The 144,179-nt window shown below is 46.1% G+C and overlaps 5 protein-coding genes across 9 annotated transcripts in view; 3 read left to right on the top strand and 2 right to left on the bottom strand.

Moving 5' to 3' along the window:
- VPS26A (VPS26 retromer complex component A) overlaps nt 1-4,872 on the bottom strand; it is a 12,383-nt gene extending 7,511 nt beyond the window's left edge. Inside the window, exons 1-3 of the mRNA XM_078859638.1 lie at nt 4,736-4,872; nt 1,154-1,303; nt 888-963 (exon numbers count right to left, since the gene is read on the bottom strand). Coding sequence (XP_078715764.1) covers nt 888-963; nt 1,154-1,303; nt 4,736-4,738 — 229 coding nt within the window. The 5' untranslated portion in view covers nt 4,739-4,872. The remainder of the gene's footprint in view (nt 1-887; nt 964-1,153; nt 1,304-4,735) is intronic.
- A 12,486-nt stretch (nt 4,873-17,358) lies between these two features.
- On the top strand, nt 17,359-21,839 carry LOC144934055 (caspase-3-like). Its single transcript, XM_078859423.1, has 6 exons — nt 17,359-17,455; nt 18,898-19,037; nt 19,615-19,743; nt 20,136-20,311; nt 20,401-20,566; nt 21,613-21,839. Exons 1-6 carry the CDS (start codon nt 17,403-17,405, stop codon nt 21,837-21,839), a joined length of 891 nt encoding a protein of 296 aa, XP_078715549.1. The 5' UTR covers nt 17,359-17,402.
- A 6,610-nt stretch (nt 21,840-28,449) lies between these two features.
- On the bottom strand, nt 28,450-41,907 carry LOC144934148 (uncharacterized). 5 transcript variants are annotated; one of them, XM_078859632.1, is made up of 9 exons: nt 41,893-41,907; nt 41,265-41,440; nt 38,798-39,705; nt 38,143-38,434; nt 37,500-37,663; nt 36,727-36,896; nt 35,438-35,564; nt 34,395-34,503; nt 28,450-32,738 (listed from the first exon to the last, which is right to left on the bottom strand). In XM_078859632.1, the coding sequence occupies exons 3-9, from the start codon at nt 39,694-39,696 to the stop codon at nt 31,995-31,997; spliced, it is 2,505 nt and encodes an 834-aa protein (XP_078715758.1). In that variant the 5' UTR covers nt 39,697-39,705; nt 41,265-41,440; nt 41,893-41,907; the 3' UTR covers nt 28,450-31,994. The 5 variants fall into 5 exon arrangements, with proteins under 5 accessions (XP_078715758.1, XP_078715757.1, XP_078715759.1 ...); XM_078859631.1 differs by lacking the exon at nt 41,893-41,907 and adding an exon at nt 41,831-41,879; XM_078859633.1 differs by lacking the exon at nt 41,893-41,907 and adding an exon at nt 41,831-41,879 and having other exon boundaries at nt 36,734-36,896; nt 37,500-37,656.
- Nucleotides 41,447-104,106, top strand: CDHR2 (cadherin related family member 2). Its single transcript, XM_078859637.1, has 32 exons — nt 41,447-41,923; nt 58,542-58,603; nt 59,581-59,643; nt 61,125-61,267; nt 63,388-63,456; nt 65,801-65,890; nt 65,990-66,076; nt 68,736-68,849; nt 69,627-69,752; nt 71,710-71,785; nt 72,917-73,038; nt 73,827-74,051; nt 74,986-75,132; nt 76,085-76,237; nt 77,025-77,089; nt 85,986-86,232; nt 86,746-86,985; nt 87,243-87,315; nt 88,082-88,684; nt 89,694-89,765; nt 90,098-90,153; nt 91,002-91,162; nt 92,091-92,193; nt 94,886-94,974; nt 96,280-96,369; nt 97,409-97,474; nt 97,840-97,906; nt 98,640-98,773; nt 100,033-100,146; nt 101,188-101,268; nt 102,050-102,125; nt 102,613-104,106. Exons 1-32 carry the CDS (start codon nt 41,841-41,843, stop codon nt 102,772-102,774), a joined length of 4,059 nt encoding a protein of 1,352 aa, XP_078715763.1. The 5' UTR covers nt 41,447-41,840; the 3' UTR covers nt 102,775-104,106.
- Nucleotides 104,107-105,737: 1,631 nt separating this feature from the next.
- LOC144934149 (pterin-4-alpha-carbinolamine dehydratase 2-like) lies at nt 105,738-116,405 on the top strand. Its single transcript, XM_078859636.1, has 4 exons — nt 105,738-106,034; nt 113,728-113,859; nt 114,403-114,483; nt 115,601-116,405. The coding sequence occupies exons 1-4, from the start codon at nt 106,032-106,034 to the stop codon at nt 115,694-115,696; spliced, it is 312 nt and encodes a 103-aa protein (XP_078715762.1). The 5' UTR covers nt 105,738-106,031; the 3' UTR covers nt 115,697-116,405.
- The last annotated feature ends 27,774 nt before the right edge of the window (nt 116,406-144,179 follow it).

Here is a 144,179-nt window from a genome sequence, read left to right as displayed (position 1 = left end):
TACGACGGATTGCGTTGCATTGCCCTCTACTGCATTTACACCATGACTAAATCAATCGAAATGCACCCCATTAAATCAGTCCCTTTACAGCCAAGCAAGGGGGAGCCTGGATAGTTCTTGGATGGAGCAACCGCCATGCATAACCGGTGTTACAGGCTGCGAAGCTATGGCTGGCTGTATACCGAATCGTTAATTGGGTGTGCAGCTGAAGCTGACCAATACCGTGTTTTTAATGAGACAAAAAAGTATTTGAGAACGGGAAAAATCCACGATAAAAAACAAACAACAGTTGAGTGAAGGTATGATGATATTAGAGGAAAGAGATATGGTAAGACAAGATTCTGTACTGAGACATCAGTAAGAGCTAAACAATAGCTGGTGGAGACAATAGTTACAGTGACGTATGAGACAGTCAGGCATGTGAAGAGGGGCGGATACAACAGAATTGGTTAAGGGTAAAGAGAGAGCAAATCGGCCGGAAACGAGCACACTGCACGTCATTATTTTTGGGGAACAGAGGTGCAGTGATTAGCACACTGCGCTGTGAACACGGTGAACCCAAGTTAAAATCGCAGCCATTGCTGACATAACTGGCGAGTGAGATCTGAACTGGTCCCTGGACCCCCCCACCTTCGCCAAACTCGCACTTACCAGAATTAAGTCTGGTCAAACAACCCCCGTGACTAACACGCCATCGAGAGGCGTTCATCACAACCGTGCTTGACACGGGGCTGTCAATGATTTAAAAAAATGTTTAAAGAGGAACATGAGAATGTCCGCTTGTACGTACAGTATTGACTAAGTTATATAGCTACAGTGCCCATCGGTTTGATTTAAGACTGCACATTTCGTATAGTTTGGTGCAATTAAAATTATGTAAGACATACCAATCTGTCCAATAAACTCTATCCTTATGCCATTGTGCTCCAGCCTCTTCCCTGACTGCTTCATGGTGATGTTCACCTGCAAACAAACCACAAGTTAAAACAAAAATGTTATTAATAGGAAGCAATAACTCTATACTATGTACTGTTAAAAAATTATATGGCTCGAAAAAACATGAATGCTTAATTTACTTAAACAATGTAAATGCGTAATTTACTTGATACATGTATTCCACTGCGATACACTTAAGGAAAGCAACAGAACTTACCTTTCCGGAGACGGACTCGCCATCAAAGTACAAAAAGTGTTTCTCCACCTTTCCATCCTCGGTCTTAATCTCAGCAGTCTTTCTGGTCTCCGCTCCATCCAACACAATGTCGATCTCGCAAGAAGGGCCCAGAAGTCCCGTGAGGAAACTCTGTCACAGCCGCAAGCAGAAGGATTTTCGAGATTAAATACGTAAGATAGGCATGCAGCACAGCACAATGCAATTATCTTCAATATAAACACATTCACAATGTACTATGGCCTGTGTGGAAACCCGACTCCATAACAGCCCCCATTATTTCAATGCACCCACTATATACATTGTTTATAACACTATTTGAATAGTTAAGTAGCCACTGCTATATAATAAACAAATCACGGCACACCAGCTGAAAATAATTATTTATTATGTACATAATTATTATTCATATTCTTTGGGTCTTTCGGCACATAATTTTTGATTGATAACAAAGTAATGTAGAACATTTTTAGCATTTTCACGTCTCATATATTTTAAAACTTATGACCAAATCTCCCCAAATGTGCCCGATCAAATCTCAGAAAATAAGTTTGGGCCTGGCTCGTGCATGGAGGGTCAACCACCATGTGTAAACAGGCTGTTATAGACTATGGGGCGATGCTGTTGGCAGCAGAGGGCCAGAAAATCTATTGTTGTACTGTGCTTCTATGACACCACACCTATGCTCCATGCCTTCACAAACCTGCACTGACTTGCGTGATGAAGTATAATCAACTAACCTCCACAAAACCCCATGGCATAGGGAGGCCCTCATTTGGCAAAAGACTGACAAAGGGGCTATACACATCAAGCTTGTGATAGCCAAATTTAAGAAAGTCATCACCGCCTTGTAAATCAGTAGCAGATCATAAAAAATGTTTACAAATCGTTTGGTGATAGTGCATTGGCATTAGTGCACAAGCACAAATAACAAAAACTTACATTCATCAATAACACCACTTAAAAAATACGACCAGTTATACAAGTGACAATTTCGGCAATGACCCTAATATTCATAGCACGTCACCTATTACATCATTGTCTTGAAGGCAGTCTTCTTGACGAATTGTGTCGATTCAAATACGTACACATTTTACATTCAAAGTACCATTAAATAGTTAATTGTTACTGCTGTATTCTCAGGTTTTTTCGGTAAAGTCACGTAGGTAAAAACATTAAAATTAATGAAAGTAAAATAAAACAAAACAATTTTGTTTTGTTTTATTTTATTTTACTTTCATTAATTTTAATGTTTTTACCTACGTGACTTTACCGAAAAAACCTGAGAATATGAATCATTGCAGTCACGAAAGCTTCAAATCTAGAATTGTTACTGCTGTATCACCGCAGCAAATATGTTAGATAATCCTGTCATAAGGCTACACAAATCTGGCACATGCAAATGTAACACATCACGTGCAAAATTACTCAACTCATGACATTGCCAAGTTAGTGTAAACACCACCAACGAATAGTTACAATAGAAAACATTCCAGCCAATAAGTTTCCACCGTCCAGAGAAGCTCCACTTTACTAAAGTAAAAGGTTGCATTTTCATGTTAAGGCACACACTTTTCAGCTGGGGTTAAGGTTTTGCTGTGATAATGATGGTGCGCAAACCACGAGCCTGCACAACTTACAGCCGTAGCCTTAAGCGTGTCCATCGGCAGCCAGATTGCCTTCTCCGCGGGATGAGTAGCTACTGTGACTGTACGAGACCCAGCAGCGTGACATTTTCAGCTTAGATTTGTGCCATGGCGACTGATAGTGCTTGTTTCATAACGGCAATTACAAGAAGAGAGGCTCTTATGCACATATCACATGTAAAACATGTGACATGTCATAGTCAGCAGTAACTACCAACAAAGGGCACTCTGTTATCGTGTTGTGTGTGACTGTCCTTCTGTAGGCACTACACATTTTCAATGTTTTATAACAGCAAACACGTATTAAAATGTAACACTTCTAACACTAAAAAACAGGTGACCTCTGTTAAGCACTTAAAATAGGTGGCATATATTGGCCGATATTAAGCTTTGAGGACTGTGTGCACTTTCGTGTCTTTCTAAAAAATAAAATATGTAATACTAATTTGAGTGCGTAGACTTGTAATGTTGGGGTCATTTTGTTTCAATAAACCAAGTGATTTATTCAAAAGTAGTTGATAGGTATTGTTGCAGCTACCGCAGATAAAACACATTTCCATGTTGACTTCCACACATGGCAGATGTTCTTCATTACAAATGCTCATATTTGGATGCTTTTCAGGATTTAAAAAAATCCATTTTAGATGCTTTACTGGACTTGTAAATTCATTCCAAGTGAATACATTGTCAAATGTAGCACTTATTTTACAATTGCTTATTTAAATGCAGACGTTGCTATATACATCGCAAGTGTATTACAATAATATGCCTGCAACGTATGTAATCAAGACTTTTAATGTGCGCACTTAGTCTGGCAAGTTGAGATTATAACGTTTAACATCTCTCACATTACACTTTTTTTTCCAAACAAGGCGATTAACACTGTCAGTGTTTATTAAATTACTGTGCAATTACCAGAAACCAGTCGGTAATGGTTGCTTTTACATATGTAATGTGAAAAAAGTAGGTGATGTGTGTGTGTGTTTCAGTCCTTCAATAAACCAGATTGCATCCTATTAAAATGCTTTAGCAAGACCCTGGAATAGAATAGGGCACACTTATGCAAACATCCATACGATATCGGACATTTTAAAAAGCCATCACATTACAAACACATCCCTGATGATAAAATAAACAATCATATCACTGTACTTGGTTTTCACTTTTAAAATGCATCCCTAAAACACACACACACACAATTACCTTGTAGATACAATACTTAAAAGAATATCGAGGCATGTGTTCCGGGTTGTCGAATATACATTGTTTAAGCTTTATTAACAAAGGAACTCGACAATCGCAAAGCTAGTGGGACCTCATTAATGTACGCGTTATCAAAAGGTATTTTAGGCGTGACTGCACCGGCGTTCCATAATGACGAGCTTGGTCGTAACTTTACACAATTTGCCCTTTCTCATGACCGATTCTTTTAAAACGGCGATGCGAGATCCCGGGACGACAGCCTAGGCAGCACGTACTTACAACATGAGCCCTCGTTTGTTGTCTCTTTAACTAGGACGAAATTGCATTGCGACGCCGAGCAATTACTCAGGCGATAAACTGCGTGTAAATCAATTACATTTCCGTATAAACATTAATGCCCCGATGGGCGAATTAAGCGGGGAGGTGGTGTAACTCTTTAAGACACTTTACCATTAAAAAACCCGTCCCAGCACACACACAAATGCACTACACCCACGACCTCGAAAGTCAAAGCGGATCCCCGGCAGGACATGGCCGAAGCCTCGGCATCGCCTAGTCGCCCAAGCCGACAAGCTCGCGCTCAGGCCCGCTGGGCGAGGCGGCGAGAAGCGGTCTCGCTCGGATCGGCGGTGATCGACGGGAAGAAATGCAATTTTAAAAAAAACCTCCCCAAAAAACACGTAATCCGCTGTGCAACACCAAACACCGAACTCACCATGCTAATCCGCGGTCCCCGCGAAGGAGCGTTAAAAGTTGCGTGTTTATTTTACGTTTTAGTTTATTCAATAAGCGTCCACCCAGCCCCGCGTCAGCACTGCAAGGGGATCTCGTGACCCGCACCACGTGACGTGCCGCCGCTTTGTCGGCAAGCTGACAAGAGTTGCTGTTTCTAAATCGTCTCAGCGGCTGACGGGGCAATGGTATCAGCTGATGGTGGGCAATGGCATCAGCTGATGGTGGGCATTGGTATCAGCTGATGGTGGGCAATGGCATCAGCTGATGGTGGGCATTGGTATCAGCTGATGGTGGGCAATGGTATCAGCTGATGATGGGCATTGATATAAGCTGCTGCTGATGGGCAATGATATCAGCTGCTGCTGATGGGCAATTATATCAGCTGATGGTGAGCATTGATATCAGCTGATGATGGGCAATGATATCAGCTGATGATGGGCAATAATATCAGCTGAGGATGGGCATTGATATAAGCTGCTGCTGATGGGCAATGATATCAGCTGCTGCTGATGGGCAATTATATCAGCTGATGGTGAGCATTGATATCAGCTGATGATGGGCAATGATATCAGCTGATGATGGGCAATAATATCAGCTGATGATGGGCATTGATATAAGCTGCTGCTGATGGGCAATGATATCAGCTGCTGCTGATGGGCAATTATATCAGCTGATGATGGGCAATGATATCAGCTGATGATGGGCAATAATATCAGCTGCTGATAGGGAATAATATCAACTGCTAATGGGCAATGATATCAGCTGCTGATGGGCAATAATATCAGCTGCTAATGGGCAATAATATCAGCTAATGATGGGCATTGATATCAGCTGCTGATAGGCAATGATATCAGCTGATGATGGGCATTGATATCAGCTGCTGATGGGCAATGATATCAGTTGATGATGGGCAATGATATCAGCTGCTGATGGGCAATGATATCAGCTGATGATGGGCATTGATATCAGCTGCTGATGGGCAATAATAGCAGCTGCTGATGGGCAATGATATCAGCTGCTGATGGGCAATGATATCAGCTGCTGATAATGGGCAATGATATCAGCTGCTGGTCGGCAATGATATCAGCTGCTGCTGATGGCAATGATATCAGATGCTGATGGGCATTGGTATCAGCTGCAGTGGAATTGGCACAAGCAAACTAAGAAAAATCCCAGCACCCCAAATAGCCCAAGGGGTCCTAGGTTCGTGAAGAATATGAGTGAACCAAATATCTAGAATTTAAATCCTAATAAACAGAAAACTCGAATTACTGCTATCTATCGAATCCTTACCTTGTTTGTATGTCTGATTGTTTTCTAAATATATCTTGTTTCCGGGTAACGAAGGCGAGGGTTGGTGGTGGAGCACAGAAATGTTAAATGTTAAATGTCCCTAAGATGCCAAACCGTGGACGCGCCAGAAGATGGCAGTACAGCAAGTGGACTAATCGCTATTTCTTTTCATCAGTACGGGGATTGTGTTGCCCCCGCTCGTGTACACGGAGCTTCTCCCGGTGCTCTGGTTTACTCCCACCGGTATAAACTCTCATGAAATCCAAAACTAATAACTACGACAGTACTGCGTCTACATCTCTCTCATTTGACTACATATCTGTCTGCAGAATTTTGTATCTCCGATACGGTATCCCATCTCACTGTAGCCTACATTTTATCTGCATTTGTCTAATGTCGCTACACCTCCATCTCTTGTCTGCATCTCTTCTGTCATCCTACAAGGAGGTTAGAAATCGAAAGAGGGATTCCCAAAAACGTTGTCTGCTCATGGCCACCAAATTGTTCAGCACCACCATTGATCTGCTGCTATCCTGTGAGCTTTTACTTTCAACTCTAGCTGAACTAAACATTGTAGCAGCTTAACGAGAATTTGGAAGTGTTGGCTGACGAGAGAGAATGGTAGCTGGGTTTTATATGGAACCCGTTGTCTCACTGTTGCATGTCAGTTCATCAGTCACATGTGGTCATATTTATTTTATGGTGACCTCAGACAAGACGAGCATATAGTATAGCTCTACAGGAACTCATCTTCTTGGTTCTTTCGGTAAAGTCACGTAGAAGGGAAGTAATAAAATAATAAAAATAAAACTTTACCGAAAGAATCAAGAAGTTGAATCCCTGCAGTCACGAAAGCTTTAAATCGAAACTCTACAGGAACTGTTGATAAAAAAAATTATAATGCACGAGGCTGAGCGGTTTTTTGTTTGGACACATTTCTGTGTGTTGTTTGAAACACATAGTTGTTCTAGACTACACTAGTTTTCTATCACGGGTGTTCACGTTATTTACAAGCAATGCGGTATCCGAAGAAATCGTTATCATAAATAAGTCAGCAGATACAATCGTAGCATACATCAGCTGGGACTAACACAACGGACTCAACTTGAACTTCCACACCGAGAGCTCGAACATTCAAGCTTTGTTTTCGGTGGGTTCTTGTGGCATTTAGGTACTTACCATACCGACACACACACCGACAGAGTCTTGGGTGGCTCGAGGTCAATTTCACATCTTAGATATTCATTGCAACGACGGGAATGTGTACGTCATTTAAACAACATAATTCATATATACTATATATAGCTGATCTTTATACGTATAGTGTTACAGTACAATTTATACATTTTTTAACTGCCCTATCATTCAAATACGTTACCCTAAGAAGTGTATTGTAATGCACTGCTTCCCAGTCCTCTTCATCCCACAGCGTGCATTCGGGGTGTCTCGATCTTCCTGGCACACCGAACCAAATAAAATCGGTCCCACTAATTACCACAACATTCCTTCCTTTCATGTAATTCCGAAAATACTGCCACACTGGTTGAGAAGCACTTTTGTCGTGTGCTAATTTTAAATGTAGATATTTCGACATTCAAAACAAACATCAACTAACTGATGACGATTGCTTGTGTTGCGATCGAAACGTCGTAGTTTTTTTGTATTTTTTTGTTATTTTCTTTGAACCCATCCACGTGACTTTACCGAAAGACCCAAATAATATAATATAACTATCAGCCCATTGTCAATCCACTGATAGATAAAGGCCTCCCAACGCCGTCGGTCATTGTTTGGCCGTAACGTCACCAATCTGATAAAAAAATAAACATAATAAAATAATTCTCACGACGTTTCGGCCACAACGCAAGCAGCCGTCCTCAGGTGAAGAACAGGTCTGTCGGAAAGACATTCAGACGCTGTCTTACCGACAGCCCTGTTCTTCATCTGAGGATGGGTGCTTGCGTTGTGGCCGAAACGTCGTGAGAATTATTTTATGTTTTATTTTTATTATTTTATTATTTCCCTTCTACGTGACTTTACCGAAAGAACCAAGAAGATGAATCCCTGCAGTCACGAAAGCTTTAAATCGAAATCTATCCACGTGACTTTACCGAAAGACCCAAATAATATAATATAACTATCAGCCCATTGTCAATCCACTGATAGATGAAGGCCTCACCAACGCCGTCGGTCATTGTTTGGCCATAACCTCAACAATCTGATAAAAAAAATAAACATAATGAAATAATTTTCACGACGTTTCGGCCACAACGCAAGCAGCCGTCCTCAGGTGAAGAACAGGTCTGTCGGAAAGACATTCAGACGCTGTCTTACCAACAGCCCTGTTCTTCATCTGAGGACGGGCTGCTTGCGTTGTGGCCGAAACGTCGTGAGAATTATTTTATAATGTTTTATTTTTATTATTTTATTATTTTCCTTCTACGTGACTTTACTGAAAGAACCAAGAAGATGAATCCCTGCAGTCACGAAAGCTTTAAATCGAAATCTATCCATGTGACTTTACCGAAAGACCCAAATAATCTATATATATAAAATCGCAAATCTGTCTGTCTGTCTGTGTGTGTGTCTGTGTGTCGCCGGACCATACGCAGTTTCATTGGACGGCGGTTGCCCCTGGCAACGGGTAGCGACGCATTCGCTGCGGGGTGGACGCCATTTTTAAATCCCGTTAAAAATATGCGCACGCATTAACACGTGACTCTGAGGTAAATTCATCAAAGTTTCACGTCCTCTTCACTCCCCTCCCACCCCAATGTGTGCAATTACTATTATAGGGTCGGTAGATAATAAAATTATAGCGATTACACAGTATTATTGTAGCGGGTGGGGGGGGGAACGCCACCCGTACCCAGCTTCAGCCGGGTGGGCAATTTAGGCGAGGCCGGAGGCTCTGCACGGTACTAGGCCTCGACACCCACCACGCGACTCTGAGGTAAATTCATCAAAGTTTCACGTCCTCTTCACTCCCCCCCCACCACAATGTGTGCAATTACTATTATAGGGTCGGTAGATAATAAAATTATAGCGATTACACAGTATTATTGTAGCGCGGGGGGGGGGGGTAACGACCCCGGTACCCAGCCTCAGCCGAGTGGCCAATCTAGGCGAGGCCGGAGGCTCTGCACGGTACTAGGCCTCGACGCCCCACCACACTATAGGCCGTACATATTACTGCACAGCGGCCCAGGAGATCGTGGCTGGGGGGGGGGCAGGGGTAGCAGCCCATCTGTGTATATATGTAAGGTTATTAAGAAATATATTTTTCACCTGGGCAACGCCGGGTACTTATGCTAGTATGATATAACTATCAGCCCATTGTCAATCCACTGAGAGATGAAGGCCTCACCAACGCCGTCGGTCAGTGTTTGGCTGTAACCTCACCAATCTGGTTCGTGCCAGATGGCCCAGGGCCAGTTCTGACATCATTCGCCAACAATGTTAGCAGTGGCCGACAAGAAAACTCACGTCCCTGGGTTCATCGTTACCCGACACATCACAGTGATGTCCAATTTACCCTCCAATGTGTTTTACCTGCTTTTTGTTACGTGTGCTTGTGCACCACTGCCAATGCAGCAGCAGCATCATCACGAAGTTATATGTCTTCTTGGTTCTTTCGGTAAAGTCACGTAGAAGGGAAATAATAAAATAATAAAAATAAAACATGATAAAATTATTCTCACGACGTTTCGGCCACAACGCAAGCAGCCGTCCTCAGGTGAAGAACAGGTCTGTCGGAAAGACAGCGTCTGAATGAACACCACCAGGCTTGGCAGCGTATATTTAAGCTGGGTTGGAGGGGGAAGAGCGCCTCGACAGCTTAAATATACGCTGCCAAGCCTGGTGGTGTTCATTCAGACGCTGTCTTTCCGACAGATGTGTTCTTCACCTGAGGACGACGGCTGCTTGCGTTGTGGCCGAAACGTCGTGAGAATAATTATGTTTTATTATTTTATTATTATTTTATTTCCATTCTACGTGACTTTACCGAAAGAACCAAGAAGATGAATCCCTGCAGTCACGAAAGCTTTAAATCGAAGTTATATGTCTCAAGGAAACACCCCGTGATGTTCATCCACCCCCACCTCTCTCTCTCTCTCGCCGAAAAAGACATGCCTCGGCATGCTCACTGCCCCGTCAAAAAATGCAGAATAGAGTAATAATACAGCTGACTATTGCCAGGTCATCTGGTCAACAACCTGTTGTGTAAGTACGCTCCAGTAATTCAATGTTTAACTTGTAATTCCGTGGTAAAAACGGGGCTTTGCCCTCGGATAATATTTGGGATTGGGTCCTCTGTTCCAGTCAACAGTATTGGAGGGCCTTCATCGTGACGCTTGTTTAGCAGGAACGCCTCACTGGAGTCTCACGACTCTTTCCTTCCAGGAGGGTCTGCCGAGCTTTGGGGCCGTCCATAAATGACGTCACGCACCTGGGGGGGGGGGGGGGGTCAGACATTTGTGACGATGTGTGACGAGGGGGGGGGTGAGAAATGTGACGTCACATCAAAATGCGCAACTTTAAATAAATAAATACAACACGTTCTACTTAGTGCAGCGCCACGTTAAATACGCACTACAATGACAATATTTTAAAGCGATTTGAAGCATGTTTTATATTTTTTGGGGAGAGGCAGAGCTTTGTGACGTCATATTTGAGGGGGGGTCTGACTTTTTGTGACGCAAATTTTATTGGCTGGGGATCATCAGGTGTGAAATCCACAGCAAATTTTCTTGCTGTGGATTTCACACCTGATGACGATTGCTTGTGTTGCAGTCAAAACGTCGTGATCATTTTATTATTTTATATTTGTATTATTTTATTGTTTCCCTTCTACGTGACTTTACCGAAAGCACCAAGAATATGAATCACTGCGGTCACGAAAGCTTTACATCAAAATTTATATTGACACTGTTTAACTCTTTAAAGCGCTTGAGTGATATCACACCAATGTCCCAAACACGTATTTGCCAATATAATAATAATACATAGCGCTTTTCATCAAGGATCTCAAATCGCTGTACAGGACACAGCAACAGCAGCAGAACTGAACATTTAATAAGCGGGAAGCGTATAATAATTGTTTTTTTACCCTTTTTTCTGGCAACAAAACTGACACCTCTTTTACAAGGAGTAATGTTTGCATTAACCACAATACCTGCGGTCGGAATGCAAACAAAAAACACAACTCTGATAATGATATGCACTGTCCTTGAAATTGATTGGTCCACACCCGAGACAGCTTTTCTTAGAGCCTAGTCTCACATGGTGTCGTGAGCCTTTTGGCGTCATCTGGTCCAACACCATGTGAGACTAAGCTCTAAGAAAAGCTGTCTGAGGCAAGATGGTTCACTGGATTTGTAAGTTAACAATATGATTTTAAACTCTATTCTATGTGAAACTGGAAGTAAGTGCAGGGAGGCCAAAAGGGTGTAATATGATGTGAAGAGGTGTTCTGGTTAACAGCCGCATTTTGAACATCCTGCAAATTGATTAGCAGCTTTTTAGCCACGCCAGGGAATAAGACATCACCATAGTCTATGCGAGATGAGATGAAGGCATGGACCAGCTTTTCTGCATCTGAGGCAGAGAGAAGGGATCGGATGCGTGAGATATTCCGAAGATGGAAACATTGTCTCTGTGATCTTTTTAATATGAGCCTTGAATGACAATGTGGGGTCACTGATGACCCCTAGATTTGTGACTTCCTGTGCCGAACAGATTACATGACCTCCACTCGTAATGTTGAAGGGTGCAGCTGTACGATAGATTACTTTGAAGTCCAACACTCTCCTACGTTATATTTTGCCCATGTAAATTGTTCAATCCAAAGGTGGCAACCCTACGGTCCGCACAGGTAAATCCCATGGGCGGTGCCAGACTGGACCACGTCAATTCACCTTTCAACAGAGGCCACACACACACACCCGAGAAGCGACTGGCAACACCCACATTAGCTGACGCCCAAAAATATTTAAAATTATATTGCATTCAAACATGACGTGCACAGGTTGGCTGGCCTATGAGAGAGAGAGAGAGAGGAAAATACCACAGTGACGGAGGCCTATTTATAGGCAGGTCAACAACAGAGGCGCATAGAGCGAGCTGGCAGAATGTGAGTATATTCATCATTTGTTTTATGCTGTATTGTTGTCCTTCAGCAAAAACATTACCAGTTAAATCTAGCGTCTCGCCTAGCACAATTCTGTTTGTAAAAAAAATACTTGCCTGTAAAATGTACCGCAGCTTTTTTTATTTGGGAATAGTAAAAAAAAAAATCTATATTGTGAAATAAGCATAGAAACCCATAACAGAGTTTTTTTGGGAGGTTAGATCGCGTAAATATATAAATGTGTCGTTAAAACCCGCCACCACCCGACACAGCCAAAAACAACTTCTATTATGGATGAAAGCCGACGTGTTAAGTATAGAAATGTACGTCGCTATACTGACACAATTACCGTTGCATACAATTTATGAAACTCGAAAGAAAACCTACGTTGAGAGAGATAGCTGCGTATATTTCTGAAATGTTTCTTAATTATAAGTAGTACTGTACGGTGCGAAAAAAGTTAAATATTCGTACACCTTGGTTGTATAGAAGAGTTGGAGTCTCACACAGAAGCAGCTATATGGATAAATAATGAAAACAGAAACATGTTGTATACCTCAGCAGTTTGTTTTGGTAGTGGTTAACTGGCTCACCGTAGTCCAATATAATAGGAAGTACAAATAAATAAGAATTTACCTGATGGGATGGATTTAATCTCAACACAGTAGAGAGTGTTGACTGCCCCACCAGCGTAATAACGCGCTTCCTATTTAAAACAAAACCTGTACGTATAAACTATAATGTAACATTTCCTTGTACAGACACAATGGGGAGTCCATCGTATTTTGAAAAAATATCGTGCGGTAGATGTATCGGCATATGCCAATCACATTTTACTCCCCTGAATTACTCAGTGAAATATTAAACATTTATTGACAAGCAAAACATTATTGTTGCTAATAAGTTACTTGGTTGCAGTTTAACAGCATTATAGGGTGTTCAGTGAGGTCCATCAAAGTCATAGTGAGTTCCTGCTCAAATGAGCTTTGAGGCAGATATCGTCCCCCCTTTACAGCCCAGGGCCACTAGTGGAAATTCCACATTCCTATGGCAAGAGGCGAGTACAGTACATATATCAAAGGACAACCATTGTTGACTTCCCCAACAAATAGTACCCATTTTAGTAGAATGGTATTCATAGGTGTCCATCTATTGTAAAGTTAATTTAAATTGTTCCATCAACTTTAAAAAATAAGCTTAAACAATTACATATAATCGATGTTACAGTGTCCTAAGTCTGTGGCCATTCTTATTGCCTGAAAAAAAAATCCACGAATGTTTAATTTGAAACAAGGGGCAGTTAATAGCATAACTTTGGTTGGTATGTAAAAAACACATTTGCTGCCAATTCAGTTTACTATGCCCTAGGAACTCTGCCATGGTCAGGCTACATGCACTGCTGCATGAATGTCAGCTTCTCCCCATGTTGTGTCAATCATAGGGGTTTGTTTTAACCACACTTCGCATTGCTGGTCGATGATGGATGGTAAAATAGTGAGCAGCATGGATGGTTGGTGTGAGATGTGCTCAGGAATCCATCTCAGGGTAACTGGGTTCAGTGAATTACCCAAAGCCGGATTAAGTTTGACGAGGGGGGCGTGGTGAAGTTGTTATGGTTTGGTCGACACACATTTGTATACTGTGCTGTGTTCAATGCATTCCCTTTAACGATGTAATGCCACCCATAACAGACGCCACACACTCCATTGTTTTTACTTAAGATATTTCGCTTCTAGTTGTTTTGTTTGTATATGTGATACAGTATACGAATTCTAAAAGCTCAATCAAAGTTAAAGTAAACACAATACACCATTGTGTATTATAATACCTGGCAGACACACACTTACTATAGTCATATGCTGTGGCTGTAATCTCCAGATTGCCAATCGTATATATGACAGTGCGATTTAGTAACTATTAAAAAACAATTTCGATTTAAAGCTTTTGTGACTGCAGGGATTCATCTTTTTGGTTATTTCGGTAAAGTCACGTAGAAGGGAAATAATAAAATAATGCAAATAAAACATCATAAAATAATTCTCACGACGTTTCGGCCACAACGCAAGCAGCCGTCCTCAGGTGAAGAACATTCAGACGCTGTCTTCCCGACAGACCAGCTCTTCACCTGAGGACGGCTGCTTGCGTTGTGGCCGAAACGTCGTGAGAATTATTTTATTATGTTTTATTTTTATTATTTTATTATTTCCATTCTACGTAACTTTACCGAAAGAACCAAGAAGATATTATAAAACAGTACGTAATTTTGGGAGGGGTCCTCAATCATCCAAGGCCCCGAGGCTTCAGAATCTCAAACCCACACATTAATCAGGCCCTGTTCATAACCAATGCACTACTGTTGCAGTGGATACAGAGGGTGGTACACCTTCAGTAAAAATAAAATCATTGTAGCATACAACAGTGATAACAGCACATTGTTACGCTGTACCACCGATTAGACCTTTACCAGGTTAGGGTAATGGCTAAACCGGTTCAACTCACCTTGAAACAGAGTTACACAATTTCAGAACCCATCTAATGTCTAGGCTGCTGATATGCAAGATGCTTTAGATAACTTAAATAGCTACCTAATGCAGTTCAGCACTTATCAGGTCCATGGAAGCTACACAGAGCTGTGCGCCTGGATGGTGCTGGCTGGGGCAACCAATCTTGCAGTAAAGGTGTTATAGGCTGTGGGTGACGATGCGGTGGTCTAGATGTCTTGTGACACCCCCCCCCCCCAATTAATTGACCCCTAACATTTGCCCTTTACATATTCGTTTCTGTTTTAAATAAACCTTACTTTAAAAATATAAAGTTTTGGAGAGTTAAATGTAGGTCACAAGAACATCTGGACCACCCTGTACCCCCATGTCTATCTATACCCCCGATTAGCACGCTTGGACAGGTACGGTGCGGAAGAAATTCAACACACAGTACATACATACCTGCCTTCACCAATCCGTACTGACCAGCATGGTGAAGTATGGTTAAGCCTGTACGTACATCCGTGGGATTGTAGAGTTATACTGGTTAGACCACACGACATTCTTGACTTCTGTGCAATGTAGTTTCCATGCTACTGCTGGTCTCGTGGCACCGTGGCAATGGCATTGTTATCGTTACGTGTGCAGTTTCGCCTTTGTTGTGTGCGTCAGTGTATGTTTGCCGTTTTGAACTGTGTCCTGTATAGGAGTGGATGTTTACCGATTTTTTTTTTGTTTAAAGCTCGACTAAATGTCACAGCTGCAGCAGCAGCGATTTCCCCATGGCCGAGAAGAGAGTCGTAGATTGCGAATCAGATAGGAATTGGCTTTTGTGGTATCTCCACCGGCTGTCTTCGCAGCCACCACTGAAAAATAGCGGGCACGTCGCAGTGAGAAATCTGGAAGCATGGATTGTGTCGTTTTGTCGCAGCTTGATACTGAGCGAGCCAAGTTTCGAACTTCAAGTTGAAGTTCATTTTGGTTTAACCAGGTGAAGAAACTAGAGCGAACAGGATGAGACTCATTCGCGAGAGCGATATGGGGCACGAGCCGTGATGTATGTGATTTGATACCGCATCTCCAGTGCAGTCGCGATTTCGAGGTGCCGGGACACTGGGGTATTTGAGATGATAACAAAGGAATCGCCCAGTAAGGAAGTGAGTGCAGCCCAAATGTAGTGTTCAAAAACAAGGCAGGACAGTAAACACAACGAACGAGAATAAGCAGCATTGCAAATGTGTGATTGAGACTTCTGTACTATATTTTTGTCTATTTCATTCGAGTTATTTTTATGTTATCTGAAAATAAAGTGGCTTTTAAATTAGTCTTAAGTTCATGAATTGCGAATGCGCTGAGAATATGTCCAAGTTATGTGTCCCACAACGTGGGTGCCAAAACACCAAATACCCATTCAGTAATGTAATTACTGTATATACAAAAAGTCATTTGACTAACTATGACCTTAAACTCTTAGGTTTTTTTTCGGTAAAGTCACGTAGGTAAAACATTAAATTAAAATTAATAAAAGTAAAATAAAAATCACGACGTTTCGGAGGCAACACAAGCTTCCGTCTTCAGGTGGAACCGTCACAGCACGAAGACGGAAGCTTGTGTTGCCTTCCGAAACGTCGTGATTTTTATTTTACTTTTATTAATTTTAATATCATTTTTTACCTACGTGACTTTATCCAAAAAAACTTAAGAGTATGAATCCTTGCAGTCACGAAAGCTTCAAATCTAGAATTAACTATGACCTTATTGAGAATAAACATCATCAGCCATCGAAATCAGAATCTTTATTTATCCTGGAGAAATCCGATGAGCTATGAAGCTCGTTTTTTCACAGCTGTCCTGTAGGGGTGGCTCATAAAGTTACAACAACTAAATAAAAATAAACAATATGAGTGCAAAGTGTAGGAAAGGTAAGCAAATCACGAAAAATAAATACCTAAAATAGATCGAGATCAATCCACAGCTGGGTGAAGGCTTCCCCAAACCATCGCCAAATCTCACGATCCAGCGCTCCATCTAGCACCCGCGTGCACGCGAGCTTGAACGATTTTGATTTAAAGCTTTCGTGACTGCAGGGATTCATCTTCTTGGTTCTTTCGGTAAAGTCACGTAGAAGGGAAATAATAAAATAATAAAAATAAAACATAATAAAAATACAATTCTCACGACGTTTTGGCCACAATGCAAGCAGCCGTCCTCAGCTGAAGAACAGGGCTGTCGGAAAGACAGCGTCTGAATGAACACCACCAAGCTTGGCAGCGTATATTTAAGCTGGGTTAGAGGAGGAGGGCGCCTTGGGGGGGGGGTATCAAAGTCATATTATGTAGGATTAGCAGTAATAAAGGGAGGAAGTAATAAAGGGAGGAAGTAGGACTTTACCGAAAGAACCAAGAAGAGCTTGAACGATTGTATCAGCGATTTAATACAAAAATAAACATACTAACTGCCACATTTATTCACTTGTGTTGTTTTTTTTAATCGTTACAGTATCAGCCTTTTGTGGTGCTTTCTCAATAAGTAAGTAACACCATCATTTGATCATTTGCTCCGGGGCTTAAATTAATCATCGCAGAGCAAAGAGGTCACTTCACTCATTTTTGACAACAACCGAAAAAAAACAGGGTTTGCCACGAGTCCGGTCGAATGTCTCTTTCTGCCCCCACTTTGCAGCCCTCCGTCGTGCGTCACCTGTCCAGAGGCAAAGGGGCCTGCTGATCTCGGAGGCTGCAATGGACAGCAAAGATGGGAGAAAGGCCATCAATCTTCCAAATATATTCAGAGGGTGAGAGCTGTTCTTTCTGTTACGGAGTTCTGCTGTCCATGGTCCAGACACACGTGTGTGAGAGTCACCTGTCCACTTGGAAATCACAGCATGTCCTCTAAATTGTCTTATGGTTGTTATTGTTTGACTTGCATCCCACTGGGATTTTTGCACACAGCATTGATAAACGGTGTTTTTCTGGAAGGCTTTGCTGTTTTATCCTGGATTTTTCTGTTTGCGCGTAGTCACTTTAAGATGTTTCTTGTTCATGTTTTTGTTTGTTGCGGTTGCGCCCGATTCAAGAGCCGAATGGCTCACAGGGCTATACCACATAAATGAAACTGAACTGAACTGAAAACACCAGGCTGATACAAGGGTTGAGAACCTCGATAATATCCACTTTCTTACCAAAAATACCCCAGTATTTACATTTATGCCATTCACATTTTGTATTTATTTCTCCAGCATATTGCTTTTGTTATTATAAAAAATGCTATGAAGCATCTACAAAAACTAACCAAAAGCACTGAAACAACAGAACACAACAAGTATTCGAACTCGCAAGTCAATGCCACGATAGTTACTGCACAGTACACGTCCAGTACCATCAGAATCAGAATATTTATTGATACTGGAGGAATCCGATGAGCTCTGAAGCTCTTTTTCACAGATGTCCAGTAGATTTTCACAGATGGGACTGCCTGGCGCAAGCACGTGGCAAGTTCCGTGCTTACACAGCTCGAGGACAGCACTTACACAAGTGCTCACGTCTCACGCTTTTAGGCGTTCTTAGATAATTATTACCGAGGGTCGCAACACCTGGGCAGTGTCAAAGACCATCCCCTACCCATGACTCATCATCCTTAAAACTGGCCAACGAAGACAAGCACAGACAAACACGAGACTATCGGGAAGCGTACGTAATCACAATCCAATGTGGATTTATGCAGCATCTAAATGTGTCCACATCTCAGCATTCTGGACAGAAACGGTGGGAATATTATTGCATCTTGTAAAGCGAAGCAGTCACAGCGGTCGAGGAATGAAGGAAGCTTTTGAGCCTGGACTTGAACAGAGGCGGGGGGGGGCGGTCGACAGCACGCATGCCTTGGAGAAGGGAGTTCCCGACTGTGGGGGCAGCGGAGGAGAATGAGCGACCTCCCACTGAGTGAAGGTCGGCTCTGGGTTTTGACAAAAAGCCGTGCCTTCTGTTTGATAATTTAAGGGACTGAAAGCCCGTGGCAAAATAGCCGTGTTTACATTTGATCTGCCATGTACGTGAAAATATTTTTTTGGTGTAGACTGGCAGGCATATAGGAAGGGAGTGCCATTGGTTGAGAAAACGAGAGTTTAATAAGTGAGCAGGGCAGCCTAACCCGCGCAAACAATATCTCCGACCGTATCCACGATGCAGTGCGGTGAACAGAGCGTTTGAACGATGCGTGTGTGCTTTCCTTGGGCAGTCCCGGGACGTACGGCAAACTTGGCGATCAGAAATTGACAGATGACATGGATTGGACTTCCTCGGCGCAGTACAACATGCACTTCCAGGTCAAGAGCAAGTGCATTATCATCAACAACGAGAACTTCTATCCGCAAACAGGTGCGCTCAACACACCACACACGGTAAGATGGATATACTGGATGTAGAAGTTACTTTACAGGCTCCAGATTAACATCAACGATCACTCCATGATGCTTAGGAGACTATGTCCTTGTGTGGGTTGGCAATAATACGGTGGGTTTTATAATGGGTATGCTGCAGTTGTGTATTGTTAAGCGGCATTGGCCGCTGCTTCCATTCGATTTTCCGGGGCACAGCATTTGCAACGATTGTGCACGTTTATTAAATACCCCAGCCCCTGTCCACACGCCAGTATAAATGAGTGCACTACAAGTGAGTCAATCGGCAGGTTGCGTGTGGTCGGGTAAAGTGTGGGTACTCACCTCCTCCAAGACGTCCAGTTAGGGTGGAAGAGTAGACCAAAGTACACCCGAGACCAGCTCTTGACGAGCTCCCTCGAGCGAAGGCCCTTCGTCTACGAGTGGTGCGAGCGAGTAAATCGTAGGGTTGCATCTTTTTTTGTGGACCGCACGTAATTGTGTGGCTGTGGGAATGCTCTCCCTGTGTCTCCCTCTCAAGCCGACGAACGCTGTTCTTCTTCTTCCTCCTCCGGTAGGCATGAATCGCCGGAAGGGCACAGACCGGGATGCCATGCAGCTGCAAGTGTGCTTCGTGAGCCTGGGCTTCCAAGTGGAATCGTATAAAGATCTGACCTGCAAGCAAATGATCGACAACTTGAAAAAAGGTACTGTACGAGACACAATGCATGTAGTTTCGTGAAGGGCAGCAATTGTTTAAATCACCCCGAAAGAAAATTCATTAAAAAATACATGGGATCAGATTGTTTTTAATTAAATGCCCTGCATGTTTGGCCATGGTCGGGGGTGTAATTCAGAAGTCGAGCAGTGTGGGTGAGATGAAACCGTCAGTCTGGTGGAGAGACCGAGTCTTCGGTATGGGTGGAGGAATCAACGAGTGAAGTTCACCGCGAGAACTGGGTGCTCCAGCCGCAGATACGACCACAGTCCAGGATGTTAATCGTGCCCAGGTTTGCTCGTGCGAAGTTCCCCGAGCGCGCACGTGGCTGTTACGCGTTGTACCCACTGCCCGCACCCGCGCGCTTTCTCCGCGACGCAGCGTCGAGCGAGGACCACGGCACCCGCGCCTGCTTCGTGTGCGCCATCCTTAGCCACGGGGAGGAGGGCGTGCTGTACGGCACCGACGGCACGCTCCCCGTCTCCATCCTCGCCGAGATCTTCTCCGAGAAACATTGCCCCTCGCTGGCCGGGAAGCCCAAGCTCTTCTTCATACAGGTCAGGGGTCACTCTGTCTACCGGAGTTAGCCCGCTGCCCCAGCCTTCACTGCCGAGGGCACCAATAAACAAGGCGCGTGTCTTCGCAGGCCTGCCGGGGTAGCATGTTTGACGAGGGTGTGGACCACGTGGACGGATTGGGGCGCAGCGACGATACGGACAACCGAGGCCACTCCAAGCCGGTGGAGGACTCGCTGCTCCCCAGCTACGACGTCATCCAGCCCGATTTCCTCTACGCCTTCTCCACCGTACCAGGTGCCGCCGCCGCCGCTGCCACCGCCGGTGTCGTCACTCGCCGGCCCAAGTGCTTGTCTCTCTGGCGCATTTTTTTAAGGGGGGGGTTGTTACCGCGTGCTATTTGGCACGATGTCTGACGGTACATGTCAGTAACCGAACTGAGCAGCTTACGTTCTCCTTCGATTGGCCGCTCAATTCAGTTGCTGAAGGAGCTCCCAGCACGTGGAGCGAAACGTCGGACATTGTGCTTAAGAGTCAAACAATATGCGGCACAATCCGAAAACGCATCTGAAAGCTGCGTAGCGCAACCTGGGAAGGTCTACGCAGCAACAGAAACCCCCCGTTTGACCTTCCCACTCGGTGTGTCTGTGTGTGTTTGGGCAGTGGTGGGGAGTGGTGGCTCAGCGGTTAGCGCTACGCTGCGCTACGAATCCGGCGACACGGATTCGATTCCCGCTCACGGCCCACACCAGTGACAATGATCTGAACCGGTCCTGCGCCTCCCCTAGGTCGACTCAGCCTCAAATGAGTTCCTGGTGTCATGTGTAAACATCGCCACTGGGGAGACAAAGGCAAGCGGGCGTTGTGCTGGCCACCCACCCACTCATCTACCGTGCAAGCCTTCATAGGTGCTCGCTAACAGCACTTGCCCCAACATTCTGTTAAGGCTATATGGGGGGGGTCTTTGTCTTTGTATGTGAGCAGTGGTGGCACCGTGGCTTGCACACCGTGATATGAACCCAGCAACACAAATTCGATTCCTGGCCATGGTTAACATCAGTGTTCATGATATCTGGTCCAGTCCGATGCCTGCCCTAAGTCGACTTAGCCTTAAACTAATATCTAATGCCATGTGTAAAAATCACCACGCCCTCGTGCGCAGGGAAAACCAGGACGGGTGCCCACCTTAACCAGGGCCCATTCACCAACGAGCCCTAGGCCATGCCATGGGCGGCTGGGGCCCTTTACATGAGCCAGGACATCATGGCTGGTTCAGCACACACCCCGGCGACACCCCTCACTCACCGGAGCACGCCGTGTCTGTCTCCGGCTCGCACCTGCAGGGTACTACTCGTGGCGCAATGAGGAGAGGGGCTCCTGGTTCATCCAGTCGCTGTGCGAAGAGCTGCTGAGGAATAGCTCGCAGTTGGAGCTCGTGAAGATACTCGTGTGCGTGAACCGCCGCGTGGCCACGCAGTACGTGTCCTGCTCACGGGACATCACCTACAACGACAAGAAGCAGATTCCGTGCATCATGTCCATGCTCACGCGCGAGTTCTACTTCAAGTAGCGAGCGGGCGGAGCAGCGGAGGAGCGAACGCCGTACTTTCCGCAGAGCCTCCTGGAGTTTGGCGGAGTGACTCTTTTCATCACGAGGGAGCAGCCCTAACGGGGAAAATCGCCCCTCTTTTTTTGCATGGAAGGGAAATCAACTGAATTCATGCAACCGGATGGACTAAACCCAGGGTGGTGAATCTAGGGGCACGTGATTTAATTTCATGCGGCCCATAGCCACGAGGCCCAAGCACTTTGTTGTCCTTTCCTCGCACCTCCGATTTAGCACGGTTGGCTACGTACGGTGTGAAAAAAAGTTCCACATACATACGATGCGGTCTGCAAACGATGTTCAATCCGTCACTGCAAAGATGTGGGGCGGTCGAATCGGGTAAAAAAAGGGGAAATATTTTCGACCTGGAAACTTGCGTTTCTAATTTTTGTCGCGCTCAGTCACTTCTGTCACTGCGAGTGCCTCGTTCAACGGCAGAGGAGACGAAAGTGCATGTTCATTTGCCCCACTAAAGGAATTTGAAAGTTAAATTCCCACCCGTGGAGTAAAAGATTTGTGTAAAACTATGTTCAATCAACCGAATTATGACCCATCTCATAGGGTTAATAAAAAATGTAATAGTTCAACTAAAACAATATATATTATATTTCGATTTCAAGCTTTCGTGACTGCAGGGATTCATATTCTTGGTTCTTTTGGTAAAGTCACGTAGAAGGGAAATAATAAAGTAATAAAAGTTCATTGCTTTATTTTTATTATTTTATTAATTCCCTTCTACGTGACTTTACCGAAAGAACCAAGAATATAATATATATTATCTCAAGTAAAAATTGCTGTTATCACCATAACACGAGTTGCAGTGTTTGTATCTTACGGACAAGTTTATATATATACATGAATTTAGAATTGTGAAGACTTCGTTTTCTGTTTGCTACAACTAGATTACGTGCTCATATTAGCGTAGAGATTCGTCACTGCAGCGTGTGTGCCTCGGAGGGAAATGATGACCCCTCATGCGCAGGTTTCTTTAGGTTGGGTTTCGATTCATCACAACGCGCCCGCTTGCTCCAAAGGTCAACTTTGTAAGCTTCAATGTATAATCACGTCCGCGCGCGTTCACATCTACGTGTTCATGTTGAATTTCTTTCGCACCGTACGTAGCCAACCGTGCTGATCGGAGGTGCGTTGGAAGGACACAAACAAACTAAACAGATGAGCTTCAATCTTGATTTGAAGCTTTCGTGACTGCAGGAAGCCATACTCTTTGGTTCTTTCGGTAAAGTCACGTGGGTATAAAATAAAATAAATGACGACGTTTCGGGCACAACACAAGCGTCCGTCATCAGGTGGGACAAGCGATGAGCCTCATCGCGACTGCAACGCGTGGTTTGATCCGCCTTGACGCAATTGTCGACTAAAGCAATTTGGAACATTTGCTTCATTTTCTTCACTCCGCCATATAGAAATGTTTACTCATTTAATAAGTGTAAAGCCAATCCTCTCGTGCATATCCGGTGCATGGTTCCTATGTAATGCGTAAGAGTAACAGTGTGCTTCACGAATTTTCAGAGGGAGGGGGGGGGGGTCACTTTCGCCGATAGGACATCAGTGCGAGGGCCGCCACACCGCCTGTAAATGGCCGGAACTAAAGGCCCACCCGGGGCCGCCAGTGGCCCCGGGCCTTGCAATGAAGCCCACTGGCCTGGCACGTGGCCTCCACTCGGCGCAGAAGCAGCGAACGGACCAGGTCGGCATTGCTCTCTCTGCACGCTGCCTAAATCTTTGAGCACTGGGAGTGCAATTTTCATTTGTTTTTATTTTATTATTTTCGATTTTCTCAGGGCAAAATAAATCGTGGAGGAAGGTCCCACGTGATTTCGAGAACACGTCCTTCGTGCATGAGGAGTGTCTGCATTACTTCAGACAGGTGAAGAAGCAAAGACTGAACAAAATCTCATTCTCCAATCCAGCTTTAATAACAGTGCTATATACAGGCGAACCCGATTATATATATTCAATCCTACTGATGACCCTCTTAAGATTTGATTGAACATAGTGCAAGGGGAAATTGCTCCATATCTCACAGGGAAGTGCATTAAAATGATGTATTGAATACCGTCGGACGCTACATATGTAAAGGCTTTGAAATGGATAAATAAAGGTTCTCTAATTGCTCCGCATTGTTTTGGTTGCGTATCTGTTGACGGATCACTCCTTTGGTGTGACATTAAGAAACACAGTCGGTCAGCCTTAGGCAATGAGCTCAGATTTGGAATGCCACGCAACTAGACCGCCCTGATTCGATGTACCATCGGGACGGCTCTGACAGTCTGTGTTGGATACCCCTATTATTATACAGCGGAGGAGGCTCGTGAAGGACGCTGCTACTGGGCAGTTGGAGGCAGTCACCCTCCAGCAACAACGGAGGGCAGAGGAGCGACGCTCACAACAACGAGCGGAACGCCGGGCGGTTAACACACAGCGAATTGGCACAGTAGGGGCACAGGTGGTACATCGGCCAGTCATCTCAGTCAGTCAACCCCATGACACCTGCTGGGTCTGTCCCGTGACATCCTGCCAGTGGGCTTTCAACACGTCACGTGGCCTTAAAGTGCACCTGGCCTGGCACAGGCGCCGTGGTGATGTCACCGCCACTAAGTGGCGAATGGCGATTGTTGTTGTTGTTATACGATTCAATTTTGCTCAACTCCAGTCATCGAGACCCCCCAGGGTCCGCTTTCTCATGAGTAGCAATCTTAAATCTTGACTTAAAGCTTTGGTGACTGCAGGAATTGATATTATTTGGGTCTTTCGGTAAAGTCACGTAGATGGTTCAAAGAAAATAGCAAAAAACTACGACGTTTCCATCACAACACAAGCAATCGTCATCAGGAGGATGACGATTGCTTGTGTTGTGATCGAAACGCCGTAGTTTTTTGTTATTTCCTTTGAAACAGCTACGTGACTTCACCGAAAGACCCACAGAATAGTAGCAATCTTGTTCTATTCATATGCCAATGAAGCCACCGCACACACCCGATGGTTTGCAAACACGGAGAAGTCTACCCGTGGGGGTTTTTGTTTTGTTGGGGTCGTGTTGAGTGCTGTGCTGCGCAATGAGAAACAACGTTGCTGCTCCACAACACAGACTGGGTCATCGCAGTCCAGAGCCGCAATGCCAGAGTTGGGCAGCACAAGTCAACGAGTTCAAACCAGACAGCCGCATCAGAGTGACAAACCAAAAAACAAACCCCCTCCACCCACCCCTGTTTAGCCTGTTAGCGAGCAGCTATTGAAGGCGATGTTTACATATCGCACCCGCAGTGCCGGATTATCCTGGTAGCAAGTATCTACATCAAGGCCGTAATTAGAATATATTCAAATATGCTCAAAATGTCCCCCCCCCCCCCCAATATATTGCTATAAAATATATTTCTGTTTATGTGATTGTGGTTATGGTTGTACTTTATTAATCCCTAATCTCTGCCATTACATACAATGAAACAAGATAAGGTAAAATAGAAAAAGTAGAGGAATCGAATGCTATACCCTGTTAGACATTATTGTAAAAAAATGCATAACAAGTCCATCCTGTGTTAGTGCATTTTTTTTATATTTTAGGCAGGAAATTCGTTTTAAAATTTAGATTTTTTTTCTGGGGGGGGGGAGACCCCCTGAAAGATTTGGTCCCCCCCCTATGTTGACTCCATGGCTACGGCCTTGATCTACATATGTAGTAGCTACGGGTCCCGCACTCTCAAGGGCCCCACGCTAAATGCTTTCAAGCTATCAATTCTGTTTCAGTGATTCTGCACTTGCTCTATTACTATAGTACTATACTGCCTTCAACTTTTATGAACGACTCGGTGTTTAAGGTTAGCGATTTGTCGTAGAAAATGAAGGCATCAAATTACTTTACTAGGCAAGTAAAAAATGTATGTGTTTTAATATTTACGTGGTTATTTTTTTGTTAGGGCCCTTCTAAAACATACGCTACAGGTCCCGTGCTAGCTTAACCCGGCACTGGTCACCAGGGGTACTCATTTGAGGCCGAGTCGACCTAGGTGATGTCACTGGGTGTTGACCATGATGGGAAACGTAACTCGGGTGGAGCGCTAACCAGAGTGACTGACCCCACGGGGTAACAACAAATGCAGTAGTTGTGCAATGTCGAAACCAGTTGGACAGAACTGATGAGGGATGTGTTTTAAAGAACCCGGGTCTAATGTAACGTTGAGGCACAACACAAAAATGGGAAATGAGAGCTGTGACTGCACTGTGTGGTGTTGGTTATTGCGTATCGGCCTCGTAGACGAATCGTGGCTTGGTATTTAATGTCTCGTGTGCAGGGGTCAATGTATGAACTTGAAAAAGAGCTCTTAAAACGCTGCCCATTGATATTGCGCAATATGCAATGTGATTGAGTCTTGACAGTCGACTGAGTTGATTCTATACACACAGTACAATATATAAATATTGCAGATGTACTTTCGAAAGGTTGAATAATGTACGAAAATGCATGCATCTAGTAACATCGGGTTATATTGCTTGTTTAAAAAAATGTTTTTATGAGATTGTATTTCCCTTACATCCATTGTAGCAAAAAACCAAAACTTCCTCCAGTCTTCTGTTTTTATAAAATTAATTAAATTTGAGGTTACTAGTTGGTTTACAGTTGCCGGTTAAGTTTCGATTTAAAGCGTTCGTGACTGCAGGGATTCATATTCTTCGTTCTTTCGGTAAATTCACGTAGAAGGGAAATAATAAAATAATACAAATAAAACTATAAAATGCTTGCTGTGATTTTCACACCTGATGATGGCTGCTTGTGTTGCAATGGAAACGTCGTGATAATTGTATTGTTCATTTCCCTTCTACGTGACTTTACCGAAAGAACCAAGAATTTAAGTTGCAGGTCAGTTACCTGGTTGGTGAGTTACTTGTTTGTGAAATAAGGTACCTGGGATTTATATTATTCTATTCTATTATTCGTACACAAACGTGGTTGCAAACCAGAACCAATTGGTCGTGACCAGATATGTAAAGGCAGTGCCCTGACTCAAATCATGGTTTACACAAATTATTTCAATAGCACGGATTTGCTGTTCATCCCACCGAGCATGTGTTTATTGGTAAACGTGTTCACCCAGCAAAGTCTCGCTGAATCTCACGTCCTTTTCAGGAGGGTCCTGCATATACGATCACGCGAACTCAAATTTCGATTTAAAGCTTTCGTGACTGCAGGGATTCATCTTCTTGGTTCTTTCGATAAAGTCACGTAGAAGGGAAGTAATAAAATAATAGAAAATAAAACATAATAAAATAATTCTCACCGAACTCAGTTCATCTTTGCAGCAGCAGCGGTGGCTTTTGGCAAGGCCATCAAACAAAGGCGGTGACTGGCACCACGCACTTTCAGATGCGCTTCTGCGGCCGTCTGGAATGCTCTTCGTTCCAATGTTAGGAAGCCACTGGAGCTATCCGCTTCTAAATCTATATTGAAAACTCATTTCTTTAGGAGTTTTTTGTGTGTGTTTAGTTTGTTGTCCTTCCACCGCACTTTTGATTATCATGGTTGGCTACGTACGGTGCAGAAGAATTTCAACATATTACTTTGTGCAATCCCAATTAAGTAATTTGCAAGGAAATGTATCATTGGAATGTTTGTCCATTACCAATTACATTGGAGTTTTTTTTTAATTTGGGATGAAACAAGAGAAGCCGGAGAACATAAAACTCTACAGTACACATAGGCACCCGAGTTGGGAATAGAACCTGGCCTTTCTTGCTGCGAGGCACATGTATAACCACTACGCGACTAAAATCCCGTTGTGATTCACTTGTTTTCCATGATCTAAGCACATTTACACCTTTAGTTACGACCCAAATAAAAACACAAAAGGTCAAGTGCAGTGCTCAGGACACTTGCTCATTGGAACCTCCTTTTCAAGAATGTTTGTACAGTTATTATCTCAAGCTCGCCAAACTTGTTACAAGACAGTAAACTACAGACACTGCACCCCACCAGTGCACAAAGTAACACTAAACGCGATACATTCGTTATTAAAACTGCCATGGCGAGGAAAGACTACGTAAGGGCATTGGCCAAAACCTCATGGTTACCTGTGTAGAGGAGTAAAATGGGGACGGGACGTCATGTGTGCCGTTCAGTGCAATGACGTCACGTCTCCTAGGGTACTTAAGGGAGACCCCGTGGCGAAAGCGAGGTCACTGTGGGAACGGGTATAGTGCGAACGGTGAAGAGGGAACCAGGGGTAGAGAGGGATCGAGTAGTGAGTCTGGGAGGAAGCCGGTGGTGGTAGCCGATAGAGATGCTTCCCTCTCTCCGGTCGGTGGAGTCGGCAGAGTCCACGATCCGCCACGAGAGACCGGAGCTAGCCGGGCAGGGACCAGGACTCATTGTAGGACCACTAGCCCCTGGGAGTTGTGTACCCTTGTGTGTATTGTGAAGTCTTTAATAAACCCTTGGCGAAAGCCCATAACTTACCTCCGTCTCCGAGTGCGTCCGTGGGAACTCCTCAACACCTGTAACAAAACTGAACGTTGACATTTAAATGCGTGGGGTTCAAAGTAACCAGACAAGGCAAAGGTGTACAAAAGTCGTCAGTTTATTTTCAATACTGCAAAAGAACTCACTTCAGCAGCACCCTAGTGCAAAAGGAGGTGATGCTGAATTTGTGCAGGTAAAAAGAAAGTAAAAATAACCTTCACATTGTGAAAGCAAAAACAAAGTGATGAAATATATGGTTAACACGAAGCCAAGTTAACATAACCTGGAGTCTTAATGCCAACACATGAATTCATACCGATGGCAATTAGTAAGCTATCGCTCACAATGTAACAAGCATATGTATAGAGGGAATACCAAGCTTGAACAGTGGAAATGTGATGTGTACTCTAACACACCATGTCTGATATACAGCAGAATTTGGCTGCAAACTGGTAACGTTTATGAACATTCCAGATAAATTCCCAGGTAATGGCAGTTTAGGTTGTTACAACACAATATTGTGCTTCTTGTCACTCGAGACTATAAGGAAAAGTCAACTCTTGTGGACCAGCCCGAACCTGAAATGGGGTGTCTGTGGGAGGCGTGCATCATGTACCATAGGCATTGCACTGCTACATTTCCATTGCTGCTACAACAGTGCTATCCAAACACACATTTCTCCGAGTCCATCCTTTTCCAACTCCCTGAGGTCGAACCTATGTAACCCATACCCTTAATTTAGCCTCACTGACTTACGTTCGTATTTCCGTAAGGCCTGGTGCAAAAAAAGTTCAAAAGGTGTTTTTCCCTCCCTTTGCCGTATGGTTGTGGGAGACTTATATGTTGGTAGTAAAGTGAGCAAGTCGCATCCACTGGGAGCAAACGGTAGGTCATTACACCCCCTTTTCAACTCCATGTAGCCCCGCTTACATAACTTGGTGTGGCCCCCATTGCGGACAAGATGCTTGAGGCAAGGCTTCGGTGGTACGGCCATGTGATGCGAAGTGAAGAGTCATCAGTGGCCAAGACTGCCATGCGTATTGAGCCAGAGGGCCGCCGTCCACGCGGACGTCCGAAGAAGCGATGGATGGATCGAATAAAGGAAGACATAAAGACGGTCAACGCATCCCCTGAAGATGCCCTGGACCGAGCCAAATGGAGAAGACAAGGCCGAAAAGCAGACCCTGCGCCACAGCGGGAACAACGCTAGGAAGAAGTAGCCCCGCTTACATGAAGTACACTTCATCTGTCCATGTATCCTGGCCTCAACCCATCCATATGACTCATCCTGGAAAGGATACTGGCAATTCAATCGGCACTTGATTAGCATCCCTACTCGCCAAAACAATGTTCAACATACTGCATTTTATACTTCTTCATCGCATTAATGTTTTATTTTACTTCACCTATAATGCCCAGCTCAGATGAGTAATCATGGGATTAATCATCACAATGTCTATGCAGATAAATTATATTTTGCATTGCAAAAGGTCCGGTTTTCCATAATCTATTTTGGCTGTACCTGCAAAGGAATAAAATAAACATGTCACTGCTATCTAACGGTTACAAGACATGCTGGCTGGGACCGCTCTTTTGTAGAATTCATTATATATGCTCACGAATAATTTTCCTTAATTCCAAATGAATCAACATACTTTAAAAAAAACTGTCATCTTCATAGCCAATTGTTATTTCCAAGGAGCCAAAGGTCAGCATTAGTTCTCTATCAGCCACTTGGCCCGGCGTTATACAAAATTGCAGTACTGCCTTGCTGGTTTCACGTATCCCAGACCAATACAATATCCCACAGAGTCTGGCACCAACTAGAGCACAAAGCTTGCAGTGCACTGACATGCACAGTAGGTGGCGAATGTAGCTTCCTATTCAATGCATGGTTCAGAGCAGAAATTGAAGCCATCCAAGGTAGCAAAATTTCAGTCGTTCCGATTTATATGGGAAATAAAAGTGAATTATTCGACAACTAGCTAATTTCAGACTCTGTCTTCTCGACAGACCTATTCTTCACCCGAGGACGGCTGCTTGCGTTGTGGCTGAAACGTCGTGAGAATTACTTTGTTTTATTTTTATTATTTTATTATTTCCATTCTACGTGACTTTACCGAAAGAACCAAGAAGATTAAAGTGGTTATCACATAGTACATTTTAGTTGGCCACATAAAGAAAGTGGAAGCAGTGAAGTAATGCCACCCCAGGTGGAATATCTGGTCTGTGATCGTGGACTCATTGGGCTGTCACGCTCTGTCGTCCTCTTTGCTTGCTTTCTGCTTCTCCGATTTTATCTCTCTTCACTCTGTCTTTTGAGTTTAGTTTCCTCCATTTTTAGTCCTCGGAGGACATCAATACACCTCTTTGAGAGCAATGCGGCACACAGCGTTCATAGAATACAGCATGGTCGATTTGAATCGTATTATACGCATATTCCATTCTTTAGGAAAATTTAATTAAAACATTTGTTTTAAATGTACTTGAATGTATTCTTTGGGTCTTTCGGTAAAGTAATATAGATAGGTTTCTTTGAACCTTTTTACGTGACTTTACCGAAAGCTTTAAGTCAAGATTCGTACTTGAATGTTCATATCTAAAGGTTACAGTATTGATTAGGTTGTATAATTATTTAATTATTTGTTAAGCTTTGCCGGACCAGTGATTCACATATAAAGCCCGGCTGACGTTTTACTGTACCTCAACTGCCATTGTGACCCAGTTTCCTATGAATTTAACAATAGAGACCCATAAGTACACATTTAATAAGTTAAATAAAGTTTCTTTTCAAAATAAAAAGCACAAACTTTAACACCCTTTAATTAATGAACGGTGACTTTTAAGTCTTTAGTGTGCTGCCTATAAAACAACCGGTTGGCTCTTCAACAGTACACAGCGCTGAGTTAAACTCGCATAGTGCAGTGTCAAAAGGATAATCTCCACCTCCCCTATATCTCATCAGTCTAATACCAAGTGAGATCCCGTCTAAAAATGTAAGTGAATAGGAAAGCAGCGAATTCTTTCAATCCAAAGTCTGCCAGCAGCTGACCTGCATTGTACAGTACCGTAAAAATACGAATGTGTATGTTCGTACATTATATCCCTGGTCCACTTGCTAGACATAACGGATTCACAGTGCATGCCACCATAATGTTAAGCCATTACTATGTATGTGCCTAGATATAGCTCAGTTGGTAAACTTGAAATAACCATTTTTGACGAGAATAAAAATGGTTGTCCTCTGGAGATACTGATCCCCGACTCAGGAATGTGTCACTTCCACCAATTTCAATGCCAACAACAATGATGAGCAATGTCCAATGCTCGTTTGTGTATGGAATACTGACTTTCCCACTAGATGCTAAACATTGCTCCAGACTGCTTTCCACAATCTCAAACAGTCGACCGCAGTCAGTGGCACCGCTACCAAGTGTAGAGGCGGCGCAAATGCACCTCAGCGAGCGGTACCCACGGCCAACTTGACTACCGTGCTCACCACAATTGATTTATTCCATCCTCCTGTGCTACAATCTCCAGTGCCGACGGGCCAGAAAACAACAACTGCAGCTGCTTGTAAACTTGCAGTTATCAGTTAAAATTGAGCTGCCTCGAATAAATACAGTCGCCGACCACAACGGCGCTCTCTAGAGCTGCTCGTTGTGGACATCAGACTGGTGCGCCACGAGCAGGTGGCTGCTCATCATGTCCAGGGGGGCGGCCGTCAAAAGCGAGTTGAAGGAGGGCAGCTGGCTCGGGACTTGCGGCGTTGCCGCCTTGCCCGAAATGATCACCGGGAAATCGGAGACGCCCACGGGGAACTGGGGAGAGAGGACTGTCGACGAGGAGACGGTGGGTGGGAAGCTGCCCACGGGTAGAACGGCGAGGGCAGATAGCGGCGTCAGGTCGGCCGAGCTCTCCAGCGACGCGGGCGACGAGGACAGGCCCTGCCGCTCGGGAGGAGGCATCGGGATCGTTCCGGCGTGATTGACCTTGGGCTCGCAGGAATTGACGACGGTGAGGGGGATGACGGCGATCCCGCCCGAACCCTCGACGGGGCTGATGGAGTGCTGCGTGCCAGAGTCCGGCTGATAATACATGTTCTGCATCAGGGGCTCTCCCGGCATGTCGGGCAGGAGCTGCTGCGCACCCATGAACACGTGCTGGCCATAGGCGCCAGCCAGTTTCTCCGAACCGAAATCCACGACCTCGGACCAAGCGTCGGTGGGGCTGGCCACGACGCCGTGCACCTCGACGTCCGGTGGAGTGAAGTCCTTGAGGAGCTTGGGGGCGGCGTGCTCCCGATCGATCTGAACTCTCACTTCCTCCTTGTGCACTGTGCGAATGTGCTTCTTCAGGTTGCTGGGGTGTCGGCAGCGTTTGCCACATATCTGCGGTGGGGGGGAAAACACACGCCGAAGGAAGGCTGAGTTAAGTACCGATCGGGGACAACTCGGGCAGCTGCTGACATCGTTCTATTTGAGGCCATGCCTCATTTCTTCATTTATATTCGTATGTATGTACGTATGTCCAACTTATTTCGCACCGTATGCAGCCAACCTTGCTAATCAGAGGTATTCTGTCAAAACCTAGCATACAATACGAATAGAATGTATAATTTATGGCCATTTATCAATCCTTTCCATGCCGTGTCAGTCATATAACATTTTTTATATCATATTTCACCATGCTGGTAAATGTTGGTTGGTAAAGTGGAGGGCAGGCAGGTCTGATTCAGATATTAATCGCCACTGATGTGAGATATGGCTTGGAATCCAGGTCGTCGAGTTTATACAGCAGTGTACAAACCACTACACCAGTGGTCCAACAATATTAATATCCATTTAATTATAATGATTTTAGCAACTGCAGTTGTCCATGCATCAACACACTTATGGCACGAAAAATCTGAAGCTAACATTTGAATGATATGCAAACAAAACACGAAAAGGGGTTTACGTTGTAAATGCACTGCAAATGTTTCTGCGAAGGTACAACCCTCTATGTCGGTGGCACTCCAATTGAAAATCTAAGTTCTGAGCTGTTCTTTTAAAGTCTACTGGCAATGTTGCAAGAACAGGAAAATGCCTAATGTATCAGTAAACAGGGTACCAATGGATACAAAATCCTGGGTTGAATTCTCAATTGTAAAATATTCCTACAACCATGCCATGGTCAACAACACAATTCTCCCAACATGTAAAATATCCCGAACTTAAGGGCCAAGATTAGGAAGCTCATTCACACAGGAGCTGAGCTGCTGTTAACACCTGATGATGCCGGATGTAATCTCCCGCGAAATCTATATATGTAAAAGGGAAATTTGTGAATGTGTGTCTGTTCAAAATGTTTAGCATACTTCCCAACATGCAACAAACTTGACATTTGGCATGTGGGTAGTTTCCAGACTGTACACAATGCAAAAAGTATAAAAATAGACTTTTGTATTTTGGGGGAGGGGGGGGGCGCAATAATGGATATATTTTGCACGGCAAGTGAGCGGTGACGTCACATCTGGGATGTCACCCGCATGCGGCAGCGTTACGCAGTGTGCCTGCTGACGTCACCCCCCCCCACCCTCCGCGTAGGCCGTGTATTAATCCAAGACAGGAATCCAAGTCTCGGGCGAAGCCGGGTAGTAAAGCTAGTGTCTGATAAAACCGTCAATCTTTGGCTTTCTTTTCAACATTCCACCGGTTTGCTAATAAAAAAAATAAATTAGCATATTTGCCCACATGACAACTTGATATTTTTGTTGGCGGAGGGTACAGCTGAAAATTGGAATTATACCTACACAATCTAACAAAAAAGATGTGATTTATGAATCCTGAATTATTACACTGGAATTAAGGAGCTCATAAAGCAAGACTTAAATAATGCAGTTTGGTATAATTTTTAAACACACATATTTAAACTGTTTACAACTGCTGTTTCGACATATTAAGTGTTGACTCTCATCTTTGGCCTCTCACGATACATGAAGGCATCTCTGCGTTTGCCACCACTGCCTTCCATTGGATAAGAAAAGTTAGCGAAAATCAGCCAACCTGACACTGGTAGGGCAACTCTCCCGTGTGGGTCCACGTGTGTCTCTTTAGCTCTGACAAGCGTGAGTACGCCTGCAGGCAAAACTTGCATTGAAACTTCTTCACACCGCTGCAAAAACAAAAATGCAGCCCGTCAACACCATTTATCTCATGCACGAATTTGCATGCACCCATGTACAGTGTGACGGAGCAATGAGCATAAACATTGGAATGTAACGAGTAAAGAAATAATTGATCAATAAAAACAAGGATTACAAATGTAGTTTACAAAGAAAAAAAAAATACTTAAATTGAGTTAAGTAATACATATAGTGAGGACATCAGATGCCAGATGGGGCAAATGCATATACATTAATAACAGAAAGGAAGCTGATTGAGGGAAGGAGAAAGCGAAGCAGGCAGAAAATTATAAGATTTGTAGGAACACAACGGATGTAAGTGGCAGGAGAACATGAAGAGCGGAAGACATTGGTGGATTGGAATTTTGTTCATCAGTGCGTTCTTAGCAAACTAAGAAGGAAAATAATGATAAAACAATCATACTTAACTAGTTACGCATTAAATGGCACCATTTTTAGCGAGTTTCATTTCTGAGCCAAACCCTTAGTTCAGGTTAAGAATTTAAAACGGAGCACAGAGTAGCCTAAACTGAATCACACCACGACTAATAATTTTAAGAAAAACAATGCGCATTTAATGAGTGTCTAAATGCTTCCACGTCTGAAAGTGCTGTAGAAAACGTACATAAAATAACAATATCACAATGACAAAGTAAACATCGGTGAAGGATTGAGAAAACGCAGGAAAATGACACGTGAAAACCATGAGCACATCTCATAAGAGCCGGAAGTGCCTGTGAGTCCAAAGAACAACGTGGGTCACCGGAAAAAGTCCAGCGCACATAGGAGATGGAATTCAGTCCCAGTCAATCCAACATCCCGAGCACACGCCCCATCCCAAACGCGCAACTGAAACAAAAACCACATCGACACAACCCCCGCAGGTCCCCAGTACGCATTGTCCAGGCGGTGATCGTCGCGCACCTGCAGAAGATCTTGTGGCTCTTGTAGTGCTTGACCGCCTGGCCACAGAACTCGCACAGCTGGACGAGGGGAGGCTTGCCCCGCGCTGCCTCCATGTGCTTCATGCGCACGTGCTGCGTCAGGTCGTCTGCATACGTGCACACCCCCACCGCACCCCCCACGATCGGTCAAGACAATGTCAAAAACAATTTAACGGCTTTGCCTTCTTCCACTGACAGTTGTTATGGTGCCTCTTATGACTGCTATTATTAATTTTATTTTTTGCTTTCTTCCCATGTTTTATTAAAATTTTGCTGTCAACATCAAATTTTCAAATAAAGTTATCTATTCGGTAATCTCTCACTCCAGTGCAACCTTGTGCGTTAAGAGTTTGATGCGCAGAAGCAGATTTCACAGAACTTCTTCTGAGTACCCTTCAAATGGACTTTTTATCCACTTATCAGCGGGTGCACTCTCCCATATGCCTAACATCAACACCAGGTTATACTACTTCTAACGAACTACAACATTACTTAGCAGCAGATGCTCCAAAACATATTCAAGAAAAGGTTGGTGGATGACATGGAGTTGTAAAAACTCCAAAACCCACCGAGTTGCGAGGTGGCCAGGTAATGACAGAACAGCAAGGGGATTTGTGAACCTATGTTTGTGACCCTTGGAGTATTGTTTCCTTGTGCGTGTGTACTGTCTCAAAATACTGCAGTTTCCCCCCACATGCAAAAACTGAAGGAAAAGGAATTTGCCAAATATCTCAATGCAACCCTCCCCTGATTAAGCACCTTGATTTTGTGAGGCTGCCTTGAACTAAAAAATGACAAAGAAAATTGACACATCAAACTCTACAAGCAGCTTTTTATAAGCCAAGCAAATAACAGAATGCTTCGGATTGGTGGTGAATTGGTTAGCGCACTGTGTTATGAACCCAGTGACCCGATTTTGATTCCTGGAAAATGACTAACATCAGTGGCAAGAGATATCTGAACTTATGCTGGGCACCCCTCCATTAATATGCACTGACCAAAATGATGAAGTATGGTCAAACAACCCCCATGACCGACTTGGGGAGGCCTTCATCGGCTGTGGATTGGGCTGTTGAAATATAAATACGCGATAAACCAGTCTTATTAAATGCACGTTAGGGAAAAATGAACATCTCTCAATCCACCCACAGCTTACCCATTGAATATCATGCCCATAACATGTTTTTTGACACAATGCAGAGAGATTATGAAATTTATTTCTTCCAGCTTGGACACAATGTGCAAAGGTGTGTCATTGGCGGCCCTTACTCTTGACCTTGTAGGCCTTCTCGCAGAGGGAGCAGTGGTGCGGCCTGGCCTCCCCATGATACGCCACGTGGTCCCGTAGCTTCTCCAGGGACAGCAGCCACTTGCCGCACTGCTCACACTGGTACAGCTTGCGCTGCCTGTGCACCTTGCAATGCTGGCGCAGCATGCAACTGTCCCGTCGTGTGGTTACGAGGGCCCACCGGTGGGGAAAATAATGACAACTTTAATCTAAACTAATTCGTACGGCAGCAAAGCATTCATGAACAAACAAGCGATCCCTCGTATAGCCATTACGACTGTTGGGGTAAGTGCTCTCAGCAAGCATCTATTAAGGCCGGAACGCAAGAAAGGGTGGTGTGGCTAACTCCATGCCTTGCTGTCTTTTATCTCATCAGTGCCGATGTTTACCAAGAACAAGTCCAGGAACGGTTCTTATATTTGCCACTGATGTTAGCAATGGCTGGGAATCGAACTCGCATTGTTAGGTTTGTAGCAGAGTAAATTTCCCACTACCCCACCACTCCAGCCTCTGTATAGTCATTAACAATATAACAAAATAACACTTGCATAGCATTACTTGGAAAGACGTTATGAAAACAAGACTGCAGATATCAAAACACATGCGTGAAAGCCTCTAAAAAACAGGAGACTGTTTTACATATTTTTAGGTAGTGTATTAATGCAAGGCTTTCTTTAAAATCTGACCCCTCATTCACAAACGCACACACACATAGTGAGAGCTGTGAACTACAGTATGTTGGAGCATTCATCACCTGTAAATGAATTCTTTATCACACAGATCGCAGCTGAAAGGGGCAGCACCAGGCTGCACTTGATGGCAGTGCGGGGAGAGTTTCTTGCAACCCTCACACCTCTCCCTCTTCCACTTGCTGCCAAATTCTCCACTCGTGTACAACAGGGAGGGCTTCTCTTCATTCTCAATGTTGGAAAGCAAGAGGAGAAACACGTCACAGAACATTATTTAAAACTCAACTCAGACTAATACCCAAACGCAAATGTGTCAAATATACAGGTCACTCAATTAGAAAGCATGGGTTTACATACACTTGACCTGTAAAACACTTAATAGAGCGGGACCCTTATTATGTTTATATATGCAGCCCTTCGTTAATCCACTGCTAGATGAGGGCCTCCCCACGCCGTGAGGGATGTGAGGTTATTCGTGGTGTGGGTTGGTGAAAGCAGAGGCATAGATACAACAACGTTCTGCTGCACTGTCCATGTAGGCTCACAACAGCCTACAAAAACCTGCTTTATGCATAGCTGTTACTCATCTAAGCACTATCCAGGCATATTCACGCTTAGCCGCTAAGATATGATGAGATCTGGTGAATTTCTGGTGATTACCGTACTCTGGTCATTTTCCCCCCCAAGGCGATTTCTGCATTTGTTTACCTGGGAGTCCATAATGCCCGGTGAGCAGTCCTCTGCTTCGATCTTGGCGTGCTGCAGCTTGTTCTTCGAGCCCTTAGGCCTCCCGCGCTTCCTCGGAGTACAGGGTACTTGCGAGGCCTCACAAAGGGGGTCCGGAGACTCATCCGCGGGGACCCCACCTGTTACAATGCCCGTGCAATCTTCCTGAAGGGACGGGGAATGTGGGACGGCAGCTTGTGGCGTTGATTTGAAACGCTCCGGTGCTTTCCGTGCTCTTGGTATGACGGGGCACTCCGTTCTCTGGAGCTGTTTCCTGAGGTGAGCAACAACAGACGTGACTGCACTGAGAGGCGCTAGATTGAGCAGCTGTTTTGCCGGTTCAAGACCACATATTAAACTACGAAATTCATACGCGACATTTTAAGTATACTATGGCAAGCAACCATAGCATAACTAACATTTAGTTTTTTGCATATGTATACAACTGCATTTTCAAAGAGGTATATTTTAAATTACTCTAAAATATATACATTTACACTTCTACTTTAGAAAATATTAGGTTTCAAATAACATTCCTTGTATTTATAAAAGAAATCGATATATTTTGGGTTAAAAAAATCTGTTATTGTTTATAGCATCTCATAAACATAGTAACAGTGGTTGGCTTCATTCAGACCTGGGTCTCCCTCTTCGCTTGACCAATGGAGGCGAGGAAACGACGGACGAGCTCCTCAAAGACCTGCAGGCTTTCGTTACTGTGAGGGGCACAAGCGCCGTGGCCAAGGCCAGGGAACCGGGGCTTTCGGGTAGATTTACATCTACTCCCGTCTGCTCAACTCCACAGCCAAGTGCCACGGGACTTCCGCTCCTACCCCTGGCAGGGCATCCTACAAGACCCACTTTCTCTTTGCCGTTCTCTCTAGTAAGGCACAGAGATTCAAGGCTGCCACAAGACACACCGTCTAAAAGCCCTCGCTCGCCAGAGGCCGGGGACCCACTGCTCACGTCGTCCAGTGGCTCATAGTCATCGTCCGACACCACAGATCTCGGATTCAAGTGCGCGGCACGACCGGCTGGGCTCAAAGGCATATGGCTGCCCGCTTCTGCGCCCACGGCCACATGGCTCCAGGTGTTCCAGCCGTCACCCTTGACGCCGTTGGCGCCGGGCTCCAAAGTGCCATTGGCGGAGACCTCGCTGTCCCAGTCATAGCCCGAGGAGTCCGAGCCCAGGTCAAGGATCCCGACCACTTTGAGCTGCTTTGCGGCCGCCGAGAACTCCGCAATGTGATCCGCCGGCAGCTTGGCCGTGTAGAAGAACTCGAGCAGCTGGCTGAAGCAGTCGGGCGCGATAGACTTCAGCGCCACAGACTGCCGAGGACTGCGTCCCGTCAGCACCGAGCTGAAGTACTCGCTGCAGGCCGAAAGGACATTGCTGTGCGCCAGGAAGGTGCGCGCCGACACCGTCACAGTCACGTCGCAGAAGAGCCCAGATATTCGCTGCTCGTTCAGCTTCTGCAGAACCATTCGACTGTGGTGGAGGGGGAAGTCTGTGATCGGCAGGGGAACTCTGTCCATGGCCTCCTCCTGAGCACACGGGGCCAAAGAGATTGTCAGTATTTCCCCAAAAAATATAGACCACAGGGTTGGTACATGTACAACTTGATTGCACCTCCACTACTACATAGAGTGCTGTGGATGTCATATCGGAATGGTTTTGCTCTGAAGAAACCATGAATACAACTCGTGTTGTAAACCATATTTTTGCCACCAGAACATCATCACCCATCATCCACACTTCTACTAAAATTACCTACTTCACCACACCACTATAAAACAATCATCGAATCATCACATTTACATTGCCTTCATTGCCACCACCCCATCTCCATAACATCAACTCCATTATCACTGTTACCCCCAAAACCACCACACCCATCACCTCAACATAACCCCACCATCACACTCCCATTATCATCACTACCCTCATCACCCCCATCTCCATCACCCGCATCACCATCATCCACACTAGCGTCGACATTAAAGGACCACTCCTGTCAATATCAGCATATCAGCATGATTACCCCACCAACACCACCACCCTCCCATCATAACCCTCACACGACCGTCACCCCTAATTCAAGGATCACTGCCATCATCTGCATCATGTGAGCATCATTATAATCCCGCCAACACCATCACATCACACCCATCCTCGCCATCATCCACATCTTGCCGCAATACACTTTGGATTTCCATCATTATTACCCCAATCACCATTATTAGCGCCTGTTAATCACCATCACAATCATCAGCAACTACCATCACTTACTACCATCATCACGCCCATCGGAGGACCACAGCCATCAACCGCATCGCTATAATGCCACGGTCATCCCCATCACTTCTCTACCCCCATCAAAGACAAAGATCCCCTATGAAGCAGACGCTAACCGCTGCGCCACCGCTCCTCCTTTGCCCCCCTCCTTGTACCCCCCCCCTTGTAACCCCCACCTTGAACCCCCCCACCTTGTACCCACCCCCCCCACCTTATACCGCCCCCACCTTGTACCCCCCGCCCACCTTGAACCCCCCCCACCTTGTACCCCCCCCCCTTGAACCCCCCCCACCTTGTACCCCCCCCCTTGAACCCCCCCCACCTTGTACCCCCCCCACCTTGTACCCCCCGCCCACCTTGAACCCCCCCCACCTTGTACCCCCCCCCCTTGAACCCCCCCCACCTTGTACCCCCCCCACCTTGTACCCCCCCCCCCTTGAACCCCCCCCCACCTTGTACCCCCCCCACCTTGTACCCCCCCCCCTTGAACCCCCCCCACCTTGTACCCCCCCCCACCTTGTACCCCCCCCCCCCACCTTGTACCCCCCCCCCCCCCACCTTGTACCCCCCACCCCCTTGTAACCCCCACCTTTCAAATTAATTTCAACCCCCAACTTGAACCCCCCACCACTTGAAACCCCATCGAAACCCCCCATCTTGTACCCCCCCCTCCCCTCATCTTGTAGAATCCCCCCCACCTGGTACCCCCCCCCCCACCTTGTACCCCCCCCCCACCTTGTACCCCCCCCCCCCCCCACCTTGTACCCCCCCCCCCCCTTGTACCCCCCCCCCCCACCTTGTACAGTACCGTAGAGGGAGCCGGCGGCCTTCAATTTCCCCAACGCGAATGGTCACCGCGCGCGCCGCCACCATTGGCCCAAAGCGGCCCCACGTGAGCGACGTTCGTGAGAGTGGGGGGTGGGGCTGTGGGGGCACCGCCGGCCAATCACGAGGCGAGCGTCGCCGCCGCCGCGTTTGTCCGCGCTGGGAAATGCAAGGGGGGGGCGGGGCTTCGCGAGACGTAACCAGCGCGGGCGAGGGGTCACGGCAAAGCGAAAAGAATCGTAAACAATTAAGAGGTAAATGTGGGGGGGGGAGGGCTTTTTGTTGTTGTTGTTGTCAAATTCAGTAACAAACAAGCCACGCCACGCACCCGCCTCAATGTTTCAAGAGCCGCAGCAGTGTCCGTGAAGACGTCTAGAGACGGCGGTTCTTTTTTTTTAAAATGACGACGTCAAAACGACGCGGTCCTTCGAACGAAAGAGGAGCATGAGGGCCCCCCCCACCCCACTACGATGAGACGGATCGTAAGTCAGATTGACGGGGGGTAGGCAGGGGAAATCACGCAAGGGGGAGACAACAGAGAAGACGAACGGCGGCTGCGATGCTTCCTCGCGAAGATCGCCGCTCGCCTCGGCTCGCTGCTTCTGATTCACCTGCCCCGGGACGCGCGCTCGCCACGAAGAGGTCAACAATGCAGGGGGTGGGGGGTGGGGCTCTCGTGGGTGACGTCACGCTCCCCCCGCCGAGTGACGTCACGATCCCCCCGCCTTCCTCGCCTCCCCCCTCGCCTCGCCTCCCCCCTGGCCCCGCCTCCCTCCCCTTTCGCCCCGCCTCCCTCCCCCTCCCTCGCCACCGCCTCCCTCCCCCCTCGCCCCGCCTTCCTCCCCCTCGCCCCCGCCTCCCTCCTTCGCAGTGGCATGAAGCTGGCCCCGGATGGTTTTTTCAATGCGAATTCCGAAATATTTGGATGGAGGAGATGCAGCTAGAATCAATGAAAAAATTCTGAATTTTTTTTTTATTTTGCAAAATACAAAAAAAATCTTAGTATACACCCATTTGACAGATTTGCGCCATGCGGTTGTTAAAAAAAATGCCTAATCATATAAATCGCGTATTTATCACGGATCAACTTAGCAGACACGACATAAATCCACTTCGTGTAGGATAACTAACTTGGGAACATCACAAACCCAGGGCGACCTTGCAAAATACTTGGAGTTGTCAACTGATGCTCATCTGGTAAAATAAGATTTCCCACTACAGCTTCAGAGGCTTGGTGACACCCCGTGTGATCTAGCTGGGGCCAGCAAGTCGATATTAACCAATTTAAAGATATTGAACGTGACAATAAGATGCTGTTTTCACAATGTTATTGTCCTGCTTTCTTTATGTCACGTCACGAGACGCAATGTCTATCCGCTTCTCATAGCAAGTGCAATGCCCTCCCCACCACCACACATATTCTAGATTTGAAGCTTTCGTGACTGCAAGGATTCATACTCTCAGTTATTTCGGTAAAGTCACTTGATGCAGCAAATATGGCTGTGACGGTCCCACCTGATGACGGAGACTTGTGTTGCCTCCGAAACGTCGTGATTTTATTATTTTTATTAATTTTTATTTCATTTTTTTACCTACGTGACTTTACCGAAAGAACTGAGAGTATCACCACACACATGTTACATTTGTTCACAGAAGTAAACTCTCATTTGTCTGTGTGTGGCTTATTCATCGAGGGCCAGTGACTAATATCAGTGACAGGGTGAGCCCAAACATGTTGCCAAGTAAACCGATTCGTGTGCTTAAAAACACAGTAAAATAGATGACACATTCAACCGCTGGTCTATGTTAGGTGAGCAATAACATCGTTTAAAACCATCTTCTTAGGTTTTTTCGGTAAAGTCACGTAGGTAAAACATCAAAATGAATGAAAATAAAATAAAATCAAAAATCACGACGTTTCGGAGGCAACACAAGTCTCCGTCATCAGGTGGGACCGTCACAGCCAGATTAGCTGCATCAAGTGAGGCAATGATTCAAGATGTAATCCCTTAAAAGCGAGTTGAGGGGGGGAGGAGAGGGAGGGGGGAGCTCATCAGACTATGGTAGCCAATGAATGGAACGTATCGGGAGGGAGGGGGGGCGAGGCCAAAAGGGTGGGCGACGGCGTGCAAGCGATTGTGCGCAAGCGGCTAATTACTGCACACGCCAACACAATGGAGCGATTATGCGCAAGCGGCCAACTGCCGCACACGCCAACACAATGGGCAGAGAGGGGGAGGGAAGCTCTAATACACATGATAGACAAAAGAACGAAAATGCCCATGTTAATACCAATGCTGGCTGAACAATGAAGAGAGTACTGTTAAAAAAATAACTGGGGATGTTAACACTCGGTAAAGTAAAGTAAAATAGTGCCTGTCAGATAAGATGGTCCAAAAAATTGTAATTAAGTCTTTTTTGCGTGGTTGATAACATCTTTCCAATGATTGCTAAGTTTGTACCCATCATCACGGTTGAAATTATGTCTGTGTTTGTATATTTGTATGGCTTCGTGTACAAACCTTTGATGGTAGCCGGGAGGTTTGCAGAGAACCTTGGTCTCGGAAAAGACAATTTCATGAGAGCCCACCGAGTTGTAGCAATGATCGGCAACGGCAGAAGAATCAGTTCTGCCGTGTTTCAGATCTGACTTGTGCTCGCGGACATGATCAGAAACATGACGTTTCGTTTCTCCAATGTAGCAATCACCACAAATGCAACTCAATTTGTAGACTCCAGGATACTGTAAGTCAGGAACGACATCCTTCACAGATGGAATCAGATCACGGATTTTATGCACTGTACTGAATCGGACTTGGATCTTATGTTTGTTTAGAATTTTGGAGATCTTTTTGGTCACGCCAGCTATGTATGGTAACGTGATGGTTTTGGTCGGAGTTTCATGTGGCTGTTTCTGTGTGGTGGGAGAGACAGCTTGGCTGATAGTACGGTCAGAGTATCCGTTCATCCTGAGGGCCCGATGTACATGTCTTAATTCACCAGTCAGACATGTACATCGGGCCCTCAGGATGAACGGATACTCTGACCGTACTATCAGCCAAGCTGTCTCTCCCACCACACAGAAACAGCCACATGAAACTCCGACCAAAACCATCACGTTACCATACATAGCTGGCGTGACCAAAAAGATCTCCAAAATTCTAAACAAACATAAGATCCAAGTCCGATTCAGTACAGTGCATAAAATCCGTGATCTGATTCCATCTGTGAAGGATGTCGTTCCTGACTTACAGTATCCTGGAGTCTACAAATTGAGTTGCATTTGTGGTGATTGCTACATTGGAGAAACGAAACGTCATGTTTCTGATCGTGTCCGCGAGCACAAGTCAGATCTGAAACACGGCAGAACTGATTCTTCTGCCGTTGCCGATCATTGCTACAACTCGGTGGGCTCTCATGAAATTGTCTTTTCCGAGACCAAGGTTCTCTGCAAACCTCCCGGCTACCATCAAAGGTTTGTACACGAAGCCATACAAATATACAAACACAGACATAATTTCAACCGTGATGATGGGTACAAACTTAGTAATCATTGGAAAGATGTTATCAACCACGCAAAAAAGACTTAATTACAATTTTTTGGACCATCTTATCTGACAGGCACTATTTTACTTTACTTTACCGAGTGTTAACATCCCCAGTTATTTTTTTTAACAGTACTCTCTTCATTGTTCAGCCAGCATTGGTATTAACATGGGCATTTTCGTTCTTTTGTCTATCATGTGTATTAGAGCTTCCCTCCCCCTCTCTGCCCATTGTGTTGGCGTGTGCGGCAGTTGGCCGCTTGCGCATAATCGCTCCATTGTGTTGGCGTGTGCAATAATTAGCCGCTTGCGCACAATCGCTTGCACGCCGTCGCCCACCCTTTTGGCCTCGCCCCCCCTCCCTCCCGATACGTTCCATTCATTGGCTACCATAGTCTGATGAGCTCCCCCTCCCTCTCCTCCCCCCCTCAACTCGCTTTTAAGGGATTACATCTTGAATCATTGCCTCACTTGATGCAGCTAATCTGGCTGTGACGGTCCCACCTGATGACGGAGACTTGTGTTGCCTCCGAAACGTCGTGATTTTTGATTTTATTTTATTTTATTTTCATTCATTTTGATGTTTTACCTACGTGACTTTACCGAAAAAACCTAAGAAGATGATTCCTTGCAGTCACGAAAGCTTCAAATCTAGAATCGTTTAAAACGTTGTTTTACAATCATCTGTGTTCTTGCTGTATCCATGCCAACTCTGCCCGCATTACCTTGGAAAACTGAGGGTATTCTGTACAGAGTACATTGTTTACAAGTGTCAAGTGATGGCAAAATCCACCAGTAGCTACACAACTGTTGACAGGTAACTCATTCTACATTCATATGGTTGGACCCAGAATTGAATGAATCACAGTTTAATCCTAAAAACCTGAAACTCATCCCGAGTGCCTAGGATGTCCAAGGAACAATACTCTGGCGAGATATTTTGTTTAGTTTCGTGATTTAAAAAAATCGTATTCATGAAGTAGTTGAGATAATAGTATTTCAGGAACGGCCTCTGCAGTAACCAGTAATTCGTGCACGTTGGTATCACCATCAGCCATGATCTATACACTGCTGGATGAATGCTTCCCCAAAGCCGTTGCCATCTCTCAAGGCCTTGCGATGCAACAATCGATCTGGGTCCTGCGCATGACCAAAGGGGGTATAGCTCAGAGATTTATCGAAGAGGGGGCCCCACGAAAATTCAGAGATTCGGGGGGCACGACGCCATGTTAAACTTTAAGCAAATGTTTATCACCACGCAGAATGAGAAAACATACGCTCTGCTTTTATTGATCACTAGCGGAAGTACCCGGCTTTGCCCGGGTGAAAAATATATTTCTTAAAAACCTTACATATATATACACAGATACTAAGGTATTGTCAAAGCCCGGTGGGCTGTTTGTACATTTCTCCACCAACAAATATATAAGAGGCTTTCACAAGTCCAAAAAGTTGTAGAAAGTGTGGGGTAAATAGTTGATGTCAAAAGGTTTCCGAAAATTGCGGTCTCCCCCCCCCCCTCAAAAAATATCTTTACCCCTCGTAGGTATATATACTAACAACACCTTACATACAACAGAGGAAGTGGTATCTATTGACTCTGTAGTAGTATCTACTGACTGTACCGTAGTATCTACTGAGCCAGTAGTAGCTACTGACTGTGTAGTAGTATTTAGTGACTGTAATAACTACTGACCATAATAGTATTTACTGGGCCTACAGTAGTATCTACCGACTATATACTCGTAACGACTAACTGTATAGTATCTGCTGACTCTATAGTTGTATCCACTGACTATAGTAGTAACTACAAAATCTATAGCAGTATCTACTCACTCTATAATAGTATCTACTGACTCTAGTAGCTACTCACCGTGGTAGTATGTACTGACTGTATAGTAGTATATACTGACTGTAGCAGTATTGACTGACTGTAGCGGTATATACTGACTGTTTTAGTATTTACTATAGTGGTATCTACCAACTCGATAGCAGTATCTACTATCGCTACATCAGTGTATACCGACTGAGGTCGTACCTGCTATCACTACAGCAGTGCATACTGCTGTGTTGGTACCTGTTATGATGACAGCAGTGCATATTGTGGTGGAACCTGCTATGATTACAGCAGTGCATACTGCTGTGGTGGTATCTGCTATGATGAGAGGAGTACATATTGTGGTGGTGGTACCTGGTATGATAACAGCAGTGCATATTGACTGTACTCATCATTCACCCTCACCATTCACCACTCACAACTCACCCTTACCACTCATCCTCACCACTCACCACTCCCACTCACTATTCACCATTCACCCTCACAACTCACCACTCACCAACCTCCCTCACCAATCTCCCTCACCACTCACCCTCACCACTCACCCTCACCACTCACCCTCACCACTCACCAATCACCACTCACCCTCACCACTCACTCTCACCACTAACCCTCACCACTAACCCTCACCACTCTCACTCACCACTCTCCCTCACCACTCACCACTCACTCTCACCATTCACCCTCACCATTCAGCCTCAGCACTCACCCTCACTACTCACCCTCACCACTCACCACTAATCCTCACCAATCACACCTTCTCACCAATCACCACTCACCCTCACCACTTGCCACTCACCCTCACCACTCACTAATCACCTCTCACAACCGTCACTCACCCTCACTACTCACCCTCACCACTCATCCTCACCAATCACACCCTCACCAATCACCACTCACCCTCACTGCTCACCCTCACCGCTCACCACTCAACCTCACCCTCACCACTCACGCTCACCCTCACCACTCACCTCTCACTAATCACCACTCACAACTGCCACTCACCCTCCCCACTCACCCTCACCACTCACCCTCACCAATCACCCTCACCATTCACACTCACCCTCACCATTCACCCTCACCACTTTCCCTCACCACTCTCCCTCACCACTCACCCTCACCACTCACCAGTCACGCTCACCACTCACCCTCACTACTCACCACTCACCCTCAACACTCACCCTCACCGCTCACCACTCACCCTCAACACTCACCCTCACCGCTCACCACTCACCCTGACCACTCACCACTCATCCTCACCAATCACATCCTCACCAATCACCACTCACCCTCACTGCTCACCCTCACGGCTCACCCTCACCACTCACCCTCACCACTCATGCTCACCCTCACCACTCACCCCTCACTAATCACCACTCACAACCGCCACTCACCCTCACCACTAACCCTCACCACTCACCCTCACCACTCACTAATCACCTCTCACAACCGCCACTCACCCTTACCACTCACTCTTACCACTCACCCTCACCACGCACCCTCACAACAACCACTCACCCTCACAACAACCACTCACCCTCACTACTCACCCTCACCACTCATCCTCACCAATCACACCCTCACCAATCACCACTCACCCTCACTGCTCACCACTCAACCTCACCACTCACGCTCACCCTCACCACTCACCCCTCACTAATCACCACTAACAACCGCCACTCACCCTCCCCACTCACCCTCACCACTCACCCTCACCAATCACCACTCACCCTCACCACTTACCACTCACCCTCACCACTCACTACTCACCCTCACCACTCTCCCTCACCACTCTCCCTCACCACTCTCCCTCACCACTCTCCCTCACCAATCACCACTCACCCTCACCACTTACCACTCACCCTCACCACTCACTACTCTCCCTCACCACTCTCCCTCACCACTCTCCCTCACCACTCTCCCTCACCACTCACCACTCACGCTCACCACTCACCCTCACTACTCACCCTAACCACTCACCACTCACCCTCAACACTCACCCTCACCACTCACCCTCACCACTCACCACTCATCCTCACCAATCACACCCTCACCAATCACCACTCACCCTCACTGCTCACCCTCACCGCTCACTCTCACCACTCACCCTAACCACTCACGCTCACCCTCACCAATCACCCCTCACTAATCACCACTCACAACCGCCACTCACCCTCACCACTCACCACTCACCCTCACCACTCACCCTCACTACTCACCACTCATCCTCACCAATCACACCCTCAACAATCACCACTCACCCTCACCACTCACGCTCAACACTCACCCTCACCACTCATGCTCACCACTAACCCTCACCCTCACCTCTCACTAATCACCTCTCACAACCGTCACTCACCCTCACCACTCACTCTTACCACTCACCCTCACCACTCACCCTCACAACAACCACTCACCCTCACAACAACCACTCACCCTCACTACTCACCCTCACCACTCATCCTCACCAATTACACCCTCACCAATCACCACTCACCCTCACTGCTCACCACTTAACCTCACCCTCACCACTCACGCTCACCCTCACCACTCACCCCTCACTAATCACCACTAACAACCGCCACTCACCCTCCCCACTCAACCTCACCCTCACCAATCACCACTCACCCTCACCACTCACCCTCACCACTCAACCTCACCCTCACCACTCACCCTCACCACTCACCACTCACCCTCACCACTCACCACTCACCCTCACCACTCACCCTCACCACTCACTCTCTCCCTCACTCACCACTCTCCCTCGCTCACCACTCTCCCTCGCTCACCACTCTCCCTCGCTCACCACTCTCCCTCGCTCACCACTCTCCCTCGCTCACCACTCTCCCTCGCTCACCACTCTCCCTCGCTCACCACTCTCCCTCGCTCACCACTCTCCCTCGCTCACCACTCTCCCTCGCTCACCACTCTCCCTCGCTCACCACTCTCCCTCGCTCACCACTCTCCCTCGCTCACCACTCTCCCTCACCACATGGTAAGGGCGATCCTAAAGGAATCTACAACCTTCGATGATTCCTTTGCGCGATTCAAAGAATCGATTCCTGGCGCATAGGAGGTTTCCATTTTTAATTACAGAGTTTTATTTTCATTGTTATGTTATGTTTTAAAGTTTTCAGGAGTTTTTAATTATATTTTTGCCCCGGTCAACGCCGGATATTTCCCATTCGTAGCAGTTTATATCAACTCTATAACCAACTAATATTAAACGGAAATAAGGCGATTCTAAATGAATCTATAACCTTCGATTCCTTTTCGCGATTCAGAGAATCGATTCTTGGCGCGGTCGGGTTTAGAGTTTTAATTACACAGTTGTATTTTCATTGGGATGTTATGTTTTAAAGTTTTTAGAAGATTTTAAATGTATTTTTCCCCCGGGCAACGCTGGGTATATCGAGTTTATACCACAAAGTCGACGCCTGACAGACTTGCGTGTCGAGGCCTAGTACCGTGCAGAGCCTCCGGCCTCGCCTAGATTGCCCACTCGGCTGAGGCTGGGTACTGGGGCCGTTAACCCCCCCCCCCCCCGCGCTACAATAATACTGTCTAATCGCTATCATTTTATTATCTACCGACCCTATAATAGTAATTGCACACATTGGGGTGGGGGGGAGTGAAGAGGACGTGAAACTTTGATGAATTTACCTCAGAGTCGCGTGTTAATGCGTGCGCATATTTTTAACGGGAATTAAAAATGGCGTCCACCCCGCAGCGAAGTTGTTGCTACCCGTTGCCAGGGGCAACCGCCGTGGTCCGCGCCGGTCGGCGATATTAAATAAATAAATAAAGCTTTAAATAAATAATTAAAGCGTAATCGCACTAAATCGATAATCGGTCCGATTTAAAGTTTAGAGACGAAAAATCGGAAATGCCTAAGTTTACCGCGGGGCCGGGGGCGTGCCCACCTGCAAAATTTAATCTCGGCGAACCCCACGGTCCGAGAGCTACATCCCCCGCAAGGGAGCGTACGCAGACGGACGGATAGACAGACAGATAGACAGACAGACAGATAGACAGACAGACAAAACATTATTTATATAGGTTAGATTCACTAGATTGAAGTTGACACTCAAGGGGCATTTGTGTTGTGGTTATAAGTGTTCACAGAACTGCAGGCTAGGTGATGTCATAGAGATGTTTGAAATGAAAGAAAAGAAACCCGCCCCTTGTGTTAACTAATGCACCAACATTTTTTGACTTGTATAAACAAAAACTTAAGAGGGGTTGAAATAATGAGAGATGAGAGCAGCTTGGAGTGCGTTTAGAATATTTAACTTAATTAATATACAATATTGTACACTATCCACAGGTACGCTAAGATAAATTAAGTGAAAAAAACTAAGTTATTCTGCATACAATACAGTACAGTGTATTGGGTATAACACCTAGGCTTTCGCGACCAATATTCATAATAAAATTTTTTGGGTTCGATCGCGTAAGTATAAATGTGTTCTAACCCTCCACCACCCAACACCGTCAGTAAGGTTTGTCACGTAAACAATGCGCCAATTACTACTTCAGCCCACCTGTGTGTTGGAGAGTAAATCCACAACATTTACAATTTGAATACGTTTCGCTGGTAATTACATCCAGCATCATCGGGAGATTTGCCAGAAGTGTATTGGGTTTTTTGTAAACTACTAACTGAATTGAGACCATCATGGAACTCACTACATTGAAGAACCGTGTTTTATTGGGGGCACATTCCTGGATTTATAACTGGAATCTGAGTGGTGCACGTTTAGGGCTCTGGAGTGGACATAATCCCCTAAGTCACCTTGGCTTTATGTATCGAGTTGTAACATTTTTGGATGTAACAATCATTCCCCTCTTTTTTTCACCTGAAGACGGTTGCTTGTGTTGCGATCGAAACGTCGTGATATTGTTATTTAGATTATTTTTTCTATCTACGTGGCTTTACCGAAAGACCCAAATAATACTCATTCACTCTCAGCATCAGAGTTCTTTGTCATCACTGGGTTTTTTTATGAGGTGAATCCAATTCCTGTCTATAATGAAGCATAAATACATTTTACATTTTCAGCTTTTAGATTACGATGTTAACCTTCTGGGAAAGTGGCAGTTGGACTGCAACTCGGAAATCGCTGCACTTGAGAACCCAGTTTAGTCACATAAGGGGCCGTCCCTAAATGACGTCACGCGATTTTGGACGATTTTTGACCCCCCCCCCCCCCCCTTGTCACACGACGTCACAAAAAGTCAGATCCCCCCTCAAATATGACGTCACAAAGCTCTGCCCTCCCGCCAAAAAATGAAACATGCTTCAAATCGCTTAAACTATTGTCATTGTAGTGCGTATTTAATGTGGCGCTGCACTCTGATGTTGTAGGAGAAAACATTTATTAAAAAGTCTATTTAATTAAGTATAAAGTTGCGCATTTTGATGTGACGTCACATTTCTCCCCCCCCCCCCCGATCGTCACACATCGTCACAAATGTCTGACCCCCCCCCCCCCCAGGTGTGTGACGTCATTTATGGACGGCCCCTTAATAACTGAAGTCGTTTTGCAGAACAAATGCCGTATTCGTTTCGAACCATCCAGATGATTATTGATATGTCACGTCCTCACGCAGTCGTAATGTATTTCACTATGGTTTTATGTATTATCCCCCGAGTTAATCTGGTTAACCGTGTAATGATTAAGAGTCAATTAAAAAAAATAGGAATGAATGAATGTATTTCCTGGTTCAATGTCTAAAGTCCGCAGCACCAGGTTAAGACTAAGAGTGGTAACAACTGCCACGATTCTCAGTCGCGCTCTTACCAACAATCTCTTGGCTTCTTGAACTTCGCTAAAAAAAACACAGTTCTGCGGTATTCCTTTTTTTTACGACACAAGGCAAGCGTGCTTGTAACCCGTGCGGTTTTTTTTCTTGCGCATTTCAACATTGTGGGATTTGATAGGGCCCCTTTTTGAGCCGAGGGCGGTTAGAGAAAGGACCCTTGAACTCTGTGGGCCGTCTGACGCGCACCGTTACTCATTAAACACTAAACGCCACACCTCGCCTTGCCACTCCACCGCGTCTACGTTGAGGACCTCACCGCTCGAGTGAATTCAGTGGGCGACGGGGTTCTTTTTGTGTTGGTGTGGGTTTTTTCTTTTTAAAAATCTCAACTCGGAGAGAGACGCGCATCTCCAAAGCCTATCTATAGATCTCTCAAGACTTGGCCAAAAATAATGTAAGTACTGGATGGAACTCTGTGGATTTGAATTGTTTGTGCAAAGAAATGTATATGCAGTGCAAATATATATTTTTCTCAGTTTGTTTTCCATTGCTATTGAAGAGTCTTGCTTGCAAATGCGCTGGGTTTACTGTATTTTCCGACGTTCATGTAAGAGGCGGACAGGTAGTCGAACGTGGTAATACTCTGGTTTTGTACAAAGGTACGGATTGTCAAATGATGGTGGCGATCCTCATTCACGTGGTATACTGGAGAATATTCCCTTTTTGGCCCGAAAAAAGTCGTGCTTATCTCTGGCCAACAAAGAGGACAATTGCCAAGGAAAAGTGTTTAGTTCGTTGAAATAAAATGTAACAGAACATGTTTTTTTGACCCGATTCAGCACAAAGTGTCTGATCAAAACTGGTTAAGAGTTTGCTTATATTGCACCAATATTAAGGCCTTGTGTCCTGCCACGTAAAAAATACTACGCATTTACGTACTTTTTATGTGGAGGGAAAGATATGTCAAGGTGATATGTTTCCAAATTAGTTTTGTTCCTTGTATTCTTCAGAATTACTAAAATGATTATAATTTTTGTCATTTGTTAGATGACTTGAATTTAGCATAGCGCCTACATGTTACCCAAAGTGAGAAATGGTAGACTTTGTAATGATGTTGTGGTAAAGGAAAACGAAAGTTAATACAATTACGAAGAAATGTAAGAAGCGTTACCATTACTGTGACAACAGTGCACCTTCAGTTAAAGTGTAAAGGTTGAAGATTAAAACATATTGCTTCATAAATATACCATTTATATGACTACTGTAATCAAGGCACGTAATCATAGTAAAGTACTGTATATGAATATTTTCTATTTAAAAAAAGTTTAATTCGTATATGTTTCTATCTTTCAGTATCGTACGTTTACCATTAACAAAGGTTCAACAGTATCACGAAACAATGCTCATGTGCCCGAGCTAAGCCCATTGAGTGTATTCAGAAAACAACTTTTAGGCATTACGTGAACATTTTTAGATGCTTTTGTTTTGTCGATGTTGCATACTCATCACGCATTCACCATTTATGGTGCACCGGAGCAAAGAGCACACCCAGTATTTCTAAACAAAACAGGCGATTGCCACATTTTTTTTTATTACGGTGCCAGCTGTCGTTAGTCACCATACGTTGGCGTGAGGCCTTGTCATAAGCTCGTGTGAGGATAGCTGACCAAGGACAATGCCGCTCTGTTTTGCTGCCATTAACGGCCACCCCAATAATGAACAATGAACCTTCGGAGGTACATTCAGATGAGTAATACGCATGCTTATCTTTAGCACGCAGAGACAGACACGGCGAACGATGTCTGAACTGGCTTCCTTCGCCGACGCACACTGACCAGCGTGGTGAAGTATGGTCAAACCCCATGACCAATATGTCGAGGGGAGGGCCTATCATCCTTCAGTGGATTGACATAAAGCTGCTTTTATGACATGTAAATGCTATATCCATTTAAATAGTATTTTTTTGATACAATATTTATGGAGGGTTTTTTTTGACAAACGTATTCCTGCACCATTATCAGTATCATGCCATGAGCCAGTCAATAAATTCAGAGTACTCCCGGAGTCAGAGAATGACTGCGTAAGAGATTTTCACAAAACCTGAAAAACCTTATCAAGTAACATTTTTATCATGGGACCTCCTTTGCCAGTACCAAAATATGAGAATAAGCTTTCCCCTCTTTGTTGCCAGATAAAAGGGGAAAAACTTATTCTAACATTTGTATCTATAGACAGTTAAATTGGGAACGCAGAGATCTGTGTTTGTCGCATGAAAGACAATCAATATTCGTAATTTTTAGGCCTGTAATTGAGCCAATGGTGACAAACCAAACTTAATGTGATGGGGTGTTTTTGTGCATTTTCAGAAACATTAAAAGCATTGTGGGGAGAACACAACAGCACAACACACACGTACTGTATATATCCAAGCCATGAAGGCAGATTATAATCAACATTAAATAAAGAGACCAGCAAGAGCAAGGTGGATCATGAAAAGCAACATACCACTTTGCCTGAAGGTGAACGTTTTCAACCAGTACCTTTTACCTCAGAAACGTGAACACTGGCAAAAAAATATTTTAATAAAATCTGAAAAGTACTAAAAAAAAACCCATGGAAATACGCGTGCTGGTAATTACACTTAAGGATACGCAAGTCAGAGACATCATCATGCCAGTCAGAGATATCGAGGAGAGTCACTTTGATGGGACGTTGGCCGACGGGGGTCATCGGTGATAAAATGGCAGCCACAGGAGAGGAACACGTGCGCGGGGAGGCGACCACCTGCGTCGCATGTGCAGTGACGAGATTAGCTCATGTGCAGGAGCCTTGCTGGATTTATTGTGAGGGATGGTGACAGCGAAGTTGGGGTGTGGGGGGCTTCACCCAGCCGTTGATAGACCGTGGGTGATGATGCCGATTATGGACATACCTGTCAACCCATACGGTTTACCCATATTCTTGAACAGGGAAATTGAGTTTTTCAGGTCCATACGGCATACAGCCGTTTGAAATGCGGGCAAAAAAATGTTTTGTCTATTTGTTTGTGTTTCTCCCTTGTGATGGGACTTTGTAGGATGAACGTTGAGATTTATAAGGGCACGGGGTGACCAATAAGGTCTGAATTGATCCGTAATTAGGTAGGCACTGATAAGGGGTTGACAGGTATGTATGTGTGAAATTCACAAGTGTAAAATAACATTTGATAACGATAATATCTGAACGTTTTTACCGGAATTGCCCAAAATAAAGGAATGACTAACAGCATATGGGGAACTGGATGAGAGGAACAGCGCGGGCAACCTCGTGTGCCGTGTGGATGTGGTGGCACACACCTCTTGGAACCATTTTTCTTTTCCTGCCTCTGGGTAGAGGTGCCGCCTGTCCTGGTTTTTTTTTCCATCGAGGATTGGCCTCGTTTTGAGATGGCTCTCCTGGGAAGTCTGTAATAGACCACGATCCACGAGGGCAATTTTAAGGCAATCATTACTGGCAATCATCGGCAGCAATGTTTGCCGCATAATTTCCCATTCTAAAGATCTCATTGATGCCCCCCCCCACTCCCCCCAATTCTGAACAATTCTGATTCAAGCTGCCCGCTAGCGGGCACCTGGGCAGCAACTTCCAATGAGATCGGAGCGAGAGCATACGTGACTGCCTTTCGCTGTCACGCATTGTGCAATGGAACACAATCAGCTTGAGTGGGATCGAGACAGATGGGAGGGAAAACCTGCTGATTGCTGTTCTAGTCACATATTGTATTGACTCAGTGACTGGCTAACTGACTAATAATAATGGATTACAGGAATGACTCACCTAATGTGACTCTTGCTAGTTCTACACCGTTCCCAAATCGACTACCCCTAATCAACTCGTGAGTACAGTGGTACTATGCGTACCCCTCGTCTGATATATTGTGAGATATTCCACTTTCCATGATATATCCAGATTGTTTTTGTACCTCAAATGGCAACCTCAGCTACAGGGTGAGAGATGGCTCAGCTCTTCTCAGCTGAGCCATATGAGAGATGTCTCTGCTTTCCCCTTCCTTCCAACGAAAGATTTAAGATGAGAACAACACAGCCAGTAAAATTACTGGGCTGTCAATGATGATCTCATCCATCAGAGTTTCATCACGATCATGCGACTCTACAATCCCGTCGAACGACAACTTAAGCACGTGTTACAATCTAAAATGTGCATTTGCCCGTTCGTGAAACTCGTAAATACGATGGGCCCTCTGGATAAACAGACAATAACAGTACAGAAAATGGGCTCGTGAATCAATCTTGTGTGGACCTTTGGGTTATCCGCTTGAATGAGTGGGGTTTCTCAAGGAGTCTCTGGTTTACTGTCTCATGAAACATCTCCTTAATGGAATTGGCAGGGCTTAATTTCAGCCGACCCTATCCGAGGCTGAGCTCCAAAACTATTTTCTCACCCCCCATTCCCCCACTGGGGGGGGGGGGAGGAATATGTGGGGGGCAAGCTGCAGGGGATTGGGGACCCCCCCCCAAAAAAAATATATACCTTCACAAACCACGCCCTGAGAATTGACCAAATATCCCAATGTAGAACTCTCCTTAAAACCAAACCTTTGAGTCTCATGATTTCCTGCATGGATAAACACATGCCCGTTGGGCTACAGGACCAGGAATGTCCACACTCGGTAAGAGCTGCCCTCTCACCGTACGCAAACGGGGAGCAGGATATTGAGCTCGTTTGCACCGCGGGCATCGTCGAGGCCTCTTGAGCACAAGCACATGCAGGTGTGGCGCACGCAAGGGTGCTCACCGTCCATCACGTCGCGCATCGCTTGCGGAGAAGTGGGCCGGATCGATGGCTTTTGTCTCTCTTGATGACACAAGAGGCGATCGCCGCACATAGCGGCAATCGCCACATCGCCCACATTTGTTGGTGCACGGGACGTGATGCACCATCCATTTAGGCACCACAGTTATACAATGCACACTGTTGTATTCTGAGTACACTCAGTGCTGTGAAATACATGAGACTGGGAACTGCTACAAAGTGTCACCGATAAATTAGTATGCACTCAATGCCCGAATATAAATTGAACGTGATTATTTCTAAAGTTAGCAACCCGATACAAATGTACATTTATAGTCTATGCATGTGCGTCTGCCACGGCGCAAATCAAACGTGTGTGGTTTGGTTTGATTTATGCATGTCTTCCCATTTGGCATATTCTATAGTTCTTACATTGACATGGTGGATGGAGTACGGTATAATACCATCTCCAGCTGGCTTCCCAAATAGTAAATATTCATGGAGAAATGCAGGACACGACTGCATAAGTTTTGTAGTCCATCTACTTAAGGCATACCCAGAGGTCGCAACCGGGTATCCGATACCCGTACCCTACCCGATACCCGGCTACCCGTACCCGACCGGGTACGGGTACCAGTTTGCAACCCTGGTGCGGCCGGGTACGGGTACGGGTAAGGAAACAAAACCCGTTTGCGACCTCTGGGCATACCCCTCCCCCCCCCCCCCATTTAGCTGCTCTCATTTTGGTGAGTTGCTTTCCAAAGGCATTTCCATCCATCATCCAACCTGCCATCATTCTCACACCATCCTCCTTTTACAGTACTGTAGTGGACTCAATTTCTGCACACCTCAGTATACATTTACACTTTTATGTAAATGTTATTTCAACAATTATTTCACACTATATAACATAAATATAATAATTGCAGTAACTACATTGTATATGATATTCCTAACTGGTAGTGGGTATTGACTGCAATTGGCTTCACCGTCATACACCAAAGGAAACACATTACATGGTATGGTCACTCAGAATTCAAACTTGAATTTATTTAGAACTTTTGTCCGACCTTATCTGTGCCAAGTTTCAGCTTTGCAGCCCTGCGAGAATATCAATAATGTCACTTGTATTTTGTCTGGTGCCTCCTGTTCCAACGTGTTGTCGGCTGACATTGCTTTTGTTAATATAAAGCCAAACCAGACAGACTGAAGATGTCCGATTGATTGTGCAGTATTTTCAAAGTACTGCTAAAGTAAAAAAAACTTTTGAAAGTTAATGTTGTGTTTTTGTGTTTCGTGCACGCGTGTGCTTCTCTTCCAGGACGGGCATGCCACTTGCACTTAGGATTTGTTTATTAACCTGCCTTCTTCATTTTGTCAAAGGTAAACGCCTTTAATTCAATTTGAAATCAAGCTACTGCACCGTTCTCAATACGTGTACTTTTTTTGATCGCATCTGCTGAGCGCAGGCCGAAAGATCGAAAATGCCAAGTGACCAAAATAAACAACACACTATAAATTGTACAGTAATATGTATCAACCTGAATAATAAAACACTCCTGAAGAAAGCAAAATGGGGGAAACCACCTCAACGATACTCCCCCAGCTACGGTTCAAGAATTCTAGTCAGTAGCGTAATTAGTGTGGTGGCAGGGGGTGCCTTGCCCCCCCATCCCCCCACCCACCCCGCCGTGACCAAAGCTACGACTTGGGGCCCTCTTTTTACAACCACCACGAGATTATGTTTTGGACAAAAGTGTAAAAGAACTAAAAAAAATGTTGCTAAGACGAAGCGCCCCTATAAGGAGCGCCATGATGTGATTAGGCAAAAGGAGTTTAACACGGAGGCTTTCGCGATCAATATCATCCATAATAGAGGGTTTTTTGGGTCAGATCGCGTAAATATATAAATGTGTCGTTAATACCCGCCACCACCCGACACAGCCAACTAGTAAGGGTTGTCACGTAAATATAACGTGGCCAATTCGTCACTATTACAGCACACCGGTGTGTTGGAGAGCGAAGCCACAACATTTACAAACTGAATACGACGTTTCGCCAGTAATTACAACCAGCTTCATCAGACAATATATATAACCGAGGTGCGACCGTGCGAGACAAATCAAATATTGGGGCTCCACCTGGCCGATTCCCGAACCCCCCTGAGCTGATGATGTAGTTGCGCCACTGATTCTAGTCCTGTGTGGAGTGTGGTCTTGTGGGGGTGATTCATGGAGTGCAGGATTCTATGGGACAGAAGAGGCTTGTGCCATTGGGACCTGGCCCTGGGCAGATAACTTCTAAAACAGTGATGACGGTAACACAAAATACTCAAAAAATCTTGTTTTTGTTTTATACAGGTAACACTCCTCCAGTGTTTACAGGTGACGTGGTGTTTCAAATACTTGAAAACACGCTAAAAGGTTTGTATTGTTGAGTTATGTGATGGGATTTCTCATAGTTTACATATTTAATTTATACACTGCAAGTGAAGTAAAACATGTTCACTTGTCTCTACTTTACACAAATCCAACGTAGCATCTTCGTGACCAGATGTGAGCTAAACAAGCAACGATATCCCTTGATACTGTACGACACTGGCCAATCAAATCAACGCTTTTTCACATGGGGAAAGTTGAAATTTTACATGTTCAGTTGTAGATTTTAAATATTCCACCTTATTTGACAGTATTCTAATTGTGAGGAAAGGTTTATTCTTCTTAAATTATTTGATTAGCTACGCCCTCACTTGGCATCACATGACCTTCAAAGTGGATTACGTTTAAACGACTAATTACCACAAAACATAGCAAATTAAATGCAAAGTACGACAAAGGGCCCGCTTCACCCACACCCCCTTTCCCTCAGCCCCCCCCCGTATTTTTCCCAACACCCCCCTATGACCCCCCCCCCCCCCACGTGTTGAATGGTGCAAGGGGGGGGGGCACGATTAGTGCGGGGCCGCATGGGTAGGAGGAGGGGGGGCATTGGGGGGGGTGGGCTAGGTTTCAGGAGGGGAGGCTGCAGATAGGGGGGATCCTTTGTGGTAATTTACGGAAGTTTGCAGTACACTAATGATCAGAATCTTTATTTAGACTGCAGGAGGAATCTGATGACCTACAAAGCTCTTTATCACGGATGCCCAGTATGGGCGCGTCAAGAATCTCGTACGTTCAGGTGCTGTCGTAGTGCAATGGTTGGCACGCTGCACTTTGAAATCCAGAGATCGTTGGTTTGATTCAATTTCCCGGCACCGCGGTTGAAATAATGGTACGAGTTTCTTAAATCTCCTTACCTCTGTCCATCCACCCAACAGTATATCAATGTATGCACCACAATTAGTCTGGTATAGAGGAGGTCGTGGGTTTGATCCTGACCCTGACGCCTGCTGTATATTTGGAGTTTGCGTGTTCTCTCTCTCTCAACCCGTGGGCACGGAGATTTTTTTCCGGATCCTCCGGTTTTTTCCTCCACGTTTAGAAACATGCGTTTAAAGTATTTGGCTGCTATACCATTTCCGTATGATAAGCCACTTCGTTGAGCTATCATTTGTGGCCAGGTTACTTTTGTACAAGAGCTATATAGCTCAGTGGGCCTCACCTGGTGAAATACAAATAGTTTAGGGTAGTCTAACGGCGGCAGGATGCGTGTGATGGGGTAAAGTGTGGTATGGCAACTTCATCTGAGACTAGGCCAAGATACCCTCTCGATGGGCTGTCGAGAGTGGTCTCTAGTGGAGGAACTTCTGTGAGCCGTATTTTGTGTATGCTGCTTTTATAAACAATACACTGAAAAGAAAGTATATGTTTTAAGTCAGACATTAGTGCTCACAAAAAAGTACAGTCCATGATGTTTAAAAGATACATTCTCATGTTTTGCGTTCTCTGCTGCATGCTTCCTGTAGACACCGTTGTATTCACGGTGTCAGCACGAGATGACGAAGGCGATGTAATTACCTACAGCCTCAGTGGGTCTGAAGCGACTCGTTACTTCACTATCGATAGTGCCACGGGAGTCGTGACTCTGAAGTCCACCATAGATCGCGAGGTGAGTACTAAATTACCGAAACACAATTGCATAGCTATAATCTAATTGAAATTTCAGGTTTACATTTTAAAAAAGTTTTAAAGCACTATACTATAGTGAGATTCTGCCGTGATAGATTGCTTGTTTACAATCCAGCGGTTACCTGTTCAGTTTTCTGGCGTGCCAGTTTAAACAATGAGCAAGATTTTTTAATCACCCCGCCCCCCACCTCATCCTTTTGGCCATGTTCCTCGCTTTTGGCTGCCCATTTATAAGCATTCACGAACAGAAGATAAAAAAATATATATTTAATGTATATAAGGCCAAGGATATTTCCATGAACTTGAGAGAGGAACTTTGCATTTATTATCTAACAGGGTCCTTGCCTATGAAGATCGGACAGTTCTCTAGCATTGGTTTAAGCAAGCTTGACTCTGCTAATGAGACAATGAATGTCAAAACCAGTGAAGAGTTTGTTTAACACGTAGGCTTTCCCGACCAATATTATCCATAATAAAGTTTTTGGGTTAGATCGCCTTATTAAAAAATGTGTCGTAACCCTCCACCACCCGACACGGCCAATCAGCAAAAAAGTGTCACGTTGACAAAAAACAAATAGTTCACTACTTTAGCCCACCGGTGTGTTGCAGAGTGAATCCACAACATTTACAATTTTTGAGTATGACGTTTTTCTGGTAATTACATCCAGCATCACTAGGCAAATCGCCAGAATGGCGTACTAAAAAATTGTAAATGTTGTGGATTCACTCTTCAACACACCGGTGGGCTAAAGTAGTGAACTATTTGTCTTTTGTCAACGTGACACTTTTTTGTTGATTGGCCATGTCGGGTGGTGGAGGGTTACGACACATTTATAAATAACGCGACCTAACCCAAAAACGTTTATATGGGCTGTGAAGAGTTTGCTTGTATTAAACCAGGGGTCGACAACCAAAGTAACAAGAAGAGCCACAATGCACGTGGTGAATACGAGACGGTGGTGCTTAATAAATAACGTCACGAAGCAGCCCTTGAATAGCCGCAGGCTCCGGAGCCGCAGGTCACCGACTCCTGTTTTAAAGCAATGCAGTGAAAAGTACGCACTCCCAGAAGGCTATGCAGCTGATATAATGTCAAAATATAAATATGGAGAGATAAATATGTGCTCCATAAGAGGTTTGTTTGGGTTAGATCGCGTAAATATATAAATGTGTCGTTAAAACCCGCCACCACCTTACACAGCCAACTCGTAAGGGTTATCACGTAAACAGAACGTGCCAATTCGTCACTAGTACAGCACACCGGTGTGTTGGAGAGCCAAGCCACAACATTTACAATCCGAGTACGACGTTTGGCCAGTTATTATAACCAGCTTCATCAGGCGACAGCCATAAGAGGGGAGGGGCTGCTGGGGGCTCTGGGATCCTAGGCAGATAAGCCCTCGGCGCCAGGCGCTAGGATCCCAGGCACCCCAGACACTTAAGCCCCTTGGCGCCACCAACGGGGGGGCTGTGTGTGCTCTGTGGGATATCTGGGGGCGCACACAACCCCACCCCTCGTTGGGGACGAGGCATAAAAGGGCAGCTCCCTGGCCGATCGGGGCCAGTCGCAGCTCAAGACACAAGACCCGCCAGCCAGCCAGCTTAGGACCCTGGACCCCCTCGTCCCGCTTGTCCTTGTAAGGGCCGGGACGCTGTGAGGGCCAGTGGTGGGACTCTGGGACTCCCGGCTCTACGTCCTTGTAAGGGCGAGTTCCGAGGAAGCCAGAGTCCAGACCCGCACCTTGGCAGGGTCGGGTCAGATAGCCTCCCCTAGGGTAATTGTAGCCGGAGGACCCCAGAACGTAGCCAGAGTAGGGTATCTAGGCTGTGTACCTAGGCTGTGTACCTAGGCTGTAACAGAGTATCAGGACTGTTGGAGTGTTGTATTGTAATAAAGAAGTTACCTCTACAAGTATCTCCGGAACCCATTACACATCTATCATGTTTTGCGTAACTGTTGTCAAGCATATTAAATTACTTCACGATAGTACTGTATATCCCACATTTGGGAAGGTGTGATTATAATCATAAATAGTGTTTTGCTTTAATTCCATTTTCATGAATGAATAATGTGTGCTCAATGATTTACATCCCCAACAGGAATATGCTACCCTGGAAAAGAATGAGCAGTTTACAATTGAAGCCATCATTACAGATGGAGTTTATACCGTAAGTGTTTATGTTCTTAATTCCTCATCATCTCCACTGCTTGCTGATGGCCTCGCTACACCATTTGCCATCCCTCATGGTCCTGTGCTGCCACAATCCAGGAGGAGAATCAGAATATGTATCCATGTCGCTCCTGCGCGTGAACTGATGCCATCAATCCTCTCGATCAAACTCCCTCCTTTATCTTCCATTCTCTCGCTAGTCTTGTCCATCGACCAGGGTCACTTTTTAAGCAAAGTGTCAACATGTCCCTGGGTTGCACTTCTTGCCTGGTCCTTCCCTTGTCTGTTTCTCTACTTTTAATTCCATACATCCATCATCAAGCGCTTATGTGCACACGTCAGGCGTTCGCTGTGTATTGTTCGTGTTTCTGATGCGTATACAATGGTGGTTAATATGCCCTATTTGAAACTTTTTTAAGGGACACTATGTTCCTTTTCATTGTCACTTAACGTTTTTAAACTGTACACCATCTTGTGTTTGATCACCCGACGTTTCATTTTGATCAAGATCTGCCGGAAATAATTGGTCCAGAAAAAAAACATTGTGCAGTACTGTTTCTTCCAGGTGTTCCTCAAACAATTGTTTAATTGAAATATATTGATGTGCCATCCGACTTCATATGGAAGACATGCATACACATATAAATATTTACACATAAGCTAATACATATGTAGTGCCTGAGATACGCGTCACACGCTGAAGTCGGTGTACGCGCGCACGGCGTACAGTGGGAGCAAACGAGATTGAGGTGTTGCTGTTGCTAGGTGTTAGGAGAGGGCAAGAGACGGGTTGGGAGCAAATAAGGACACAGGGCGCTGATTGGCTGGGAGTTGTTGTTGTCGAGATATTGAGCCACGCTGTCTGAGGACGGTAGCAGGTGGCAGGGAGTAATTAAGGACGGAGGGCGCTGATTGGCCGAGAAGTTGTTGTCACTAAGTGGCACCGCATTGTCTGGGAACACACGGCGGGTGCCAGTTGGGGCTAGGGGCGACGGGCGTCGCGGGGGTGCCATCGATTGATTGGATTAATTGGCTGGGGGATAAAGAGAAGGGGTTTGGAAGCGGACAATAGAGTTGGCGCCTGGGAAGAGTTCGCGCCTGGGAGTGAAGGAGGATGTGAGAGCCAAACAGCGGAGCCGGAGGGAATAGAGAAGTGTACGGTAGCAATAGAGAAGTGTACGGTAGCAGTAGAGAAGTGTACGGTAGCAGTAGAGAAGTGTACGGTAGAAATGGAGAAGCCAGCAGAAGCGGCTGGAGTGTGACGGCGAAGCCAGCAGAGAGCGGCTGGAGAGTAGCGGAGAAGCGGATAAAGATATGGCTGAGTGTGACGGGAGAGCCGATAAAGAGCGGCTGTGTGTGACAGGGAGAGCAGAGAGGAGAGTCGAAGGAGGAGTGATGGGGAGCGAGCGAGGCTGGCGGAACTTGGCGAACGAGCGGAGAACGCGCGGAAGAAACGCTGATCGGTGTTAGCTGGAGGAATGTTAATCGGTATTGGTGAAATAAAGAAAGAGGAAAAGCAAGAAGCTGTCGTGTCAAGTCGAGCACTACACATATACACACGGAATTGTAAACATTGAAGCCAAATAAAACATAAGTTAACTCGCATTGGCAAAGCATCCGAATGCTGACTTACCTGCATAACGGATGTGAAATGCGATCTATTATTAATTATCTCAAAACCCATTGACTGATCGCTGTTTCGGTATAATCCTGATTGGTCAGGCGAAACGGCCACTGACAATTGACGGTCTGCTCCACCGGCGAGCATTGGATTGGCAAGTGGATTCAGACGGGATTAGACGGGAGTTTGGTTACTTTGTAACGGTGGCGAGAAGGTTCTAGAAGCAAGGGTCGTGAGTATTTACGGGATGGGAGAGGAAATGTATGTATCCATAGAAGATATCCCTATGGGTAGACTGCCAATGAAGTAAGCTGTGAAGAAGTGTGAATGAAGCCGGAAAGGTCGTAGATTTAAAAAGAAAAAATTTGGATGCACATCTATAGACGACCGTCATTCAATGGATACAAAATTCTTACACGCCGCTTTAAAATTATGGATTTGTGAAAGTTTGTTAAAAGTGGCACACAGAAAACGGAATAATGTTATCGTGATATTTAATTTTTTTAAGTTTTCCTTGCTGCCCGGTGCACGGTCAACTGCAAGTGTGCACATCTGCGTGATGACGTCACACTGAGTCCGTGCTGACGTCACACCTCAACCTCAGCCCAATAATGATATGCCTTGGCGATTCCTGTAGAGTATATTATTCTGGAAGGACGTGAAGTTTTGTTTGCTTTTCATGGTGAAATATTAATCGCGTTGCTTGTTTTTTACTTTTTAGGCTAACAGAGTTCTGACAATCATCGTTTTGGATGCCAATGACAACTTTCCAGAGTTCAAGGGGCTTCCGTATCAAATTACTTTAGCAGAGGTAATGGCAGATATCACATTACCATCAAGATTTGTATCTATCCAGTTAGAATACGGTAATGGTTTTCATTAAACGGTGTAAAAATGTTTTTATTCGCAGAAAGAATATGGACATGAAAATTTTTTTTACGTCACCGCTGAAGATAAAGATGGTGGAAATTTTGGCAGAGTTGGCTTCAAAATGGAGGCAAGTTAACCCTTTCACACCGCACGATTGCACAAATATTGCTTGGCCTTGTTTGAACAACACCATAAAACAGAATGTATATACACATAATTTCCCGATCAATATTTTGTATTCATCAGCAACATTTAAAAATATATATTTTTAGTGTTTCACAATGCGGCCGTGGTGTCATGGATAGAATATATATGTGGGTGGTAAGCCAGCACTTTGCAGGCGAGGGTCGGTGGATCACACAAACATTGTTAAAATTCCTTCCCGTGGCTGTCGAGGTGCAACACCCTTGCTTGTCAGGAGAAGGCGGTACAGCAAATGTGGAATCCACCTATTCCATCTCTGTGGGATAGAGTGTTGCTCCTTCGCACGTGTTGGTGCTCCGGTTTCCTTAGCAACGCGATTAATATTAATATACAAAACTGCAGAACTTGGAGGGGAATTTGATGTCGGCTCACCGCCTGGCTGACTTTCCCGCTCGTCTGCGGTTCCTCGCGCCTCTGAGTTGGTCTCTCTCTTTGGGAACAAGCAAATACTTTGCGGCACATTACAACTTGAAATTATTATCATTGTTATAACGGACGTGTAATTTGTAGTTTGCCGTTTCAATTAATTTTCCCCACTATCTGGGGTATAGGAAATAATGGACAACTTTCTCAATTCCCCCCACCTCATCCTATTGGACGCCTTTGGTTCCCATTTGCCGCCTTTGGTTGCCATTTGCAGACATTCATTAAATGTAGCCAGTTAGAAATCCCCCGCGACAGTTAAAAACAATGAAATTCCATCCCCACCTTCTGCCTCTGTGCACCCACACTATAAATGGGTACACTACGTTGCGTGCGGTGGGATAAAACCGTGGGTACTCCCATCTCTCCCAAGCCATCTCGCCAGCATGGAAGAGAAGGCAAAATACCCTCTCTCGGGGGTTCTCTCAAACGCCCTGTAGCGGAGGCTCTTCCTCCAGAAGTAGTGTGAGCAAGCAATTGCCAGACGGCACCTTTGCTTTTAGCATCGGTGTTTCAATATAATTCATGTGACGTGGATAATTATTTAACATTTCTTGATTTTGACATGAATTGAATACAACGTAGCATATAACATTGCATATAAAAAGTATGAAATGTAAACATAACAAAAGTACAAAATTTGGTGTGGTATGTATCATCTGGAGGTTTCATGGGTAATAAATAAATATACTAACACAAAAGCAATCCCATCTTTACACGTGCTACAATAGGGCACTGTTACTAATGACAACATACCCCACTGCTGATAAGCAACCAGCATGTTGAAACCAGTCCAGAGTTCGCTTGCTTCAACGCATCCTGCTTTAACACATTGGCCCCGAAGGTCCATAAGAGCTGATACACTGGGAAGAGAAAAATTGTGGCATCAATAAATGCATTACTTCACTGATATTGCTGTGTCAAAATAAAAGGGCAAATGATTGCACTGTATTCACGATTTCCATACAGCTATGAATAGTATTAGAGTACTGTACTGCTGTGTGTTTTAAAACAGTGTCGGTGATATTTAGTTTATTGTCAGTAAAACATCTCATAGCTTATTTATGCCGATGACCAAATCACCCAGAATTCACCCAATCTCATAAGACCTCAAGACAAACAGGGTTGACCTTGGATAGTTGGCTGCATGGGTGACCGCAATGCATAACAGGTGTTATAAGGTGCTGTGGGAAGCAGAAGCCGGTGAAGTAAAATCCACTGCTGAACTGTACTATGCTCCCCGCTTCCACAAGCCCGCACTTGGCATGTTGGTGAAATATGGTCACAGTCAATCACGGTCATGTATGGCCATGTATGGTCGTACATGTATTACATGTCAATATGTGTCATCATGTATGGTCATACATGTCAATATGGTCATGTATGTATTCATATTCTTAGGTTTTTTCGGTAAAGTCACGTAGGTAAAACATCAAAATTAATAAAATAAATAAATAAATAAAAAATCACGATGTTTCGGAGGCAACACAAGTCTCCGTCATCAGGTGGGACCGTCACAGCCAGATTAGCTGCAATTTTGATGTTTTACCTACGTGACTTTACCGAAAAAACCTAAGAATATGAATCCTTGCAGTCACGAAAGCTTCAAATCTAGAATGGTCATGTATGGTCATGCATGTAATATGGTCACAGACAATCCGCACGTCTGGCTTGGTTAATAGAGGGCCCTCTTCCAGCAGTGAACTGACAAGGCGCTCTACACGACCAATAACGGTGGCGAAATTTTGAACCAATCATGTCTCCCCCCTTAGGTCAACTCGGCCTTAAACTAATTTCTTTAGAATTGATTTTTGTGTTTAGTTTGTTGTCCTTCCCCCGTACCTCCGATTAGCATGGTTGGCTACGTACAGTGTCAAAGAAGTTCAACACACATACATTTATATATCACTACTATGATATACATATTGCATTATTGCCTTAAAGTACAATATAGTATATATCGTAAGTACAATGCACATGGCAACAAACAATAATATTGGCAATGCTTACATCTGTGCCTGCTGCTGTTGTTTCCAGGTTGTTCCGAACACAAATATTCGCAATATACAAGTACAATATATTCACAATATTCAATGCACATGGAAATAAACAATAATAATGCCAATGCTTACATCTGTGCCTACTGCTGTTGTTTCCAGGTTGTTCCAAGCACAAACATATTCACAATAGATGCCAACAACGGAAATATCTTTATTAATGGAACACTTGATTACGCTGAAAACATTGTCTATCAGATCAAGATCAATGCCTCGGTGAGTCACAATTTGTTCACTTAAAACATTAAGGGACGCTTGGGCAGTTGTGCACAGGCACAATTCTCAAAGCCCTCACCAGATGAGTCTGTAACGCCGTCCTTTAATGGGGAAAAATAAATATACCAGGCAAACATTTGAGGCAATGACGCTTGTTTGGAGCCACTAAATATAGTTTACATCTTTCCGATAAAAGGGAGTGTTCATGAATAATCTGTAAGCTGTTTTATTCACTTCACAATATATGGATGTAAGATGTTTTTGTTTTCCAGAAATGGATGATTTTTAATCAAGAGATATTTGAGAAACAATTCGTTTTCGAAGGAATGTTGGTTGAAATAGAGATTACTGTAAAATGTGAAATAAGTTGAAACACATTTCTTGCTGATGTTGCTGAATCTCATTAACTAACATATGTCTCCTTTACAAAATATAAGACAACTGTAGCAGGGTTGATAATAAGTGAGGAGCGTGGTTTTGACTGCTTAGGTAGCCACTGGACTTATGCACTTTTTATTCTAAATTGAAACCTCTTTTTTAAATTGCCTTTTGTGTTTAGTTTTGTATCCTTCCCCTGTACCTCCAATTAGCACGGTTGTCTATGTAGAGTGCAAAAGAAGTTCAGCATACATACTAATGTCCCTACAATAGTGCTGTGGTAACAACACTGAAATCCTGAGTTCATATATGGGCTGCTATCCCGAAAACGGATGGGAGAGCTAAAACGTTAACGCGATTGTGCACGGTGACTGGATGGTGTTGTGTTGTTGTGTTCAGGACAAGGGAGACATCCCGCTGAGTTCAGCTGCAATTCTGATTGTTAACGTTGAGGACCAGCCAAATCTGCCGCCAGAATTCAGAAATGAAATTTACCAAAACAGCATAATGGAGAACTCCCTTGTGGTAACATCACGACCAAACATGCACACGCCACAAACACATTAGATACATTTCAAACTTGCGCAGCTAACTTTGATTTCAGTAGTATTATAAACTTATGTTTGTGCTTTGCAGAGTAAAAAAACACATTAATATACGCTGTGGTGCAGAGAGTGAGTTGAGGGAGTGGCTCGCAATCAGAAGGTTTTGAGTCCAAACTGTGGTAGGGGGTTGACTCAGCCCACCATCCTTCTGGGTAACACAATACGGGGAAGTCGACACTGCTTGTCCTATTGATATACTTACCCCTGTCAGAGGAATTGTGGAATTTTCCACCACTGGTTCTGGACTGTAAACAGATGGGCACCACTTCAATGCTCATTTAATCAATCAATCAAACTTAATTTCTATAATTCTAGATTTGAAGCTTTACCTACGTGACTTTACCGAAAAAACCTAAGAATATGAATTCATTTCTATAACACTATTCGTGCAAATGCAATACATACTGCATTACAGGCATGAACAATAAAAGTGAAAACTTAATTTAGAGCTTTCGTGACTGCAGGAATTACTCTTTGGTTCTTTCGGTAAAGTCACGTATAAAGAGAAAATAACAAATGAACGTATCATTTATACCTGATGATGATTGCTTGTGTTGCAATCGAAACGTCGTATGCTATTATTTAATTTGTTATTTTCTCTTTATACGTGACTTTGCCGAAATAACCAAAGAGTAATACAAGTGAAATTGTAGGCAAAAAAAAATCACGTAACAAATTTCTAGCAAAGACATGATAAGAATAACACATTTAGAACATCCTAATTAAAAGCAAGTTTAAAAAAGGAAGTTTTTAGATGTATTTTAAAAGTGCTTCATGATTCTGAAGCCCGCAGATCCCCTGGCAGGCTGTGTCGCAGGTGAGGACCGTCTACACCAGGGGCGGTTTCTTCATTAGGGCGATTGGGCGACGCACCACCAATGTCATTCAACCACAGAGTCACGCTAGCCGTCACTGTGCCTCTGGATATAGTCCAATCAGCGTTATGTCACGTTCTGTGGAGTACCGCCTCTTTTTGGGCGATTTCACTCCGGCTGAGAATCGCCCCGAGTGGTCCCATAGACTTACATTCAAAGATGTTTTTTTTCTAACGGGGGGCGCTGCAATGCCTTCTCTATGGCTTCCGGGAGGGCTCGCCTTAACGTGCTTACGTCATCATACGTAAGCACGTTGCATCCAACAATATTATTTGTCGCCACCTAGTGGAATCTTTAATAAAATAAACTTGAGTGGATTGTATTAATAGTGAGTATAGAAACAAACAAGATGTATTGTAAGAGTCACTTTATTTTTCATTAATATTAAAGAAGTGAAGTTGCCTTTACATGCTTAAGCTGTTAATTTATCCTTTGCATGGGTGGACCTTATCCTTATAAATCATCCGGACATTTGCCCCCCCTGAGAGATTTTGCAGGAGCCGCCACTGGTCTATACTAAAAGCCGCTTCTCCAGGAAATCACATTGACGAACTCTATTTTCGAGTCGATTGTTTTGCCTTTGTGCTTTGGCGCTTTCAGAAGCTAACGCTACTGTAGAGTAGCTAAGATCATGCCTTACTCTGTTGGCAACAATTCTTAAAATTGTCAGAGGCAGTAGTCCCACAATCGACTGGCTGTCGTTCACGTACTTCACGGGAGCAAAGTAGCTAATGGCCATTGTGAGAAACTACTCATCTACTGGCTGTAGGCACGGAGCTCTATTTCAGCAATCCATTGCATTTTTCTTCATAATGTTCAACTTTGGGCCATGTTGAGAAACTACAGTGGGCAATATAACAAAACATGAGAGAAGATATAAATATACAAATACGTGATTAGCCAGATTGGATGTATTTTTGTCCCAAGCCGTTCACTTACATTTCTTATAGTCTGTACATGTTCTTGATGTGTAATCAGACTTGTTGTTCTTTTGTTGGCCAGGGTACCTTTGTTTTGTCTGTGACAGCTGTGGACGGAGACAAGGGCATCAACAATCGAATTGAATATGAACTTAAAGGTAACGATTATTTCAATCAAAATAATTACAGTGGCAGCTTATGGCCCTATTAGTTATTCTTGCATATATATATGGCTGCGTTTGGATAGAAACACTTTTAATTCTGGCCTGTTTAGCCACGAGATGGGTGACACCCAAGTGAAGATCTTCCATTTCCTCCGTCGAAATATATCTGAGTGGACAAGTGTGGATGATGTGCTCGATAGTTCGTGTTTCACAACGACAGACCCCCTGCGCCGGTTTATTTTCATCTTGCATCGGTCTCGTAGTTGCCATATCGGCTGTAGGATGTTCAAATTGGCCCTTGTGAATTTATTGAACGATGACAGAACCCAGCAACTGTCGTTACTCTGAAACCAGGATGCCCCAAACAGGTTTGAAACTTCGTTCTTAAGAATTTTTTTGTTACATATTGGTCAGGCCCATCCATAATAGCACTCAAATGACGCCCGTATTAAAGTGCTTTAGAAAATATACGAGGGACGTCGCAGTGACGTCACAGTGACATCACAGTGACGTCACAGTGACGTCAAATCTCGCATGTGACCCCCGCGCACGTGGAAGCGTAACGCATTGTAGTGTAGTGGTTAGCGCGCCGCGCTACGAACCCGGCGACCCGAGTTCGATTCCCACTCACGGCCACCACCGGGGACGATTATTTGAACTGGTCCTGGGCCTCCCCTAGGTCGACTCGGCCTCAAACGAGTAACTGGTGTGGTGTGTGAACATCGCCACTGGGGCGTCATAAGTCCAAGTCCCGGGCGAAGCCGGGTAGTAAAGCTAGTATTATATATACCATAATAGAATTGAGATAACAACGCAGTGCTGACTAAAAATTGGGCTTAAATTACTTTAAAACAAAATCTGTTTATAATTCTTAAAGATATGTTCTGGTTGAGTCTACACATTTCTTAAAGTAAAATCTAATAATGCTTTTGCAACATGTAAATGTTTTGGCGACGTTCTTACAACTTCGTGGAAATGCTTCAAATGCGGAGCTGGGTGAATTGCATGGTTTGGATCTGGAGCGGTGTGCCCACAAAAATAAACATTGAGGTCTCGATGTGAAATGTTTTGCTCTACTAATTAGAAAGGAATGTCGTGTGTGTCTTTATCTCCACATTTCTCCAGATGACATGAACGGCAATTTCAAGATTAACCGTGCAACTGGGGCAATACAAACGGCCGCACTTATCGACCGAGAAAACACCACCTACATCCAGCCCGGTGATACCATCACATTCTCTGTCCAGGTTCGTATCATTAAATAACAACAGTAATAGTGTGCTTTGTGACCAAGTTACACGTTGCTTAAGACCAGCTCACCCAGAATGCGCCCGATCTCATCAGATTGCAGAAGCCAAGCAAGACTGAGCCTGGGATAGTGCTTGGATGGGTGATCGCCTTGCACGTATTACAGGCTTCTGCAGGGCTGCGGGGTGACCAGCAGAGGGCACTGCAGCAAAATCAGATGTTGTGCTGTACTTCTGTGCTCCCACATATATATATGGCCCCATGCATTTACCAGCGTGGTGGTGGATGGTAAATTAAACCCCATGACCAACAGGCTTTTGGCAGGGGGGGGGGTTCTTCCAGCGCTTGATTGTACAAAGGCTGCGTAATAATTGTATGAACATGAAATATATATTTTTTATTTAAAGCTTTTGTTACTGCAGGGATTCATATTCTTGGTTCTTTCGGTAAAGTCACGTAGAAGGGAAATAATAAAATAAAATAAATATTAAACAATAAAATAAAAACTTTTTTTTATTTTCTTGCTGTGGATTTCACACCTGATGATGATTGCTTGTGTTGCAGTCGAAACGCATTGAGAATTTTATTGTTTAATATTTTTATTATTTTATTATTTCCCTCCAACCTGACTTTACCGAAAGAACCAATAATATTAAGTATATTTTTGTGTAATTGATGATCGTGTTAATACTCACTGTTGCAGTTCATTAAACTATTTCGAATTACGATATCGGCACAATTTAATTGTGTTTTACACAATGGTGTGCATGTCATTTTCCTTCCCAAGGCTTCCGAGGTACTACATGGCAATCATACTGGTCCTTCCACCGCCACAGCTACGATAATAGTGACGGTGCTGGATGAGAACGACAATGAGCCCACGTTTTACCTGAAGACGGCCGACGAGCCCGTGGGCAGTATTAGCAGCACGTTTGACGTGCACTTACCCGAACAGAGTTCAGCCGGGTCACCGATCTCAAACCTCAACATGTACATAAGGGACCCCGATAAGGTAAGCTTTTCTATTTTCCACACACACACGCACACAAAGGTCCCTCCCCACATAAAAACATACAAACTGTTTGGGGGCAAGTGCTGTGAGCGATCACCTGTTAAGATTGGGGCATTACCAAGGAGGTCAAGGGTCTGGCCAGCTACATGCCCAACCACCTGCCTTCCCAGCGCTGGTCATACACCGCAACAGAGGTACCCATTTAAGGCCGAGGGAAACCTAGTGGAGGCCCAGGACAAGAAATATTACTCGGCACTGTTGTTATCCAACAATGTGGACTGAGCTGAGGTTGCTGAGATTGTAGCGCAGTGCGCAAACCGATGCGCCACTACTCCCCAAGCAGAAAGACAAGCACACACTTGCAAAGCTAAAGTTAGAACTATGACCTGATTTTACAGTGTTGTGCATTTTTATATGGCAAGAATTTGTTTTCACATTTGAACTGTGTGCACCGTATATATAATCATTAAATACACAGTTAATGTAAATATTATACGTCATAGGTATTGTACCTAAAAGTGTCAGACAATTAAAGTTCCGGAGTGTATTTCTGTGTACTGCACACATAACAATAATTCGTATGCATGTTTGTAATCAGATGTTGCCGTGGTGTAATGGTATCACACTGGGCTTCCAATCCAGAGGTTGCCGGTTCGATTCCTTCTTCCGGCAAGGCATGTGCCGGGGTAAAGTGTGGGTATTTCCACCTCTTCCACGGTGTCTGTCCCTGCGTGGAAGAGTAAAGCAAAACAAACATTAGAAGGGCTCCTTTGAGCCTCCTCTATTAGAGGCCCTTCCACCAGCAGTGGTGTGAGCAAAGGAAATTGCAGGGCTGCGCCTTTATCTTTATTTGTTCCTACTCTCATTGAATTAAGCTTCGGTGGCAGCAGTTGTTGGTCGAGGCTTTTAACGTTGCTATTTTTTTCCCATTCAGGGGGAGAATGGCAAAGTTCGCCTTTCCATAAACACAACAGTCTTTGAAATCGTGCCCATCTTAATCATAAATGAAGGCCCTCTCACCATCCGAGTCAAAGATGCAAGTCAGTTGGATTATGAAGAGATCCAAGTGTTATATGTGCAGGTATGGCAATCACCATCCACAGAGACACTCGGCAAATGTCCAAACACAATAATTCACTTGTCAGTATCACCAGAGACAGAAAAATAAACAAAATTAAGCGTCTATAACTAAATATTGCACCTTTATTGGCCTATACAGAAATATGTACCTTCATTAGTTTTGTTGAACTTGTAAGTCAATCTTGATTTGAAGCTTTCGTGACTGCAGGAATCCATACTCTTTGGTTCTTTCGGTAAAAGTCACGTAGTTAGAAATAGAATAAAACAAATCACGACGTTTCGATCGCAACACAAGCGGTCGTCATCAGGCAAATGAGTCAAACTATAAACAGTTTGCCTTTAGAGGCTGACTCCTTTGCCTGATTACGACCGCTTGTGTTGCGATCGAAACGTCGTGATTTATTTTATTTTATTTCTAACTACGTGACTTTGTTGTAAGTCGTCTTCGTTTTCCACTTAACTTGGCCCCAACTCCACATCCTTCATTAAGTTATTCTAAGATCTCCTGTAGTTGACCCCCATTGAGCATTATAATGTCACCAGAAAATCAAGAGGTGTTTTATATTTTCTCCATCTATATGTATGCCTTGGTCAGTGCAATTCCACGCATGCACCCCTCCTTGCTTCGCTGTGCACTTGTCAGATTTCGTTCCGTTACATGTTTTTTCGTCACGCTATAATGCCTTTCATCGAATGTACAAGATGACTAGAGTATACTGAAGTATGTATATACAGCATGTTGAACTTCTTTCACACCGTATGTATCCAACCGTGCCAATAGGAGGTGCTGGGGAAGGATGACAAAAATGTACTTATATTTTATTGTTTTGAAAAGACACATGTGCCCATCTGCTTCTTCCTATTTGTCATAAATTACTGTGAACTCATTATAGAGTTAGCATGAATACAGGATTCTGCCTAAATAAGAAGTCTGTGTCTCTTTGTACTTACAGGTCACTGCCACAGATCGTAACTTCACCACGACGGCCATTGTGACTATTAACCTCGTCGACATTAACGACAACAGTCCAATATTTTCTGACGAAAATATCTACGTCAATGTGTCAGAGGGTGCTAGTGATGGTGACTTTATACATATAATTGAAGTGAGCTCTGCATATACACACACACACTTATAGAGCACATGTACCCATTCATTAGCACAATCAAAAATCGTTGCTTGAAGGCAGCATCAGTTTTGATCCTAAGATAGGTGATAACAAGTATTTGTCGGCACAGTATTTTTTTTTTACGTTCGTCAACGATGACTGTGAGTGGACGAAAATGGTCGTGCGACTCCTGACCACCAATGACCTAAGCGCGACTATAACACCAAAATGAATGAATATGAATGAAGACGCAGACTTGAGACAATTTAGTAAGGTCGTAATTGTATATTAATAATTTAATTCGTTGATTGGTTGACTTGATAATATTTGGGAGGGTTGGGGGGGGGGATTGCAAGCCTCTCTCGTGACCTTTTTATACAACTAAGAGTAGACTAGCATTTTTACTGCTTTAGTCGATTAGACTAAGGCCTGTATTCTCAGGCACGGTTCGTTTCAGGCTTGGCTCAGGTGAGGCGGCTCAAAGCCACGCTTAACTTGAGCCGGTTCTGAGCACAGTCCCAGCCAGGCTCAGGATTTCGGTGAGCCGAGCCATGGCTGAGCCGCCCATGCGTCTTTGAAAGGTACCTAGCGGCTCAAGCCCGAGTTTAGCGACTCAAGCCTTGAGCTGAGCTCTCTTTGTAAGAGGCAAAGCCAAGAGTCGAGCCGCGACCAGGAAATACTGCCCGAAGAGAACGACTAAAATACAAATAAATGCCCGTAAAATAGAAGATATCATATCTCCTAACATAAATGTCCTTGTACATCATTTCATTCTGTTGGCCAGGCTACCGACATCGACTCAGGAAGCTTTGGAGAAATATTGTTCACCCTTTCTGGTGCAACAGATGTGTGAGTATCGCTAGTTTCAGCTACTGTGACGCAGTACTTTATTGTCGCCGATAAATGTACGTATGCTGAACTTCTTTAGCACCATACTTAGTCAACTGTGCTAATCGGAGGTGCGAAACGTCATTTTTTGAAATATTGGTCTGTATCTGCTGACCCAAGCACACTGGTACATCCATCCTATGACAATTCGAGAACTGTTTCAAGAGAGTTATACCTGGTTGCAGTGGCGGCTCCTGCAAAATCTCTCAGGGGGGGCAAATGTCTGGATGATTTATAAGGATAAGGTCCACCCATGCAAAGGATAAATTAACAGCGTAAGCATGTAAAGGCAACTTCACTTCTTTAATATTAATGAAAAATAAAGTGACTCTTACAATACATCTTGTTTGTTTATATACTCACTATTAATACAATCCACTCAAGTTTCTTTTATTAAAGATTCCACTAGGTGGCAACAAATAATATTGTTGGATGAAACGTGTGTAGGGGTGTTAGAGAGAGAGCCCGTTATGCATGGCAGCCTATGGTAAACAAACACAGTAGGCGGGGCTACATGTGTGCACGAGCAGGTGCCCTCTGCGACGTCCGCGCCAGACACCCTGGGGGGTCGATTCGGTCATTATGATCCCCCGGGGCCCCACCCCTCAGGGAGGGGTTGGGTATAAAAGGGGAATGTATCGAGGGGCTCGGGAGTGTTGTGTTAGCTAAGAAGAGGAGACGGAAGACGTCCTAGATAGAGCCCTGGTCTCCCCCTGGCACGCCGTCCTTATCAGGACCGCGCAGGCTCGAGCCAGTGGCGTGGTACCAGAGCCAGAGCCAGTACTGGTCTGGACTCTGGGTACCGGGCCCGACTGACCAGTGTCGGGCCAAGATAGCCTCCCCTAGCCCATTAGAGGAGGACTCAGAGGCAGGCTAGGGTTAGCCTAGAGGTGTGTCCTCAGATAGACGGGTGAGGGGGCCGATACCCCCTCAGTGTGTATGTCACAACATGTGGTGTTAAATAAACAAGTGTGCCTCCAACTCCGGTGTGAACGAGTCATAAGCGTTACTACATCTGGCGTCAGAAGTGAAACAAAGTACGAACATGGATACACGCCGGACGACTCGAGTCGGGGTACCAGAGGCAGAAGACACCACTGCAGTCGGAGGGCCCGAGACGGCTGAAGATGCCATCGACCAGCCGGGGCTGGGCGCATCCACGCCACAGCAGCTGGAGGAAGGGGAGCCGTCGATGGAGGGGCTGAGGGAGGCGCACGCGAAGCTGACCGAGCTGCTGTACGCCGCAGCCGCCATGCTCGACACCATCACGCAGCTGGGGGCTGCGGGACCGCCACGGGGCAACGGCAGCCGACGATCACAGCGCCTTCCCGCCATTTCCACGGAGCAACATTTTGAAACTCCCGCCATCGCCGCAGCTGCTGTTGAGGGCGTGGCCGCTCTAAGCATCGCGTCCAACGGCGGGAGTACAGTACCTGCCGCGTCACCACCAACGGGCGGAACGTCACCACGGGTGCGACCGGCGATGCCATCGCTGGTTCGTGCCGACGCTGACTTGAGTGAGGCGGACGAGGGAGTGCGTTCTTCCTCTGCAGCCGCTGCCTTACATCAGCGGCTACCTCCACTCAAGGAATTTGTGGGCGAGGATGGCGACTGGGGCGGCTTCCAGCGGCGCTTCCTCGCTCACCAGGAGATGGCACAGTGGACAGACGCCGAGGCTCTCCGCGCGCTGCCAGCACTTCTCGACAGCGACGCCCTCGCCACTCTAACATCGGCTTCGAAGGAGAGGCGCTCCACGCTGCGGAAGGCGATGCAGGTGCTGTCGGCGGTATATGGTCCACCATCGGACTGTCGCCAACTCTTTTACGATCGCCAGCGAGGGACGAAGGAGTCGCCCCTGGCGTACCGCACAAGCCTCCTGGCACTGGCGAAGGAGGCCTTTCCACGAATGGATGACGAGGGTGTCGACGCCATGGTGACAGAGAAGATACTTTTGCTGGCGGACGACTTAGACATCGTCATTGTCGCACAGGACGATGCAGAGATGTGCTCCCTCCAAGCGGCCCGTCTTCTCCACGCAAACCTGTCCTCTCAACGACGGAAGGCCAGCAAGGCGGCGAGCGGGCGTGCCGTCGCTGCAGCCACCCTCCCGGCGGAAGAGGTTTGCGCCATCGACCATCAACGGCAGCATGGAGCGGGAGTACGGGAGGACCGGGCCGGTTCAAGCCGTCTACAACATCCATCGTCGTCACCAGCGCTTCCACGCTGTTACAACTGCGGCATCCGGGGCCACGTCGCCTCGGGGTGCCGCTCTCCTGGGCAGCGCAGGACGACACCTCAACGGGACGCTGGCCCTCGTCACAAGCTCCACCATCATAATCCGGCGAGTCGCGGCACCCCTCATGCTTGGCCCACGCACACGCCCGTCACACACTCAAACACCGCAGCGAAGGGGGGGCCAATATCGCGTACCATGGCACCAACACGCACCGCTCTGGGTACTCCGATTGAACCCAGCCAGTGGTCCGTGTTGGCCCATCGGGTTGTAGCCGCGTCGTCAGGGTCGTCGGCCGTTGTGGGCCACATCGATGGGGTCGAGGTGCGCATCCTGGTCGATACAGGAGCATCGGCGACCATTATTTCGGAGTTGATTTATAACATTCTCCCTGCCCAAAGCCGTCCTTTGATGCCTGTTAACGTGCCATTCTTTGCTGCTAACGGGGGTTCACTTGGCATCATCGGACAAATTCGTGCCCAAATTTGTGTCGGGGATATTAAATTGTCTGGGCCGATTTTTGTTTCCTCCTCGCTGGCGGTTCCGTGCCTGCTGGGGACGGACTTCCTGGCCAAAATGCCGATTAGGATATTAATCGACCAGGGATGCATTGAGCTCCCATCGGGCCGACGCATGGCGTTTCTGCCATCCCCCGCTACGAGCCGGACGGCGTTCGCGACGGTGCCGGCGTTCGTAGATAGAACGGTGCGCGTTCCTCCGGGGGCGCAAATGTTGATTCCCTTGAAACTTCGGCGGCCCTTCGCTAAGGGCATTGGGGCTCAAGGGGTTCTGTTGGGACCGTCTAGGGCCGGGGTCAGTGGACCTGATTTACTCCCGGCCCAGACCATAGTGAGAGGGGAAGGAGAACCCTTCATCGCGGTCCTCAATGTGGGCTCGCAGACGGTGGTGGTCCCACAGGGGACCGTGCTTGCTCACGCAACGCCGGTGCCCTGTGAGGAACCCGTCGCGAGTCATGTCGGCGCTGTCCCTGCACCGCGACCACATTCGGACAGCGATGAAGGGTGGCTCGAGGCGCTTTGTGCGGGATCGACGGACCTGTCAAATTTAGAGCGTCAACGTCTTAAGACACTACTAAGGGAATTTTCCGACGTTTTCAGTCGGGATAAATACGATTTGGGCTGCACTAATCTGCTGCGTCACCATATTGATACGGGTGACAGCGCGCCAATACGCCAGAATCCTTTTCGGTTGAGTCCCGCCGAAAAGGACCATGTCAAATCGGCTGTTGATGACATGCTAGCCGCCGACATCATTTCTCCCTCCAACAGCCCTTGGGGAGCGCCGATCGTCCTGGTTAAGAAGCAGGACGGTTCGTTGCGGTTTTGCGTTGACTTTCGGCGCCTTAACAAAATTACGGTTGCCGACGCATACCCGCTCCCACGGATGGACGAATCGCTTGACGCCTTGGCGGGAGCGCGATTCTTCTCCACATTGGACTTACTTTCGGGATTCTGGCAGCTTCCTCTGGACGATGATTCAAAGCCTAAAACTGCTTTCCGTACTCCGCACGGCCTGTTTCAATTCAACCGGTTGCCGATGGGCTTACACTCAGCGCCGGCAACTTTCCAGCGGTTGATGGAATTGGTTTTGGCTGGATTGCAATGGGAGTCGTGCCTGATTTATTTGGATGACGTTATTGTCTTTGGCAAAACTTTTGATGAACATCTCCAGAGGTTGCGGGCGGTTTTCCTAAAGATGCGGGCTGCTAATTTGAAATTTAAGCCCCAAAAATGCCATTTGTTACGCGAGTCGGTGCGTTATTTGGGGCACATCGTGGGACGCTCAGGTATTTCTACCGATCCCGCCAAAACGCAGTGTGTAAGCTCCTGGCCGACTCCCACCTCAGTGGGAGAGGTTAGGAGTTTTATTGGGTTTGCGTCGTATTATAGACGCTTCGTCGCTAATTTTGCGACTATAGCAAAACCCCTACACGCTTTAACATCAAAAGGGGTTCGGTTCTGCTGGGGTCAGGAGGAGGAAGCTGCTTTTTGCTCCCTTCGGGACGCTTTGGTAAACGCTCCTCCCCTGATTTACCCTGATTTTTCAAAACCATTCTTGCTCGACACCGATGCGAGCAACACGGGTATTGGGGGCGTGCTCTCCCAGGTGGTTGACGGCGTGGAACGTGTGGTTGCGTACGGCAGTCGGGTGTTGTCTCCAGCGGAGCAACGATATTGTGTCACCCGTAGGGAACTGTTGGCAATTGTCCATTTCATCCAACAGTATCGCCCATATCTGTACGGTCGGCATTTCACCGTCCGCACAGATCATGCGGCACTGCAGTACGCCCTGAGGGTTCAACAGCCATCGGGACAATTGTCCCGATGGTTGGAGGTCCTCCAGGATTACGATTTCCAAACCACATACCGTAAGGGCGTTCGCCACACCAACGCGGACGCTCTGTCGCGCTTGCCAACCACCTCCGAGTGTGCATGCCTCCTGGGGTCTGGACGTTGCAGACCTCCAGGGGACACATCGGTTCCTGTCTTGGCGGCCGCCAACGACGACGATACAGTAGTTACTAATTCGATCGAACAACAGGGCAAAGATTCCCTGTTGGGGTTGCCCGTCATTGACTGGGGGCGCCTCCAGATGGAGGATGTGTCCCTCCTCGGGTGGCGACGTCGCGTTGGCGGTGCGGCGGGGGGAAAAAGAGGTGGTTCCGACGCATGGGAAATGTGCCAAGGCCTGCTGATGCATTGGGACGGGAAGTCGCGTCGACATCGGCTGGTGGTCCCTACTGGGTTGCGGGGCAGGGTGGTATGGGCCGCTCATGAGCGCCTCCTACACCTGGGGACCCAAAAGACTCTCGCCTTGCTGCAACTTGATTTTTATTGGCCTGGCATGACGAGGGATGTTGGGGATTTGTTGGGATCATGCCCTCGATGTGCACAACGCAAACCGCCGGCACGGGAGTCTAACCCGCCCTTGCAATCGATCAAAGTGTCCAGGATAAACGAGCTGGTCGCTCTGGACATTTTGGGACCATTCCCCGCCACCCCCAGGGGGAATAGATATTTGTTGACTGGTGTCGAGTATTTTACACGCTGGCCTATGGCCTGGCCTCTGGCCAACCAGTCGGCAGCAGCCATCGTGGAGGCCTTTGTTCAGGGTTATGTCCTGGACAAAGGTGCTCCGGAGAGGCTGCTGACCGACCAGGGCAGAAATTTTTCCGGTAAACTACTCAGACAAGTCTGTGATCTCCTGGGCACAAAGAAAATTCGGACCTCCCCATATCACCCACAAACTGACGGGATGGTCGAACGGTTGCATCGCACCATCACGTCCATGTTATCACAACAAGTTTCGGACTCGCAAACGGATTGGGACCTACAAATTCAGGGGGTCTTGGCGGCGTACCGGATGGCACCCCATGCAGCTACGGGGTTTTCTCCCTTTTACCTCATGTACGGCCGAGAACCAGACCCGCCTGTTCGTGCCCAGTTGCAGATCCCCGTGCCGCAGGGAAAAACTAATCTGGCTGACCACGTTAAATTTAATCTGGACAAATTGACCGAGGCACGGGATGCTGCAATGCAAAACTCTGACCTCCGTCAGAAGGCGAATGAGCGCCTCAGATTGAGTCGAGCGCACATGCTGCAGTGGAAGCCGGGGGACAAGGCATGGCTGCACTGCCCCCAGGTGCCACTGGCAACCTCCTCTAAACTGGTGCGGCCGTGGCGGGGCCCTGTGGAAGTGGTGGAGGTGTTACGACCGCAGTGCATGCGCATCAAGTGGGGGAAGCGGCGATGGTTCGTGCACCCCTCTAGGTTAAAACCCTTCTCTGCGGTACACAATCACACTTCACACGCGCGTGGCCAAGCATGTGGGGGGTCGGCCGACTCGCTGGGTCCGTCTCCGTCGCTCTCACCTAATGCCTTGCCGGCTGTGCCACCTTCAGGGGCATCAGGAGTGACGGGCTCACGCCCAATCACCCCTCCTGCGGATACCGAGGGTCACGCGGAGTCGGATGAATGCTCACCCCAAGACGGACAATTGCCACCTGATGGTCCGCCACACGCGGTTACCCCGTGTGAGGGGCCCGCTGCAAGGACGCGCGCTAAAATGCGCAAACTGTTGTGAGGCCGGAAAATGTGTACATAGCTGTTGTGTTCATTGGATGTTGTGTGGGTGGTGTGTTCCCCACTCCTCGGATGTACATATGTTGGCTTCACCGTGTGTTGTGTGTGCGTGGTGGGTTCCCTGCTGATTGTATATAGGCTGTTTTTTTTTACGGAATTCGTATTTATTCGGGGGGGGTGCGACGGGTTGTTTTCTCATCTTGCTGTTGCGTTCTTGTTCTGGTTCCTGTTATTGTTCAAAAATAGTGAGGCACACGCGCGGTCAGGGGGTGAAGGCACCTTTATTGTCAAATTTTTGTATGTTGGCAGCCGGGACGGCTGCATGCTATGCGGGGGGGAGTGATGTAGGGGTGTTAGAGAGAGAGCCCGTTATGCATGGCAGCCTATGGTAAACAAACACAGTAGGCGGGGCTACATGTGTGCACGAGCAGGTGCCCTCTGCGACGTCCGCGCCAGACACCCTGGGGGGTCGATTCGGTCATTATGATCCCCCGGGGCCCCACCCCTCAGGGAGGGGTTGGGTATAAAAGGGGAATGTATCGAGGGGCTCGGGAGTGTTGTGTTAGCTAAGAAGAGGAGACGGAAGACGTCCTAGATAGAGCCCTGGTCTCCCCCTGGCACGCCGTCCTTATCAGGACCGCGCAGGCTCGAGCCAGTGGCGTGGTACCAGAGCCAGAGCCAGTACTGGTCTGGACTCTGGGTACCGGGCCCGACTGACCAGTGTCGGGCCAAGATAGCCTCCCCTAGCCCATTAGAGGAGGACTCAGAGGCAGGCTAGGGTTAGCCTAGAGGTGTGTCCTCAGATAGACGGGTGAGGGGGCCGATACCCCCTCAGTGTGTATGTCACAACATGTGGTGTTAAATAAACAAGTGTGCCTCCAACTCCGGTGTGAACGAGTCATAAGCGTTACTACACGTGCTTACGTATGATGACGTAAGCACGTTAGTGCGAGCCCTCCCGGAAGCCATAGAGAGTGCATTGCAGCGCCCCCCGTTCGAAAAAAAACATCTTTGAATGTAAGTCTATGGGACCACTCGGGGCGATTCTCAGCCAGAGTGAAATCGCCCAAAAAGAGGCGGTACTCCACAGAACGTGACATGACGCTGATTGGACTATATCCAGAGGCACAGTGACGGCTAGCGTGACTCTGTGGTTGAATGACATTGGTGGTGCGTCGCCCAATCGCCCTAATGAAGAAACCGCCCCTGCCTGGTTGGATATATGAAGAAGGTAATGGATTATGTCATAATAAACAGTGGTTGTTTTCAATTAGTTTCCCATTTGCTCCATCTCCATGCACCAATGAGGCTAGATTAATATTCTCTCGAGCATACCCCTTGATAGGGTTGGTTTACAAGGGTTTTCCAGGTTTGGGGACAGACCCAGGTTATCATTTTGAATCTCGTATTTGAAGCACCACAATAACCTCGCCAAAAGCGTTGAGGGTTACGTCCGTGTTGGGCAAAAACTGTGTCCGACAGATAATAGACCTCGTGGGGAAAATAGGGTTGCGTTCCTTAGTACGACATTATCACCCCCTCTTTGTTCAACTTATTATTCTATGTGATTCCCCCTCCCTCCCCTTGTTGTCATGCCAAAAAAAATTATCACGCATATAGCATACATGTAAAAAAAAGTTAAATATGGGACAAAATGTAACACTTAAAAAAACGATATGAAAAATGTTATTTTATGTACAATGAATGACGCCGATGATCAAGGAAAAGAAGAAGATGATGATGATGATGTTGGTGGGAGTGTTATAGGGGGCTTAGACGTGGAGGGAGACCGCTTGCGAGTGTTGGGGAGGGCAGATGGTCGCAAGATTTTCCCCCCAGCGTCTACTGTACTTGTCGACACGGAGATGAGAATCTTAGTGGCGTCAAAGCGACGCAGGGCCGAAGCGTCACCTCCCCCGTGTTCCGGTTAAACGTACCTCAATAAGTGAACCGCGTGGTGTATAACCAAAACATGCGTTCGATAAAACAGCGTTGTGCAAGACAGATCAGCAGTGTCTGGTGCATACGATGTTTTTCTCTGAAGCTGTAGCCGGTAGATGTGCTCAAAAACAGTGTTTTATAAGGCATTTCTCTTTTGACCAAAGTTGAACAGTCAGTTCAGGGTCTAAAGACTAAACCGTACACAACCAGAATATAAAATGGAATGGTGAAGTAACTACCTTAAACTTTCCATGCCAAGAGTCATTACCATATACATTTCTCAAATAAACAACCGTGTGACTGCTTTTTTTCCTCATCTTGACTTGTAATTCATGTGCACGATACCGCTTGCAAAATGGCAGGGCAGCCATTTTACATTTTCACCTGGCTGACGACAAGGACAAACTCTCTCAGCCACTTCATGCGAGCGCCATGAAATGGCAGCTCGTTGACCTTTGGAATCTTTTTACAGCCTCCACTCTAATGCCTCAACGGTTGCAATCTCACCGATGCGACGATTAACAAAAAACAACAGCGACGAACGTTAAACGGACTCCGCAATCTGTTTTTCTGCGCGCAGGAGGGACACGTTCCAGGTGGACAATGTGACGGGAGCACTTAGCGTGCGTGACAAAAAGCAGCTTGACCGCGAGACGAAGCCTGTGTTCTACGCCAACGTCATCGCCATGGACGGTGGGGGCCGCGTCTCGAGCGTGCCCCTGCAAATCAACGTGTTGGACGTCAATGACAACAACCCCCTGTTCCAGCAGACGACCTACACGGCATTCTACAAGGAGAACACGGTCAACGATTCCATTTTAATCCTGGTAGGACATGCTCCGCACGCGGTTTTACCAACGCCAAAGCTCCTGTTTGTATTAAATTAATACATTTTAGACCCAACATTAGTTTTGTAATCTCTATGTTATCTAAGGACTCGGTGGCTTGTTCAGTTGAAACACGGTTGGCTACGTACGGTGCGAAAGAAGTTCAATATGCAAATATAAATACTAAAGTTATACAATTCCACCACGGTCGATCGACAGGGTACGTGTGGTGGGGCAAAGTGTGGGTATTCCCATCTCTTTTTCAACGTGGAAGAGTAGGCCCAAAAAACAGCCTCTCGAGGGGGTTCCTCTGGAGCCCCCCTGTAGTGGAGGCCCTTGCAGTGGCGTGAGCAAGAAATTGTAGGGCCGCACCTTTCGCCTCTATTCACGTGCACAAACATTGCAGAGGGCGCCATGCTCCTCTTACAAAAACGAGTGTCTTGTTCAAGGAGCGTCTCGTAACTCGCGGCGGTTGCTGTTGCCTCCTCTTGTTGATCACCTGGCACGGCGAAGGCCACGGATAAAGATGAGGAAGGCACCCAGAACAGCAACATCACGTACTCCATCTTTGGAGGGGACGACTTCTCGAATTTCACCATCGACGCCGCCTCGGGAAAGCTGACCGTCAGCGGGCATCTGGACGCAGAGTCCATGGACTCGTCGCTGAATGAGATGTTCAACCTCACGGTGATGGCACAGGATCAGGGAAATCCTCCGCTCAACTCCACCGTGTCGGTCGTCGTCAAGGTGGAGGTGGGTTGGACGCGCCGTCATCCGCTAACGCCCAGCAGCGCAAAACAACCGGATTTCCCATCGCAGCCTTTCTACTGATCTCTCTCTCTCTTCTTCTGCATGCGCCACCACCTGTGCGCAAGGTTTCAATAATATAATGAATGATGACAATGAAGTACAATCACAATATTCACAACACAACTGTTGAGCAAAATAATAATAAAGACTATGGCACAACAAACGCTGTTTAACATTCTTAATGATGTGTATTTTGTTAGGATTTGAATGACGAAACTCCGGTCTTCACAAAGCCGGTGTACACTGCTTCCATCCCAGAAGACGCAATCGCAGGTGACATAACAATGTTGACATTGATTTGTGCAAATTTTGCTTAAGCATATATATTAGTAGAATGTCTCTTTATCTGCAACCATATCACCCGCAAAAACTCATTATCCGCACCCCAATTATTATTATTCTGCACGATTATCCACGGATTTGCCCCCCCCCCCCCCCCGAAGATATGTGAAGTAAATTGGCAGAGAACATTGCGGATAATAGGATCCCCGATATTCATCCCCTACATCACTGCAGATAAGAGGAGTTCTACTTTGCCATATAAAGGACGTCTTGTGTGCATCTCAGTCACAATGCACGTTTACCTATGTGCAGGTGTATATGCATCTGCATGATATATTGCATTATATAGAGTAAAACCTTGGATTGCGAGCATAATTCGTTCCGGAAACGTGTTTGTAATCCAAAGCACTCGTATATCAAAGCACTCGTATATCAGTTGTGATCACGTGACGCTCGGCAGACAAAGCGTACTACTCGTACTGCAAGACCTTGCTCGTTTATCAAATTAATATTTATTTAAAAAAATTGCTCGTCTTGCAAAACACTCGCAGACCAAGTTACTCGCAATCCAAGGTTTTACTGTACATGTACACACACTTAACTATGAATGAGTGAAGCCCCATCAATTCAAATCCATTTGTAAATATAATTAATATTTGTATTTGTGTATCTTGCAAATGTGCACGAGTGTATGTTGTATGTACTTATGCGCTGCACATGTGCACGCAAACATAAAAATGTATTTATTTCCACGCAGGACATTTTGTGGTGAGCGTTCACGCTCCGGACTCTGACGTCAGCCTCCCGAACAATCGTGTCAGCTACAGCATCTTCAGTGGGTCGCGAGGAAACTTCCTGATCAGAGCTGTTCCGATAGCCAACCGCTCTTTAGACTTCGTCGGCAACATATCAGTGGATTCCGGCAACCAGCTCGACTACGAGGTAGACAAAATCTACACGATGGTGATCGTGGCGACTGACTTGGGCTTCCCGGAGCGCAGCTCTAGCACCACTGTTACGGTCCTCATCACAGACGTAAACGACGAGACTCCGGAAATCAAGGATTTGCCCCGCAGCGTCAATGCCTTCGAGAACGGACGGCCTGGGGCGATGGTGGCCAGCGTGACTGGATTTGACAAGGACACGGACGCGGACCTGAAGTTTTTCATCAGCGACCACTCTTGCTACAAAGGAGTGATTAGTGTCAACAAATCGGAATGCGCCAGGTGGTTTGAGATCAACAGCACATCTGGAACCGTCTACTACGGTGACATCGAGGTGGACTTTGAGAAGATCACCAGGGTGGATCTCACTGTGGTCCTCATTGATCTTGCGACAGTGAAAAGCAGAAATTCTACCTGTAAGTGAGCTGAATAATAAGATGCTTAGAATAGGCCCGAACAGCAGGTTAAGAGTGCAAGAACAATTTGCCTACAGCCATTGCCAGTACATAATTTCACCCGGAACTGTCCGGAATGTTGTCCTTGAAATTATTTCTGGGATGCCACATCCATCTCACGTTACGTTATTCATGGAATTTGTATAAACTTGTTCAGAGGAACGTATGTTACAATAATATACGTTATTGTGGATAGGCTTTCTTTGTACTCTAGTGGTAGTGCCTGATGCAGATAATCCCGACTTAAAGCCAGTTTAGCAGCGTTTTGGAAAATATTGAGTGATAAATGAAGCACAGGCCGTTACTCAATAATGCCGTCATCATCAGCATCATCATAAAGCTGTGTTTGGGTCGTAAAGTAATGTGTTAGAAATCTGCAATACGCTGTTGTTGAGTGAAATCACCATTACGTTTTAAGATAGCTGCTTTGTCTTCTGTGAAGAAAGCACACATCTTCTGGTGCTTAGGTGTAGCCATTTGGGAACTCCTTAATTAAGGATCATTATATACTTGAGACAATTCTAGATTTGAAGCTTTCGTGACTGCAAGGAATCATCTTCTTAGGTTTTTTCGGTAAAGTCACGTAGAAAGTAAAACAAAATAAAAACAAAAATCACGACGTTTCGGAGGCAACACAAGTCTCCGTCATCAGGTGGGACCGTCACAGCCAGATTTGCTGTATCAATATAAATGGGTTACGTGCAGAAGAAACAAATATAAATTCTACTTTACGCTTATAATCGTGATATAGATGATATTTCATATTCATCATTTCAGATACAGCATCGCCTGCATTAACGACTCTTATGTGAGCTGGAATTCGGTTAACTATTATTTTAGCAGGTGACAGCTTAATGAGACAAAGTTTGCGTCAAGGGAGATCTTGCATATTTGCATATATTTTACTGATGCTCAATCACGTGGGCTATCTCAGGTTTCTTGACAACCATTATCCTTTTTATCAACACAGCTGGTGTACTCACAATCAACATTCTGGATGCCAATGACAATGATCCCATTTTCCAAATAAGACCTTCGACAGGTATGTTTACACAGGATGCCATAGCAACATATACTTGACCACACTGCATGTCACGCACTTTTATTTCTGATTCCTTCCCACGCACTGCTCCACTTTGGAATTCCCTCCCATCGTTTATTTCCTCACGTTCCGGTGATAACCTCGCTCAATGCAAGAGACGCATTATCGCTCATCCATCACACCTTCGCCAGTTGCTGTTTGTTGCTGTCCACGTGGGCCTACACGCGACAACTGTGGATAAGAAAAATAAACCTCAGTACGTTTCCAAAGTCACAGCCATTTTTGTGTTTGTTGACCCCAGCTAAATGAAATCTACGTGTTTGCCTTCGCAGGTGTAATCGTTGCAGAAATTGCGAATGATAAATACGTGTTTCCAGAAATTTGGCAGGTAAAGTTTTTGTTTTCCATTATTCATTGAAATCTTTGTCTAGCTCTTCACCACACGCTCATTTTAAGTGTTTGCACGCCACCTATACCACGTACTGTGAAAAAAGTTTAGGTTCGGAATAACAGTGAAGATGGGCAAAATACATTAAAATTATAAATTACATTAAAATTTTGACTTAAAGCTTTCGTGACTGCAGGATTTCATATTCTTTGGGTCTTTCGGTAAAGCCACGTAGATAGAAAAAAATATATATAATACAGATACAACTTACCAATTCAGCGTGTCTAGTGGAATTTCGATATCAATTATCAGTGACATTGAGGTGTGTAATTTCGACAACAGTCACAAATTAGAAACAATGAAATGACAAAAAAAACCTACGATGCGTCATTAAAGGCAAATTATTCGGCGATGCTGCATTGTCAGTGGCGCATAAGCACAAATATCAAACAAAAAAACTCCCAACACATAACACTGTGTGCCTTAAAAGGAAAATATATATATCTCGTCCGGTCTCTAAAATGAGGGCGCCGGATTTACCGCTCGCTCATGGCATGTGTTTCACTCCCTTGTATTGGACTCTTGATCAAAATAAATATATATTAACACCTTTTTTTAAAGGAGACATTTTGAGCAATGCTCATTCTTCATAGCAATCACTTTTTTCCTTAATTGAAACGTCGCCTGTTATGTATTTTCGCACCTCGGATTAGCACAGTTGGCTACGCATAGTGCGAAAGAAATTCAACATACATACAGTTCCATTTTAAAGCCATACATTATTATTGACGAATGCATCGAGTGCTTTTACTGTTGTTGCTACGATGCGTTATTGTTACTCTGCATAGGCGACAGACAGTGACGAGGGAGAAAACGCCAAGCTCAGGTTCAGTGTGACGAAGCTGCTGCTGGTTCATTCCAACAACATATCGGAGGAGCAGGATGTGAACATATTCTCCATGGAGACCCAAGCGAGCGAAAACAACAACCAGTACACGGGCTCCATGGGGTGAGTGGACGCCGTCACCGTGGTGGCTTTGCCACTTTACTTACACCACGGCAGCGCCGGCGAAATGACACAAGACACCTGTGAGCAGGGGCGGTTTCTTCATTAGGGCGATTGGGCGACGCACCACCAAAGTGTGAAAGGGACTTTTTCAATCACATTCAAAATCTCATTCAACCAGAGTTACGCTAGCCGTTACTGTGCCTCTGGATAAAGTCCAATCAGCGTCATGTCACGTTCTGTGGAGTACCGCCTCTTTTTGGGCGATTTCACTCTGGCTGAGAATCGCCCCGAGTGTTCCCATAGACTTACATTCAAAGATGTTTTTTTTCGATCGGCGGGCGCTCCAATGCATTCTCTATGGCTTCCGGGAGGGCTCGCACTAACATGCTTATGTCATCATTCGTAAGCACGTTTCAGTCAACAATATTATTGACGCCACCTAGTGGAATCTTTAATAAAATAAACTGAGTGGATTGTAATAATAGTGAGTATAGACACAAACAAGGAGATGTATTGTAAGAGTCACTTTATTTTTCATTAATATTAAAGTAGTGAAGTTGCCTTTACATGCTTAAGCTGTTAATTTATCCATTGCATGGGTAGACCTTATCCTTATCAATCATCCAGACATTTGCCCCCCCTGAGAGATTTTGCAGGAGCCGCCACTGCCTGTGAGGCTGTGGTGGCAGTGGGTGGTGCACAAACACTCAGATAACAACACCTCAGCGCGTTCGTCAATAGCAATGCCTTCGAGACATTTACGTTCATCGTTAAAAATTATAATTTTGAGCCTTTGCTTGAAATGTCAGCTGTTGTGTGCGTGATTTTTTTTTGTTCCTTTGAGTTCGGTGTCATTAACCTAATTTGAATTAGTGATCAAACAAAATTTGTATTTTTTGCGTGCATCTTTTTTTTGTTTTTTACACAGCATAACAAGAGCCATAAACCCGGCGCAGGACGGAAGGTACATCATCACCGTGACAGTGTCGGACAACGGGAGTCCTCAGCTTCGAGCATCGACCGACTTCACCGTACGTCATCGTCCTTCCAGCACAACTTTACATACGTCTCCTCAGTGCGGTGGTCATAACAAAGTCCATCTTTAATACCCTGGACGGCACTTAACCGCGTTAGAAAAACACATGTGAAGGAAGATGCAAATACCTCCTGCATGAGTGGTGAATTTCGAAGTGTGGCTGTGGTAAAAGACAACCCCTTACTTTTTTGTGTTTAGTGTGTTCTTACCCACACATATTAGCATGGTTGGCTATGTACAGTGCGAAAGAAGTTCAACGTACACATGTACATCACATTGTCAGAATCAGATGTTTTTTATTTAGACTGGAGGAATCCGATGAGCTATGAAGCTCTTTTTCACAGATCTCCAGTAGTTCAAAGATGTCCAGTAGACACCAAATTGTATCGTGTATTATATATCTCTATGTTAGGATATGGGTCCATTTGTGAGGCGATGGATTTCTGTGTGAGTCTGTGGGTCTCCGTGTGTCTTCTCTGTAAGTGAAGTGCAATATATTACTCAGCGTTATCGATCATCGCCCCACACACTTTTAAAAAGAGGTACAAATGGAAATCACCTGGCAACACCGGAAGGCCTCGAATGGCTTCTCCAAACTCAACACACTTTTATGAGCTCGGTCCGTTACAAACGGTATTCAAATGAAGGACAAAGTATAAACTGTATGTGTAAAAGTATGTGTTGAGTATCTGGCTCAGTGGTTAAAACCACCGACTCACAATGGAGAGTCTTTAAGTCTTGATTGCAGCAATTTTGGTATCCATACTATTGGGTTCTTTTGGAATCGTATATTTATTTTGTCTTCATTCAAATACTTTACCTTGACAGTCCCCTGAGAAGGGACATCTCACTCGCAATGGTGTCTAGGGTGTCGACTGACGCATTCAAAGTTTCAATTGCAACTTGTTTAACCAGGTGAGGACTCAGAGAGACCAGGATAACTTTCATTTGCAAGAGTGATCTGGATTCGCCAAATTGACCAAAGTAGCACAAACAAAGCACAGCAATAAAGTACAGAATTGGAACAAAAACTAAAATTACAAAAAAAACACGTACATAGAAAACATAGCAAATGCGTAATGGAGTTATTTTGGTGGTATTGGAATGAGTTACACTAAACGCTAAATATATCGATTGTATATCTATATGCACAAGTCATGGCCTAGCATCCCATGCACCACCCTACAGTACGTCCTATGAAGGATGCTGTATTTAATGCTGCACTCATTCCAGTTCCATTTTTATTTTCTTTATATTATATTTTAGTATATTTAAAGGTGTCACCCCCCCCCCCCCCCCGCAATTCTATTCCAATTGTGCAATCAGAATCAATGTCAGAAAACAAATCATCGATTCCATATTCGTCCAGGTCAGTTTCGATCCCGCCGAATGTCAGATAATTTCGCGCCCAAAGTAAAAAAAATCCCCTCAAGTTACTTTTACTGGTAGGAACCCACTGGTTCTACCAGCCCACAGGGGATTATTGTGTCCGTCCGTCGTGCAGGTAGGGGCTGGGTGGGGAGGGGGCTGGGTGGGGAGGGGCTGGGTGGGGAGGGTGGGGCTGGGTGGGGAGGGGCTGGGTGGGGCTGGGTGGGGAGGGGCTGGGTGGGGGGTGGGAGGGGTCGGGCTGGGTGGGGAGGGAAGGGGCTGGTCACCCCGTGGTGCCCTTATAAAACTCAACGTTTAACCAACTTACGCTGGCTTGTGCCCGCCCTCACAGTCGGGCATATTTGCGGAATACACCACGCTGCCGTTGACCCTGGCCATTGACCGAGCAACCCAACGTTCCTACCAGCTCCCTCCGCAGGAATGTGTTTTATTCACACACTGCAGAGGGCAGACTTTCCCCACACACAGAGCTGTGAGATTATTGTCTGTCGCACGAAAATATATATTAAAAAAGACACGTTTAATAATACCCAGAGAGCTGGAATTGAGCCGCATATAATTGTGTAAAAAAAAAAATCCTGAATTTAATGTGTTGTGCGACCAAGCTGAGCCTCATCCCCTCGTTGCACTTGAAACCTGCGGGTTGTTGATTGTCGAGGCGACTGAAGCTGAGATTAGAATGGCAGCGGCTCAGCAGTGCCGGCTCGGTGCTTTGGGCCCTCTGTGCCATCCAAGCTACCTCCGGACGAAGTTAGATAAAGTGTAAATACTATACTCCTTGTGTCTTGAAAGATAAATCTTGACTTAAAGCTTTCGTGACTGTCGGAATTCATATTCTTGGTTCTTTCGGTAAAGTCACGTAGATAGGATCAAAGAAAAAGTAGTTTTTTTTCTGCCCCCCCCCCTTCTCTCTCACCTACTACTGCCGAGGCTACTATACACTACACTATACACTACACTATACACTGTACACTACACTATACACTATACTATACACTATACACTACACTATACAGTATACACTACACTACAGTATACACTACACTATACACTATACTATACACTACACTATACACTATATAACCTCGTGCCACGGCAGATCTCTCGCCTACTTCAGCAGTTGTTTCTTGCTGTGGTTGTCCCACTTGATGACGATTGCCTGTGTTGCGATCAAAACGTCGTGATCTATTATTTTTCTAACTATGTAACTTTACCGAAAGAACCAAAGAGTATGGAATCCTGCAGTCACGAAAGCTTCAAATCTCTCTGAGGATGTGTTCTTACTTTTCTCCTATAAGGCCTTCCTCATCAGTGAGACGAACAAGGTAAAGCTGGATTTTGATGGTTCTGTACAAGATATTGAAGCAAAGAAAGGTCAAATATCCATGTAAGAAAATTGCACGCGATACACACGATAAAAAAACTAGTGTGATTAAGACTCATTACGATAAGCAGTAATATCAAACTCTGAAATAGTCTCATCTATTTGTGTATCATTAACATAAACTCTGCTATATGATTAAATTGTTATAAATATTGTACAATATTTAACATTTTGGGTACGAACCATATGTTTACCAAATGGTTTTTTCTGCTCTCTTTTAAATGTGCCAATGCCTTGTATGTATGTGGGTTAACCTTCTTTTGTACCGTATGTAGCTAACTGCTAATCGGAGGTGCGGACTTCATCACCATTAAGGGGGGGAAAACTGCTGAGTCTACAGTTTTCAGTGATTTTAATATTAATCTAGACTTTTTTTCTGATAATCTTAATTATGAAAATGTAACTTTCCTATCAAACGTTGGCATTTAAAGAGAAGAGGACATGAGACAGTCTTCTAATCAACAGATGTGCAATAGCAAGGATATTATCCTCCAAAAAATCTAATGTACCACTGTAATTACTCTACAATTTGTTTAGTAGTAAAATGCCAACAGATAACTATATCCGGAGTGGAATAAATCGATTCGTAAGTTCACGTACGCGCATCGATATCACGGGTATAAGATTCAGTTTTTTTATAAACGTATACGTATGCGGTGAGTTCATGTGGCCACTACATTCTCCACAATAAAAAAAACGGGTCAAATGATTCAAATCACAACCGTAAATCTCAGCAACGTATAGAATCGCTGGGGGATGAAGATTTTTCCCCTACAGAAATACACATACATAGCTTGATGTCAGATTTTGCTGTTGCTAAAGTTTACATGTCCGAAGATGCTCTCGATTTAACACGTAGGCTTTCGTGACCAATATCATCCATAATACAGGTTTTTTTGGGTTAGATCGCGTAAATATATAAATGTGTCGTTAAACCCGCCACCACCCGACACAGCTAATTAGTAAGGTTTGTCACGTAAACAGAACGTGCCAATTCGTTACTAGTACAGCACGGTGTGTTGGAGAGCCAAGCCACAATATTTACAATCTGAGTACGACGTTTCGCCAGTTCTCAGTGTTTCCACGAACATGGCAGGATATCCACAATTGCCTTCCACTTGCGCATTTTGCTGAAGGCAAGGGCTTCATTTGGCCTCTAAGGTAGACAATAGTCACCACTGACCACTCGGTACGACTCGGTCAGATTGCATGACCTGCTTAACCACTGGCAGACGGAGTGATGTCGATGAGCAGCAGAAGTGTTGGCAGCAGGATATCTCCAATGCGTAATGCGTCCTGGTTTTTCAGAAATCTCCAGAAGACTGTGTACAACTCCATTGTCGCAATAACTGCCATCAAACCAGCGTCTACGAAACAAACCCGCGAGGGAAACGATAAGTGAGTGGAACACACAGGTTTATAAATATTTGTATTTCAACGGAACACACACGTTTTAGCTTGCACTACTTGCGCTACTTGGTTGCATGCAATTTAATCGCTGATCCGTGGACGTCTCTGCAATCAGTTGCGAGCAGTTTGCGTGACCAGTTGCTCCTTCGCATCAAGCCCGCGCGGCTATTCGCGTCGGCCGTATCGCATCACACTCACGTTCGCGAATTACGATCAGTCGTTGGCAATCCTGAATGCGCCGTCGTTTCCTTGACGCACAGCCATTCGCTCAGATGTGGTCAAAGCGCCTGCAGGCCGATAGTTCTGCTGAGCAGTTTGTCTGCACAACTGATCGTTGGGGCGTGCACTTGGCCACTGTCTAGGCTTGAGTCGAGAGCACACTGAGCAAGCACGGATGAGGTCTCGGGCTGAATTAACAATCAGTCAATTTTTCTTGGTTCTTTCGGTAAAGTCACGTAGAAGGGAAATAATAAAATAGTAAAAATAAAACATAATAAAATGAAATTCTCACGACGTTCCGGCCACAACGCAAGCAGCCGTCCTCAGGTGAAGAACAGGGCTGTCGGAAAGACAGCGGGACTTTACCGAAAGAACCAAAAAGATTAATCCCTGCAGTCACGAAAGCTTTAAATCGCAAAATCAGCCAATTGCAACCAAATCACCTTGCACGTGCCTGATACCATCCAACTCTGGAAAATACGGAGGAGGGGTCGAGCCTGGTTTGTGCTTGGGATGTGTCACCACAAGTGCATACCAGGTGCTACAGGCAAAAAAATGCATTTGAAATCGATAAAAAGGTCAATTAAAAGATTAAGGGGTTGTGTCAGAGGTCGCAAACGGGTTTTGATTCCTTACCCGTACCCGGCCGCACCAGGGTCGCAAACGGCTACCCGTACCCGTACCCGGCCGGGTACGGGTAGCCGGGTATCAGGTAGGGTACGGGTATCGGGTACCCGATTGCGACCTCTGGGTTGTGTTGGCAGTTAGCATGCAACCAGAATGTAATTGTGCAATGTCTTGATTTCAGGTCAGTTATGGAGGTGTACTTCTACTTCAGCAATGGGACAGCTGTGAGTCAAGAACGAGCGGTGAAGTACGTGCCAGGTTCACTGTCAACACTGTAACTGCACAAGTAAATATACAACAATATATACCTATGTTTACATGTAGAACTTCTTTCACACCGTATGTAGCCAACTGTGTAAATCGGAGGTGCAGGGGAAGGACAACAAAACTAAACACAAAAACCAGTCCTAAAGAAATGAGTGTTCTATCTAGATTTAAAAGTTGCATAGCTTTTATATATATACTGTATCTGATTTTAAAAAAAACGTATCTGACCCAAACACTTGTTTCTGTCACTTACTACCAAGACATGTCAAATCGTGTGATTTGACATGTCTTGGTAGTAAGGGATTGTCGTTATAATAAACTCATTTATAATTGTGTTTTCCACAGAGTGATACAGGACAGTGTGGGAACAGAGGCGGTGCAGAAACTCATAGGCCTGGGAATGACTGGTGTGGTAAGTGCAAGGGTTGTTCAATGGTACCTGGTAAACCGGTAACCGTGATATGATACACGGTAAACCAACAATCATTTTCAGAATCAATGACCGGTCCCAAAGTCAGGAAGTGGTAGCCAAAAGTGACAAACAGCACAATGGCCTAAGTGACCTCTGCAATATGTATTTACGCCTATGGCCCAGTAACCCAGAATGCACGCCACCTTGCCAGATCTTGGAAGCTGAGCAGGCGCGAGCTTCGTTAGTGGCTGGATTGGCGACCGCCAGGCATGAAACAGGCGCTGTAGGCTGCTGCTGTGGGGCTACAGTGCAGCAAAATGCATTTTTGTGCTTTCTATGCTTCTACATCGATGCTCTCCCCGCCTTCACTCACCTGCACCGACTAGTGCGGTGAATTATGGTAAACAATCCACCCCCCCCCCCCAAACCTGCACGGTGTGGGAAGGCCGTCATCCAGCAGTGGATTGACAAAAAGGGTTGTACATGTACATAGAGTTAAATAAATACAAAATGTATGCAGTTCATATACAGTCGACGTGATAACTGATTATCATGTCATGTCTCTGTGCGCGTGCGGCCCACAAAAAGTATTTAAACGTGTTATTCGGCCCTTCAGAAGGAAAATGGTTCCCCACCTCTGATATAAATGATCGATTATCAACAATGAATACCATTCACCATTGTGTCCAGTTTCTGACCTCATCGCTTTACATTCCCTCCGCGTCTGCTACAGGGCTCGGGTCCCACATTTGAAGATCCAAATATGGCGCAGTTAAGGCTGTTGGAGATTTTGGTGATCTCGCTGGCGGTGGTTCTCCTCCTCATCCTGACTGTGATGATCACCATCACAGTCTGCATGCGCACGAGGTAGCTCATAACAAGCATAATATTCGTTAGTGTTTGTGCTATAATGTCTCAGATATGTAAGGTCGGGGGGGGGGCGGGGGCATGCTGGGGGGGGGCGCCACGGTGGAAAGATGTTAACTACCTCGCCTAGTGGACAGGAGGTCGTGGGTTCGTCACATCCTGACCCAGACGCCCTTGGTCACATGGATTTTTCTCCTGGTCCTCTGGTTTTTCCCTCCACTTTTAAAAATAACATTCGTTTCGAGTATTTGGCTGCTATAAATGTCAACATCATACGCCACTTCGTTAGGCAATCATTTGGGGGCCGGTCACTTCTGAAAAATAACTATATAGTTCAGTGGCTCTTTCCTGGTTATATATCTATACAATTTAACCCAGTTAAGTAATTAAGCTGCAAAGTGGGTTCCTATTGAGGCCTTATGAACAGGTCTGGCTGTTAAATGTGATTTCCGTGTACAGTGGCAGCTGGAGCGGGAGAGAAAGGGGTTTGCATGCAATTTATAATCGATAGAATGAGCAGATGAGTCATGTATTGTTCAGGATTTTTTCTTTTTTTACTCGTGATGCCTGGCCCCACCAATGAGCCTCCACCGACGATGTAGTAGGGTTCGTTGAGAACGATCCAGGAAATATTTTTCGAGTGTACTTAGCCAGAGTCAGTAATCTACACTTATAGATGCTCCACTGACATAATAGCGAGAAACTGTAGATAAAAGACTCTCATGTCTCCCACTAATCTCAATACGCATTTTAAATCATTTTAACAAACCATTCTGTAAGGTATGGAGCCATCACTTTCACAATTTTCAATCACGTGTCTATAGATGGATCACCCTGTCTGACATTGTCTCATTTAGAGTGTCTCTTCAGTCTGTGTTATATCCTGTCTCGTCTTGTACATCTCCCATCTCTCTCACATTTCGCTATAATGCCTGTATGCTATAGCCAAGACAGTATCTTGAATATATCACAAGTTTGCATGCAAAATCGTGATTACTTTCTTCATTTAAATTCAATGCTGGAGTGGCCCTTTTTTCATTAGCAAGTCTGCATCATCCTAAAGTCTTCAATAATCAGGTTAACAGTTCTTAACACAACAGGAACCTAAGGAAAACTTCTGGAGGACTTGATTGGAGAACCAGCTTTAGCAAGCACACACATGGGTATTATCCATTTAAATTGTCTCTTGTTTCGTATTAAACTTTATTGGGTGTGCCACGTCCACCAAAAATTACGATCATGCTGTTGCATCTCTGCAGCTACCAGAGGAAACTCAAGTCCATGACCGCGATGAACCGCGCCAAGGAAGTGAAGAGTGCACCAGCGCAGAACGGAACCCAGGTTCCCGGCACGAACATGCACGCCACGGAGAAGTGAGTTGCCCAGCACGGCAGCGTCTCTCGCCACCCTCTCACTATCATCGCGTCGATCAACAACTGAGAAACACACCTATGGGATTTGTGTCTCTCTGACAGCCCACGGTGGGGTGGAGCAGCGGAACAGTGGCTTGCATGCTGCGCTGTGAACCTGATGACCCATCATTTATTCACGGCTAACATGAGTGGGGAGTGATATTTGAACTGGTCCTGGGCCCCCCGCATTGACTAACTCGCACTGACAAGGGTGGTGATGTATGGTCACGAAACCCCAATATGGTATGTCGCCGCCCTCATCCAGTAGTGGCGCCACGGTGGCGAGATAATAAATACAGAAGGTCGTGGGTTCAATTCCGACCCTGACGCCTGTATATTTGGAGTTTGCATGTTCTCCCCGTGGTTGAGTGGATTTTTCTCCGCATCTTCCGGTTTTTCCCTCCACATTTAGAAGCATGCATTTTGAGTATTTGGCTGCATTGAATTTCGACGTGGTTAGCCATTTCGTTGCGCTATGATTTGTGGCCAGGTCACTTCTGAAAAAGAGCTATATAGCTCAGTGGGCCTTACCTGGTAAAATAAAAAAAAATGTTTATAGTGTGTAGAACTTCTTTTGCAGCATATGTAGCCAACATAAAAGGAAGGACAACAAATTAAACACAAATTGTGACCTTAATCCAGCAGTGGATTAACAAATGACTAAAAATTAGAACAGCTTATGTATTAACATCTAGAAGGATTCAGATGGCTTTTGTTAAATAGCTACATTTAAAGTGTTATACTAATGCAGTACCTAATGCGTACGTAGATCTCTGCATGCATTTTATTGATGAAAACATTTTAACTATATTGGAGGAATATTTATAATTTCACTGCTTCAAGATGACAATAAGTTTCGTGTGCTCTGGCTAACCAATTGTATTTTGAATTGCAAATTGGAACGATCCAGTTCAGTTGGTTATTCTTCTTATGCAACTTTTACAATCGTCGCCGTGTGCAATGCAAATCTGTGGTGACGTGAAACCGCCGGTGTCTCCGCAGATCGAACCCGCTGTGGAACAGCCCCGTCTATGAGCTTCCTGACCTCGGCTATATCGAGGAGAGTGACCCTGACAGGAAGAGGTCGGTGACAATGCGAGGAAGGCGTTAGGTTTCATTAATTGGACGTTTAATGCACACCAACCGATTCACTTAAAAAATATAATAACGTATAGACCAGTGGTGTAGCTATCAAATGTACAGGTAGTTGCAACTGTGCCAGGGGCCACAAGCTGCAGGGACCCAAGCACCAGGGTACAAAGAGGGGTGGGGGGACATGGGACGGAGTTGGTGGGGAGGGGATTGCCTATTAATTCCTTGCACCAGGGCCCATGCCAACCACGCTACACCACCGTAATGAACAGACAACATGCACATAGAACGTTTTTGGTCCATCAGCAATGGGCCCTCCAGATAGATTTTTCCAGCAGTGTTTTATATCAGCAGGCGAAAGCTGGAATGGTTTCACTTTTCGGTTTGAACTGCAGAGTGAAACAAGTTAAATGCTCCGGTATCAGGTTTTATCTTTTGAAACAAATTATATTGGAAAACATTGGATCCAGAAGGCTCATAGGCTGCTGGACTAACATACTAACATACATATAGTTTTATTTGTAGACACGGACTTTTGTCACTTTGTTCATTATTTTATTGCAAACAATCCTCCTTCACAGTGCACAATGCATTGCTAATCAACTGTTTTATGTAGTCACAATGATAATTTTTGATGCCATAATAAAACGTTCACAAGCGATGTGACAATCGTGACGATGATGATGGCTGCCGGTGGTTGTGATGACAGTCATGGTGACGGTGGTGGCGGCGAAAGTGGTATATCTGAACATCGTTTTCTTCATTTTCTCAGCATAAACTCTCTGGATGAAAATGTTCTTGATGCAAGCGATTTGCGGATCGAAGAAACGGAAATGAGTGTGAAGAAGGTACGCATTTTACGGTTCACATTTCAGCTCATCGTACTGAGTTCTTATCTAAAAAGACTAAATGCAGCATCTTGAAACCCCCTCCGAGGAAGCTTTTATTATACACATACACATTTTCCATGTTTATCGTTTACTAAAATATGAATGCACCTCTGGAAAAAAGAGAGAGGCACAAGCAAAGTGACATTTAAGGTAGCTTTGTCTGTTCTTTGTCAGTCTGTGTAACTTTTCAATCCTGAGCAGAGACCTCTCCCCCAATTGTCTTCCATACCGTGCTTTCTTTCGTTATTCATGCCCAGTAGAGGCCTCCGATTTCTTGACACCGTCTCGCCATCTTTTTCCGCCGTCTTCCTCCTTCACCATCTGTTTACCATCCACTCCGTTGTTAAAATGTGGCGAGGCTGAGTGAACGTCCATTCGTCATCCTGCGTGACATCGCATCCAAAACACAGCCACACCCTTGAACGACGTCTATGCGTGTCAACAGGCGCCTCCAACGAATTACAGCCCCAAGCACGGTGAGAGCGCCCAGCAGAACCTCCTGGGAGCCGCCCTCCAGCAGCGAGAAAAGGATCGCAGTGCCCGCGACATGAAATTGCCAAACTTGCAGGGCGTCGACAACGATGCTCTTGACACAACGGATATCTAACAGGAGCCTGCGGCGTGCCCCTGCACCCCATCAGCTCGCAAGCTGATGGCTCCCTCTCAATCGTACGGTCGCTAACAAAGCATACACTGGTGCAGCCATGTGGAGTTATGGCGAGGGATGTGGAAGTAATCGTGCAGAAAAAAAAACCTCGTTCTTTGCAGAGCAACCTGTGGTTCCAGAATCGGAATCTTCATTTGAACTGGAAGAATCCGATGAGCTATGAAGCTTTTTTTCACCAAAATATGTTTATCTTACAAAAGTAACGTTCGTGATGAATGTAGTTTACACAGGTTAACTGACAGAACAAAGTGGGTTTTTATTTCTTTAAGGCAACTCCAGGACTCCCAGCTTCTCTTAAGATTACCAACCACGCAGTAAAACATATTCCATACATGCATTCCCCTTCCACACATAATTTAAGGACAGCATTCAAAGGGTTTAATAATCTATTTTCACAGTAACAAAAAAAAGCTCAACACATTGATCAATAATAATGCCTTCAAATAAAACATAATTAAACTAGGCGATGTTTTGGGCACTTCACATGAGACCATTTAATGGCTTGTTCACCTCATATTAAGGATAATACAATAGCACAAAGATAAACAAAACGTTTCCAAACGCTCTATATTTCTACTAAAGAGCAGCTGGTTCATGCAACGGAGCCCGATGTCGCATTACGGACCTTGATGGCAATATGATTTTGGCGTTTCGGTGCCTGAACACAACGCTTAATGAATGGCACCGCTTCTGGTTAGGACATCTCGGTACAGACGCGGCAGTTTGACAATCATTCTAAGCAATTCCCACGACTTTTCTGATTTTGTGGGAGGCCGGTTCGGTGGATGAGCCTCTGCTCTAGAGAGCAAACGGATCCGAGTTCAGTGCGTGCTCTGTATTGCTCACTGCTCTGAGAATCCTCAAATTATTTGCAGCGAAAAATTACTTCTGGGTCAAACTTCCTTTTGGAATTGTCAGGCATGTGCTGGATTAGTCTGTGCTATGCACGTGGAGTTGACACGAGCAAATATATTATGCATTCTGAGGAAAACAACTGTAGAAGTTAAACTAAAGATTGTGATTTACTAGTTTTAACAAAACGATAGCAATAAATTATAGATGTTTAGGACAATGTATGATAGCACTTTATGTAACATTTTAAGGTTTACAAAGTAATTGTAAATCAAAATACATTTCAGGTACTCTTAATGTTTTAATTATTATTGTTAATTTCACCTTTGCCAATACATAGCAACAGAATATTTGCGTTTAATATTGTAATTGTCCACTGGTCTTTGCTATTCCTCCGATGTTACTGTATTCTGTTTTTCAAATGTTGTGTTTTCACAGCGGAGTTTTGTCAAAATCAAACCTGAATATATATGTAATGAGAGTTTCATCGTATTAATAAAAAAATGAATCTTACTACAATCATTCATGTGCATGTCTTTTTTTTTCTTTCACTGCCCAAACTACACTCGAACTTTGAGCAAAACTACTTATAACATATACACGTAGCATATACATCCAGGTCGCCTTGGGTGTAGAGCTCGCAGCTCGCAATCGGAAGTCTGCGAGTTCAATTCATAATTGGGGGGGGGTGTTCACTCAGCCCATCATCCCTTCGGGGTCGATAAATGAGTACCACTGTGGGGTAGTCAAGTGTTGTTGGGAAGACGAGCTACCACCAGAGGAATGTGGAATTACCACCACTTAGCTCAGTGCTGTGTATGTATGTTGAACTTCTTTTGCATCGTACGCAGCAAACCGTGCTATTGGCACAAGCATCACCTCAACACTCGGTTGAGCAAGATGTCATTTTCACATCTTATCCATTTACGTCGATGATCGTTTTCTGGAATCGCAGAGGAGACCTTCCGGCAGTTAAGACGAACAGGTGACTTCATGGGACCAATGATTGATTTGCAGATCCCACGGAACCTTACACAGCAGCTCGTATTTCACACTGAACAACGTCTTCACGTCTGTATCACCACTTAAAGCAGTGTTTTTAACTAATTTTCAAAGGGGGGGGGGGGGGATTTTCGCCAATAAGAAGACATCATCAGTGTGAGTGCACTGTCGCCACACATTTGAAGCCATTGGGGGTTTAACAGCAACATGATGATGGGGTATTTACGCTATATTACCCAAAAAAACCTGCTTTATGGACATTGGTCGCAAAAGCCTACGTGTTAAACTGATGGGGGCAGTGCCGGATTTTCTTAGTAGCAAAAGTAGCTACATATGTAGCTACGGGCCCCGCACTTTCAAGGGCCCCGCGCTAAATGCTTTCAAGCTATCAATTCCGGTTCAATGATTCTTCACTTGCTCTATCACTATAGTACTATACCGCCTTCAACGTTTACGAACGACTGGGTGTTTAAGGTTAGCGATTTGTCGTATAGCAAAAGAAAAATACAATTACTTTACTATGCAAGTGAAAAATTTGTGTTTTAATATTTCTATTTTTTTTATGCTAAAGGCCCTGCACTAGCTTCATCCGGCACTGATTGGCGGGGGGGTGTTTTCACCCTTCGTGCATTGTCGGGGGTAGCGGGGGGCGCAATGAAGAACACCGCCCTTGAAGCAGCACACACACACACGCACGCATTTAATTCCACCTGGACGTCTGCGCCACTCGACGATCTCGCGCCAAGCCCCCGTCTGTCCGTGGGCTGCTCTGCAAGTTGACCAGTGGGGGGCGCAGTCCCTCGTCTCTCTCCGTGTGTGTGGACGTGGGACAGAATCTCAGAGGCTTGGAACGGGCAAGGCTGATCCGCTGTCTCGCGCACACACACAACAGACAGCACAGCACACACACATACACAAGGCACAGCACACACAGCACACACACACAGCACACATACAGCACACACACACAAAGCACAGCACACAAAGCACACACACACAGCACACACACACAGCACACACACACACAACACACACACAGCACACACACACATCACAGGAGAGGCGGTGTGAATTTGTAGAGACGGCGGTGGTGGCGTGGAGGAGGTCACCGCCCACCCAAACAAGGCATCGCTTGCGTAACACAAACCGGCGACGTCATCCAGAGAAGAGACACAGATTGTGGAACGAGCGATTGGACGCAACAACAACAACAGCAGCAGCAGCAGCAGCAACCAAACAACAACAACCAAGAAACCAAGAAAGCAAAGCGAGACCCGGTTTGGGTGTCACTCCGCTGCTCGCGTCCGCGGTGTCGCTACCACGTGGAACGAGCGACTTGTCAGATGGTGAGCGAGACATAGCGAGTGGTGGTGGTGCAGCGGTCCCGGGCCTCCCCTAGGTCGACTCGGCCTCAAACGAGTCACCTGGTCGCGGTGTTGTAAATATACGTCGCCAATGGGGGAGACAAAGGCGGTCGGGCGTGGTGGTGCTGGCCACTCGGTGCTCGCTAACAGCACTTGCCCCTGCAGTCTGTTACAGGCTACACGGGGGATCTTTGTCTTTGTAGTATGTCTGGAGGTGCTCGCTAACAGCACTTGCCCCAGCAGCCTGTTACAGGCTACACGGGGGATCTTTGTCTTTGTAGTATGTCTGGAGGTGCTCGCTAACAGCACTTGCCCCTACGGTCTGTTAGAGGCTACACGGGGGATCTTTGTCTTTGTTGTATGTCTGTAGGTGCTCGCTAACAGCACTTGCCCCTACAGTCTGTTAGAGGCTACACGGGGGATCTTTGTTGTGTGTAGGTGTTCGCTAACAGCACTTGCCCCTGCAGCCTGTTACAGGCTACACGGGGGATCTTTGTCTTTGTTGTGTGTCTGGAGGTGCTCGCTAACAGCACTTGCCCCTGCAGTCTGTTACAGGCTACACGGGGGATCTTTGTCTTTGGTGTGTGTCTGGGGGTGCTCGCTAACAGCACTTGCCCCTGCAGCCTGTTACAGGCTACACGGGGGATCTTTGTCTTTGTTGTGTGTCTGTAGGTGCTACTCGCTAACAGCACTTGCCCTACAGCCTGTTAAAGGCTACACGGGGGATCTTTATCTTTGTTGTGTGTCTGGAGGTGCTGGCTATCAGCACTTGCCCCTGCAGCTTGTTACAGGCTACACGGGGGATCTTTGTCTTTGTTGTGTGTCTGGAGGTGCTTGCTAACAGCACTTGCCCCTCCAGTCTGTTACAGGCTACACGGGGGATCTTTGTCTTTGTTGTGTGTCTGGAGGTGTTCGTAACAGCACTTGCCCCTGCAGCCTGTTACAGGCTACACGGGGGATCTTTGTCTTTGTTGTGTGTCTGGAGGTGCTGGCTAACAGCACTTGCCCCTGCAGTCTGTTACAGGCTACACGGGGGATCTTTGTCTTTGGTGTGTGTCTGGAGGTGCTGGCTAACAGCACTTGCCCCTGCAGCCTGTTACAGGCTACACGGGGGATCTTTGTCTTTGGTGTGTGTCTGGAGGTGCTGGCTAACAGCACTTGCCCCTGCAGTCTGTTACAGGCTACACGGGGGATCTTTGTCTTTGGTGTGTGTCTGGAGGTGCTGGATAACAGCACTTGCCCCTCCAGTCTGTTACAGGCTACACGGGGGATCTTTGTCTTTGGTGTGTGTCTGGAGGTGCTGGCTAACAGCACTTGCCCCTGCAGCCTGTTACAGGCTACACGGGGATCTTTGTCTTTGTTGTATGTCTGTAGGTGCTCCCTAACAGCACTTTCCCCTACAGCCTGTTACAGGCTACCCGGGGGATCTTTGTCTTTGTACGGTGCGAAAGAAGTTCCACGTAAATGTGTGCAGCGATTCGCGCGTTTACAGAGATATCTCATTAATAGTTGACCGTGCAGGTCCGCAGCGTCATCAATAATCATGAGAATTTGGTCATTCTGCTGCAAATGAAGCGTGTTGTGTGTTGTGTTGGTCAGGCTGCGTATTATCACGCAATTTTGCACATTGGATGTGTGCATGATGGACTTTTTTCGCACCGTACGTAGCCCACCGTGCTAATCGGATGTGCCACTAGGCCTGTCATTTTTATAAACATACACTTCAGTACACTGTGTATTACGTAGGCAGTACATTTTTGCACTGTGCAGTGTAGAGTGCTGTGTATGAAATTAATGCAGCCCAAATCTGTCGTGACAGTGATAGGATGGCCTTAATTAATCCAGTAGTGGATAGATCATGGCTCTGGGTGATGATGATGATGGTGTTGGTGAATGTGATTTGATAAGGCACGGTGGGCGTGCCGCAGGGAAACTACAGTGGACCTAAAAAAAATCACGGTCATGCTGTGACCCATTTTACAGAGCCCTCAAAACTGCTTTGTTGTCAACTGCAATTGCTGCAATGTGTTATGCTTCTTCCAACAAGTAAGGAATTGCCCGGGCTTAAAATCACTCGGTGTATTGCCAAGTAATAATAATTATCATCGTCAATCACGAAAAGACATGCATATCCATCCATGTCAACTGCTAAAGTGTAACAATAACCATTTAATCAACACGACTTTCAACTGATTGTGTTTTCAATAAATCGCTGCGGTTTTGCTGTGAACGCTACGGTTTTTTTTAGATTCAAAATCTTTATTTAGCCTGGAGGAATCCGATGAGCTATGAAGCTACTGATGACTATTGTATGTAAGGTGTATTGGCCAGAGGTGTGGACTCGAGTCATGTGACTTGGACTCGAGTCAGACTCGAGTCATGAATTTGATGACTTGCGACTCGACTTGGACTTGCATAACAATGACTTTGTCCCACCTATGAGATGTGGACTCGAGTCATGTGACTTGGACTCGAGTCAGACTCGAGTCATGAATTTGATGACTTGCGACTCGACTTGGACTTGCATAACAATGACTTTGTCCCACCTCTGGTATTGGCATATATGTCTACAAAAGTCACGTGGACAGAAAAGTAATAGATCACGACGTTTCGATCGCAACACAAGCAACCGTCATCAGGTGAAACAAACACAGCAGGAGAACTGATGACGTACGTCGCCTGATGACGGTTGCTTATGTTGCGATCGAAACGTCGTGATCTATTACTTTTCTGCCCACGTGACTTTACCGAAAGAACCAAAGAGTATGGATTCCTGCAGTCACGAAAGCTTCAAATAAAAAAAAGACATTTATTTTTGGGGGGGAGGTGGCATTTTTTTGGAAGGGGGTCAACACATTTTTGATCGACTTTTTACCCCCACGTCTGGGATGGGGGGGGTCCACTTCATGTAACTTTATTTTTAATTCAGGCCTTTTCAAAGGCTCTTGTAATTTAGTTGAAGGACAAACGGAAGGCCGGGATTTTATACTCGATGTCCAGTATTGGGCGGGTCAGAAAGTTACAACAGCAAACAAGGCAAAAATAAGTAATATTTTTTTAAACTTTTTTTTAAAACACGCTTTTATGAAATGTACGAGTAATGGAAGAACTCCAAGACTCCAGGAAGTGGCCCCGAAACTTGCCACAACGTCAGTTGACCGTGGACAATTAGACCCAAGCCGAAACATAACATATAAAAAATAATATTTACAAATATATATTTTTTATGATAGAATATAGATAGTATTGTCATCAGTATGACATAAGTATACCAAGTTTGCAGTCGATACCACATTGGGAAGTGGATTAAAATTTAGTTACAATATTTGAGGATACAACAACGACGACAACAACAACGTGAGTTAAATGAAAGCGTGTAAAAACGATCGGAGTGTAAAATAGAGAAAATTGTAAAGCAAGTCACTAAAATTAAACAAATAAGCAAATTAATGACATAAGTCCGATTCACCAAGATTGGGCAAGGCAGCAAAAGAACTCAAACTAAAATTTGCAGCACAATGCCTGCAGTGTTACATTGCACGTGTGCAGTACACTCCCTGTTGACCATTCGACACAAACTGCACCATTGATAACGAGGTCACAGGTCACGGGGGCCATGGAGAAATCCGTCTCTCTCGTTTTTTACCCTTTCCCCCCCCCCACCAATTTTTCAAATCCATTGGGCGGCTGAGTCCTGCCGATAGGGGATTGGTGCTTGTGAAGGGGGTGTGAGTGCAGCGATCAACCGGACAATGACAGCGGTTAGGAATTCCTGTTTGCTCGGCTGATTCTGACCACCCCATCCCGAGCCAACCACCCTCCCCTGCTCCTCCTCCTCGAGGCTATATTTACATTTTCAGATGCTTACTTTGTTTTCGACCAACGTTGAACATGATGATGATAATAATAATACGGGTAGAATGCTTCTACAGGCATTTGTTTAGTCTAAATAGCAGCAGGTTTATCTGATTACGAGCACTTTCACGATGAAATCCAGCAACACGAGTTTGATCGCAAGGCATGGTAAACATCAGTGGCGAGTGGTTTCCAAACTAAACTATTTTTTATTTTACCAGGTAAGGCCCACTGAGCTATGTAATTCTTTTTCAGAAGCGACCTGGCAACAAATGATAGCTCAACGAAATGGCTTAGCATGTGGAAATGTACAGCAGCCAAATACTCTAAATGCACGTTTATTCTAAACGTGGAGGGAAAAACGGGAGGGCCCATATACAAATCCACGCGACCACGGGGGGAGAGAGACATACAAACTCCAAATATACAGCAGGCGTCATGGTCAGGATCGCACCCACAACATCCTTAATACCAGGCGAGGTAATTAACATCTCACCACCGTGGTGCCGGGTAGAATGCTTCTACAGGAATATATTCAGTCGAAACAGCATCAGGTTATCTGGTTGTGACCACTTGCTCTATGAAATCCAGAGTTTAATCGCCAGTCATGGGAAATATCCGTGGCAAGTGGTATCTAAACTAAACTATTTTTTTTTTATTTTACCAAGTAAGGCCCAAAGAGCTATCTTGTTCTTTTTCAGAAGAGATTGGGCCACAAATGATAGCTCAAAGAAGTGGCTGATGTGTAAATTTACAGCATAATCAACGTTTTTGGGTTAGATCGCGTTACTTATAAATGTGTCGTAACCCTCCACCACCCGACACGGCCAATCAGCAAAGAAGTGTCACGTTGACAAAAGACAAATAGTTCACTACTTTAGCCCACCGGTGTGTTGAAGCGTGAAACCACAACATTTACAATTTTTGAGTACGACATTTCGCTGGTAATTGCATCCAGCATTATCGGGCAATCGAATTGCCCGGTGGGCTAAAGCAGTGAACTATTTGTCTTTTGTCAACGTGACACTTTTTTGCTGATTGGCCGTGTCGGGTGGTGGAGGGTTACGACACATTTATAAGTAACGCGATCTAACCCAAAAACGTTGATTATGAATAATATTGGTCGCGAAAGCCTACGTGTTAAACTAAATTTACAGCAGCCCAATACTCTAAACGCATGTTTCTAAATGTGGAGGGAAAAACCGGAGGACCCGAACAAAAATCCATGTGACCACGGAGAGAGAGACGTGCAAACTTCAAATATCGGAACCGGTCCCAGGTCCCCTTCTTTACCAATCCACGCTGAGCAGTTTGGTGAAGTATGGTCAAACAACTACCAACACCAACATACCATCGAGAGGCCTTCATCCAGCAGGGGATCGACGAAGCGCTGTGAATCATCTTAACTTTCTGACAGTGATAATAGGTTCTTTACCCTCATGATGTAAACCCAGAGCCCTCATTACTCTGATAGTGCGTTGTCTTTGAATTGTGCACCTTTTTGGCGTCTTCTGGTCGAACACCGTATGAGACTAGTAAGGAAAGCTGTCTCTGGTGTGGACCAAACACATTCCTGCGGAGGGAGCTGGTAGGAATGTTGAGTTGCTCGGTCAATGGCCAGGGTCAACGGCGGCGTGGTGTATTCCGCAAATATGCCCGACTGTGAGGGCGGGCACAAGCCGGCGTGAGTAGGTTAAACGTTGAGTTTTATAAGGGCACCACGGGGTGACCAGCCCCTCCCCACCCAGCCCCACCCCTCCCACCCTCCCCACCCAGCCCCTCTCCACCCTCCCCACCCAGCCCCTCCCCACCCAGCCCCTCCCCACCCTCCCCTCCCGAACCTAGCCCCACCCTCCCCACCCAGCCCCTCCCCACCCTCCCCTCCCCATCCAGCCCCTCCCTCCCCACCCAGCCCCTCCCTGCACGACGGACGGACACAATAATCCCCTGTGGGCTGGTGTAACCAGGAGGTTTCTACCAGTATCAATTTCAAGGACAATGCATACATTATCAGAGTGTGTTTTTGTTTGCATTCTGACTGCAGGTATTGTGGTCTATGCAAACATGACTCCTTGTAAAAAAAGAGGTTTCAGTTTTGTTGCCAGATAAAAGAGTAAAAACCTATTATTATATTTTGCTACTGGCAAAGGAGGCTTCATGATGTTTCTGACAGTGGTACGGTACTGCCCATTAATAAGCGCGTAGTGATAATATAACTTTCACAGTGATTCATGAATAAGCATTTAATCACAATAGCTTTTTTGTCAAAGAGATCTTGGCGTATCAACTTTGTGTTGTTAATGTGTGGGTTATGCTTTGCCAAAGGTTCTACTCTGCCAAAAGCTAACAAAGACTTGTGTGTGGTGTGTAGCTTGCAGAGGACAGTTTGTGTGGGTACATTAACATATCTATTGCGATCTCTATATCTTTCCACGACTTGCGTGTGTGTGAGTGTGCCATGCCCCAGGTGGTGTAATGAATGGTTAGCACGCCACGCTACAAACCCGGCGACCCGAGTTCGTTTCACGCTCACAGTCAACACCAATGACGATTATCTGAACCGGTCATGTGCCTCCCCTAGGTCGACTCAGCCTTAAATGAGTACCTGGCGCAGAGGGAGACAAATGTGGCCGGCCGTGGTGCTGGCCACCCACCCCCTCGTGTGCCGTGCCAGCCTTCATAGGTGCTCGCTAACAGCACTTGCCCCAACACTCTGTTAATCGGTTATACGGGGGTCTTTGTCTTTATTTGCCATGACCCAGGATGAAAATTCCTTGGTACTTAATTGTAGGGTGGAGACCGGTTGCCTCATTCTGTGGGTACGCTGGAGTGGGGAGCAGTGCTGTGGTCATTCATGGCAGCGTTGCAATCATGCCGGTCACTCAAGTTGTATTCCTGGTCATGCACGTCCAAGTAGCATGAGGCAACCTTAACCAACTTCGATATACAATTATCCTGAATATACACCTGATCTCATGAGATCTTGGAAGCTAAGGAGGGTTGAAACTGATTTGCATTTGGATGGAAGATTGGAAATCTCGCATGGTGGCGAGATGTTAACTAACTCGCCTGGTATACAGGAAAGGTTGTCGGTTCTATTCCGACCCGCACGCCTATTTATTTGGAGTTTGCATGTTTTGCCCGTGGTCGCGTGGATTTTAGAACCATGCGTTTAGAGTATTTGGCTGCTCTAAATTTACATACGATGAGCCACTTCGTTGAGCTATCATTTGTGGCTAGGTCGCTTTTCAAACAGAGCTTTGTATCTCAGTGGGCCTTACCTGGTAAAATAAAAAAAAAAATCGTTTAGAATGGAGTAAATACCAAGTTGTGTCGGTTTGAACGTTCAAAGTGATCAGGAAATGCTAATATGGTAATGGATTCTTGAATCCATCTATGCAGAGATTCGAGTATCACCTCCACCTCCACCTATGGGCTCACCAGGTGCTCCGGTTTCCTTCAACATCTCGACTGATAGAAGATCATTCATGCTCAATTTTCCCTCTCTGGCACTGGGGTTTCCCTATTCATGGGAACCCGGGGCATCATAAGCCTCAGAGTCTTGATCATCATAACCAAGCTGGCAGCCTCCCCAGTGGGTCATGCACATGCCCACAGGAGAGTAGCTATAACGACGGCTTTGCACACACCCGGGGCAGACTGATGGAAATCACGGCAACAGCTTTTGCACACCATACATTTGTGCAACATTGGCAATCTTAACATGGAATGAACGGGACGACGCTCACTCTCGCCGCGGGGCTCCAAACTTCACGCCGGGTTTTTTCTCTCGTTTCTTTTTCGTCCGCGTGCCCCGCAGGCTGGTCGGCCAGAGCTGCTGGGTCAGACCGAGCGCGAGGGAGCGCTCCCCGAGTTAACCGCCTCCGGCTGGCTCGTGCAGGCCTCCAGGGATGCCCTCCACAAGGAGTTTCTCTTCAAAGATTTCAACCAGGTGCCCCCCCCTCCGCCCGCGCCACCCTCCCCCCACCTAACCATTTACACTCCGGTATATTTTAGAATACCTCCCTCAGACATTTATTTCCTCTAAGTAATGTCCTGTTTGTGTATTCTGCATTTCACATTGCGCAATACTGCACTGCAGTGCCGGATTAAGCTTGTGTGGGGCCTGTAGCATATGTTATAAAGGGGCCTTAAATAAAACAAAAACACGTAAATATTTAAACACAAATTTTTCACTTGCATAGTAAAGTAATTGTATTTTTTCATTTGCTATACAGCCAGATCATACGACAAATCGCTAACCTTAAACACCCAGTCGTTCATAAAAGTTGAAGGCGATGTAGTACTATAGTAATAGAGCAAGTACAGAATCACTGAACCGGAATTAATAGCTTGAAAGCATTTAGCGCGGGGCCCTTGAAAGTACGAGGCCCGTAGCATATGTAGTTACTTTTGCTACTAGGATAATCCGGCACTGGTGCACTGTATTATTCATAATGCTTAAGTTTGTCTCCTGATGGCTCCTCGCTTCTAGGCATTTGGATTTATGTCGCGGGTCGCTCTTCAAGCAGAGAAAATGGACCATCATCCAGAGTGGTTTAACGTTTACAACAAGGTCAGTACAATAGTGCATTAATCATTCCGGAATGTATTGTGGGAGAGACAAGACAGATATTCTTACCAGACTGTTAGGGCAAGCACTGTTACCTAGGAACCAAAGGTACACTACTGACGATGCGCTCCCCAAATTTCACCAGGCTCACTGTTCATGAACTCTTGGAAGTGCTTGCACAAAGGATAGTAACATCTCATCCTGTGTTCTTGGAATTTGAAAGTCAGCACAGCGCACGAGTGGGTAGTGTGACCAGCACCACGCTCTGCCAGCTTTGTCTCCCCAGTGGCGATGTTTACGCACTGGACCAGGTATTGATTTAACCCCGAGTCGACCGAGGGGAGGCCCAGGACCGGTTCGTATATTCGTCACTGACATTAGCCGTGAGCGGGAATCGAACTCTGCTCGCCGGGATTGTAGCAGAGTACACTAACCTTAACACGATCGCTGCCGTAACCCTCCCCGAATACTCTGGGCGAGAATGCACACGCTCTGTCATGCATCTCTCAGTAACCCAAAATCTCCACAAGATTTACAATTTGAGTACGACGTTGTAATTGATGGGTTTATAACGATGCTCTAATTAAGACCGGAAGCAGGTGGATTGCTTCACTATTCGGGCAAATCGCCCGATGATGCAGGATGTTAATTACCAGCAAAACATTGTACTACTCAAATTGTAAATGTTGTGGATTTACTCTCCAACGCATCGGTGGGCTGAAGCAGTAACTAATTGGCGCGTCGTTTACGTGACAAACCTTACTGGCTGTGTCGGGTGGTGGAGGGTTACGACAGATTTATGCTTACGCGATCTAACCAAAAAAACCTTTATCATGAATGACATAAATTATGATAATTGTTTTTTACCCTTCTATCTGGCAACAAAACTGACACCTTTTTTACAAGGAGTCATGTTTGCATAGACCACAATACTTGCATTATGGCTGCAGGTATTGTGGTCTATGCAAACATGACTCCTTGTAAAAAAAGGTGTCAGTTTTGTTGCCAGATAGAAGGGTAAAAAAACAATTAACATATTTTTTACTGGCAAATGAGGTTCCAATGGAACATAAATCATGTTACGGCTTGTGCAACCTCCGCTGGTCCCCCCTCTCCACAGGTGCAGATCACTCTCAGCACTCACGACTGCGGGGGGCTCTCAGAGAGGGACGTACGCCTCGCCCGGTTCATAGACAAAGCCGCGGCCTCAATTTAAGCGCGACCCGGCCCCCTCGGCCTTGTCTGTCCGGTGCTCGCCCAGCTGCATTGGCTTACGGTTACCGAACGGATATGTGATGAGGTCGCACTCATTACACACACAGTGCTTGCCACGAATGAACCACAGTACCTTGCTGATCTCGTCAAAGAGCATAAACCCTCACGCGAACTCCGGTCATCCTCGCAGTAGCGGCTTTTGGCTGACCATCGAACAAAGATGGTCGCTGCTGTCCGCGTGCTTCCAGATGCGCTTCTGCAGCCGTCTGGAACGTTCTTCCTTCCAATGTTAGGAAGCCACTGGAGCTATCCACTTTTAAACCTCGATTGAAAACTAATTTTTTTTAAATTGATTTTTGTGTTTAGCTTGTTGTCCTTCCCACGCACCTCCAATTAGCACGATTGGCTGTGTAAGGTGCGAAAGAAATTAAACGTACGTACATACACACACGGTACTCACGCCAAGGTCCGCACCAGATGAGACGCAGGAAACTGCTGAACCCTCACGGTGGAGATCGAGGTCATCTCATCCGCTGCCACCGAAGCCGCCACATCTTGCCATCGCTTCTTTCCACCTACCGAACGCCACGCACCATTAGTCAACACATCGTCGGCCAAGGTTTTTTCGCGTACGGTTGTCTGCATTTTTCATTTGATTCGAATTTGCGGTGTGTGAAAAGTGTGAAAGGGATACCAAATAAACGTTTCTAATCGTGTGCAATTCTCGTCATTATTGTAAATATCCGGTGACATACCTATTCTAAGTCAAATGAAGATGCTATTTACACTTCACTGTTTGTAAGCACTTTTAAAAAATATGTTGGAGACTTAAGTTTAACACGGCGTTAGAAAAGTTAAAGGCATGTCTACGAAATGCGAAAGTTACTTATACTGCGCTGTTTAAAATATTGACCAGCAGAGATTGCCCTGCTCTGCAACACGTGCTCATGAACAATCAATGGCGCGGCACAGAGGATACCCCATGAGATAGACCCCATTGCTTCTTGTGTTTAGTTTGTTGTCCTTCCCGCGCACCCTCGATTAGCACGTTTGGCTACGTACGGTGCGAAAGAAGTTCAACATACGGTACATATATGAGCCTCTGCCGTTTTTCCAAGATGCCCTTCGAAGAAGGGACGTGTACATTTTAAGAGTTACCAAAGCAAGCGATTACTCCATTGTAACAGCACGTGGTTACTACATACAGCAGTATTTGGTTTGACAAGCTTGACCGCTTTGAAATATTAGTCAAGGCCAAGCATGGTGATGAACAACACATCCCAACTGCCAGTTTGCGCACTCGGCTGATTCATTCAGCGCAACAAAGTAAAGGAAGACGAGTCATGGACGCTTGCATGCGTTCCCCCATTGCGTCGTCAGAGCCCTCGCGTGGCTAGTTCGGTGGATTTGTGGTTGTTTTTTTCAACGCGTTAGCTCAACAGCGGCCTCATGTGGACACACAAGGGGTGATGAATGTGAGAAGAACCACGTGAAAATTAAAATGGAATGTTGGACCAAGATTGGTTCAACGGTATCAACCACACGTCAACGCTCGCCCAACGTTCCATGGTTAATGCCTAAGGGATTTTAATCGGAATCTATGACGTGTGCATCATTCGACGCCACGGTGGCGAGATGTTAACTACCTCGCCTAGGTATGCAGGAGGTCGTGGGTTTCGACCGCCACCCAGACGCCTGCTGTTGTATATTTGGGGTTTGCGTGTCTCTCTCTCTCTGTGGTAGCGTCGATTTTTCTCCAGGTCCTCCGGTTTTTTCTTTCCACGATTAGAATCAACAAGCGTTTAGAATATTTAGCTGCTGTAAATGTGCACGTGATAAGCCACTTCGTTGACCTATTATTTGTGGCCAGGTCGCTTCTGAAAAAGGAACCGTATATCTCAGTGGGCCTGACCTGGTAAAATAAAAAATAGTTATGTTAGTTTTGTAACGTGTCGCCACTGTTCATTGTCGATTCTAGCAAGAGGTAAGTGTGCCAAGAATCTGTGGCTTTGGAGTCGTGAGTCCAACTAGGATAGAACCAGTCCCGTGAGATGGTGGCTGCACGCGGCCTGTGGAGGCAGCGAGGGTTGTTGGATCACCGCGTGAATGTTGAGAAACTCCGTTCCTCGTGGGCGTTGAGGAGGGCCCATTCCCTGGTTCACCAGAAGGCAGTACAGCAAGTGGATTAATCGCCACCTGTTTCCATCTTTACGGGGATTGAGTGTTGCCCCCTCGCACACATGCGTTTTCTCCGGTTGTCTCCCACTTGTATAATACACATTCAAATAATAACCCAATGCAGGACTCTCCTGAACAAAAAAATACATTATTTTGTCTACGTCTCTATTTTGTACACGTGTATTTGATCTCGTCACATCCGTATTTGTTATGCTGCCATCGCGATAGGATTGTATACATTGAAAGAGGGAGTCTCAAAACTAAAAGTTCTGCGAAAGAGGACCCCAAATCGGTTACCAAAGTTCAAAGTTCATTTATTAGGTATAGCCCTGTGAGCCATTCGGCTCTTGAATCGGGTGCAACCGCAACAAACAAAAAACAAAAACATGAACAAGAAAACATCTTAAAGTGGCTATGTGCAAACAGAAAATCCAAGAAAAGACAGCAAAATATTGCAGAAAAAATCACCGTACACCAACCCTGTGCAAATATCCCAGTGGGATGCAAGTCAAACAACATCAACAACCACAAGACAACTTAGATTAAGGCCATCAGTCTAACTCTGTACTACAACAAACAAACATGGCCAAACCAAAAAACTTTTCGAAAATCACCAAAATAAGGCCATAAATACAATGACACAGTGGTCATAGGAACTGTGACCGAACTTTCACAATAAACGACGTAAAAAACAACATGTACTACCAAACTCTGCAGCCATAGCTGGCTGCCTGAGTCACTCCACAACAGTAGGAGCATCAGTCGGAGTATCAACATTTCAACGCGGGCGCGTGAATTCTCAACGAGGCTACGCGAGTATTCTGCTTCTTTTGTACGGCTGCTGGAACAACTACAATTCCACAAGGCCAGTTATCGCTGTGATGATGTCTCCTTCGTATTTTTGAATCGTGAAACGTTGCACGGTGTTTTTATTTTCTGGATGAACCACGGTGAGAACAGTTCACGCCTCGGGGCAGTAGATGGCGACGTTGCACAAGGTTTTTAAAACGGTTTTTTCTCAGCAGCTCAACCACAAACTGACGTTCATGAAATTATTTTTTGTCACGCTTTCACCACCGCGAACAGACCTCCACTGATAATTACGTTATTGTCCAGAGTCTTGCTAAGACTCGTTTTTTTTACGGGGCCTGCTTTGGGATGTTTGCCCAACTCATGCTTTCAGTTTTAAAGCTTTCGTGACTGCAGGGATTCATCTTCTTGGTTCTTTCGGTAAAGTCACGTAGAATGGAAATAATAAAATAATAAAAATAAAACATAATAAAATACAATTCTCACGACGTTTCGGCCACAACGCAAGCAGCCGTCCTGCTTCCAACTCTCATTGAATTGAGCTGGGGTTGCATCGGCTGTTTGCGTTGCTTGCATCTAAACCATGCCTCGGTGGGCAATTTAGCCGAGCGACGATGGCTATGCACGCCGCCTGTAGTCCAGGGTTGGTGGATCAGCGTGCGCATGATGTTGTCAAACTCCCTTCCCGTGGGCTTCGAGGAGGTGCCCATAGCCTGGCTCGCCAGGAGAAGGCAGTACAGCAAGTGAAAGAATCGCCATCTATTTTCCATCGGTACGGGGATAAAGCGTTGCGTGGGTTTTCTGTGGGGTTGCTTCGGATTCCTCCAACTTAGTTGGCTGAAAAGATCTTAAAATAAAAAAAAAACCCAATGCAGGACCCTCCTGAAAAATAGGCATACGACTTCAGCGTGGCTCTCCTGGATAAATTCTTATTCTTATAGTAAATTAAAATACTACTTACTGGATGAGAGCCCGTCTTACGGCCAGAGGCACGGGGGGAGGGGGGCATTATTCTCTGAACAGCATTCATGATACTGTGTTTCACGAGTACCTGTCGCACCAGTAGGTCACTTTGACCTGACCGGGGTGACCGGTAACCGTATAGGTGACGTGGTGTAGACTTACATATTTGATCGCGGATAAACTAAAAGTGCGGTTTTACGGATCTAGATGTTTGTTTTCGTTCACTCGCCGCCGTGTGTTGCCTCACCAATCGTTGAGCTGCCCCATCATTTGACAAAGAGAACCCGCGTTAGATTATTTGGCTGCTATCAATTTCCACAATTTATAAGCCACTGCGTTGAGCTATCCATTTGTGGCCAGGTCGCTTCTGAAACAGAAGCTCGGTGGGCTTTACCTGGTAAAAAAAAAATTCGTTTAGAATTTAGTAAATACCAAGTTGTGTCGGTTTGAACGTTCAAAGTGATCAGGAAATGCTAATATGGTTTCGTGACTGCAAGGATTCATACTCTTAGGTGTTTTCGGTAAAGTCACGTAGATAAAAAATAAAATTAAAATTAATAAAAGTAATAATAAAATAATAAATCACGACGTTTCGGAGGCAACACAAGTCTCCATCATCAGGTGGGACCGTCACAGCTAGAATTACTGTATCAAGTGAGGCTCACTTGATGACGGAGACTTGTGTTGCCTCCGAAACGTCGTGATTTATTATTCTGTTATTACTTTTATTAATTTTATTTTTTACCTACGTGACTTTACCGACAAAACCTAAGAGTATTTACCTGGGAAAATAAACATAGCCATGTCTTGTGTGATTTGCTTACATTTCTTGTAAATTTGCACTCCCATCGTTTTTTTGTCGTTTGTTGTTGTAACTTTCTGACGCACCCCTACTGGACAATGTGTGAAAAAGAGCTTCACAGCTCATCGGATTCCTCCAGGACAAATATTCTGATTCTGTATGGACCGTGAAGGAAAGTGAACTGGGCTTGGGCAGGACGCGTCGTGGCTGGAGGGGACGATGTGCCAGTGGTCGAGATTCACGACCCAGTGACAGCCAAAGAAGTGAAGGGCAGTCCAGAGGCACGGCCACCGTGGAGATGGAGCCATGAGATCGGCTCGTGGAGTATCACGCTGCAGGATCGTAAGATATACGGTATATGCGCTAGTGGAGGTCTTCGTTCTGCAATGGATCAATCATGATCGATCATAACCGTTGTCTTCAGAGTGTTTTATGCACTTTGCGGGCTACTGTTTTTTTTTAAGACCGAGTCAGTCTAGGGGAGTCCCAGGCTTGGTTCAGATACCAATCAGATGCCATCTTTCCGGGGTCGATTAAACGAGCACCGCTTAGTCAACAGTGGTTCTACTATTGGTAGATTCCCCCCCGTCATAGGAATGTGGAATTCCCCCCCGCCGCCGCCCCCCCCCCCCCCAGCCACAACTGGCTCAGGGCTGCAAAGACTAAAGTTGAGCACCGCCTCAAATCGAATTTGATCTCGAAATTTAAAAAAAACACACAAAAAAGATATGACATTAAATGGCCATTTGGATGCCGGAAAACGTCGGCGAGTACTTTTTTTATTATCTGAGACGTGACTTTGGTCTTCGTGAACCGCAGTGCCATACCGCGGGGTGAGGAAGGAAGCTGAGTGGATTAGCCCTCTAATTGCCGGGGACACTGGTTCGCTCAAGTCGCGTTCCACCGAGCGGTCGGGGAAGGAATGTGGTCGCTCTAATTTGTAGGCGGGCGACACCGGCGGATTTATCCGTGCACCATTAATGGGCAATTTCACGTGAGCTCATTTCCACCACCTCCCCCCCCCATCATCATCATCATGATCTCACGCGCGAGTCGATGAGGTTGCGCCCTCTGTGTGTTTGTGTTTCGAGGCCTGCGTCGCGAAAAAACGCTCTCGCTTAAATAGCCTCCTCGCTTAATCTATGCAGTAAACTAAAAGTCCGAAATCATTGTTTCGTGTGTGTGAATGTGAGTTCGATTCCCGCTCACGGCCAACACCAGTGACGATTGTGTGAAACGGTCCTGGGCCTTCCCTAAGTCGACTCAGCCTCAAATGAATACCTGGTGCGGTGTGCAGTAAACATCGCCACTGGGGAGACAAAGGCGGCCGGGCGTGGTGCTGGCCACCCAAACCCCTCGTTCACCGTGCCGACCTACTACGTACGCATGAACTTCTTTCGCGCCGTACGTAGACAACCGTGCTCCGCGGAGGTGCGGCAAACGGCGCTGCTCGTAAACAGCACTTGCCCCAAACGGCTGTTTTAGAGGCTATACGGGGGATCTTTGCCTTTGCTCGTCACCGCGTCATGCTGCTGACCCACATTTAGCTCGTGTGATCACCTTTAATTGCCTCTGCGGTCTAAATTGCCCCAGACTCGCTCTACGTATCGACTGCCAGGGGAAATTCGTGCAGATCTTGGTAAAGACATCGCGGCTACGAGAAGTGACGACGGCGACCATGATGGTGATGATGGTGATGATGGTGATGATGGGGAACTTCTACTTCAGAGCAACAACTACAATTTCACTTCAGGTGGTCAAGCCCAAGATAACCGCGTCACGAGGCAGCGGAGTAGTTAGTGGTGTATCGTCGTTGCGATGTCTCCTTCCGTGTGTGTGGTGTCGGATGACATTGGTGTCGTTCGTTGCACGTTGTTACGGCCTTAGCTCTGGATGACCACAGTCGCACCACTACTGGGGAGTTTTTAATTTTCCATTGTTTGTGCATCAGGAATCCGCATCTGCTGCCAGGGCTTGTGAAGTGGTTGCGATTTAGGGTGGACCGCGAGCTTCGTGGAAGATCAAAACCCAGGGGATCTTCTCCGTTGGGTCGTGATGAGGGCCGATGGAACTGGTGACGGAATTGCAGCCAGAACGCGACCGATAGTGTTATGCTCAGCAACCGTGGATTTAAAACAACAAAACTACTTCATCATTAGACGTCCTTTGCTAGTACCAAAATATAATAATAGGGTTTTCCCCTTTTTTCTGGCAACAAAACTGAAACCTTTTTACAAGGAATCGTGCGTGCATTAACCACAATACTTGTGGTCAAAATGCAAACAAAAAACACACTCTGATAATATATGCATTGTCCTTGAAACTGATTGGTCCACACCAGAGACGGCTTTCTTTTGAGCCTCGTCTCAATTGGTGCTAGACCAGAGGACGCCAAAAGGCGTACAGCTCAAAGACAATGCACTATCAAAGTAAAAAACTACTTTTGACCAGTGGCGTGGAGAGACACTCATCCATTCGTGAAATGGCAAAGGTTGTGTATAACACACACGCTTGATGTGCACGTGTGTGTGTGTAGCTACTTTGGTGGGGAGCGGTGGTGCAGCGGTTGGCGCCACGCTGCGCTACGAACCCAGTGACCCAAGTTCGCGATTCCCGCTCACGGCCAACACCAGTGAAGATTATCTGAACTGGTTCTGGGTTTCCCCTAGATTGACTCAGCCTCAATTGAGTACCTGGTGCAGTGTGTAAACATCTCCGCAGGGGAGAGACAAAGGCGGTCGGGCGTGGTGCTGGCCACCCGTCCCCGCGTGTGCCGTGCCGGCCTTCATAGATGCTCGCTAACAGCACTTGCCCCAACAGTCTGTTAGAGGCTACACGGGGGGGGGGGTCGTCTTTGTCTTTGTTACTGTTTCTAGGCACGGTCTATGTGTGCATGAGCCGCTTGCTCGTTTCAACAGCGTCGATACCCATTAACATAACACGTCTTGAAGGTTATCAAGTAATTGAATGGCCTCCTGCGGCATGTCAACTGGCACTCACTCTCTCTCCCCGCTAAGCCTGGCCTCAACTCGCGTTATGTAGGCCAATACGCGACCGGCTCGATGCGGGACAGCTGCTGCAACCTTCGCTGCAGTGGCTAGGAGATGTTAACTACCTCGCCCGGTATACACGAGGTCGTGGGTTCGATCCCAACCCTAACGCCTGCTGCTGTATATTTGGAGTTTGATTTTCTCTCTCATCATCATCACGGTGGCTAGGAGATGTTACCTACCCCGCCCGGTATACAGGAGGTCGTGGGTTCGATCCCGACCCTGACGTCTGTTGTATGTTTGGAGTTTTCATGTCTCTTTTCCCGTGGTCGCGTGGATTTTTTCTCCGGGACCTCGGATTTTCTTTCCACATTTAGAAACACGCGTTTAGAGTATTTGGCTGATATAAATTTCAAAGTGACAAGCCACTTCCTTGGGCTATCATTTGTGGCCAGGTCGCTTCTGGAAAAGAGCTACAATGCTCAGTGGGCCTTACATGGCAAAATAAAAATAGCTTGGTGGTGTTCATTCAGACGCTGTCTTTCCGACAGACCTGTTCTTCACCTGAGGACGGCTGCTTGCGTTGTGGCCGAAACGTCGTGAGAATTGTATTTTATTATGTTTAATTTTTTATTATTTTATTATTTCCCTTCTACGTGACTTTACGGAAAGAACCAAGAAGATGAATCCCTGCAGTCACGAAAGCTTTAAATGGAAAAATAAAAATAGTTTAGTTTTAATCATTTTAGTTTACCGCCGCTGCTGCTGTACGTTGCGTCAGAATCAGAATCTTGATTTAGACTGGAGGAATCCGATGAGCTATGAAGCTCTGTTTCACAGATGTCCACTAGTCCATGACAGCGGTGACCAATGCAACTGAGCACTGCGATCCATTCTGGCCGATACCAGAAATCTGTGGCCAACAATCAATCACCCGGACCAATGTAACCCCGTAGTGCCCAATAAAACCTATACCAAAAACGAGCGCCGTCTATTGGTGGCAGATATATATATTATTAACGCACGGATTCTTCATCGGGGATTTCTATTTGCCACCGGGCCGTATCACAGAGGTCGCAAACGGGTTTTGATTCCTTACCCGTACCCGGCCGCACCAGGGTCGCAAACGGGTACCCTACCCGTGCCGGGTACGGGTAACCGGGTATCGGGTAGGGTACGGGTATCGGGTACCCGGTTGCGACCTCTGCCGTATCATGGAATTGTTCCACGCTTGTGGTAGCGTTTGCTCTGATTTGTCCTCAGATGGAGCGCGCCAGTGTGCGATCCGACCATGAACCGTATCGGCCACCACTATTGCGTATACGATTGTTTAACCATACTTCACCACTCTGGGGGCAGGGCTGGGTTGTAGGGCAAGACCGGTTCAGATACCTCTCGTCACCGACGTTAGACGGGCTCGTGGCGAGGTGCGCTGCTAACAAATGCGCCACCCTCGTGTTTATTTAAAATGTGTAAACAACGCCGGCGATGCGTCAGTTGATTGGTAAACGTGACAAGTGGCAATGCATTGATTGGAGAAACAAACTCTACAACAGGCCGCTCACTCCCCTCCACACGCTGTTTAGCAGTAAGCACATGCACACACCCATTGTCAATCCACTGCTGGATGAAGGCCACCCCACGAACGCCGCGTGGGGATTATTCGACTGCACACTTCGCCACGCCAGGCTGGTAACATAGACGTGGGGTGCCGGTGCAGTACAACAACGGTTTGTTCTGCACAACCCTCTGCTACTAAATTTAACACGTAGGCTTTTGCGACCAATATTATCCATAATAAACGTTTTTGGGTCAGAACGCGCTATTTCTAAATGTGTCGTAACCCTCCACCACCCGACACGGCCAAACAGTAAAAGAATGTGTCACGTTTTTCAAAGGACAAAATAATTCACTCTGCTGCTAACTTGACCATCCATATTTGACGTGCAATGTGTTATACATTCTCTTGTATTATACCGAACGGGTGAGGGACAATGCGATGCTGTATTGCATCACGCGTCACTGTCATGCGTCTCGAGTCCATTTCCTCCGCTGCTCGCGAACTGCTCGCCGTCTCACCTTCCCCATTGTCTCGCACAATGGACACACTGGCTGCCGATGGCAATGACTAACGCTGTTACAATGACTGCAGCTGAATAGCTGACTCAATAGACGTAACAAGCTGCATAGCAGGTCAACAATATGGCTCGCTGACACATTGGACAACATACCGGATGGGTGATACGTTGGAGAACAGAATGGATGTCTGATGTATTTGACAACAGACTGGATGGCTGACACATTGGATAACAGACTGGATGGGTGATACGTTGGATAACAGACTGGATGGGTGATACGTTGGATAACAGACTGGATGGGTGATACATTTGATAACAGACTGGAGGCCTGGTGTATTGGTCAACAGACCGGATGGCTGACACGTTGGATAACAGAATGGATGGCTGATGTATTTGACAACAGAAAGACGGGTTGATGCATTGAACCACAGGCGGGATGGCTGCTACACGTGGACTCTGATGTGTCATATGGTGTATGTCATATAGATTTGGAGTGGTGAGAGTCGGGAGGGGGTACAGACTTGGGGGTGGAGGTGGGTCCGGGGTTGAACACAGACCCAAAATGTTGGCAAAACGTCAAGCGGTCAGCAACAACTCGCCGCTGTTCAAGTTTAACGAGTTGATCCGTGTATTTAATTGTCCAAGGTGTTGAGCAGTTGGGAATCGAGGTGATAGTACCGAATTCCCAAGTGGAGAAGAAGCGGACAGAGTTGTGTTGTTCAGAATCAAAATCTGTATGCATACTGGAAGAATCCGATGAGCTATAAAGACCTTTTTCACAGATGTCCAGTAGGTTATTGTGGGTCGTCCTCCAGGTTACGGCGAGTCAGGGCGGCTGCCCCGGGCCCCGCGTATGGGGGGGGGGAGGGCACGCTTCAACGTCACGGTGCCAGATGCAATGAGATTCACCCCGGCCCACACCCCCCTCCCGTATTGACGGCCTCGGTTGTGGCCTGCAGTGTGGTGGTTGAACACAGGAGACGAAATCGGTCATTCTGGCCGATCGAATCCTCTCGGCATGGTTGGAGGAATCTTCATCAACGAGTGAAGTTCACGGGAACGGCAACGATTGTAATAGCGACAGACGAGTGACGAGGGGGCGACTGAACACCGAGTGACCTGGAGTGGATGACTGAGTGGGTGGGGGGAGGTCATTAATTGACCTCAATGCTCCCAGTAGGTTTAGTTCCCCATCGCAGACCAACCGCTTCCTATTCTTGCGGCTTTGACTGCAACTCGCTTGGCTGTGGTGAACGGATGAACCAGACATCACCCGGCAGATACAGACGCGACCGACAGTTTGCTCGTTTATTAAGTAAACATGGGTACAATACAATTGCCGTGTCGTGGAACAGAGTGTTTGATAGACTTTGTTTTTTTTACATTTTGACATGAATTTAAAGTGACGCCGAACCTCGGGCTGTGTCCTGGGGCTGTCCAACACGAGTTTGAAGCTCAACAATTGTATATATATTCGCACACGTACAAATAGATATATATAAACTTTCGAGTTGTATCCATAAACTCCATTATAGCACTCCCAATAGCATCACAGTGAAGCAGCTCACATTTTTAATGATACATCAGAGCAGTGACGTCTCCACGGCGCTATAGAAGAAACTCCTGAAAGTCACTTATCCAAGTAATTTAATTTCCTCTCTCTCTCTCAATAACCAAAAACTGCAGCTGTGGGTGCAGACGAGACGGTGATGGATGCTGCTGGCAGATCCGTGTCCGGCGGCCTGAGGATGACCCAGCTGCTGCTGCTTCTTCTGCTGCTGCTGCCGCTGCACTCAGCTGCAAATGACGAAGCCGCTTGCCTTGGCTCAACGCTCGAAGCGACGCAGCTAAATTAAATAGATAAAATATTCAGCACGGTTGGTTCAAACTCGTGCCAGACAACCACCAGACACTCACACGTGGAACCACAACAATTATTTTTTATGGGTGTACAACGTTCCTTATATGCGGGGTACTGCAGATCACATAAGATGTGTGTCGTACACCATCCTCCACCCTGCAGGGCTGATGTATAAAGTTGTCACGTGATGAACAACAACGCGCCAATGTATTACTGCTTCGGGCAGCAGTAGGAGCAGCACCACCGGTGTGTTGGAGAGCAACCCACAACACATTGTCGATCGCATCTTCATTAATTGCTCGTGTCGGGTGGAGGTGGGTGCACGACAACACGTTTTACTTAACGCAATCTGTCTGACCCAAAATAAATTATGAATCAATATCGGTGACGACAGGCTACGTGATAACGTATATATTCTCGTTTATTTTTACACAGCCATGCAGTATACAGTAGGCCATACTATCAAACAGCGCCGCGATAAATCCAGAGTCGTCGGCCTTTGATGCTGCTCAGTTGCGAAGTACGCACGGCTCTCTATTCATAGCAGGTCAGGATGGGGTGAGTCTCACGGCATTCAATAGCAATGCCATTTATTAATCCAGTAAAGCCTCACCGAGCCTCGCGAGGACACTTCGTGAAGGGTCCTACATTGGGGTACTTGGGCCAATTTAAATAATTTCAAGGGATTGTTTTGCTCGGCGTGCTGGAAGACACTGGAGGACCCAGAGAAATCCCGTCCCGCACGAGAGATGACACTTCAATTACCACGACATTCGCGTACTGCCAAGTCAGAATTATATGTATTAATACTGGAGGAATCCGATGAGCTATGAAGCCCCCCCCCCCCTCCCCCCAGATGTCCAGTAATTGTCTGCCACTTCGCAAACTAGCGCGTTTGCCGGTTAAGTTTCATGAACCGCTACGTGATTCACCAAACCTTGCCTCTGAATAACTGGATCTCGGGTGTGCGCTACCACCAGGGCCCCGAGCAAAACTCCACATCACGTGGGCCCCCCGACGCCTTCACGCTAAACCGGAAGTATTACATCTGACACCGTGACGTCGAAACGTGGGGGTCCCCCAAAGCGCAGGGCCCGGGGCAGTCGCCCCAATTCGCCGTGTACCCTTGGGACGGCTCCTGGCTTCCACACAATTTGTAAAGCCTTGCATTAGACCAGAATCGCCCGCGCGTTTTTGACAATTACAATGCTCACGCAAATCAGAATTGTACTGCCAAATTCATAATCAGAATATGTATTTATACTGGAGCTATGAAGCAATGTTTTTATTTCACAGATGTCCAAATGCCACGAGGTGGCCAGGAGATGGCGTCATCTCCTCGTGGGGTTTCTACCGGTCCTCTGGTTTTCCTGCTCACGCGCAAAAGACAACGATCGATTAATGCAGCAGTTGGGCGACAGAGAAGGAAATATGTCAAGGCAACAATCAGAACCCTCCCAAAATAAATATATATATATAAATCAGAATGTGCATTTATACTGGAGGAATCCGATTAGCTGTAAAGCTCTTTTTCACAAATGTCATGTATATGGGCACGAGGTCAGAACGTCACAACAAATACTATTTAAAAAATACGACAGGAGCGATAATTATAGGCAATGTAAACAAAATCACTCCAAAATATATACAAATAAAAATAAACTTTTTAAAATATTACTTAGGTAAGGCTCTCCAAGCCATTCGCTTGTTTTTCATTCAGCGACCTGGCCACAAATGTCGACACTCGGCGAGGCTTTTGCCGGATAAGACGAAAACGTGAATTGTCTAGGATTGTTTACGATCAATGTAAATCGTGTAACAGCTTGCATCTCGTAAAATTCTCCCCCCCCCATCTCATATACACACACGCGCGCGCTCGATGCGCGCCACTGGACCCAGCTGAGTTATGGGGCACGCGGCGAATCCACGCGCCGTTGTTGGACTCTCCGTCCGTAGCCAAGGGTCGTATTCCTTCACTTTGTTATTCTTCTTGTTGTTGTTGGCGGACGTTTCTCACCCTTATTGTTAACGACGCGTATTAATCACACGACACGTTTACCGTCTCTCTCTCTGCACTACGCGTGCGCGCCCACCGAAACGGAGCGTACCAACCGAGTGTAGCAACACGCGCGGGTCGCTGGTCACGATGCCATCGTGGGTTGTTATTTTTTTTTGACGCTCTGGGGAAGGAGTAGAAAGTCCTTGGCTTCTACTGCAGGGGTGTTCGATGGGAGGGGGAGGGTGGGTAAGGGACTGGGGCGTGTGTGAGTGAGTGACGTTGATCTGAACCGGTACCGGGCCTCCCCTAGGTCGACTCAGCCTAAAATGAGTAGCCAGTGTGATTGTAAACATCGCCACGAGGGAGACAAATGCGGCCGGGCGTGGTGCTGGCCAACCACCCCCCTCGTGCCCTGTGCGGGCCTCGATAAACAAACAGCACTTGCCCCATCAGCCTGTTAAGGCTAAACCGGGGGATCTTTGTCTTTGTGAATGAGTGAGTGGGCGAGCTGCCGCTGATGAGGGTTGATGGCCAAGGAAAGAGGCGGGGGAGGGTGATGGTGGTGGTGGTGTTGGCAGCTCAATGCATTTGTTGACTGAGTAAGAGAACTCTCTCCCACTCTCTCCTCTCTCTCTCCCACTCTCTCCTCTCTCTCTCTCCCCTGCTTCTCTCCCCCGCGTCAACACGCGGAGTTCTCGGCTCAGCGATTCCCAGCGCAGCGCGGAGCTCTGCTCACGGGTCGCCTGCAAAACAAAGGGAAACGCGAAAACACACAAAGACACACAAAGACCCCCACCCCCCTTCCCCACAAAGACACGCGCGCACGCACACACGTGCACGAAGACATATAGATGCCCGTACGTGCAACTGTGTAGGCGAATTTAGACTTGAAACTTTCGTGACTGCAGGAATTCATATTCTTTAGTTCTTTCGGTAAAGTCACGTAGATAGAAAAAAAGATTAAACAAATTAAAAATTATATTTCGATTTAAAGCTTTCGTGACTGCAGGGATTCATCTTCTTGGTTCTTTCGGTAAAGTCACGTAGAAGGGAAATAATAAAATAATAAAAATAAAATACAATTCTCACGACGTTTATGCCACAACGCAAGCAGCCGTCTTCACCTGAGGACGGCTGCTTGCGTTGTGGCCGAAACGTCATGAGAATTGTATTTTATTATGTTTTATTTTTATTATTTTATTATTTCCCTTCTACGTGACTTTACCGAAAGAACCAAGCAGATAAAAAATATATGCTCATTATTTAAGTAAAAATATTTTTTATTTTATTTTTTCTATCTACGTGACTTTACCGAAAAAATACAAAGAATATGTGTAGTCGAAGACAGAATCAGAGGAAGCCACAACTTCTACAGAGTGAATTCAAATCGCACGTGGCCGCAAATGGATGGACGAGACGAGGGAGCGAATGGCCTGGATCCCCCCCCACTCCACTCGCTCGCTCTCTTCGCTTTGTCCAAATACGCAAAGTGTTTCGCAACTCTGTGAGTGTCCGCTCTCTACATGCCATGTGTATATACAGGGTGCTTTAAAAAAGAATGTTTAAACTTTTACGGGACTATCGTTTTTTTTTTAATAGACAAAAGAAGGGTTAATACACTGCAACGTGCTGGCAAATGTATGTTCAAAAAGTCAAAAAAGTCTCCATTTGTTCGCCATCGTTGTCAACGCGTAGCCTGGAATCTTCTCCAGGTGGTCTCCAGAGCCCGGAGGCACAACATTTCTTGTGGTGTTGTTGCAAATTCTCAGAAGTGTTCACATTTTTTTGAAGCACCCTGTATAGATATACAGCATACCGCTTGGCGACTCGCAGATGGCATTGAGGTGGTGGTCACCAAACCAAAGTCAGGTTGCTCCTTATCCAACAACAAAACTTTTCTATTAGCAAGTTGATGGTATTGCTGATATTTGATGTAGCTTATCAAGTTATACGCGGTAACACGGACAAACAACGTTCAATAGATGTGCAGAATATGTACTATAACAGGTTAGTCCATCAGCCTATCCGCCTTCTGGAGCAAAATATCCCAGCATCATTTGTTTAAGCAGGCAAGCCCTGGGCCGGCTTTGACGATTTGAGTCTCATCAGCAGAGCCTTGCCTTTTAGAAACAGGAGCTTGGTTCCACCCACTAATCCGTGTAACAGTGGATTTGCATGACAGAAACTATGCAGAAAAGGCCATTCTGCACCGTCGTGAGAGCGATGATCAACTGTTGAGACTGTGAAAGTCGTGACCAGCCCCGGGTGTTGCCTGCCTAAGCAGTCTGCTGGAAAACATCGTTCCCGAAAACGGCTGACATTAAGGCTATGGACCAAATCCTATTTTCCGTCGAGATCCAGACTTTTAAAAAGTATTCGTGCCCGATAATCGTATGGACTTGATGGGCGGTGAGGTCGGCGGGTTTTTATGCGACCAGTAACCACGTCCGCCAGTGCAATGTGTTTATATTATCACGATCAATTGTTTTCGATGGACGTGTAAGCTACATGGCATCTCTAAGCCGAGCGGGGTGTCACGTGTAAACCCCGACGCGAGCGATGGTAAACCGGGTGACCGATTGAAGTTACAGCGGTTGTTCTACTCGAAGGGACGACTCGTTAAGATGACCCATTAGCAGTTAAAGTCTAAGATCGCAGCAAACAGAGAAATGGGAAAATCGACTTTAGCTGTCATTTTGACCGCCAACAAATGAAGACGAACAACACAGAGCCCTGATGACCACCACCACCACGTGACTTTTCTTTCGTGTTGTGCACGGTGCATTTAGCGCCACAGCGCGTGGATTTATAGCGATTATTTTCATTTGTTTGCTGGTGACTTTGTGTATTTCATATCGGAATCGCCTCCAGTGCTGTTGCTGCTGGCGGGCAATAAAAGTGGTTCAAAAGTCAAAGTCTTTAATCGGAAGTGCGCGGAGTGTGACGCTGATGCCATTAGAAAGCCGGCGTCAACAGCTCTCGGTCCCGATTAGACACATCTATTGAGTTTACTTTCACATGCAAATCTCGCATTATATCTTCGCACAGTTTTATTTTTTGTGTTCGACTAGCGCACCCGTTCTCGTTTACGATCGTGATAAAAAAAACTCGTTTCTAAAGTTGCGGTATTCCTGAAGTGCCCATCATAACGTCTCGTTACGCACTCGTTCTCCGCATGCATTGATGGGTTGTTTTTGTGTCGTTTTGTTCTTCGCTGCTATACCGCTGCGTTCAGCGCCACCACGGCGGACGGATCTGCCGTGTAAAACATAGCAGGGAAAACGTGCGAAACGAGACCATCCGCGAAAACAAATCACGAGACGAGGAGACGTTGCGTGAACGCGTATCGATGCGCGTTCGGAGTGGGCTGTATCGGACACGTGCCAATGCATCTGCGAGTGTCTTGTTTTAGCATCACAACGCCGTGCGCCTCTCAGGATCGGGCTACGAACGTTTCCCGCTGCCCCGAGAAGAGGCCATATAGGAGAGGTTTGGGATACAGCTGTCCGATGCGTTTTCGGGTTGCACCACGCGTTGTTGTTGTTGTTGTGCACGAAACTCCTTCGGTAGCTGAACACACGCAGCACTTGGCGGCGAAACGTCGGACATCATGCCAAACATCACGCGGAAGTAACCTGAACAAGCGCCAATACCTCCGCAGTGCTTGAGACATCTTTCGCCAGTGAAATAATAATAATTATTCATGGCCAGGAGTCGAACTTAAGCGAGCGGGGGTTGGAGCGCGTTCCAGGAATGACTTGCGCCAACACGTTTCGCCACACGCCCTATTGAGGAATGGGGCTGTTTGCGAGCACCTATTTGGGCCACAGGAACGGGTGGTGTGGACAGCACCCCGCGGCCGCCCGGCCGTCTTTGTCTCCCCCCCCCCCCCCCAAATGTCATTTACTCCCCATGCACCAGGTACTGCATTCATGTAAGGTCAAGTCAGAGGACTCATGCAGGACCGGTTTAGGTATCAATCGCCATCAATGTTAGCCGTGGGTCGGAATCGAACTCGGGTCGCCAGAACCGAACCACTGCGCTAACAGAGTCGAGTCGAGTGATGTCTGAAACAATCGTGACCCCCCCCGCTCACCTCAATAAGTGTTCCAACCCGCATTGGCCAGGGTGGTGAAGTATGGTCAAACAACCCCCCGTGACTGACACGGCGTGGTGAGGCCTTCATCCAGCGATGAGTTGACGTCTTCGAAATGATTTGGGATTTAAGTTTTCACTAGTTTATTAATCGATTGTATTTGTATTAACTTGGCAATAGTCGGTTGAAATCCAGAAGTTTCTTCTTGCAAGTGGTTCATGTGTTGCAGGCCGCGCTACGTTAGGGTGACGTTAGTCTGGTGTCTAACCCTAGTGTTATGGAACAACCAATGGTTAATATTCGGAACAATGTGCACATTAAAAGCATATATATATATCACTATGTCGGCTTGGGGCTATAGCACCCATAACTATAAACAATTGTCCGCGTTAGGGATGCTAAGTTGACAATGACACTTTACTTAACCCAGCCATACATATACACACACACATATATACACCTATATATACTGGCTACATGTCGCCAGTAAATACATGTCCTATATACTTTAAATAATCCTCGTATGTCTATATGGGTATCGTGAACTTTAATAGCAGGTTTCATTTATAACCCTTTGTCAATCCACTGCTGGATGAGAGCCTCCCTGCCCACGCTGGGTCGATAATGGGGGGTGGGGTGGGGTCAGGGTTGACCATACTTCACCACGCTGGTCAATGCAGGTTTGGTGGAGGGTTTCACCCAAGCACCGGTTCACACCTCTCACTCGCCGCTCATGTTTGCCGTGGCCGGGCATCGAACTCAGGTTGGCTTGGGTTCATCGCCCAGTACGCTAACCGCTGCGCCACCACTCCCCGACTGCGCACGAGCCGGTGTGACTGACGCTTAAGATCGGGGCCGTAAAATCGGACGTCTATTTGCACAACTCTCCATGTAAATGTGTAAAATAGTTTATAAACTTTTAAGCGTTGCGGGAGTGTCCTTCTCGTTGTACGCACAAAAGCATTTGCGGAGCGAATACTTTCTGGAACTCTTTTACGCGGAGGGCACAAACGCAGAACGTGTGACAAGACGTGAGCATTCGCATTTGCCGGTATGTGCCCAATGAACGAAGAAGAAAGAAGAAGAAGGCTCGTTGTCCGAAACGTCGTCTAACATGTTTTTTTATTCAGATCTACACACACAGTGTGGTTGACGAATGTGTTGACAATTGTATGTATTTTAACAAAATGTACACATTTATATTGCACGAAAATCCTTGTGTGCGATGTTATTGCAGGCTACTGAAAAGGGTCCCCATTACGTTGGAGAAGTGCACTTGCCAATAACATCTCCTTTTTTATTTATTTATAATGATTATTATTCATTGTACTTGTGCACCACTGCAAATTCAGCAGCAACGTCACCATCACCACCAAATAATTCCATGGTTAAAACGAGCTCTGCTTGTGCCCTCGTGCCTGGGAAGTTATCGGCAATGCCCCGTATCGTCTGTCGAGAGTTAAGTTGTATCTGTGTGTGCCTTTCATTCAGTCTCATTGTTAGGGGAAACTCACAGCAGCCGAAATATTCGAAGCCGCGGCAACCTTTGACCTAAACTTTTATATTAGATAAAAAAAATGTGATCTCCAAAAAGTTATAAAACAACTTCGAGGTCCAACGCATGTTTGGAACTCCACGGGAGAACCAACGTATGAATCAAACAAAGGCCACACTCACGAGTAACTTACCCTCACCCCTCTACACACAACACGCACACACACATCCCCTGCAAGGTTTGAGAGACCTGGCCGAGGGGTCGACCCGACACCGGGGTGGGGTTGTCGGAGACGGCTGTGCAATCTTGGGTTGTGCAGCAGCAGCAGCAGCATCATCATCAGCAGCAGCATCACCAGGAGCAGCAGCAGCATCACCAGCAGCAGCAGCAACAGCATCATCAGCAGCAGCAGCATCATCATCAGCAGCAGCATCACCAGCAGCATCAGCAACAGCAGCAACAACATCATCAGCAGCAGCAGCATCAGCAGCAGCAGCATCATCAGCAGCAGCATCATCAGCAGCAGCAGCAGCAGCATCAGCAGCAGCATCATCATCAGCAGCAGCAGCAGCAGCAGCATCATCAGCAGCATCATCATCAGCGGCATCAGCATCATCAGCAGCAGCATCATCAGCAGCAGCAGCATCATCATCATCAGCGGCATCACCAGCAGCTTCGGGGGTTTCGCGACTTTCCGTGACATTTTCAACACAGTTCGCCAACAACATTGCCCGAACAGGAATGTTTTGTTTTTCATAATAGCCGACGTTTATGGCAATAGCCCTACTTCATCGCTACGAAAAAGCACCACGCCGCCTATTCCACACACCTAGAAGAGTGTTCCCCTTTCAGGGCCGCGCTGTCGATGAATTGAAGTGGGGCGGTTGTTGTTGTTATTTTTAAAAGTTATTTGTTCCTATTTGCGCCGCAGCTTGATCACAACACTTGTTACGTTGAACTTTGAAATCACGCGCAAACAGCGGTGGTTGTTTGGCTGGTTCCGTGAGAGCAGCCGACGTGAAATGTACACACACCGACAGAGACGCGTTGGGAGACTCGGCGATGACGATGGTGGTGGTGCTGGTCACCACCCACCCCCTCGTGTGCCGTGACGGCACTTAATAGGTGCTCGCTAACAGCACTTGGCACCAACATTCTGTTGAGGCTGTACGAGGGGGGCGGCCTTTGTCTGGTATCTTTGGTGGTGATGGTGTAGGTAATAAACACAGCCGAAAACTTCTACGCGAAATTCTACAGTCGAACAATCGAATTCGGCAGCAGTTGGTCATTATTGTATTTACAATTAAGAAACAGCTAGGAGGGAACTAAGGCTGATAATAATAATTATAATAACATCGTAAATATGTATATTCAGGGTAATCTTAATGAGGTCCACTGTATAACAGAGGACACGTCCATTATGAAGCAATTATTTAATCTCAACAATAAGCTATCATGTACACACGAGGTTCGAAAACATTTGAACAAATCAACGCTATTATACTCTACAGTGCACCACATTACAAATACATAACTTGGAAAGATTATAGGAAACTCCCAACAAATGTCCTGACAAAACAAACATTTGACAATCAAGAGTCAGTCAAACGTTTACTTGTTACGTAACACTTAATTCTCTATACCTATACCTTGAATTGATCGACAGAGCAATTGTGCGCATGTAACCATCCTTCGTTACCCTATAATAATGATTATATATAACATAACATAATTACACATATCATTATTATAACAACACCAGCGTGCAGATTGAATTCCGTGTCGAGTCTATTCGCTTTGACAGGGAAACAACATCGAGTAGTAGGCCTCAACCACGTAGAAAGTACTGTACAACAGGGCGGTCCAGATGTCTTGTGCCCCCCCCCCCCCCCAATTAATTGACCCCTTAAGTTTGAGAGAATGAAATAGGGGACACGGGACATCTGGACCACCCTGTGTACACATATAAACTAACCATACATACTAACCATATAAACTAACCACATATACTAACACCAGTCGGTGTATGGGAGAATTGTCCATACACCTAAAAGTGTACACCGCTGGTTAGTACATATTGTTAGTGTATAGTAGATGTGGATGATTCTACATACACTGGGTTAGTATACATGGTTAGTGTATAGTAGATGTGCATGATTCTACATACACTGGGTTAGTATAAATGGTTAGTGTATAGTAGATGTGCATGATGCTACATACACTGGGTTAGTGTATATGGTTAGTATAAGTGCATGAGGCCACACATCTCTCATATGTTTGCACTGTTTGTTGTTGTAACGTTCTTACCAGCCCCACATGGACATCTGTCAAAAAGAGCTTCATAGCTCATCGGATTCCTGCAGTATAAATGAAGCTTCTGATATCGGGAGTATTAGTCCATTGCCATCCGCAAGGCCCCCCGTATCTGACAGCGGCCCTATATGATGCCCGTTCCTTCTCGGCGGGCATTGTTCTGACAGAAAGGGGGGAAACATTAAAATTCGCTTTGCCACGGCCACAAGCTTGCGGTAGCCTCTTTCAGTTTGGTGGGTGTTGGAGTAAAACTACGAAACATGTCCACTGTGTAACGCCGCGGTGTTCGTTGTTGACGGGGTTGTGTGTCCGGAGTCGATTGCGAGCGCGCCTCTGCCAACGGCAGCATCAGCGCGGTTGGCTACACTCGAAGTTCGCGAAATAAGTTCAACATACCGCACACACACGGACCGCACACACGCACACACTGGCCGCTGTTCTAAGCCTAACGCGGGACTAACGCACTCGCAACCCAGATGGACGCCTATCTGTTCGTGTTCATGACGACGGCAGAACGAGCTCATGGAAATCGCGTGCGGCGTCACTGCATGTGTTTTGAATACGACGGTTCGCGCGCACACTGTCACCTGTATAGCACGGTGTGTATATAAACACGAGCTTCTTCAACTATCCACGCAGACACACATACATTGACGCGCACTCCTTGATCTCGTTCGTCGGTTGCCATTAAGTTCGAGGATTAAGAGCTGGGATCGAATGGCTCTCGGATGCAATTTCAACCGCGGGGAGAATTTTGAAATGCCGCAATGCATAGACAAGTAGGTGAATTGTATACCACCGTAACATTATTATGAGCCGTGTGCGATGAGGAAGGGTCATCGCCCGAAACGTCGACTATTTTAATTTTTTTCTTGCTAAGGTCACGGTGTTATTGACCATTTTGTTGTGAATGCGATGCACGAGATGAAGTATGATTTAAAGTTGGTGTGCACGTGTAATCTTTACCATGTTCCATAACGTTTAGACGTAGATTCATGTTAAATTCAATTGTTTACCATTCCGTTCCGTATCCAACTCATCGTAAATTACGCTCTTGCAAACTCACCATTGCAAAAAAACAACGTAATTGCACGTGCGGCTGACATTCAGAACGTTTTCATGACATTTGTTCGTTTTCAAATGTCCTTTAAAACCATCAACGCATTAGCTGTGTACGGTACTGTATTCTCGTTAATGTGGGACAAGCGAGATTCCAGACTAAACTATTTAGTCGATTCCGAATGCTCTCTGTGTTCGTTCGTAGTTTGACGGTGCAGCATGTACCTGGCATTTGTTAAAACGAGATTCACGAGCCCACGCAACTTGCTAGGGCTAGGAGCACACGATTCGCAAATCCATTGTCTACTTATTATGTGTGTATATATATACTATATTATATTAGTATATATATACACATTTGCTGAGCACAGGCCACACATTCTAAAAACGCCAAGCGGCCAGTAACAAACAGCGCTATTCAAGTTGTAACATATATATATACGCCTTCAATACGTTTCTTGAAGTGAGCAAAATTATAATAATTTGGGGGGCAGGTAGAGAGAGGGGGGGGGGCAAAAAGAGGCGACGGGGAGAGAGAGAAGAAGCAGAATGGGAGACGAGTGGATTTGACCTCATGTGGTGCTTGAACAACACCGCGCGGACGATGATGAGAGACGCAGAGAGACGCAGAGAGAGAGAAGTCGGCAGCGCGGCTGGGGAACACGAGAAGACGTGGGCACACGAGAGGCTCGGGAATTTACGAGCTGCCTGGCTGCCAGAAGAGACGCGGGGAGGGGGCTGAGTGCGGTGAGCGTGGCGCATACCTCCAAGCCTGGCGTGATGGTGGCGGCAGCAGCAGCAGCGGCGGTGGTGGTGGTGGTGCTTCCCCCAGGCGCAGCGGTCGGCACCACCGTCTCATCAAGACGCGATAACTTGGCGAGTTGATGATGATGATGATGCTCGCTATTGAACTCGTGTGCTGCCTCTGCCCATGCGAGGCGGTGGCGCTTTCTGCACAAATTCGCATTCGCTCGCTCGCTCCCCCGTAATAGGCCAAGGCGAGATGAATCAGAGCCGTCGTGATATTTTTTGTTTACATTTTTTTTGTCCACTGCACACGATTGCCCTAGTTCCGCTACACGCATGCGTGCATGTGTAGGTGCGTGTGTTGGTGCTTGTGTCTGCACGCATCTAAATATACTATATGTGTGAGTGTATATATTTTTACTAATTTGCTTCGCAGATCTTTCCATTCTTGGATGATGGAGATTCGCAAACACGCGTGCGTGTGTGCGTGCGTGTACACACACACACGTGTGTGCGTGCGTGTACACACACAGACGTGTGTGCGTGCGTGTACACACACAGACGTGTGTGCGTGCACACACACACACGTGTGTGCGTGCATGTACACACACGCGCGCGTCAGCTTACTCCGCGGAGCACGGCGGGCCTAACGACAACAACAAGAGGAACGCAAATCGATTCGTACAAAACGCAAACACATGCGCATCGCTGTGGGTGTTGGAGCTGACGCCGCTGCGAGGCTATGTCCGCACACACAGCTAGAGAGAGAACAGGAGAGGGGGGGTGGCCCGTGACCGATTCGCCTCGACGAGAACGCATCGCTCCCTCGCTGCGACTGCATTGTCGCTTTGCCTTCGCGTCCGCACGGAGCGTCTCTCCTCGCGCACTGGACCGCGCTTCTCCCGGCCTCGTGCGCCATCTCCGCTCGTGAATGCCCCCCCTCACCCCCCTCACCACCCCTCCTGCCCCCTCACCCCCCCCCCCCTCGATGTGCGCGCACGCAGCGTCAACACGACCTGGCCCCGGGACGTCGTCGTGGTGGTCGCCACAGACCCAAGACAAACACAACCCCCGTGGGGGTGGGGTGGAGCGTGGAAGAGACGCAGTGGTTTGCGTCTTTGTGATGATGACCCAAGACGCGGCGGCAGGAGGAGGAGGGGGGGGGATCACCCCTCCAACCCCAGCGGGACGCTTGTTGGATGAGCAGGAAGAGGTGGACTTGCTGGGTGGTAGGTAGGTAGGGTGTTGGGCCGAGTATGGGAGGGAGGGATGGATTAGGATAGCAGAGTGCGTTGGGCTGTGGTTGGTTGCAGTGGTTGGTGGGGGTGGTCGCTGGGGCGCAGTGGGAGTGGAGTGCGTCTCATCTGGACGCGATCAGCTTTTGTGGATTGCCGTGTTTGCGTGGCGGCGGGGATTTTAATCGGCGTTTGCGCTGCTTTAATTACCCAGCAGCGCTCCCTCCCCCGTGCCCAATACACACCCCAGTCCCAATACACACATCGAGTCCCAATACACATGCGAGTCCCGTGATCCGGGTCAGACAAACACCGAGTCCTTGGCTCCGCACGGGGAAATCTGTTCAGCTGCTGACGATGAACAGAATCGCGAAGGCTGCAAGGAGAACACAAAAAATGTATCTAGTTTTTTTTAATTGGGATTTAAAACTCGAATCTACGTTTCGCAGCCAAGCACAGCATGCCTCAGCACGAATGCGCGCTGCTGCTATATGTGGTTCACATACAGAGGAGAACATTTTGTGTTAAATGTTTAACAACATTCGTATCGTATTGTAATAGTAATAGGTTTGTACCCTTTTAACTGGTACAAAATCTGACACCTTTATACAAGGCATCATGTTTGCAATAACCTCAACACAAGAAGTCAAAATGCAAACAAAAAGAAACAACTCTGATGATGATAATGATATGCACTGTCCTTGAAGTTGATTGGTCCACACCCGAGACAGCTTTCTTTAGAGCCTAGTCTCCATTGGTGTTGGACCAGATGACGCCAAAAGGCGTACAACTCAAAGACAGCGCACTATCAGAGTACTGAGAGCTCGGGGTAAGCATTTACACTATGAGATCTCCTTTACCAGTGGCAAAATATAGTAATAGGTGTTTACCCTTTTAACTGGTACAAAATGTGGCACCTTTATACAAGGCATCATGTTTGCAATAACCTCAACACAAGAAGTCAAAAACATTCGTATCGATGCGAGCGAGAGGGGTTAGCCCGTCGAACGGATTTGCTCTCCGCGTGTGCGCGCGCGCGCGCCTGATCGAAAGCGGCCTCGTACCCCGGGCGAGAAGAGACGGCACACACCACGCGGTTTGATAGGGAGGGCATCAGGTAAAACAAAAAATGTCAGCAGTACCTGTCGAGTTTTTGTCAAGCCCGATTCTGCTGATGAGACCCAGAAAGTCTTGCCTTGCCTTTATTTGAGTGAACAAAGGGTTTTGTAAGTCTCGCAGAAAATGTGTTAACCTGCCTTAAATTTGACCACGTCGCTACTCGCTGATTTTTTTTTTAATTGTCGCGATTTTAAGAATTTAGTATTTTACCTTCACGTTGCAGCGACTGTAGCGGCCACTCGTGTCTGCAAGGGGTCACGTGAACCCGTTGCAACGACGAACAACAATCGACTTTTACTCGTGCGATTCGATCCGTGAACTTAATCGATACGGATCAATGAATCTCCACGCGTCTCCGTCACACGTATGGGAAGCGGTGGTGGCGGTGGTTAGCGCACTGCCCGCTACGAACCCGGTGACCCGAGTTTAATTCCCGCTCATGACCAACATCAGTGACGAACATCCTGGGCCTCCCATAGGTCGACTCAGCATTACACGAGTAGTAGGAACCCGGTGCAGTGTGTAAATATCGCCACTAGAGAGACAAAGGCGGTCGGGCGTGTGGTTCTGGTCACTCACCACGCCTTCATGAGCCGTGCCAACTTCTCATTGGTGCTCGCTAACAGCACTTGCCCTAATATTCTGTTGAAGGCTATATGGGGGATTTTTGTCTTTGCCTTGTATATAGAGTAGACTCAGTAGAGTAAAGCCGAATGGTCAGTGGTTGTAATCGCCAACGAAACGTCACAGGTACTCGAATTGTAAATGTTGTGGGTTTACTCTCCAACACACCGGTGTGCTGAAGTACTTACTCATTGATAATTGGTTCTTTACCCTTCTATCTGGCAACAAAACTGACACCTTTTAACAAGGAGTCATGTTTGCATAGACCACAATACCTGCAGTCATAATACAAACAAAAGACATAACTCTGATAATGTGCACTGTCCTTGAAGTTGATTGTCTTTTGTTTGTATTATGACTGCAGATATTGCGGTCTATGCAAACATGACTCCTTGTAAAAAAAGGTGTCAGTTTTGTTGCCAGATAGAAGGGTAAAAAACCAATTATCATATTTTTACTGGCAAATGAGGTTCCCATAGTGTAGATACTTACTCATTAGTACGTCTTGTTGACGTGACAAACCTTCCTAATTGGTTATTCCGGGTGGTGGCGGGTTTAACGACACATTGACATTTACGCGATATAACCCCCATCTCCCCCCCAAAAAACCCCTTCATAATGATGTAAAACCTCACAACGTGTGAAACTAACTCAGTGACACGGTTGTTAACAAGACGCCTGTGGGCAGCCGTCGCTGCTGGCGATCCAGCGAGAACATGTGGTGGCCGCCACACGGCTCCACGTGCCCTGAAATGAAGTCTCGCTCCTGTCTCTCTCTCTCTCTCTCTCGAAGAAGAAGACGCTAGCGGACAACAAACCCGTCGATCTTCCAGACACCACGGCTACATCGCGATGACGACGGTGACGGTGACGACGGCGGCGGCGATTCCGCGTTCGTCGTCGTGGTGAATTCACCGCGCGGAACCCAACGGAAGTCGGCCAGCTCAAGCACCACCTCTGACCCTCCATTTCACACTGAGCCGGGAGACCCGAGGGCTCACATTATAGTGGATTATGAGGAGCATTTATGAGCAGCGCGACTCAGAGCGAAAGACTCGCGGCCACTGGGTCAATGTTCGGTGTCATTTGCCTGCTCCCCCCATCCCTCCTACCCCCCCCTCCCACAAACACCCCCACCCCCCCATCCCCCCACTTCTCTCCACTCATCCCGTGACCCACGTTGTTTGTGCTTCGAATTGTCCAACAGTGTATACACGACCGCCACGAATGTGCTGGTGCACAGAGACATTGTGGTACGACTCTATACGTACACTATGTATTATGCCCGCATGCAAGCTGCAATGTACGTATAAGAGTATACGTGCGCCATATCGCTTGTGTATGTATTCATACACGTGTATGTGCGTGGGTCATTTAAGGCAATGGTTGTAGGGTAACCTATTGTTGGGTACGCGGGGGAGAGTAGTGGCGCTGTGGAAAGCGCATTTCTTGATTAACTCGGTCACCTGAAATTGTTTTGCCGAAAAGTTGTTTTACATGTACGTTGAACTTCTTTTGCACCATACGTTGACAACCGTGCTATCTGAACACGTGGCACTAAAACCAGCGTGGTGAAGTATGGCTACTCAACAACCACGACGTCTGTTTGATTGTTTTTAATCTCCGTTATAGAATATTTGGCTGCAATACATTTCCACATGATAAAGCCACCGCGTTGAGCTATCATCCGTGGCTATGTCGCTTCTGAAAAAAGCTGTATATAGCTCAGTGAGCCCTTACTTTGTAACATAAAAATTGTTAATAAAAAAAAAATTGCTTTATTGCCGCATGGTTTTTTCGAGTTCTCACCCGGTTCAACAAAATCATCAACTTGATAATTAGAACACTTACATAGAACGCTACAACGCTCTCAACTATGCACGTTGTAACCCACATCAGCATCCTCACAGCACGCGACATGCGATATCGCTCGGCACGAACACTCGGATGCAAACATCCTCTCGCGTCTGTACCGGCTGATATTCTCTCCCGTCTCCCCAGCTGCGCCCGTTCTCTCTAATTATACGTGTCCCCGATTAAACAAACAAAAACACTCGGGCGGGGAGGTGGGTGGGGGATGGATAATTGAACGTGCGACACAATAACCCCCCCCGC

The sequence above is a fragment of the Lampetra fluviatilis genome, chromosome 9, assembly GCF_964198595.1.
Source record: "Lampetra fluviatilis chromosome 9, kcLamFluv1.1, whole genome shotgun sequence".
In the NCBI taxonomy this organism is placed as follows: domain Eukaryota; kingdom Metazoa; phylum Chordata; class Hyperoartia; order Petromyzontiformes; family Petromyzontidae; genus Lampetra; species Lampetra fluviatilis.
The sequence above is the reverse complement of the archived record's forward strand: the minus strand, read 5'-3'. Positions and strand labels throughout refer to the sequence as shown.

Excerpts from the sequence above, each read along its gene's own strand:
- LOC144934055 (XM_078859423.1), top strand. The coding sequence starts at position 17,403 with ATGGACAGCAAAGATGGGAGAAAGGCCATCAATCTTCCAAATATATTC. Across the intron at positions 19,038-19,614 it reads GAACTTCTATCCGCAAACAG|GCATGAATCGCCGGAAGGGC; the intron begins GTGCGCTCAACA and ends CTCCTCCGGTAG. Across the intron at positions 20,312-20,400 it reads CCAAGCTCTTCTTCATACAG|GCCTGCCGGGGTAGCATGTT; the intron begins GTCAGGGGTCAC and ends GTGTCTTCGCAG.
- LOC144934148 (XM_078859632.1), bottom strand. The coding sequence starts at position 39,696 with ATGGACAGAGTTCCCCTGCCGATCACAGACTTCCCCCTCCACCACAGT. Across the intron at positions 38,435-38,797 it reads AAGCGAAGAGGGAGACCCAG|GAAACAGCTCCAGAGAACGG; the intron begins GTCTGAATGAAG and ends TGCTCACCTCAG. Across the intron at positions 35,565-36,726 it reads GAAGGCCTACAAGGTCAAGA|ACGACCTGACGCAGCACGTG; the intron begins GTAAGGGCCGCC and ends GCACGTATGCAG.
- CDHR2 (XM_078859637.1), top strand. The coding sequence starts at position 41,841 with ATGCTTCCTCGCGAAGATCGCCGCTCGCCTCGGCTCGCTGCTTCTGAT. Across the intron at positions 66,077-68,735 it reads GAGTTGGCTTCAAAATGGAG|GTTGTTCCAAGCACAAACAT; the intron begins GCAAGTTAACCC and ends TGTTGTTTCCAG. Across the intron at positions 71,786-72,916 it reads AATTGAATATGAACTTAAAG|ATGACATGAACGGCAATTTC; the intron begins GTAACGATTATT and ends ACATTTCTCCAG.
- LOC144934149 (XM_078859636.1), top strand. Across the intron at positions 113,860-114,402 it reads TCTTCAAAGATTTCAACCAG|GCATTTGGATTTATGTCGCG; the intron begins GTGCCCCCCCCT and ends CCTCGCTTCTAG. Across the intron at positions 114,484-115,600 it reads GGTTTAACGTTTACAACAAG|GTGCAGATCACTCTCAGCAC; the intron begins GTCAGTACAATA and ends CCCTCTCCACAG.